Source organism: Gossypium arboreum, chromosome 4 (genome assembly GCF_025698485.1).
Source record: "Gossypium arboreum isolate Shixiya-1 chromosome 4, ASM2569848v2, whole genome shotgun sequence".
NCBI classification, from domain to species: Eukaryota; Viridiplantae; Streptophyta; class Magnoliopsida; order Malvales; family Malvaceae; genus Gossypium; species Gossypium arboreum.
In genome coordinates this window covers 3,081,319-3,207,602 of record NC_069073.1, presented here as the reverse complement: position 1 = coordinate 3,207,602, position 126,284 = coordinate 3,081,319, and the positions used below count along the sequence as shown (strand labels likewise).

Sequence of the window (126,284 nt, the reverse complement as noted above, 5' to 3'; positions counted from 1 at the left end):
CCAGTATCTACTTGCAAAGCCATGGAACCACCTAGGATGAATGTCAAAGAGAAGAATGGTCCCAAAGGGATTTCAAATTGCCTCTGCCTGTTATAATTTATAATAGAATACTTGAGCTCAACAAACTATAATTCTACAAACCCTTCAAAATAAGAAAAAAAGAGATCATCCCTAAAATGAAATTCATAACCATTTCCATAGTCTTCGATTCTTTTTTCCTTGGATTTATGTTACATATAAGGGTACGCAGAACAAGGCCAAAAGCACAATAGCTCAAACCAGAAAATCTATCAGCTAAGTAATATTAATAGTACAGTTCCAAATGTTGTCTCAATTTTTTATCAGGAAGAACATAAAAATTGCGACCAACTTCTGCCAGCAGCCCATAGAAATGATGAAATAACAGCAACATTTTTAACAGCACCTCACATTTGTGCCGGCATCAATGACATTCCGATGGCTACAACATACAGCGACAATCAGCAGCTCCTCTCATTTGCCACAATAATTATTCAATCAATCACTTAAGTCTCTCGCATGATAGAGTTGCCTCAAGTAATTAAAACTTTTTACTTCTTCCGCTGCTTGCGGACCTTCACATATTTTCTGGCAGACTTGTCAACACCACTGGTGCCCAAAGAAAAGCTCCCTCCACCACAAAATTCCAGACTACCAGAAGCCAGAAATGGAGATGGATTCTGTGGTGCGGCTATGCTTGGTTGGGTTCCAAATGGGACCGAACCTGCTGCTGGTGGGTTTGATGCACCAAAAACGAATCCAGAAACGGGTAGTGAGATTGGCTGTTGACTAAATGTCACAACAGCCGGTGAAGCCAACTGTGTCCTCCGCCATACTATCTTCCATTTGATCATTATTACTAGAGGGAGTTGACCCAAACACAAAGCCAGGAATCGTATTACCAAACACAGGCTGTGACGGAGTGGCAGCTGCAGCGGAAATGAATGAAAATATGGAACTTGAAGAGGCACCGGTGGATGAGCCAAAGAGAGTAGATGCACCGCTAGGAGCACTAAAAGAAGTTGATGATCCAAAGGAAAATCCTGATGATGAACGAAATGTAGGTGTATTGGGAGCTTGCCAAGTGGAACCAAATGCACCACCAGCAATGCCACTGCTAGAGCTCAGAGACTTGGTTTCTGAAGAGGAAGAACTTATTCCAAAACTTGAACCTGAACTAAAAGGTTTAGCTACAGATGCCGAAGACCCGAAAATCGAACTGCCAGAGGAAAAGGTTGCATTCCCACACAATTCAAAGGATGGAGATGATGCAGATGAGGAGAACTGAATGGGCGCGCTCTGAGTTGAGGTACCAATGCCAGTTCCTGCAGCAGATGCTTGGGTATTTACAGCATTGAAAGGATTTAAACCCTGAGACTGTGAAGTAGATGTGGATGTAGCTGGAGCACTGAATCCAACGATGTTTCTTCCAGTGGTCGTGACTGCAGCTTTAGTGGAAAAAAATAAGACTTCCTGTACCAGATACTGGCAAAGACGTACCACCAAAAATACTACTACCTGTGCTTGTTGCAGATGTACCACCAAAGATGACATTGCCTGTGCTTGTAGCTGCTGATGTACCACCAAATAAACCAGTGGCCGTGCTTGTAGTTGCAGATGTACCACCAAAGATACCATTGCCTGTGCTTGTACCTGCAGATGTACCACCGAAGATACCATTGCTTGTGCTTGTCACTGGGGAAAATGTGCTGCTGAAAAAGCCACTTCCAGAGTTCGTAACAGTGGAAGATATACCACTGGAACTGCTATTTCCAGAGTTTGCGACTTCAGCTGTTGTATCAGCAGAGCTGCTTGCAGCACTTTTACCACCAAAAATACTACTTCCAGAGCCAGTAAAAGCAGATGTACTACCAAAAGGAAAGATACCTACATTGCCAAGTTTTTGTATCCTGTGTCTTAGATTCAGTTGCTTCCCCTGAAGTTGCTGATAATGTTGAAACTGAAGTTGATGGGTCCCCAGAGGATGAAAACTTGAAAACAGGTGCACCTGTAAAGGAAGGGATTGAAGCCTCCACAGAGGGCGTGCTGGTAAAGCTGATGCTGGCATTCGCAGTTGCACTTGCAGAGGTGATGGTAGCAGCAGAAGTGTCATTTTTGGTGGCAGTTGCACTGGAGGAACTTTGACAATTACTTGGGACTAGAGAAGGCGCCGGAGAAGAGAACGAAAAAGGACTAGAAGCACAAGACCCATGATTAAAGGTAGAACCATCTGCTGACGTATCAAACTTGAACTTCCAGCTGAAATTGAGGTTGATATTGAAGTTGATGGGTGTTGCGAAGTTGACATAATGGCAAACTCAGAATGCAAATCTGCGAGTTCATTTAAGTTTACGAACTCTACACCTCATCCAAAGTTGCAAACTCATTCATTACTGCGAGCTCATTTGAAGATGTGAGTTCACCCAAAGAAGCGAGCTCATCAAAAGATGCGAACTCAACCCGTGAGGTAAATCATGTGCCACTGATTAATCTATGACCATTTTATGATCTTTAAATTATTAGATAATTAAAAAAATTATTAATAATTAAATGACTAGTAGTATAAATTATTCAAAAAAATTCAAACCCAAACTGACTGAAATCCATATACTTTGTGTGTATGCAGATGAGGTTTGATGGTGAAACAAGACCTACAGAAATCAATAGTATTGAGTTGCACTTCAATAGTGTCACTGGCATTCTCCTTCTAAGCATACCATCTATGGCAGGAGGTAATATATATAATTTTGATATCTCCATGTAGTCATGTTTTTTTTTTTTTTTCATATAATCTCGTGTTATAATTTTATTGTAATAGAACCAATTAAAAAAATGTTTTTTTTTAAATTATAAAATTCAGGTTTGATTTAGAGGCACACTTGATTCATGAAAATGCATATGGCAAGATTGCTGTAATAGGGATCATGTACAAGATTGAAAGACCAGATCCTTTCCTATTATCTGTAAGTAAAAACATTTATTTCTCGGACGTCAATGTTTTATACGGATAATCATATTCATAGAAATAAAATCAGAAATTATATGGTGGGGGCAAGATAAAATTGAAGTTTCTCGGGAGGTCAAAGGGATAATGAATTTCACGTCTAAACTTGACAATTTTTTTTAATTTAATTCCTGAATTTTTTTTTTGTCTATATTATTTTCGGCACTTGGTAGTTTTTCTTAATTTAGTCCATGAATTTGAATTTTGTTAAGGTATAATGTCGTGATGCTTTGAGATTATATCAGGTTATCACTTGATTTTTTTTTAAATAAAATTTCTTTATAATTTCTTTTGTAATTTTTTAGATTTCATATAATTTTTTAAAATTTAGGCGATAACATGACACAATCTCAATTACCACATCATCTCTCTTGAATAGAATCCAAGTTTACGGACTAAGTTGTGAAAAGTTTCCAAATTCCCGGACTAATATAGACAAAAAAAAAAAGGTCAAAGACCAAGTTGAAAAAATTTGTCAAATTCAAGAACTAAATGGTAGTTTATCCTGTTTTAAAATAATTTTTAAATTGAAAAAATAAATTTTCAAATGGCCAAAAAGAAAAAATCACATATGGCTAAAACAAAAAAATGTTAGAGAATGGCCCTCCATGCAACACAGGCACCAGCAAGCAAATCGAGCAACTCATGTCAAGCAAGAAGCTGTCAAGCCAAGTGTTGCAGCTGTTTTGTTTTGTTCATTTTGTAATTTTAGTTAATCTAATGTTGTCTAGTTCATTTTGAACTTAGTTTAGTTTGTATTTGATGTAATTTGATAGTGAAAGAGTTGATCACCAGCTTTGTTTAAGTGTGCAAGCATAATTCACCTAGTTCCAATGTATTAAGTGGAGTTAGGTAATATTTAGGCGATGTATTTGTTGATTTTGACAAGCCATTGTCTGGTATATGTAATGACTTTATGCCAATGTTCATTTTTCAATGAAATTTATCAGATTTCATTCATATATGCTCCATCATTTTTTTCTTGTTTTTCGATTCTGTTCTTGTTTCTAAGCAAATTTCTGCTTGTTTCTTCCACAAGCCACGAGCCTTGTTGCTCAAGACTTAGGTTCAGCTAAGTTGCTTTGTTTCTTAAACCCCAACAATTGGTATCTAGAGCCATTGTCTTAATGGACCTGTTGCATTTGAATCATAACTCGAATAGCTTCTTCATGTTTTTCTCCAGCAGCTCCACCAGTCTTCAATGGAGAAGGCTTTCATATATGGGTGGTTAAGATAAGAACTTACCTGCAGGCCTTTGATCTGTGGGAAGTTGTAAACACCGATGCTGAGCCAGCACCACTTAGAGCCAATCCCACAGTGGGTCAGATTAGACAACATGCTGATGAGAGGACCAAGAGGCACAAAGCCATGTCCTGCATTCAAAACTGTGTGTCAGATGTCATCTTCACAAGAATTATGGCTTGTGAGACACCAAAACAAGCCTGGGACAAGCTCAAAAAGGAGTTCCAAGGCACAGAGAGGACAAGGCAACAGCAGTTGTTGAATCTGAGAAGAGATTTTGAAAATTTGAAGATGAAGGAGGAAGATATAGTGAAGCAGTATTCAAATAGGATTATGGCTGTGGTGAACAACATAAGGTTGCTAGGATAATAGTTCAGTGAAGCAAGGATCGTGGGAAAGGTGCTCTTAACATTGCCTGAAAGATATAAGGCAAAAATCTTATCCCTTGAGGATTCGAGAGACTTAGCAAGCATCCCTTTAACTGAGCTTATTAATGCCCTCTATGCTCAGGAGAAAAGGAGAGCTAATAGGATGGAGGAACACCAAGAAGGTGCTTTTCAAGCCAAGGCCAAAGCTGCCTCAAGCACCACTGGCTATAAAGGTAAAAAAAACTTGGAAAACAGGCCTAAGTCTGATGCTGCAAGAAAAGGGGACCAACCCTACAGGCACTGTAAAAGGCCTGGTCATCCAGAAGAAAGATACTGGTTTAGACCAGATGCACAATGCCAAGATTGCAAGAAGATGAGGCATGTTGAAAGGGTTTGCAAAAACAAAGGCAGACCTACGCAGAATCAAGCACAACAGAAGAATGTTGAAGCTCGAGTGGCTGAAGAAAGTGGTGACCATGAGGAGTAGGTCTTTGCTGTGTCATGTTCAGCAGGGTACAAGAAGGCTTCAAATAGATGGCTCCTTGATAGTGGCTGTACCAATCACATGGCACCTGATACAAGAATCTTCAAGACATTAGACAGGAGCTACAAGGCTAAAGTGAAGGTTGGCAATGGTCAGTTTATTAAGGCTGAAGGTAAGGGAGATGTGCTGATATACACTCTTACAGGAAATAAGATCATTTCAAATGTGTTGCTAGTGCCTGAATTGATAGGAACCTTCTCAGCATTGCTCAATTTCTTGAGAAAGGCTATTCAGTTGTGGTCAAGGGCAAGGAGTGCCAAATTGCTGATCCAAATGGATCAAGCCTCATGTCAGTCAGTATGACTGATAAATGCCTTGAAGTTAACTGGCCAAGTGACTCACACTCAGCTTGTGTTGCCTCAACTGAAGAATCCAAGCTTTGGTATCAAAGGCTTGGTCATGCCAACTTCAGATCGATGGCTCATATGGTTAGTGAAGAATTGGTTGAAAATTTCACCAATACAGTTGAAAAGGAGAATGTTTGTGAGGTTTGTCAAATAGGTAAACAAGCAAGACAGCCATTTCCTGCAAAATCAACCTGGACAGCATCAGACAAGTTGCAGCTTGTGCACACTGATGTGTGTGGCCCCATGAAGACTGAATCACTCAATGGTAACATGTGCTTCATTCTTTTCATTGATGACTGTACCAGAATTGCTGGATTTTCTTCCTGAAATATAAGTCTGTGGTAGCTCAAGTATTCTTGAAGTTTAAAGCTGCAGCTGAAACAAAAACTGGATGCAAACTTAAGACCATCAAGTCAGACAATAGATGTAACACCCCTAACCCGTATCCATCGCCGGAACAGGGTCGTAAGGCATTACTGACTTAAAACACAATCTCAAATGAACACATGCATATATATGTATAATTATTCACAAACGTAAGTATCAAAGGTTAATTAAAATTATTTAAATAAATTAATACTACTTTTAAATTAAAACATTTCACCTCATGTATATGTGAACAGTCATATTATCCACATGAAAAAAAAAAACAAAATTAAATATAATTTATATATTGCATTATACCCATTCACCACTTGCATTTAATTGATAAGATTAAGTAACCATAGCATGTATATAATTAATAAGCACTTATTCTCATAAACACTTTACACATGTACTCAACATGCAAAACTTAAATAATATAGCAAGTCCAAGTGTTATTCACGTATATCATAGCTTAACACAACAATAAGTTTCGAAATTAATATCATGCACACTCCATTTTCTTTTATTCAATAACTTCATGATTTTCAATAGTTCACCGACTTCTATAATGAACCATTCAACCGTTTATGCATATCATCAATAGTTCAAATTTTATATTATGCATTCGTCCTTGACCTTGACATAATATAAACTAGACATTAAAAACATATATTTTATTCATTATGAATGCTTACAGCCTGCGCATTTACCCAAAAGTCAAAGCTAAAATTTTCATTAAAATTCTAAATTCACATTAATTAGCCAACTAGGTTATTCATGAACTATATATATATTATTAAGACAATACCGCACATAATATTTACAATCACATAATAATACACAATAAACATACATTATACCTTTACCCTTTCTTGGCTGAAACCTATTGTTTAAGAATCACATGCAAATCCAAACTTCCAACCTCAATTACTAATCAACAAGTTCATTAAACATTTGACTAAGGATATACAAGACCAAGTCTAACATAACACACAAGCTACTTTCAAAGCATATGACACTCATCACACATACTTTGCATTCAAAGCAAGCAATTTAATGATCGAGATTACTTAAAGCCTTACTTAACATAATCGAATACTAATATAATAACTTAGCCATTTTCGCATGACATTTATACATAACCAACTTTCACCACTTTCAAAACATGATCCAGCCTATACATGCCATAATTTAAGTTCAGTTTAAAGGTACCAAAGCTTTGGATAGTGTGACGAGCTTGGCTGACAATCCCCGAGCTTATAGCTTGACTCCAAAATCTATAAAATAGAGTAAACACAACACACGAAATAAGCTATCACAGCTTAGTAAGTTTTAAGCAAACAAACAATCAACTAAAATTAGTCAATATAACTAAACAAAACCAAATTATTTTATCATACCACATGTATATCCAATCATTTATAAATACATATATTCATACTAAGTATGTATTTAAACATATAATAAATATTTCTCTTTTATATTATCACCTTTACCGAATATTTATATCACCAAAATCCATATAAATTGACTTTTAATCTTCATAGCCGAATATATAATACATATTTAGTTCACATGCACAAACACAGAACTCATGTGATTTATTATACTTCCACTTGCATATATTAACCATATAACCGAATATGTACCTCATCACTTAATCACATACATGCAAGAACTATTACAACATGCTTACTAGTCAATCACAAATAAATATACATATCAAATACACATTTTTTTTTTCTTTCTAAATTTGTACTTACAAGATTTGTAACAAATAACCAAGGTGTTTACTTACCTTTGTTCAAATAAACAACAAATAAATTCTTACCTGATCTATAGTTTGTTTTACACATTCATTCTCATTATACCTCTGCCCGATAATCACACAAGTCGTACACTGCCAACGTCCCAGACGTGGTCTTACATTTAGTCATATACCGATGCCACTGTCCCAGACAAGGTCTTACTCGTAAACACATATCGGAACCACATATCGATGCCATGGTCTTACTCACACACATATATCGGAATCCTATGTCATGACATATGTATCCTAAATATTCCTAAGGTTCATATGGGGCTTTCGGACGTCATATCTCGGTCGAATTGAACTCGAAAGTGTGGTAGCCATATTTATCCATATTCGGCCATAGTACAATTAAATTCTAACATTCCATAACAGCATATAATTTACTAATAAACACGTCTATTTGCTTATAAACTTATCTCGGACGATACAAAACGGAATCGAGCAGCTAGTTGACAACTTTCGTTTTTCCCCTATCCAAATCCAATTTCTTTAGTTCTTGATCTAAAAATATTCAAATTAAGCTCATTCAAACATATTCTCATTCAATTTAGTCTAAAAACACATAAATAGGAAAATTACCATTTTACCCCTAATATTTACAATTTTTTCAATTTAGTCTCTATTGCACAAAACACAGAATACACAAAATTTGGCTACACTCTAGTTAGGACGAATGCTCCCTATATACATACAAGTCCATATTTTCCATCAATTTCATAATTTAGTCCCTCAAATTTTTATTTTAGTAATTAAGTCCTAATTACTCAAAATCATGAAAAATTCCAATACAACATATGTTAATCCAACACCTATCTTTTATATTTCATCATCAAATAATAAAAATCACAAGCTCTCATCAATAGCATAACTTAAAATATTCATCAAAATTAAAAATTTAAGCATAGGTTTTGTAGTAATCGAAGCAACGATCTCAAAAACGTAAAAATTTTTAAAAACTGACTAAAGACGAACCTTGAATTTGAACTTGGGAGATGGTCGAACGTAGTTTCTTCTCTCTTTTTTCTTCTTTTGTTTATAATCGGCTATGGTGATATTATAAGAGCACTTAGGCTTATTTTATTTTATAACATATATTATATAAATTAAAGGTTGGCTTCCTAAATTACCCTTTTAAAAATTAACAACTAAAGCTTATAAGTCAAGGACATATTCGTCCATGTCACATGCACATGGTTTCTAACTCATAACTTATATTATATACATATAATTATATACATTTTATTATTATAACATATATATATTGTACATATTAAATAAGAAAATATATTCAACTTAGCTAATGTCGTCCACTAATATATATATAGAAAAAAAATTAGACTTTTTGCATCATGAGTGCTTCCACTTAAGAAGCCATTACCAAAATAGTCCTTACAATTAAAACTAGCTCATTTTCAATTTATGCGATTAAGTCCTTTCATTTAATCGAATACCCAAACGATAAAATTAAATCACAAAAATTTCACAGATATAAATTCACACAAAATAAACAAGGAAAATAATTTAAAAATATTTTTCTAACTCGGATTCGTGGTCCTGAAACCACCGTTCCGATTAGGGTCTAAATCAGAATGTTACAACTCTCCCCCCTTAGGGATTTTCGTCCTCGAAAATCTTACCAGTGAATAGGTTCAGAAAACGTTCTCTTGTTGTATCTTCTGGCTCCCATGTTGCTTCCTCAACTCCATGTTTATGCCACAATACTTTAACTAATGAAATCTTTTTATTCTGTAATTCTTTAGTCTCACGAGTCAAAATGCGAATCGATTCTTCTTTGTAGGTCATATCAGGCTGAATTTCAATCTCAGATAGACTAATCACATGTGAAGGATCAAATCAAAACCTCCGAAGCATCGAAACATGGAATACATTGTGTATCTTTTCCAACTCAGGTGGCAACAGCAATCTATAAGCAACTGGCCCAATACGCTCTATAATTTCATATGGCCCAATAAATCTCGGACTCAATTTGCCTTTATGACCGAATCTGAATATTTTCTTCCACGGTGAGACTTTCAAGAAAACTTTGTCCCCAATCTGAAACTCTATATCTTTACGTTTCAAGTCCGCATAAGATTTCTGACAATCTAATGCTACTTTCAAACTTTTACGGATCACTTTCCCTTTCTGTTCAGTTTCTCTGATCAAGTCAACCCCGTGTATCTTATTTTCACTGAGCTCAGTCCAGTACAACGGCATACAGTATTTACGACCATATAAAACTTCATAAGGTGCCATTTGATACTTGATTAATAACTGTTATTATATGCAAATTCAATCAGAGGCAGGTATCGTTCCCACGTACCTTCAAACTTGAGAATGCAACACCTCAACATATCCTCAAGTATCCGAATGATTCGCTCAGACTGGCCATCTGTTTGTGGATGGAAAGCAGTACTGAAATTAATTTCGTACCTAGTACATCTTGCAATTTCTTCCAAAATCGCAATGTAAACCTCGGATCTTTATCTGAAACAATGGATATAGGCACACCATGTAATCTTACAATCTGAGAAACGTACAATTCAGCCAGCTTATCAAGTGAGTAATTTGTACGTATCGGAACAAAATGAGTCGATTTAGTCAATCTATCAACAACAACCCAGATTGCATCCTTTTTGCTCGGTGTCAACGGTAGATCAGATACAAAATCCATAGTAACTCTGTCTCACTTCCATTCTGGTATCATAATCGGCTGAAGTAACCCTAAAGGTACCTAATGCTCGGCTTTTACCTGTTGACAGACTAAACATCTCGTAACAAAGTTAGAGATGTCTCGCTTCATACCATGCCACCAGTAAAACTGTTTCAAATCATTATACATCTTTGTACTACCTGGGTGAACAGATAACTGACTACTATGTGCTTCATTCAAAATCATCTGAATCAACTTTGAATTCTTCAGAACACATATCCGGTCTCTGAATCTCAAACAATCATCAGCATCAACTCTGAACTCTGAATCAATATCCATCTCACATTGAACTCGTTTTGCAATCAATTCATTATCAACCTTCTGAGCATCACATATTTGTTGAACAAATAACGGTCTTGCTTTCAATTCAGCTACTATTGAACCATCCTCAGACATGGTCATATGCGCATTCATTGCACGCAAAGCAAACAGTGATTTTCGGCTTAAAGCATCAGCAACAACATTAGCCTTTTCAGGGTGATAGTCAATCATAAGCTCGTAGTCTTTTAACAGTTCTAACCATCGGCGTTGTCTCAAATTCAGATCTTTCTGAGCCATCAAGTATTTCAGGCTTTTATGATCAGAATAAACATGACATTTCTCACCGAACAGGTAATGACGCCAAATTTTTAATGCGAACACAATAGCTGCCAATTCCAGGTCATGTGTCGGATAGTTCTTTTCATGTGGCTTTAACTGTCTCGAGGCATAAGCTATCACTCTGCCTTCCTACATCAGAACACAGCCCAAACCATTTAATGATGCATCACTATAAATAACAAATTCTTTACCCGATTCTGGCTGAACTAGCACTGGAGCTTCAGTCAAAAGGGCTTTTAATTGTTCAAAACTTTTCTGACACTTCTCTGACCACTCAAACTTAACGTCTTTCCGCAATAGCTTTGTCATCGGAGCTGTAATCGTAGAGAAACCTTTCATGAATCGTCTGTAATAACCAGGAAGTCCGAGAAAGCTTCGGACTTTAGAAACATTCTTCGGAGGTTTTCTAGAGCCTGGTATGCAAGAATTGACAGCTACTTAGTTAGTTTGGGATTCGAGAAAAGCATCAGTGAGCCAACACTATATGTCAAGAAAGAACAAGCTGAAACACAGCTCATTGTGTCCCTTTATGTAGATGATCTCTTGGTGACAGGAGGAGACCAAATTATGTTGGGTGATTTTAAAGCTCAAATGAAAGACATGTTTGAGATGTCTGATTTGGGGCAGATGACATATTTCCTAGGAATGGAGGTGCTGCAAACTTAAAGTGGAATCTTCCTGGGACAGAAAACATTTGCTATGAAGATCTTGAACTAGTTCTCTATGGAGAATTGCAAGCCAACTAGCACACCTGTGGCTATTGGAATAAAACTGTCAAGCCAAGGAGACTATGAACAGGTCAGTGAATCTACCTACAAAAGCTTAATAGGTTGCCTATTATATCTAGTTTCAAAAAGACCAGACATTATGTTTGCTATTAGTGTGCTTTCAAGATCCATGCACTACTACAATATACAACATCTTCAAGCAGCAAAAAGACTGTTCAGGTACATCAAAGGCACCTTGAGCCATGGATTATAGTTTAGCAAAGCTGAAAACTTGAAATTGGTAGGCTATACTCACAGTGATTGGGAAGGATGATATGAAGAGCACTTCTGGTTATGCATTTACACTTGGATCAGCAATATTTTTTTGGAGTTCAAAGAAGCAATCGATGGTGGCTCAATCAACAACAGAAGCTAAGTATGTTGCAACTGCAAGTGCTGTTAACAAGCTATATGGCTCAAAAAAATCTTAACTGACTTGAACCTACACAAAAGGGAAGCAACAGAGATCTTTTGTGACAACGAATCTGCTGTTGCAATTGCAAAGAACCCTATTTTCCATGGTAGAACTAAATACTTTAGCATCAAGTTTCATGTAGTAAGGGAAATGGAGCAAGCTCGAGAGGTGGAGTTGATTCATTGCAATTCTGAAGAACAAATTGCTAACATCTTCACAAAGACCCTTAATGTGTCAAGGTTCATCAAATTGAGGAAGCAGTTAGGAGTTAGCAGCATGGAGACCAAAGAGGAGTGTTAGAGAATAGCCCTCCATGCAACACATGCACTAGCAAGTAGATCGAGCAACTCATGCCAAGCAATAAGCTGTCGAGCCAAGTGTTGCAACTGTTTTGTTTTGTTTATTTTGTAATTTTAGTTAATGTAATGTTGTCTAGTTCATTTTGAACTTAGTTTAGTTTGTATTTGATGTAATTTGATAGTGAAAGAGCTGATCACCAGCTTTGTTTAAGTGTGCAAGCATAATTCACCTAGTTCCAATATATTTGTTGATTTTGACCAGCCATTGTCTGGTGTTGTAATGGCTTTATGCCAATGTTCATTTTTCAATGAAATTTATCAGATTTCATTCATATATGCTCCATCATTTTTTCTTGTTTTTCGATTCTGTTTTTGTTTCTAAGTAAATTTCTGTTTGTTTCTTCCACAAGCCACGAGCCTTGTTGCTCAAGACTCAGGTTCAGCTAAGTTGCTTTGTTTCCTAAACCCCCAACAAAATAATCAAATAAAACCATTTATACTTAAGAAGGACTAAAAGTGAAATTATACCATTAATAATTTGTGTTATTGCAGATAGATGAACATTTAACAGCCATTACAGACACAACAAAAGCAAAAAGAGCAATGGGTGTAATGAATCCAAGGGGCATTAAACTCGGCAGTAGAAAATATTATAGATACATAGGCTCTTTTTGTTCCTCCTAGTACTGAAAATGTTGTTTGGTGCTTTGTCCAAAAGGTTCATTAATTCCCTCAAAATTAATTAAATACTAATAAATCTTTTGTTTTTTTGTTCTTTATTTCATAATTTACGATGTTATATCATTAAAATCCTATTTTTGGGGTAAACTGTATTGAAAGTCACTTAAATTTGATGTAATTGACAAAACAATCACTTTGATTTCAATCCAGTCACTCAACTTTCAAAAAATAACAAATCAATTACCTATTAACATTTTCCATTACAGGCCTAATGAAACAGTTGACGTGACCTGTTAACTAGCTAACATTGCCAGTTAACTTGCCACGTTGGATGAGACAAAGTTTCAATTTAGTCACTCAACTTTTAAAAATAATAAATCAGTCACTAACGTTATCAAAAAGTAGCAAACCAGCCACCCATTAACATCATTATCGAAAAGTTACGAATCAGTAACTCATTAACATTTTTAATTACAAGCCTAACGAGATAGATGATGTGACTAGTAAACTAGCTGATGTGGCCAATTAACTTGCCACGTTAGACGAGGCAAGGTTGAGTGACTGTTTTTTTATCCTTTCTTTTTTTTTTTTAAATAAATGGTCCAATATTTTTACTTTTTGCATAAATGACCCCATATGTTTATGCTTCTTGGTGTGTCGTTGAAAGTACCAAAAATAACCTATCCATATAAAATAACGAAAAAGAGAAACAGAATTAAAAATATGGAGAGGTTGAAATTGTATAAATTGAAATCGAAATTGTAAAGAGAAACAAAATTAAGAAAATAGATTCTTTGATTGAGAGATTCCAGCCTCCGGTTATCTCAATCTTCCTTGGGTTCAATCCTAAGCTTTTAGGTGATCCTTCTTATGACAGAATATGCAAGTTATAGTGGAAAAGGACACCTACGACCACCAGCTCCACTTACATTTTAGCTTTACGATTTAAAGGAACCTGACTCTAGCCAATCATCACTTTTGTGGGACCGTCTTACACTAGATCATCACTTCTCAATAGCGAATGCCATGCCATTTTATCTCTTGGGCTCGACAACCACTAGCGCAGTAAGCTAACAAATTGACTATGCAACCTTCCCAAAACATACAAAACGACCAGTTTTGCAGAAGATGAAAAGATCACTTTCGGAAGGATATGGACGGAAGCGTCAATCCCGTAATGCGGAGAAACGATAAATACTTGTTGAGCAGGCTAAGTGCGGATTCTAAGTCTCATGAACCTTTTTTGAGGAATCTCGACAACCTTTGGCTAGATGAGTTTAACGGCTCATACTTTTTAAGCAAAAAGCAATAAATTTAATCAAATAGAATTTTATTGAATAATAAAAGGAACAAAAGCTAAAAGTTTTAGAGAGATAGAGTTTTTATAGAAAAGATAAGTCCATATTTATGTCACTCCTTTCCCTATTTATAGTACACAGAAAACTTAGTTTATTTCTATTTAAATTCTAAAAGAAAAATGAAAATAAAAGCTAAAATTAAATCTAAATAATAATCTTAACAATAATCCTAATAAAATTCAAATTTAAACTGAGTCTTATGTTTATGAATCTCTTCTTTGAATTTTTGCCCCCAAGTCTTTCACACTTTGTATTTTTGGCATCATTTCTTTCCTATTTCGCATGCTAGCCCATTTTATCTTTAAATTCACGTTTTTTGCCCCCAAATTTCTTTTTGCCTTCAATTCTTCTTCTCCATCCCAACAATCTCGCCGTTGCCGCCTCCGCCACAACCATATTTGGCATCACCATTGTTGACCTCCAAACCACCCCCTATCCTTTTTTTTTTCAACCCCCCAAAAGAGGAGCCACCACGATTGGGATCCAACTATTTTTTTCTACTGTCCAAAATCATTAACTTTAAAAAAATTAGATCGAAATAGGATTGGAGACAATTTTGGATCAAACTATCAATACCTACAACCAAACCGGTAGGCGAAATTTCTCCAAGCAATATCCAAGCAATTCAAGAACCATAACAACTCGAATTTGTCAAAATCTTCATAGGATATGATGATATAAACAAAAGGATCGTTGATTAACCTAAACAACATTAACTCCATTGTCAACATTATCAAGTTGCATAAAACAAAATCAGAAGCAAAACAAGGGGAGCATCCAAACAAACCAAACAATCAATTAAACCCATGATCTTTGAGAACGAAGGAAGCGGTTCCTCTAAAGGGACAACCAAATGTCGACAAGTGAAATAGGTCGGGTCATTGATTAGCAACATCCCAAAGTCAAAATCAAGTTGCATACTATAGCAAAGGAGGATGAGAGATGGATCAGAAGAAGAGTGACGCAAATGGTCGGCAACGAAAGTTGGGGTCGATGTGAGGTAAGCCCAATTCTTGGAAAGGGATTTAAATTGAGTCACGAACTTAAGAGGTAATCTAGCAAGGATATCAAAAAAGGTATTTTGGGGTAATGACAATGAGGAAGCCATGGTTCTCAGTTTTCCTCTTAAACAATAAGAATCCATTCAAGGGTTTTATCGAAAAGGGTATTTTGGGTGTCTAGTTTTGTGAAAGTTGGTAGGATTGATTTATTATTTTTTTGAAAATTGAATAACTGAATTGAAATCAGAGTGACTATTTTGTCATTGATATCAAAATTGAGTGACTATTGTTGCAATATATGTTTTTTTTTTTTTTTAATCCAAGTATAGAACATTACTTTTCAACATAAGAAAGTGGATTTGACTTAGTTCGTTATAGTCCTCACCTGATTGAAAGCCCATGTACATCTCTAGCCTTGAAAGAGAAGCATTGAACCAGAAAACATATATGGGTCCGGAGCCCCTCTATTAATAGCTTCATTTTAATGGCGAAACTCAGAATGCTATTCCAGTATCTACTTGAAAACCCATGGAACCACCTGGGATGCATGCCAGAGAAGAATAGTCCCAAAGGGTTTTCAAATTGCCGCTGCCTGTTATAATTTATAATAGAATACTTGAGCTCAAAAAGCTAAGATTCTACAAACCCTTTAAAATAAGAAAAAAAAGAGATCATCCCTAAAATGAAATTCATAACCATTTCCATAGTCTTCGATTCTTCTTTCATTCGATTTATGTTACATATAAGGGTACACAGAACAAGGCCAAAAGCACAATAGCTCAAACCAGAAAATCTATCAGCTAACTAATACTAATAGTACAGTTTCAAATGTTGTCTCGAATTTTTACCAGGAAGAACATACAAAATTGCGACCAACTTCTGCCAGCAGCCCATAGAAACGATGAAATAACAGCAACATTTTTAACAGCTCCTCTCATTTGTGCTGGCATCAATGACATTCTGATTGCTACAACATACAGCAACAATCAGCAGCTCCTCTCATCTGCCACAATAATTATTCAATCAATCAGTCGAGTCTCTCGCATGAAAGAGTTGCCTCAAGTAAATAAACCTTTTTACTTCTTCCGCTGTTTGCGGACCTTCACAAATTTTCTGGTAGACTTGTCACCACCACTGGTGCCCAATGAGAAGCTCCCTCCACCACCAAATTCCAGACTACCAGAAGCCAGAAATGGAGATGGATTCTTTGGTGCGGCTATGCTTGGTTGGGTTCCAAATGGGACAGAACCTGCTGCTGGTGGGTTTGATGCACCAAAAACGAACCCAGGAGCGGGTGGTGAGATTGGCTGTTGACTAAATGTCACAACAGCCGGTGAAGCCTGAACTGTGTCTTCTGCCATACTATCTTCCATTTGATCATTATTACTAGAGGGCGTTGACCCAAACACCAAGCCAGGACTCGTATTACCAAACACAGGCTGTGACGGAGTGGCAGCTGCAGCTGCAGCTGAAGTGAATGAAAATATGGAACTTGAAGAGGCACCGGTGGATGACCCAAAGATAGTAGATGCACCGCTAGGAGCACTAACAGAAGTTGATGATCCAAAGGAAAAGCCTGATGATGAACCAAACGTGGGTGTCTTGGGAGCTTGCCAAGTGGAACCAAATGCACCACCATCATTGCCACTGCTAGAGCTCAGAGACTTGGTTTCTGAAGAGGAAGAACTTATTCCAAAACTTGAACCTGAACTAAAAGGCTTGGCTAGAGATACCGAAGACCCAAAAATTGAACTGCCAGAGGAAAAAGTTGCATTCCCAGCCAATCCAAAGGATGGAGATGATGCAGATGAGGAAAACTGAATGGGCGTGCTCTGACTTGAGGTACCAATGCCAGTTCCTGCAGCAGATGCTTGGGTATTTACAGCACTGAAAGGATTTAAACTCTGAGACTGTGAAGTAGATATGGATGTAGCTGGAGCACTGAATCCAAAGACGTTGCTTCCAGTGACCATGCCTGCAGCTTTAGTGGAAAAAATACTTCCCGTACCAGATACTGGCAAAGACGTACCCCCAAAAATACTACTACCTGTGCTTGTAGCTGCTGATGTACCACCAAATAAACCAGTGCCCGTGCTTGTAGTTGCAGATGTAACACCAAAGATAGCATTGCCTGTGCTTGCACTTGCAGAGGTACCACCGAAGGTACCATTGCTTGTGCTTGTCACTGGGGAAATTGTGCTGCTGAAAAAGCCACTTCCAGAGTTCGTAATAGTGGAAGATATACCACTGGAACTGCTATTTCCAGAGCTTGCGACTTCAGCTGTTGGACCAGCAGCACTGCTTGCAACACTTGTACCACCAAAAATACTACTTCCAGAGCCAGTAAAAGAAGATGTACTACCAAAAGGAAAGATACCTACATTGCCAAGTTTTGTATCCTGTGTCTTAGATTCAGTTGCTTCCCCTGAAGTTGCTGATAATGTTGAAACTGAAGTTGACGGGTCCTCAGAGGATGAAAACTTGAAAACAGGTGCACCTGTAAAGGAAGGGATTGAAGCCTGCACAGAGGGGCTGCTGGTAAAGCTGATGCTGGCATTTGCAGTTGCACTTGCAGAGGTGATGGTAGCAGCAGAAGCGTCATTTTTGGTGGCAGTTGCACTGGAGGAACTTTGACAATTACTTGGGACTAGAGAAGGCGCTGGAGAAGAGAACGAAAAAGGACTAGAAGCACAAGACCCATTATTAAAGGTAGAACCATCTGCTGCGGATGCACCAAACTTGAACTTACTTCCAGCTGACATTGAAGTTGTTACAGAAGAGGTGATTGCAGTTTCAGGTGTCCTACAGAAGATGCCATTCAGATTGCTCTCCTTATCAGTTTTATCTGACAAATAATTGGTTGTACCAGGAGCAGTAGTAGCACAGCTGAAAGAAAGAAAGAAAGGGGGATTGTTAGCAGTATTGGCTGTTTTATCTGACAAATAATAACGCAACAAAGCATTTAAATAAGGCTCCAGAGAAAGAAAGAAAGAAAGAGGAAAAAAGATATACTGATCAATCACTGTGTAGCCTTGTTTTCTTGCTTTCTTTATGTTGGGTGATTGTTAGCAAAGTGAAAGGGGGGAACGAACAAAAGTTAACTCTTCAACAAGCAGCACAGATTATAGCAGACAAAAAACAAAAGATCCCAGCAAGAAAATCAACTGCCTTTTTAGTTCTAACTAGAACTTAATCTATTACTAGCATTTGGAAAGCCTTTACTAATTTAATTACCAATAATTTCAAATTTTGTCAATGTTTGGTACCAAAGTATTATCAAATTCTCAATTGGCTAGCTGAGGTTAAAACATCAGCATTAGAGTATCTGGTATTTGCTTCCATCCACTGATTTACACGTTAGAAAATAACAGTTGGTTAAATGCCTGGCATACACCAATAAGGTCAAGACAAATCATTTGTTATTTGTTTGCAGCACATCACTCATCAGACTGACTTTCTAGTCTTGGAACAAATAGATGCCAACTTCCAAGTACTAAATTGTGAATTTTTAAACGTTCAGTGCTAAGTTGAAACTTTGGTTACACTTCTGTCACTAACTAATTATTTATCAAATGGACACCCCCAAAAAAAAAAAACAAAAAAACTAACTAAACTTGAAATCTACCATCCTGGAAGTCAGCTATGTAATGGATTCTAACGATCTGAGGTAAACTATCACCAGCAATATAAGAATTATGATAACAAGCTTTAATCAATTTATGAAGAAAGATTTCCCTGTTCTTTTTGCTCCCTCACTCATTTAAGAGTTTAAAGGTAAAAGAAAGCAACCTGGTGGGTTCAAATGTAAGAGAAAGTTCAGTACAGGAAATCAACAGTAAAAACAACTTTGAAGGGTAAAAAATATGGTTACTATCAGGAGGATTTACAGTATTTAGTAGAAAACTGAAGGAAATCATTTAATGTTCACTGCATTTTAATCAGTAGGATTTGTCATAAGGGAGATGGAGGATCTACAAATTCTAATAACGAGCTCAATATAATCAGTTCATGTTAACTACATCTTAGTCAGGATTTACAGAATTTAATAGACATGTTATAAGGGAGGTGGCAAGGATTAGATCTATCTCCAAAATCCTCTCCCATCATTTTATAAGAACTCCTGACCAGGTATCCTTTTACACCCTGCCAATTAACTAACTACTAGCCTACTCCATTCAACCAGATATTAGTGACCCTATGCACAAGGGTTAGATTCACCACCAAAATCCCCAACCCCTGACCAGGTATCCTTTTACACCCTGCCAATTAACTAACTACTAGCCTACTCCATTCAACCAGATATTAGTGACCCTATGCACAAGGGTTAGATTCACCTCCAAAATCCCCAACCCCTTCCATCCTTTTATAAGAACTAAACAGAGTAGGGTATACCTTTTAAACATTTTACTTCCTTTCAATCAATTAATCACTAGTCTACAACATTTAACCCACTAGTAGTAATTCTACAAATAAGGCCTGCACTGGAGGTATAGACAAGAAAGAAAGGAGAACAGAAGACAAAAGTAAACAACCTTCCAAGCAAGAGAGGTTGAATAGTGAATATACCAACCTGCTTAAGTTCTCTGGTTTTTGGTCTGAACTTGTGGCAAGCTTAACACCTGAAGATCCAGTAACTGGTGAAACCTCACCAACATTTGTAGAGGCAAAGCCAAATGAAGTAACAGCACCATTTGGTTGCTTTGCTTCCACAACTTTCTCCCCAGTGCTAAGCATATGAGGAGCATTTGACTGTGAAGGAACATCATCTCTATCGGCTATGGGAGTTGACGAAGATACAAAAAATGGAGACTGCAGAGATGAAATTGCCACCTCTACAACTGGAGAAGTAATACCAGCATTTTTTTCAACACCAGTGGGTCCATCAGATGTTTTCAAATCAGGTTTTTGATTGAATGCAGCACTTGAATTGGGTATAACTTCAGGACTAGAAGCCTTCTCTATCATAGCTTCAGGAGCTACACTCTTGCTCTCCATGACACAATTATCCAACCTCCCTCTCCCTTCAGCAGGTGTGGCTCCATTAGGATAGTCGTCATCATCCAGATCTAGATAATCCTGGTACAGAAAACATGAAGTTAAAAATAGACAGTATAGAGGCAAAAGTGAAGCTTATGGATATCCCTCAATCCAAAAGTAAGCCTTTGATAGAGCCTCTTCTTCTGGAAACAATAGCACTTGATCAGCAAAAGAACTGGGAGGAACTTTGATCATTAAAAGCTCTATTTGATCACTAAATAATTTTGACATGAGATATGCCCGATTACCAATTAACACATACCTCATGTGCACTCATCTGAAAAGCCCGACTCTTTTGTTGAGGTTGCGGTACAACAGACTTGATCAAACTGGAATCAGAAGCTTTAACACTAGGCATGTTATTATCCTTCATCAAACTATTACTATCTGCACCATTTACTGCAGGAACCACCTTGTCAGGAAGAGCAACCATCATTGTTAAGCCATTTTCCCTAGCCTTATCATGCTTTCCTGACATAGACTCACAAATACCAGGCAGTACAGTGCAAGAACCACTCAACTTGTCAGTATCTTGCAGGTTCTCCAGAAATTTTGAAGAATCTACATTCTCAATGCTTTTAAGAGCCTGCCCACGTAGCATAGATGGTGACAACTTAGTTGGTGATTTTTCCATTGGCGATACCAACAAGTCCAATTGCTGTAAAATTTTTGAAGCCGTCTGACTGGACTTGGATGGAACATTGGTAACACTAGAGCCAGGAGAGCTGTTATCCCCATTCTCAGCCAGAGTATCTAGAGCAGCTGAACTATTGCCAGCTATGCGAGTAGATGGGCCGGCAGAAGTAGGTAAGCTTAAGTTTCTTGAAGAAAGAAGGTTGGACTTTTGACGAATCCGCCGAATAGGGCCAACTGATCCTATATCATTGCCTAATACTGAACTCCTGCGCTTTGAAACCTGCTAAGAAAAGAAAAATATCCACTGAATGATACTCTCTAGACAGAGAGAGGAAAAAACACCCTTAAAGGGAGAAATACAAAGATCCTCAATAAGTACCCCTTGTGTAGAGCCAGAAATTCTCTTTTGCTCCCAAGCACTCAGAGATGATGATGAAGGTCCACCAAAAGCATCACTTGCAGTGCCAGAACTCTAAAAGAATAAGCCAAAAACTCGGATTAGACAAATGACAAACAAGCAATTACAGAAGAGGAAAGATAGCAAAGCATAACAACCTTGAGGAGAGTTGATGAGTTAACCCTTGAATAAGGTGTTCGTGCCATGCTGTATATTGCAGACCTGCCCCTTAATCTTGGGGTCACAAAACTGTTTCCAAGATTACCAACATGACCAGAAGATCTTGGCACAAGTGACATTGTGGAAGACATAGAAGGGAAATTTTTATTGCTTGGACAAGTTAAGTCTCCCCTAGGCACATGATTTTCTAGTCCAAGCCTTGATACAGATACTTTTGGTGTCCTACCACCCATGTAAGCTTTTGCAAGCTCAGCAGGTGAAGCAACAACATCATCAATGACCTGCAGAACCATAAAAGTGTTTTTCTTCTTTTTTCAATCTATGAAATTAAAATTATACAGACTAGGAAAAATCATTTGAAGATATGTTAGCCCAAAAGCAAATTGAAGGAAAGAAAACTTTTCCTTACAGTTGAGCTGACAACAGGTGTTGAAATAAGATGGTTCTCAGTCACATGTTCTCTAACTGGTGTCTTTGGAAATTCTTCTTTCTTGTCATGAGATACCACTGAGATCAATTCAGGCCTCTTTTCTTCATTTCCACCAGGAATATCAGCACTTCTTGAGCAAAGTAACCTCGTCAAATGATCAATTTCAGATCTGAAAAAATAATAATAATAATGATAATAATAATATTAATCATCTATAGCATCAAGAAAATTCCTGTTAAAAGAAATACTGCTCAAGTAGAAAGAAACATGCTAACCACCCACAAAAGGGCCACCAAAGTTTATTCCCACCCAAGCTGAACAATGAAGAAAAATCACAAAGCATTACAAACTCATGTTCAGATTGGAAACTGGATTGCCAGAAAATCAACTATAAAGTTCGCAAAAATAATTAGAATTTGCAAAACAAACTGATTCTATCCGATTCATACTCTGAGCCCTTTTCATCTGGTTGATGGAAACTAATAGAAATAGAAATTCCAGAAGCCAAAGCATAGGAAATTATCACAAATGACAAAAATTGGCAAAGTTCCCGCAAAGGGAAGTAGTAAAATTAACCATGCATTTCAATTTCACATCAATAAGATAGAATTTATGACCATCTTGCCTGGTAAATGTCTTCTGCATTAAAATTTTCTCAAGTTCAGCAACTCCACTTTCTTCAGTATGATTAACAGGATTCTCACATCCCATGATGGCTCCTTGCATAACAGAAGGAACCTAAGAGAAAGAGGCACATAAAACAACAAAGCATACAAGTTAGGCTCATCAATGATAACAACATAAAGGGGAAACTTTATAAATAAATACATAAGAAAATATCATAAAATAAGGGACAAACACAAAACTTGAAAGTTACTTCCACAATTGACAATGAATAAAGGGTACATGAGACCTTGGGACAGAGCCTGTCCCTAACATATATTGCATTTGAGCTAATTTTCTATTGCTATAGAAGATAGCATACCAAGAAATAGACGTGTCCAGTTTCAGACAAATATGAGTGCACCATGTTTCAATTAAAGCGTATTAAATCTAATAAAGGCTTTCGTGAATATAGAAGAAAATGTTAGAAAAATGAGAGAAATAGGTTTGTTTCAAATAAAAAGTAGAATAGAACTTCTTCTTCTTTTTTTAAATACAATGATACATATTTAGAGTTTTTTCTTACTTCAAAACCAAACAAGTGAAAGGCAAACGATCACGTACAAGTTCAGTTAAAATTTAGTTTATTAATCATTAAATTCACTCCAAGTTTCACTTTATAATTTTATGTACCTCCCTCTTATCTTTATTATTTAGTTCAGTTTTCCCTCTATTTTATTTATTTTATTGTTTATTTTTAATTTTATGCACATCAAACACTCTTACTTTGTACTACTTAGAAAGTTCCAATAAATAATATGTTCACCTTTTCATCCTAAAGAAGTTATTAGATATACTAAAAGGATTTTCAATAAATTAAAAAAAGGTAATAAAAATGTTACAAGAAAACTGAAAGGAATACTGTAAATTGAAATGTTTTAGGATAATTATTTTGTCCACTTCCAGTGGAATAAGAAAAGACTCGCAAGCAGAATTAGGTTCCTAACATGTGTCCTTACAATATATTAAAAACTAACAATAACAAAAAAAGAAACATTTCATTGTCTTAACCCCACTTGTGGAGTTTTCTTTATTCCCCTGGCAGTGGACAGAATACTAATCCAATATTTTAAGCCAAAAACAAGCTAACAGGAGTAAAAAAGCAATAATACATACTTTAGAAGTCGCTTCTGGTTGATTCTGCCTTGGTTCCTGATTAGTCCCTGATTACATTATCACAAAGAAAGAAAAAGAACAAAAACAAATTCATCGTAATTTAAACTTCAAATGTGCCTAACTTAAAAAATTCATACACGAGCAGCGTGTAATCACCAATTAAAATACACTCATGGCGTCCTGTATCCTGAGCATTAATTTGAAGAACAAATTCAAGTAAAACATTATACATGCTTAAGCATTTTACATACATTCCTGTCAATTATTCAATAACTATGTTCATTTACACATTTTTTTCAAAGCAAAAGCAACATTGCATAATCAAGCACCGCTTCAAAGTAAAAGCATATTTGATGTAAATGAGGATTAACTTTTAAGTCGTATATCAGCTAACAAGAAACATTATATACAATAACGAAAACCTAATATTTATTAAAATTATAAAGAGAATTATTATTCATATGAAACTATTTCTTATACTTACGATTCTAAATCGAATAAGTAAAACCCTAACTCCCATAAATCTTCCTCTACAAAAACAAGAAATTTTCACATCCAAAATTTGACAAACTACCACTCGTAAACCCAATATCTAAAGCAGCCTAAACAAATCCATTTCCGCCAAAAATAAGTGATTACTCTCTGTATTTTTTTTCTGGAGGAAGTTTCTCCCCGTATTTTAATTTCATTAACAATAAAATAGAACCAAGGAGAAAACTCACCAGATTCCAGCGCTTGTGGTGTCTGAGGCGGCGGAGGAGGGAGGCGTTTCGTAAAGACGGAGGCGAATAGCCTATGGGCACTAGAAGTAATAAGTCTCCGCGCTGGATCCACCAATCTCGATAACCAGCCATTTCTGTCGCCGGTACCGCTTGGGTTCCTTATTGAGGTCGGCGGCCTATCGTATGGCGTAGTTTTTGTTGTCCTCCGAAACGGCCGTTTTCTAAATTTTCCTCCAGCTCCTAATCCGCCGTCGTAGGGGTTACTCTCCTCACGCGCCGTCGCCATCAGAGAAACAGAAATGGGGGGATGAGTATTAGGGTTAGGGATTTTGAGGAAAAATTTCTTAAGAGAAAGGAAAAGTTGGGTTAATTAGGGTTTTTTATATTATATTATATTACAGAAACTGAGAAGAAAATAAAGAAATTAAAAAGAAAATGAAAAAGAAAGAAAATCGAGGCTAATAATGGATATAGGAAGTATACGTATTTTTGGTATCTTTGTAAAGGGTCAGTGATAATGTCACAGGCTGGTGATCTTCAAGCATGTAACAGGCGAGGATGAGAAAGGTAGGTAGGTTTTATTTAACGGTGCTGATTTAACGCTGTTTTATTTTGTTTTCATTTTAGGGTAAATATAGATTAAATTTTATAAAAGGTCCCTCTACTATTCAATTTTTTGGATTTGGACCCCATTATTATTTGATCAAAGAGTTATTTAATCATTTCTAGTGTATTTATTTTTTGAAATGCGTATATAGTATATATTTACCACATTACAACATATTTTAAAAAATAAGCTAGATTGAATTAATGAAATAAAGTTGGGTTAGCGACTAAAAATACACATTTAGAAGAGTAAAAAGATACAAAATAGTAAATTATAGTAGGGGATTAAATTAAAACATATAGTATAGGGACCTTCTAGGAATTTTACCTAAATAATAAAGAAGTAGTTTTAATGGTGGGATGCTTTAACTATTAATTTTGTGTGATAAAATTATTAAACAATTAACTCATGTAAGATGTTAACAATAATTAAACACTTAATGTTTGAAACAGAAAAAACCACAAAGTGAACATTATTGTTACTAACTAATGTGTTAGTGGATAGTCAAATTGTAGAAAAATTAAATGTATTTAGATTAAATTAGTCTTATCATGGTCGAATCATTCGGTTCGGTTTAAAGGTTTACTTGAAAAGTAGAAGGATTTGAATAAAAATATAAGCCCAAAAAATGGACTTGGACAAAAAAAATAATGCCCATTTAGAAATCAAGTCGAGCCTTGAGTAAACTTTTTTTTTTATCGAGGGCTCGACCCGAATTTGCAAAAAGAAAATTATTGTTGTTTTTCCACTATTTTGTTGTCATTTCAAAATTATATTACTACTATTTTATTGTTATTATTTGGATATTGTATAATTTTTCTTTTATTGTTAATTTTGCTACTATTCTAGAGACATTTGCTTATTAAGCTACACCTATTTTAGTATTATTTAAGTATAAAAACTTTTTAAATTTATTTTTAATTTATTGGGGAAGACTTATTTTAATGTTTTTATTATATTTGATGTATTGTATTTTTAAATTTTATTTTATATAAAAATTTTAATACAGGCGGATCAGCTCGAGCTTAGGTTTTAGCTTTTTTATTTGACACGAATTTGACAAAATTTTAGGTTCATTTTTTTGGTCAGACTGAGTCCGAACCCTGCAAAATGAGCTTAAAATTTTGCTACAACTCGACCCGACCCATGATCACGTCTAGACTAAAGTTAGTAAGAATACTGTTTTCACTTGAAAATTAATTGTGGATACATCTAATTATCTAAAGGGTAGAAATAAAAAAACAAATACAAACAATTTGCAATTACAAATAATATATTTTATAATTGTGACCCGAACCAATCAATACAATTACAATCAATATATCCATATAATTACAAAAATAACATAATGCACAAACAAAATTACAATCATAATAAATCCATAAAATTACGACAAGAATCAAACTATTACAATGCACAAATAGATGGATGGATAATGAAACTAGAATAAAATATGAATTAAGACCTTATGTATGTGTAAATACACCTTATAATATTCGAATATAAACACTCAAAAGATCAAGACTTCAATTTTTGCCAATATTACTAAAACCTCTACGATTACTCACTTAATTGTTGAACAATAATATAAAACCATCACATGTAAATTTTTAAAATAAGATTTAAAGTAAGAAAGAATCACACAAAAGTGAAAATAATAGAGTTTATTGTTGATACGAGTAATCAATAAGGAAAAGTGAATGGTGAAGAGAAGTGGCGGTTCACCTGTGACAGGCAGAGAACTAGAGTAAGGAGAAGAGCCAACAATGCAGTGTCTTGCATGGATGTATGTGTTGGCCACATGGTAAGACTGTTATAGGTCAATTGTCATCATGGAGTCATTGTGTGATCCTACTTTGACATTCTCATCCTCAAGGTCGTATGAGATGGCTGCGTGTCGGTGGTCCCTATGAGGGTGCATAGTGAGCCTTATTTAGGTTGATTCAAACAAATACGTAGAGGGTCATTTATGGGCTATCTTACATAAAGGGTCGTTACGGACAATTCTTTGCAAATGGTAGTATATGTAACACCCATAACCTGTACCCATTGTCAGGTTAGAGTTATGACATATTACTAAATAATCTAGAATAGTTAATAGTAGATAACGGCAAGTTGCCAAGTTGAATAACATAATTTTCATAAAAATACAGAACAGAATAATACATGCATTTATGGGCCTTAAATTGAGCCTGCCAGGCCTTAGAATTAATTTAGGAATAATCAGAGGTCAATTTGAAACAAATCAAAACATTCAGGAAAAATCGAAAAAATCTCATCACAAGTGTCACACTGCCATGTGGCCAGGCCGTGTGTGCAACGGCACGACCGTGTAGTCAACTGTGTACCATTTGGAACAACTCCACAGCTGTGTCATAGGTTGTGTGCTAGCCCGTATAATAATCGAATTACCCTCATATAGTTGTGTTGCAGGCCGTGTGCTAGATCGTGTTCAACTCGATAAGGGGTCACACGGACGTGTGAAAACTGCGCCTATACTGTTTTGAACATGCTCAGGACACATGCCCATATGTGTAGCCCGTATGCATCACTCGATCGTGTCCCAGGCCATGTGTGCCTAAAAGTGACCAAAACATACCATTTGTTCAACCAATTTCATAGGGACCTAAACCATTTCAAAGCACATCATTTTTTTACACCTTAAACCACATCAATAGCAACAAATCATGCTAAATATAATCATCTAAACTTAACCTAAATTATCTTTCAAATTTATATCCTATGATATCTATAGTTTTCACTTCTAAAACAAACATACAATACACCACACATATACTTTGATGTTGCTTACCACAACCTCAACAACATACTTAGTTCCAACAAAATACTATCATTCATGATCAAGCATCTAACTCAATTTAGAAACTAACATAGCATACCATGGAATATCACTAAAGTTTATCACATCAAAAGCATACCAACCAATTACATTTTACAACAAAGTCATTAGTCCTACTACATGTCATATAAGCTGAGATATTACAAAAACTACCAAAAGAGCTCTTCGAGATAGTGTGATTCCTCGATTTTGATTCGATCTCCCATCCACAAAATATATATACAAAATAGAGAACAAAACATGAGTAAACTTACTTGAAGCTTAGTAAGTTCGTTAAACCAAATGATAACCTTATCGAATTCAACAGATAACAGAACAAACTAAATAGTTAATGTAATCAAGATCCTATTCTGTCACAAGTCACAATAAGCAAGAATTGAACAATACATCAGTTTCCATTCTTGTTCTAAACATATCTTAACATGTTCTTAAGTTACTAATATCTGGTACTCTTTATTTAACCGGCCCAAAGCCTGCTAGGCACTAAGCCTATTAAATATATTGGCACTAAGCTTGCTAGGCATTAAGCCCAATATATATACACCAGCATGACGTCTGCTAGGCCCAAGGCCCGAAACAGTATAGAACACCGGCATAAAGCCTACTAGGCTCAAGGCCTGATTTAATTTCTCAACATAATTCAGTTCCACTATTGAGTTCAAATAATTCAAACAATCAATAATCACGAAACAATACATTTATTAAGATAAACAAGCAATTAAGGAAGTTAATTATAATATACTTATATAATGAACTTATCGGACTAATTTATAGTAGCAACTTAGGTACAGGGACTAATTTGCAACTTTTTTCTTCCTACGATCGTCAACATGTTCTCAATCTAAAATAACAGTTTGATTCAATTAAACAAATCAACAACAAAATTAATCCATTTTATACAATTAAGTCCCTTTTTGACACTTTACAAAATTACCCTCAATTTTTTACTTTTAGTCAATTGAGTCCCTAAGCCCAAACATGCAAATTAACCATTTTTGCCCAAATCCTATCTTAACCGATTGTTCAATGGCCTCACTACAACTCATAATTGTAATTTTTTTCATATCAAATCTTTGTAATTTCATCACTTTAACAATTTACTCCTTAAGCCATAAGTCATCAAAAACTACTTTACAAAATAGTCCTATTTAACAACCAAAATCATTAATCTTCCAGAAACTTTTAAGAATAACTCAAAATCAACAATGGCACAATGAAAAACATTTAAAAATTTTACAAATTAGTCCTTGAGTTAGCTAAATCGAGTTAATACAAGTTTAAAAACATAAAAATTATTAAAAAATGGACGAGGTTTGCTTACCTAATTGAGAACCCTAGCTAAACGAATTTTCTTCCCTTCTTCAATGGCTTAGACGTTTGGTGAAGAAGAAACAAATGAGAAAATGTTTCCTTTATTCTTTTGATTTGTTTTATTTTTAGAACTATTTACAAAATTGTTATTTCAATCATTTTATAAATGAAATTTCACATTTTAAACCTATACAACCGTCCACTCATAATTTCCTATGGCATATTTACCATACAAGTAGAGGTGATCATGGGTCGGGTTAGGGCCGGGCCAAGATAAAATTTTAGGTCCATCTACTAGGCGAGGGGCTGCCCACCAAATATGGCCCTAAAATTTTGTCCAAGCCCTACCAAATAAAATTACTAAGTTTGAGCCCTACCGCCTACCCATATTAATTTTTTTTCTTATTTTATTAAATAAAAATTCAAAAATATAATAAATCAAAAATATTTAAAACATAAAACAAATATTAAAACAAATAAAATAATACTAAAACAATTCTTAAAACAATACACAAATTAACAATATAATAAAAATAGTTATATTAAAAATTTAAAATAATTTAAAAAATAAAAAGTATATATATTAATATATAATTGGTAGGGCTGGCTCGGCCAAAAACTCTTACTCGAGGTCTGCCCGCTTTTCTAAACAGGCCTCGTTTTTTACCCAAGCCCATTTTTCTGCCTATATTTTACCCAAACCCTCCCATTTTTTGGGGGCCTTTGGGCAGGCAGCCCATGACCCATGATCAGCTCTACATACAAGTCCCTTTAGTTACCTTTATAAAATTATTTGCTAGCTTAAACTAATAGAGACCAATTTTCTCTAACTTTACGATTTAATTTTTTTCTTAATTAACCAACTAAATGTTAAAATTTCATAACCAAATTTTAGTATCATATTAATGTCCTCCTAAATATTATTTAATCAATATTTACAGATGATTACGTCAGAATTATGGTCTCGAAATCACTATTTTTGACACCACTGAAAAAAGGGTTGTTACAATATCATCCGTAGAACTGTTTTACACGAAGGGTCGCTACAGACGGTTCCTTATAGAGGATTGTGCACGGACTAAGTGAGGATCATTAGTAAATTGCCCCATATCTTGCCACATGCCATGCTAAGCTGGGAGTATAACAATTAATAATGTTATTTTAAAATTTATTTTCTTATCTATCATATACATTGTTAAAAGAAAGTATCACATAAGCATCCTTGTAAAATGTTATTTTACATATATATATTTAATTAGTATTTGATGTATTAATAATATAAAATCTCATACTAGAAATCTTTAAAGCTTTCGTAAGCTCGATTTAAACTAAAACTTGTATGCACGTACTTTGTTTGAATGATTGAGATTTAATGAATGTTTTGATAAATCTCAATTTAATTTTACATGTTTATGTTCTATTTATTACTGTAGCATGTCGTAACCCAATTCCAGCATCAGAAACAGGTAAGGGGTGTTACACATGTTTATAAAATGTAGGATACAGAAAGAGTTAACTTGACGGGTTAGTGAAGATAGAAAATTGACTAAACGAAGGAATGAGCGGATTGATAAGGGATACAAAGGAGTTCAGCAACACCGTGACGACAGTTTATAAGTCCTTTGGGTCAACACTGTGACGACAGTATATAGGTCATTCAAGGCGACATCATGTAAATGGTATACAAGTCCTTCAAGGCGACACCTCGGAAGGGGTTTATTGATTCTTCGAAATAAAAAATCCATGGTTAGCCATGGGAGGATCCAGTGGCCAGGTACATCTCATGGCAAAAATAGAGCCTGCCAAGATGACGAATAGGAAGCCTATCAGGGCATATTTAGGAGGTTACATATGACTTGCGTGGCGAGTAGTTGACAAAATGATCATGGTGTATCTGAGAACGCGGGTAAGCGGGTTGAATAGAAGAATCTGCCAAAATGTGAAGGCAAGAAAAATAGGTAAAAACATCTTAAATGTAGACATATATGAAATAAATGGATATTTCCGTAAAAGAATTTGTAAATAAGTATGGGCCATTAAGGATCTGCTAGTGTCATGGGTTGCGCATGGGAGCCCGCAACCATGACACATCTGTGTGAACTATCAAGAAGGAAGGAGGTTATTTGGCCCAATCAGACCGGGCCATTGCTTGAAGAGATTGAAGGCCCATCTACAAGTTAGACAAATATGGAAACATGATCTTACAAGATATTATTTTATAAGATTACATATCTTAGATAAGATATGTAATCTTAGAAGATATGATTTTATATTTGGTGGTAGGTGTCTTTTAATCTTAGCCATTGATGTACTTAATTTGGTACCGTTGGATTTGGAGAGGCTCAACTATAAATAAGAGACCTCTTCCCTCATTGTAAATCACTTGAGTTTTGTGCAATAAGAATTCTTGAGAGCATTCACTCAAATCTCTCTCTTGTGTTCTTATTTTCTTTGGCTTATTCTTGTCTCGTTCTTCTTTCATCTTGTTTGGCTTTAAGGTGCTTTCGTTTAAGTTGTGTTTTGGGAAGAATTCATTGAATCCTTCTTTGTAGAAGTTAATGACTTAGGCGTTTTGGAGTAAGAATCGCCTAAGGCCGCATTTGGATTGTGAGGCAAGAATCTTAAGTCCGTGATGCTTGGTACCAGAGCCGGTTCGAAAGCACTTTTGAGATATGTCGAAAGAAGTTGTTGATCGAATGAGCCAATGGAGACCCGTGGGAGGGCTAGAAAGGCTAGTCGATCGAGGATATCTTTGTCGAGCTTAGAGATTCGAGTGGTCAATCTCGAGGAGTCCGTTGGTGACATGAAGGAGACACTCAAGAGGTCCTAACCCGTATGGAGGAACCGAGGAAGATAGCAAGGAGTTTGTATTGGACTCCTCGGATCCACTTGGACAAACCGACGGGGAGGGATGAAGCTCTTGAGGCCTGTTGATCGCCATGAAAGAAGAGATTGCTTGAGCTTAAAGGGAGCTCGTAATCTGTAAGGCTGCCTGGGAAGTGGGATGTTGGCCGGGACGTAAGCAACGTCATGTGGATGTTCCAAAACCCGAAGTTCAAGGGAGTTAGGTCCGCGAGAGAAGTGGATAACTTCTTGTGGGAATTGGAGCAATATTTTCGAGCAATTGGCATTGAGGATGATGCCACCAAGGTAAACACCGCTCCATTTACTTTTCGATATTGCTCTCTTGTGGTGGAGACGAGGGTCCACGGATGAGAAACGTGGAGGAACGACCATTGGAACTTGGGAGGAGTTCCAAAGAGAGTTGAAGAAGCAGTTTTATCCACAACATGCCGAAAAGGAGGCTCGTGCTAAGTTGCGTCGGCTTACGCAACAAGGCACTGTTCGAGTTATGTTCGGGAATTCAGCGAGTTGATGCTTCAGATCTCTGACTTGAATGAGAAAGAAGCATTCTATTGGTTCGAGGATGGTTTAAAAATATGGGCAAAACAAGAGTTGCGTCGCCTAGATATCACCGAATTGACCGAAGCTATGGCAAAGGCAGAAAATTTCTATGATGGGGGAAGAAAGTTTGATAATAACGATTCTTCCAAACCCAAGTCGGGACCAAAAGACAATGGTGGGGGAAACAAGGATCAAAGGGAAAAGAGCGACGAAGGCCCAAAGTCTAGTCAAGGTAAGCCTTGGGATAGAAAAGGACCAATGAAGTGCTTTCTCGCCAAGGCCCACATAGAATAAGTGTCATTCAAAGAGAGCCGCTTTTCATGCCATGGAGGCACGCAAGGAGGCCAAGATGACACCAAAAGCCTCAATTCGATATTAGGAGGTGTCAAGAGAAGTCAAGCAATGGACTGATGTTTGTGGACATCATCGTAGTGGCAAAAGATTGAATGCACTTGTTGATACCGGTGCATCCGATTTATTCATGTCTAAAGAAATGGCAAAGGAACTGGCCTTAGAATCGAGGAAGATTCGGACGAATCAAAACGGTGAATTCGTAAAGCATTCCCATAACGGGGTGGCAAAAGGGTGGAACTCAAACTTGGCGAGTGGGCGGCAAAGCGACCATTAAGGTAATCCCACTTGATGATTACGATTTTGTAGTTGGATTAAGTTTACTTGATAGGCTTAATGCGGATATTCACCCTTCCGAGAACTACATGACAATCTCCGATGCAAATCAACGATATATGGTGAGAATGAAAAGGAAGGGAAGCATGGAGGAAAAACCTTATCGGCAATCCAATTTGCCAAAGGAGTCCGTCGAAATGAAGTCTCCTACCTAGCTACCTTGAGAGACAATATGGATGATAAATTTGAGGGAAATTCCAAAGGAAGTGGAACAGTTGCTAAAGTCATTTCAAGATGTAATGCCCATGGAGTTGCCCAAAAGATTGCCACCAAAGAGGAGGTGGACCACAAGATTGAGTTGTTGCCCAATCATCGAACCGCCAAAGAAGGGCACCATATCGAATGGCTCCACCGGAACTAGAGGAATTATGGAAGCGATTGATAGAGCTTTTAGATGTCGGGTTCATTAGACCATCTAAAGCCCCATTTGGTGCACTGTGTTATTTCAAAAGAAGCATGATGGATCTTTGAGAATGTGCATCGACTACGGGCCCTAAACAAAATCACTATAAAAATAGGTATCCCATTCCTCTTATTGTAGATTTGTTCGATCAACTTGGTAGCGAGATGGTTTACTAAGTTGGATTTGCGATCGGGTACCACCAAGTGAGAATAGCCAAGGGATGAGCCCAAGACACTGTGTAACTAGATATGGGTCCTTTGAGTTCTTGGTGATGCCGTTTGGGTTGACAAATGCTCCGGCCACATTCTGTACCCTAATGAATAAGGTATTACAACCTTTCTTGGATCGTTTTGTGGTTGTTTATCTTGACGATATTGTGGTGTATAGTAAGACGCTCGAAGAACATGTGGGCCACTTGGGGAAAGTGTTCCAAACTCTACGAGAAAATGAGCTATATGTCAAAAAGGAGAAATGTTCCTTTGCCCAACGAGAGGTGCCATTTCTAGGCCATATTGTGGGAGGTGGCACGATTCGAATGGATGAAAGTAAAGTTCAAGCAATTGCCGATTGGGAGCCACCAACCAAGGTGACGGAGTTGCGGTCTTTCCTTGGATTAACAAATTACTACCGTCGCTTCATTGAAGGCTATTCCAAGATCACTGCACCCTTGACGGACCTGTTGAAAAAGGGCAAAGTGTGGGATTGGGACCCTCGATGTAAAAAGCCTTCAACCAAGTGAAGCAAGCGATGACGAGTGAGCTCAGACTCGCATTGCCAAATTTTTCAAAGGCGTATGAGGTACGCATACGATGCTTCAGAGTATGCGATTGGAGGGTGTTGATGCAAGATGGGCATCCGATTGCTTTCGAGAGTCGAAAGCTTAACGAGACGAACGAAGATACACGGTCCAAGAAAAGAGATGACGGCAGGTGGTGCATTGTTTACGCACATGGAGACACTATTTGTTGGGTTCCGTGTTTGTGGTATTCACGATAATGTTGCAAATAGCTATTTCTTAACCCGAAAAAGTTGTCCCCCAAGCGTGCTCGTTGGCGGTTTTCCTAGCGAGTTTGATTTTACCATGGAATACAAGCCGGGGAGTGCTAACATTGTGGCCGATGCACTTAGCGAAAAATAGAATTTGCAACGATAAGCCAACCCGAGAGTCCCTTATTAGAGCGCATTCAAGAAGGACTGTCCCATGATCCCACAGCCAAAAATCTGATGGAGCTTGCTAGAGATGGAAAGACAAGGCGATTTTGGCTCGAGAGAGAATTACTATACACTCATGGGCGACGTCTATATGTGCCTCAACATGGGAATTTACGAAAAGAAGTCATGAAGGAATGTCATGATTCAAAATGGGCTGGCCATCCCGGAGTACACCGCACCTTGGCTCTATTGAAGGATCGATTTTATTGGCCTCACATGGGTGATGATGTGGAGACCTATGTGAAAACTTGTTTAATATGCCAACAAGATAAGGTTGAGTTGAAAGCCCCTGCTGGTTTGTTACAACCGTTGCCCATTCCGGAGCGCCCATGGGAGAGTTTGTCCATGGATTTTATCACAGGCTTGCCTAAATCTGATGGATTTGCGAGTATTTTTGTTGTGGTGGATAGGTTTTCGAAGTATGTAACTTTCATCCCCGCAACTAAGGAGTGTCCTGCTAAGGAGGCAGCTCGCTTATTCCTTAAACATGTGGTGAAGTATTGGGGAGTACCACAATCTATCATCAGTAATCGAGATGGGCGATTCACAGGTCGATTTTGGACAGAGTTGTTCAAGTTAATGGGCTCAGACCTAAACTTTTCCACTAGCATGCATCCACAAACTGATGGGCAAACCGAACGAGTGAATGCATTGTTGGAGACATATCTTCGACACTATGTAAGTGCAACACAAAAGGATTGGCCAAAGTTGTTGGATGTGGCCCAGTTTTCATACAATTTACAACGAAGTGGGCAACGAACCGAGTCCGTTTGAGATAGTGACGGGCAAGCACCGCTTACACCCAATGCAGATTGCAACTCGTTATGCAGATCCGAATCCAGACTTATCGATTTGCAAGGGATTGGCAAGAGCAAAACGATCTAGCTAGAGCTTGTCTACATAAGGCAAGTAAGCGCAACAAGAAATGGGCGGACCAAAATCGAAGGGACGTGTAATTTCAGGTTGGTGACCCAGTTCTTGCCAAACTACACCTGATTCTGCGACATGATGGGTTACACAAAGGGCTCGTTCGGCGGTATGAGGGGCCATTTCGAATTGTGAAGAAGGTAGGCAAGGTGGCCTACAAGCTTGAGTTGCCTGAAAAGCTTAAAGTTCATCCAAGATTCCATGTGAGTATGCTTAAGCCATTCCATGAAGATGGAGGAGACCCAAATCAAGCAAGTCCGAACGAGCACCAATGGGGTAAAAGTCGCCTATGATCGAGAGGTCGAGAACATTGAAGCGGATCGTGTGGTCGACGTAAGTACTACCGCATGCACGAATACTTAGTCCGATGGAAGGATTCCGGATAGTGAGATGAGTTGGGAACTCTTTGAAGCCTTGTGGCAATTCCAAGACAAGATAGATCGATACCATGCGGAAGACGCGACGAGAGCGTCGCTAGATTTGGTGGGGGAGAATGTCATGGGTTGCGCATGGGAGCCCGCAACCATGACACATCTGTGTGAACTATCAAGAAGGAAGGAGGTTATTTGGCCCAATCAGACCGGGCCATTGCTTGAAGAGATTGAAGGCCCATCTACAAGTTAGACAAATATGGAAACATGATCTTACAAGATATTATTTTATAAGATTACATATCTTAGATAAGATATGTAATCTTAGAAGATATGATTTTATATTTGGTGGTAGGTGCCTTTTAATCTTAGCCATTGATGTACTTAATTTTGTACCGTTGGATTTGGAGAGGCTCAACTATAAATAAGAGACCTCTTCCCTCATTGTAAATCACTTGAGTTTTGTGCAATAAGAATTCTTGAGAGCATTCACTCAAATCTCTCTCTTGTGTTCTTATTTTCTTTGGCTTGTTCTTGTCTCGTTCTTCTTTCATCTTGTTTGGCTTTAAGGTGCTTTCGTTTAAGTTGTGTTTTGGGAAGAATTCTGTTGAATCCTTCTTTTGTAGAAGTTGGGCTGACTTAGGCGTTTTTGGAGTAAGAAACTGCCTAAGGCCGCACGGATTGTGAGGCAAGAATCCTAAGTCCGTGACACTAGAGTAGGCATGTAAACCATCAATTGCAAGGAGGTAGGTAAACGGTTCTTCAGGTTTAATTTAAGTGTTCTTGAGTAAAGAAGTTGCTAGAAAATGATGGAAAGTTTGCCAAGGACTCTTTAAAACGTTGGGTGGAATAGCTGTCAAAAATAAAAAATAAAAAGTGAATGTCTATCACGATTGTCTAACATGGGGAAGTCCATTTAGAAATACCAAATATAGAAGTCCACCAATGGGAAAATCTAAGAAAGAGAATATTCCTCTAGAAACTATCTGCTATTGGGGAGTGCTTTAGTAGGATGATCCGAGGTGGGAAAGTCCCATGGGACTATCTTGCAAACATGATTTCACAATAGAAGAGAGGTGTGTATAAATCAACCAAATCTCATATTCAATATCACAAAAAAGGATGTTATATTGGGTTTTCCATGAACGAGGGTCAATGCAGGGGTTAAGTCAAAGAAGTTAATCGTTAGAGTAATATGATAATCATATGTTTAGTTAGTGTGGAATGAACATCAGGGTAGAGATCTACCGTTATGGCATAAACGATTGCAAGTCTGCTAGTAGCAAAAGTAGTCACTGAACCGTATATATGCATATATGGTTATCTTAAGAAGGCAAAACCAGGGAAGGTAAAATGAGAATCTAAGATGAAGCGGGACAAAATCAAGTTCCATAAGGAATTGCTATTTGGAAGAGCACGTTTACAATTAAATCAATGGGTAAGTCAAGCAACGATGGAAATCAAGAAAGGTAAGATGTCAACCACGCTAGAAAATCTGTGGAGTTCCCAACAACGCACAGAGAGTTTAAATTATGTGCATTTATTCTTTTTCCCTAAAAATATAGTATTTACAATGCATTGTTGTTTAGAATCTCACGAAGTCATTTTGAACTTACGATTATGCTACCATATGTGCAAGAACGAGGATTGTCAGGACAAGCCAAACTTCGTTAAATTTATGTGTTAGGCGTTGAAGTTGTTTCATGCGTAAAAGGAGCACCCTTTTAGCCTACTCCTCGAGGGTTGGATTAGTGTATAGATGCGAATTACGTTTAAAGTCAAAATGAGTGTAATATTAGGGCCTAGTACATCAAATTGATTGCAAAACTTAAAGTGCTTGTATAATAGGAGATTTATTTAAAGCTAATCTTTGAATCATGCTAATTATCATGATTTGAAATAAATTGTACAAGTAAATTCTTATATTTCTTATCTAAATTTATAATTAAGATAAGTTCGAAAGGTGAATTTGTAACTCGGATTTTGTGATACTCAATACCCGAACTAGGCAATCGAGTTGGGTATAAGGTGTTACATCACCACCGATAACAATGACTAATCACCTTACCATAACTGCTCTCCGAAGAGATAAACAGTTAACCATAAAATGTGCTTCATTTCTATGAGTGATGATCGGATTTTGTTCATTTCTATGAGTGATGATCGGATTTTGTGCTCGAGTTCCCATTACTATCCTCAATGAGAGCACCAACACCTACGAGAACTTGAAATTTGATTTGAGAAAAGAAACAAGAAAAAAGGAAAGAAAGAAAACGGCTAAACGAGAAGAGAGAGAATTGGAGGGGAAAATATTATTCAATAACCAACTTGGATAATTCTATTACATCAGATTAGAAATGTCTAATCCTTAAATTTCTTTTAACTCCCTCTCATAAACTAAACTGGCGATTTAATGACTCGTTCACTCTCCTCATGTACCCCTACTAGATTTCCTTCTGGTAGCATGCCCATAACAGTACCCCAAAAGGAAAAAGAAAAAAAAACTTGCCATTGTGGATTGTGTTAATCCTTCATCTTCTGTGTGGCCTAGTGCCAAACTCTTTGCCAAAAGGAAAATGCAGCTAAAGCATAATGGAATACAGAAGTTTACTATAAGTAATTTTCATGACAGACATCCATTTCTCATATCACGATTGCTGACCTCTACATTGTAGCCTTCCTATGATTTTCCTCGTAAAAGTAGATCTGACACTACTGTTGTTGACATATTTTTTTAAAAAAAACCATTCATTATTTTGATACAATAATAAACCTTCTGAAGAAAACGAGACTCTAAAAATAAAAAATTCATAATCATTTCCACAGTTTTTTTATATTACATATGATTTGGGTACAAAAAACAAGGTAGAAAGCACAATTGCTAAAACCTGAAAAACTATCAGCTAATTAATACTAAAAGCAGTACACAGTTCCAAATGTCTCAAATTTCACTAGGAAGAACATACAAAATTGTGACGACCTTCTGGCGGCAACACAAAGAAATGATGAAAACTGTAACTGGAACAAGCATAAACAGCACCATTTTTAAAAGTTTGAAAGTACCAGTCAAAGCCGCTACCAGCACCAAACTATCTCAGATGGCTGCCACATGCAGCAACTATCAGCAGCTCTTATACCATTCACATTAAGTTATTCAATCAACCATGAGCAACTATCAGGAGCTCTTATCTCTTCGCTGCTTGCGGACCTTCACAAATTTTCTGGCAGACTTATCACTGCCACCGGTGCCCAATGAGAAGCTCCCTCCAGCACCAAATTCAACACTACCAGAAGCCAGAAATGGAGATGGATTCTGTGGTGCGCCAATGCTTGTTTGGCCTCCAAACTGGACAGAACCTGCTCCTGATGGGTTTGATGCACCAAAAACAAACCCAGAAGCAGGTGATGAGATTGGCTGTTGACTAAATGTCACAACAGTCGGTGAAGCCTGAACTGTGTCCTCTGCCATACTATCTTCCATTTGATCATTATTACTAGAGGGTGTTGACCCAAACACCAAGCCCGGACTAGTGTTACCAAACACAGGCTGTGATGGAGTAGCAGCTGCTGCCGAAGTGAAAGAAAATATGGAACTTGAGGAGGCACCGGTGGATAACCCAAAGATAGTAGGTGCAATGCTAGGAGCACTAACAGAAGTTGATGATCCAAAGGAAAATCCCGATGATGACCCAAATGTGGGTGTCTTGGGGGCTTGCCAATTGGAACCAAATGCACCACCAGCAATGCCACTGCTAGAGCTCAGAGAGTTGGTTTCTAAAGAGGAAGAACTTATTCCAAAACTTGCACCTGAACTAAAAGGTTTAGCCACTGATGCTGATGACCCAAAAATTGAACTGCCAGAGGAAAAGGTTGCATTCCCAGCCAATCCAAAGGATGGAGATGATGCAGATGAAGAGAACTGAATAGGTGTGCTATGGGTTGAGGAACCAATGCCAGTTCCTGCTGCGGATCCTTGGTTATCAGCAGCATTAAAAGGATTTAAACCCTGAGTCAGTGCAGTAGATGTGGGTGCAGCTGGAGCACCAAATCCAAAGATGTTGCTTCCAGAGCCCGTGATTGCAGATTTAGTGGAAAAAGTACTATTTCCTGTACCAGCTACTGGCAAAGATGTACCCCCAAAAATGCTACTACCTGTGCTTATAGTTGAATATGAACTGCCAAAGATACTACTGCCTGTGCCCATCACTGTGGTAAATGTGCTGCTGAAAAAGCCACTTCCAGAGTTTGTAATGGTGGAAGATGTACCACTGAAACTGCTATTTCCAGAGCTCGTGAATACAGCTGTTGTACCAGTAGTGCTGCTCACAGCACTACTTCCAGAGCAAGTAAAAGCAAACGTACTACTGGAAGGGAAAATCCCTACATTGCCAAGACTTGTATCCTGGGTCTTAGATTTGGTTGCTTCCCCTGAAGTTGATGGGTCCCCAGAGGATGAAAACTTGAAAACAGGTGAAGCTGTAAAGGAAGGGATTGAAGTCCCCACAGAGGGGATGCTGGTATGGCATATAGTGGGATTCACAGTTGCACTTGCAGAAGTGGTGGCAGTAGCAGGAGAGTCATTATTGGTGGCAGTTGCACTGGATGAACTTCGACCATTAATTGGGACTAGAGAAGCCACTGGTGAAGAGAATGAAAAAGAACTAGAAGAAAAAGACCCATTATTTACAGCAGAACCATCTGCTGAGGCACCAAACTTGAAGTTAGATGTTGAAACAGCAGAGGTGAGTGCAGTTTCAGGTGTCCTAAAGATCCCATTCATAGTGCTTCCTCTATCAGTTTTTTCTGACAAGTGATTGGTTACACCAGGAGCTGTAGTGGCGAAGCTGAACATAAAGCAACAAAGCATTTAAAGAATATTATTTAAGGGACATCACATACGCACAGGCACACAGACATCTATATACTGATAAATCAACTTATTGAGAAGGTGCATTTTGTGATTATTAGCAGAGAGAAAGAGGGGAAGTGACTAGAGATACCAAACAACATCTGGCTATAGAATATAAAGCAGCAAAGTTTTAAAGAATAACATACAAGAAACCATATACATTGATCAATCATAGTATTGAGAAGAAGCATTTTTGAGATTGTTAGCAAAATGAAAGGGGCAAGTGACTAGTGACAAATAATTATAATAAGGAACTCTAAAGAGTGGTTCAGTTAATCTACAAAACACCCAATTATTTTTGTTGGCCAATATGCATGGTTTCCTAATGATCCCATGTCTATTGTTGAATACTTAAATACTGAGAAGTAGAGAGTTTGACACCATCTCCTTTCTTACTAGTAAAGATACATCTAATTAAAAAGTTAAAAATGACAGGAATTAAAGAGAAAAGGTTAGATTCACCCCTAAATCCCCTCCCATCCTGTTATAAGAAACCCGAACATGGTAGGGTAATTCTAATTCTTTTACTCCCTTCCAATCAACTAACCAATAGTCTAAGACATTTGACCCACTATTAGTAATCCTATAAACAATCCTACATTGGAGGTATAGAAAGAAAGAAAGAAAGAAAGAAAGGGGAAGAGAAGACCCAAGTAAAAAGCCTTCCAAACAAGAGAAATTGATTAACAGATATACACCAACCTGCTTGAGTAATCTAGTTCTTGGTCTGAACTTTTGGCAAGCTTAACACCTGAAGATCCAGTAATAGATAAAACCTCACCAACATTTCTAGAGGCAAAGCCAAATGTGGTAACAGCAGCATCTGACGGCACTGGTGCAACTTTCTCCACAATGCTAACCATAGGAGAAGCATTTGATACTGTAGAGAAAGCATCTTCTTTGGCTGCTTGAGTTGACTGAGATCCCAAAAACGCTGACTGCACAGATGAGTTGGCCACCTGTACTACTGGAAAAGTAATACTGGAATTCTTTTCAACAACTGGAGATCCATTAGATGTTCTCATTCCAGGATTTCGATTGACTGCAGCACCTGATATAGGCATAACTTCAGAAAATATAGAAGGCTTCTCTACGACAGTTTCAGGAGCAGCACGCTTACTTCCGTTAACAGAATTATCTGCCCTTTCCCTCCATTCACCAAATCTAGCAGGTGTGGCTCCAATAGAATAGTCACCATCATCCAGATCCAGATAATCCTGTGACAGAGACCATAAGCATTAACCAAAACAGCATAGGAACCAAAAAGGAAAAAACAGAACAAAACAGTGAAGCTTCTAATCATGCTCTCTTAATCAGAAGTAATGCTTTGGTTGCCTTTGCCAAGAAATCAAAAGCGTTAAAAATGAAAGAAGACAAACATGTTGGTTTTAGTAATATTCCTAATTAAAATTTATTTAGCAAGTATTTTATTACAACTAAAATCCTTAATTTTAGTTTCTTATTCTACAAGAATAAAATACTATCTAACTTGTATTTAAGGGGACAATTTTAGTTATAAAATAAGACAGAAATCCTACTAATTTATAGAGGCTTAAGACAAGTTCCATATATTATTAATCATAGGTCCTTTATGAGGTAAGTATCAATGCAAGGGTAAAGTGTTATCAATCAAAGCTGGTATTCCCTTAAATCTATAACTCATGAATGTAGCAAGTAAGCATGATAGATCCTTATCATTTGGACTTTTAAATAAAATATATAGCACTTGATATGCAAACTAAGGAATTTTGATTATAAACAATTGCTCTAATATCACCAAAAACTCATAGCAGAATATGACATGACAAATATTATCCGTTTACCAATTACCACATACCTCATGTGCACTCATCTGAAAAGCCTGACTCTTTTCCTGAGATAACTGTATGACAGACTTGATACCACTGGAATCAGCAGCTCTAACACTAGGCCTATTATCCTTCATTAAACTATTACTATCTACACCATTTACTGCAGGAACTTGCTTGTCAGGGAGAGAAACCAACGTTGAGACATTTTTTTTAACCTTATCATGCTTGTTAGACACGGAGTCTTGAAAATCAGTCAATACAATGCGAGAACCACTCACCTTACTTGAATCATGCACGTTCTCCAGAAATTTTGAAGAATCTACATTCGAAAGGTTTTTACGAGCCTGCCCACGTAGCATAGATGGTGACAACATAGAGGGTGATTTTTCCCCTGGGGAGACCAACATTTCCAGTTGCTGGAATATTTTTGAAGCCATCTGACTGGACTTGGATGGAACAGTGGTAAAACTTATGCCAGGACTGCTGTTACCCCCAGTCTCAGCTAGAGTATCTAAACCAGCTGAACTAGTGCCAACCACATGCACAGATAGAGGGGCAGCAGAAGCAGGTAAAGTCAAGTTTCTTGAAGAAAAGAGATTTGATTTTTGACGAATCCGCCGAATTGGGCCAACTGATCCTATATCATTGTCTAATACTGAACTCCTGCGCTTCAAAACCTGAGAAGGAAAGAAACATATCCATTTAATGATAATTCTATAGATAGAGAAATCCTGAAAGAGAGATAGGATCCTGAATCAGTACCCCCTGCCCGGAGCCAGAAATTCTATTGTGCTCCCATGTACCCTGAGATGACAATAAAGGTCCACCAAAAGCATCATTATCAGTGCCAGCACTCTACGGAATGAGTAAACAACTAGAATAAGACAAATGATAAACAAGCAAAAATACAAGGGAGAAGATTGTCAAGCGCATCAACCTTGATGAGAGTTGATGAGTTAACTCTGGAATAAGGTGTTCGTGCCATACTATATATCGCAGACCTGCCCCGTGATCTTGGGGTCATGAAACTGTTTCCAGGACTCCCAACATGGCCAGAAGATCTTGGCACAAGTGACATCATGGAAGACTTAGAAGGGAAGATTCTATTGCTCGGTGAAGATAAATCTCTCCTAGGCACTTGATTTTGTAATCCATGCATTGATGTGGATACCTTTGAAGGCCTACTACCCATGTAAGCTTTTGCAAGCTCAGCAGGTGAAGCAACATCCTCATCAGGAACCTGCATAACCATGTGAGTTTTTTTTTTTTTGTGTGTGTGTGTGTGTGTGTGAGAGTTTATAAAATTAAAATTATGCAGAGTAAAGAACATTTGAGGGTATGTCAACTAAAAAGCAAAATGAAGGAAAGAAGCTTTTCCTTACAGTTGATCTGGCAACAGGTGTTGAAATAAGATGGTTCTCAGTGCCATTTTCTCTAACTGGGGTCTCCAGAAAATCTTCTTTCTTGTCATGTGATACCACTGGGATCATTTCAGACTTCTTTTCTTCATTAACACCAGTAATATCAACTGTTCTTGAACGCAGTAAACTTGTCAAAAGATCAATTTCAGATCTGAAACAGATTAATAATATTCATCATCTATAGCATCAAGCTGAAGCAATGAAGGAAAATCATAAAGCATCACAACGCGTCTACAGATTGGAAAATAGATAGCACAACAATCAACTACAAAGATTGCAAGTATAACAAGAATTTGCAAATTGAAGTGATTCAATCCAACTCATGCTCTCAGCCCCTCTTCCAGTTAACGGAAACTGGAAGAAAGAGGAACTACAGAATCCTAAAGCATAGAAGCACACAAACAAATACAAAAAGTTAAATTATCACAAACAAGCCAAATTAATTTGGCAAAGTTCCCTTGAAGCAAAATGGCACAAATAACCATGCATTTTAACTTAACATCAACACGATACAAGTTCAGATCATCTTGCCTGGTAAAAGTCTTCTGCTTTAAAATTTCCTCAAGTTCAGCAACTCCACCTTTATCGGAATGATTAGTGGGATTCTCGCATTCTATGATGTCTCCTTGCACAACAGGAGGAACCTTAGTGGAAAAATGCATATAAAACAACAAAGCATATAAGTTGGGTTCATCAAATAGAAAATTGCATGGGGGGATGTTCTACATAAAAAAATCATAAAACAAAGGTACAGATACATAGCCTGAAAGCAGCATCTGCAGTTAACAATGAATAAAGGTAACATGAGAATTAAGGGCAAAGTCTGTCCCAAAGATTTAGTGCATGTGGGTGAATGTTATATTGCTCTAAGTAAAATGTAACAAACCAAGAAAAAAATGTCAGTTTTAAAAAGAATATAAAAGCTCTCAGTTTCATGCACAGTGCTTTGGGGAATAGAGAAGAAAATGTTACATGAAAAATAAGAACAAATAGATTTCATTGGTTCAAACAAAGTATAAAATACAAGTATACAACGTTATTTTTTAAACTTAAGTTAAGAAAGTGGATTTGACTTAGTTTGCTATAGTAAATTGTGAAGATAGTGTTCGCAATCCATAAAAATTAATTAATGATCCGATACATCTATGTATTTGAGAGGGTATAAGTATAATTTTGTATTCCCCAGTTCACATATATTCACTTCAACTTATCCCTAAGCAGAGAAGCAACAAGTCCATGCATTTGAAACAATCAAGTCAGTCATGCTTTTATGCAATCCATCAAGCAATTTATATTACAACTTGAAATCTAGATCCCTTCTTTAACATTCAACTTGCCAAATGCAACCAGGAAGCACTGCATTATTAGACTATTGCACCAAAAGTAAAGATAATACAACCACATAGCATTTTCTACATATACAAAGAATATATTCTAGTTCTATTTGTTCAAAGTCAGCACTACAATGGGTTCTTTGTCTTTGTATGCTCAAAAAACCAAGAGTTTTTTGATTAAATAGGGCCAAGACCTTGACCGAATCCTATCTATTTTTTTCAAGACTTGATTCCAAATAAAACTATATACTAGAATATAGTATAACATCCAGCTTTCCAAACTGACATAAATTGAAAATTTCCTCTACATCGAAATATGTTAAGAACAGGCTTTTTCTATTCCGTCTTATTCATAAGAAATTACATAAATATTTATACACATAGCAAGCCTAACTTAGGAAACTCTATACTAGAAAACAAACTAACTCTAGGGATGCTGTCTAAAAAAAACAGCCTTAAAGTTAGGGATAGTAATCAGTAAAATATTTACAGAATCCTATCTGATACACTTAAATATTCCTTAATTAGTAAACTATAATCTGACACTCCCCTCAAGCTGGGAAGTGGATATCATCCATTCTCAGCTTGCTTACTAGTTTTTGAAACAACTTTCCAGACAACCCTTTGGTAAGTATGTCTGCTAGTTGACCATCAAGGGACACAAATGGAGTGCAAATTAAGCCACTGTCCAGTTTTTCCTTTATAAAATGTCTGTCAACCTCAACGTGCTTCGCATTTATCATGTTGAACTGGATTATGTGCAATATTGATAGCAGACTTATTATCACAATACAACTTCATTGGACCTTCCCACTTGATCTTCAAATCTTCCAAAATAATTTTTAGCCATAATAGCTCACAAATTCCAAGAGCCATCGCCTAAATTCAGCTTCTGCACTAGATCTAGCCACAACATTCTGTTTTTACTCCTCCAAGTCACAAGATTGCCTCCTAGGAAAGTGCAATAGCCCGAGGTTGATCTTCTATCAACCATAGACCCCTGCATAATCTGCATCAAGATAGGCTTCAAGGGTTAAATTCTCCCCTTTTAAATAGGATTCCTTTACAGGCGTGCCCTTTAAGTCTTGTAGAATTTGATACATAGCTCTAAGATGTGATTCTTTGGGGTTGTGCATAAACCGACTTACAACACCGATCGCATAGGCAATATCCGGTCTGGTATGAGACAAGTAAATGAGCTTCCCACAAGTCTTTGATATGAACTTTTATCAATCGCCGCATCTTCTAGTGCATCTCCAAGTCTGTGATTCACCTCTATGGGTGTGTCTGCTGGTTTACATCCCAACTTGCTGTCTCTCAACAAATCAACTATGTATTTTTGCCGAGATATGAAGATTCCTTCCGAGAGTGTGCCACTTCAATACCAAGGAAATATTTTAACTTTCCGAGTTCTTTGACTTCAAATTCTTTTACTAGGCATTTCTTTAAATTCTCCATTCCTTCCAGGTCATCACCAGTCACTATAATGTCATCTACATAGACCAATAAAGCAGTCACTCCCCCTGAAGATGAGTGTTTTACAAACAAAGTGTGATCTCCTTGACTCTGTTTATACCCCAACTTGAGCATTACTTTGGTAAATCTTCCAAACCAAGCCCTCGGGGACTGTTTTAGTCCGTACAAAGCCTTTTTAGTCTGCAAACTACCGTCTCAGTATTTGGACCGAATCACGTGGAACATCCATATAGACTTCCTCCTCAAGATCACCATGTAAAAGGCGTTTTTATGTCAAATTGCTGTAATTTCCAGCCTCGGTTGGCAGCTAGTGACAACAACACTCTCACAGTGTTCATCTTTGCAACAGGGGCAAATGTCTCAAGGTAGTCTACTCCATACATTTGAGTGTCCCTTTAGCAACCAATCTTGCTTTGTACCTCTCCAAAGAACCATATGATTTATACTTCACTGTGTACACCCAATGACATCCCATCTGGTTTCTTTCCTCTCGCAATTTCACCAAGTCCCATGTCTTATTTTTTCAAGAGCTTCCATTTCAACCTTCATGGCATTTTTCCAATTCTCATCTTCTAATGCCTCGGATACTGTTTTGGGAATGGAGATAGAATTTAGGCTAGTAAGAAAGACTTTGTGGTTATGGGACAAATTTTGTAAGACAAAAATAAGTACAAGGGATGTTTTGTATGTGCTCTAATCCCTTTTCTAATAGCAATGGGAAATTCATCTAAATTTTCAGTAGTAGGTTCAGCAATTACCTCAGGTTGTATAGGAGGAGAAGATGATTGAACTTGCAACGGTGCCTTCTTCCTTAAGTAAACCAGTAAAGGACGAGTAGTGTCCTGAATCCCTCTTTGTGATTTGGGTGTATTAGGCTCTGTTTCAGGTTGCTGGACAGGAGCTGGAATGTGAGTGTTTGGTTGCTGGACGGGAGCTGGAATGTGAGTGTTTGGTTGCTGGACAGGAGCTGGAATGTGAGTGTTTGGTTGCTGGACAGTAGCTGGAATGTCAAGAAGAAAGAATTCTCTGTCCTTATCTTCTGTGAATAAGATCTCCCCCTGAAGATAAGGACGAGTAAAGAAATTCTCTTGTTCTGCAAAAGTAACATCCGCTGATACATAAAATTTTTTTGTGGCTGGATGATAACATTTGTACCCCTTTTGAATGGAAGAATAACCGAGAAAGACACACTTGATAGCTCGTGGATCAAATTTTCCTCTATTTTGAGAATGTACAAGTACAAAGGCAACACAACCAAATATTTTGGGAGAAAGGCTACTTGAAGTACTAAAATCAGGAAAGAATTTTGCTAGAACTTGCATAGTACTTTGAGATTCAAGGACTTTTGTAGGCAATCTATTTATCATATGAGTAGCAGTTAAAACAGCCTCCCCCCAGTATTGTTTAGGGACATTTTTTTGGAACAAGAGGGCTCTTGTAATAGCTAAAATGTGACCATTTTTTCTTTCGGCAACACCATTTTGTTGGGGTGTGCTAACACAAGATGACTCATGTATAATGCCTCCTTCTTGGAAATATGGTGAGAGAAACTGATTGAAATAGTCCTTGGCATTGTCTCGACCTAAACCTTTTATTTCAGCTCCAAATTGTGTTTTGATCATGTTGTAAAAGGTTGGAAAGACAGACCTTACATCAGATTTCTTTTTAAAAGAAAGATCCAAGACACACGGATACAATCATCAATAAAGGATACAAACCACCGAGCCCGAAATATTTGAAATAGTGGATGGTCCCCAAACATCACTATGAATAAGAGTAAAAGGAGCGGATGTTCTTTTATTGCTTACCGGAAAAGAGGTACGTTTATGTTTTGCAAGTTCACAGACATCACAATGGAATTTTTCAATAGTTAATCCTTTGAACAATGAAGGAAACATAATTTTAAGGACTCTAAACGATGGATGACCAAGGCGGAGGTGATGGAGCCAAATTTGGTTTTTATTGGTTTTAATAGATTCGGATATGAAAGATAATGGTGAGGAATTCAGAGCACTAACTTCTCCACTGGATTCCTCAAGATAGTATAGGCCATTTACTTCCTTAGCATGTCCAATCATCCTCCTCGTATTTCGTTCCTGAAAAAGACATCGATTGTGATAGAAAACCACACTACAGTTAGAGTCTTTGGTAATTCTTTGGATGGATAGAAGATTGGTAAATAATTTTGGAACATGAAGGACATTTTTAAGAGTAAGGGTTTTGTTTATAACAATATCACCCTGACCAGCCATGTGATCACAGAACCATCGGCTACTGTTATCTTTCTACTACTAGGACAAGGTATATATGAAACAAATTTTTGTGAGGAGTGGGTCATGTGGTCTGTAGCTCTGAGTCAATGACCCAAGAACTTTTGTGGGTATATCCGAGATTTTAGAATTTTGAGAAGAGGATATACCTGAAAAACCAAACCACTAGTACCTATTGAAGGAGATTTTTCCAATGATCCCAGCAGATTCTTCAACTTCTCAATTTCTTCTTTCTTGAACTCAACAGATGATTCTTGAGAATTCCTTCTCCAGCTTTGCTGGTTTTGACAGTTTCAGCCATGTTTCTTTTGAACAAATTCTACAGGCTTGAGGGTTGATCGGGAATGAGAAGAAGTTGCGGACAAAGAAAAAAATCCCAGAATTTGAGCTAAAAAAACGGCTCGGATACCATGTTAAGAACAGGCTTTTTCTATTCCGTCTTATTCATAAGAAATTACATAAATATTTATACACATAGTAAGCCTAACTTAGGAAACTCTATACTAGGAAACAGACTAACTCTAGGGATGCTGTCTAAAAAAAACAGCCTTAAAGTTAGGGATAGTAATCAGTAAAATATTTACAGAATCCTATCTGATACACTTAAATATTCCTTAATTAGTAAACTATAATCTGACAAAATACAATTTTGATGCTATGTTTGAGAGCATAATTTTAGAAACTGGATTTGGATTTGGTTAGTTATAATAATTTAGGAGGCTATGTGCACACAATACATAAGAATTAGTTAGGGATCAATCCCACTTATGCGTTTGAGAGAGTATAAAAAGATGGATTTTAGATTCCCTATTTCACATAGGTACATCAAATTTATCCTTAAGCAGTGAATCAATAAATCCATGCATTTGAAAATAATCATGACAGTCATTCTTTTATGCAATCCAACAAACCATTTATACTAAAATCTAAAATCCAGACCCTTCTTTTAAATTCAACTTCCTGAATGCAATTTGGAAGTACTGTACTCTTAGATTTTGGCACCCAGCGAAGATAATACTACCATATGAGATTTTCTACACATAATTATAAGGAAGAAAGAAATTATTCTAGTTCTATATGTTCAAGGTTTGAAAATCAACAGGTTTTCATTTTTCAGGCAAAATATGTTTAAAAATATAAAAAAGAAACAAATTACACAGAGATGCATTAATAAAGCTATCAGGAGGCTAAAAACATCAAGGTTTAACTAATACTTACTGTTGAAGTTGTGTCCAGTTGATTCTCCGTTGGTTCCCGATTAGTCTCTGACAAGATTATTATATAATCAACATCACCAAAAAAAAAACTACTTTACCGTAATTTAAACTTCCAACATGCCTGAAATAATAAAAAAAATCATAAAAAGATTATATAGTAATGTCCTATTTATAGCTTATTCCTTGTTATCAAATCCTGATCATTAATTTGAAAAAGGAATAGAAGTAAAACACTGTACATGGTTAAGCATATTTCACATGTTCCTGTCTGCAGTTCATTAACATATTTTTCCAGTACGCATTAATTTCACGCTACAAGCAACATTGCGTAATCGGGGAATGGTTTTAATCTATATTCGTATTCTAGGGAGTAATTCTCCATTTTAAACGAAGCATATATCAACTAATAAGAAATATTTTACACCAAAAAGAAAACAGTGGAAGGAACTGTTTTCATTTCAGTAACAACAGCATAATTATAACTGTTATAGAAAGAATTCTTATCCGTAAGAAACAATTTCTTCTACTTGGACTTTCAAGTCGAATAAGTAAAACCCTAACTCCTAAAATTTTTTCTATACCAGAAACAAAAAATTCCCTAACTAGATACTATAAAGTGCCACTCCAAACCCCAATAATAAAAGCAACCCAACAAAACCAATTTTCACAAAAATGCTCCAAGTATTTTATTTTTTTACTTGCTCCCTGTATTTTAATTTGGGAATCAATAAAAGAGAAGCGAGGAGAAACTAACCAGAGTCCAGCAGTTGCGGTGTAGGAGGTGGCGGAGGAGGGAGGCGCTTCGTAAAGACGGAGGCGAAGAGCCTGTGAGCACTGGAAGTAACAAGCCTCCGCGCTGGATCCACCAATTTCGATAACCAACCATTTTCATTGCTGGAACCGCTGGGGTTTCTTATTGGGATCGGTGGTCGATCGTATGGCGTAGTTTTTGTTGTTCTCCGAAACAGCCGTTTTTTGAATTTTCCACCTGCTCCTTGTGCGCCGTCGTAGGGGTTCCCCTCCTCACGCGCCGTCGCCATCAGATAAATAGAAAAGGGGATATGAATGTAAGGGTTTAGGATTTGGGGGAAATTTCTTAAAAAAAAGAGAGCAAGTTCGGTTAATTAGGGTTTTTATATCTCATATAAAGGGCGCTCCTTTTACGACCCCTGTCAAAATAAACAAACAAAGCTTTTTGTTTTGAGATTTTATGAGAAGGGTCAATTTCAATTTTAATCCCTATAATATACCTGAATTTCAAATTTAGTTTTATACCTCAATTTATATGATTCATAGTCATACTAAATATGCAATTTTTCTAATTATATATCAATAATCATGTTTTAATTTACTTTTATTTTATACTAAAATTTAATATTAAAATTTCTCTATTTTAATTTTTAACATAATTTGCATAGCTTTTACTTTTTAGAATATATAATAATGGTAAATTTTAATTATAGTAATTTATGCTATTCTCAAATTTAAAATTTAATTTCTATATTTTAATTTTTAATATTATTTGATATTTTAATTTTTAATATATTTAATTAATATTTTTTATTTTGATTAAAATATTGACATAAATTTTTAAGAATTAGCAACATTGTTAAAGATATTTTAAATTCAAATTATTAAAATGTCTTTTTGTTACATAATTATCAATTAAGTAATATTTTTTAGTTTGATATATTACTAAAGCGAATTTAATGAAGTTGCCCTGTCCTTAAAATATAAAAATCATTTAATATAATTTAATATAAAATATTATTTTAAAATTTTAGAAAATATAAAATAAAATATTTTAATATTTTAAATATTTTATATTTAAATATTATTTTTATAGGAAATATTATTCTTTAATATTAAATTAATGTAAAATGAATTAAAAATGTTAAAAGGCATGTTTGTCATTCGAGTTTTTTTATTACATATTTATTCCTCTCAACTAAACCCATAAATACTATTACAATACTAATTCTATTTCATTCAACATAACCACTATTATGCCTATTAAATTCCATTACAATCTTATTTTATTCTTATAGAATGGTTATTCCATTACGTCTTTATTCCATTTTAATGAACCAAACGCTATAAATATTTTAGTAAATCCTTGAAATTTTGGTGAGTCCTTAGAAATTTTGTTATATCAAAATGTTGACTTCTAGTATGGGTACTCTAAAGAAATATTTAGAATTATCAGTATACCCTTAAAAACATTGATAAATCTTTAGAAATTTTGGTAAAGCCTTATAAATTTCGGAAAACCTTTAGATATTTAGAAATATTGGTAAAACCCCGTATATTTTGTTAACTTAGAATTTTTTTGTAATGTATGTATCAAAATTCAAATTTATACCAAAATTAGTTTCTAATCCTAAATATTATTCATTTACGAATAAAATATATTGTATTTTGTTTATTATATATTGATTTTCATATCATCTTATTTGGAGGTGGTTAGAGCTCTCCATGTTGGTGTGTTGGTGGATTCAAGAATTATAGGGTTCAAAAAGGTTCAATGAATTATAAGAACTGAAGGACGATGGTTGATTAGATATGTTCCTAGAGAAGACAATCTAATTGTTAACTATTTGACTAAGTTGAGTTTAAGATGGAAAATAGGCTTACAAGTTTACGATGACGTCCCTAATGAAGCATTAAGAGTTCTACATCAAGATAAAATTATATTTGATTAGTATAATTATTGTAAATCTTAAAGGTAAGTATGTATAGAATTTAAATCTCTCGAGACTTTTTTAATGTAGATGAAAATTAATCATCATCATTGATGTATTTTGATTTGTATCATTGGATCTAGAGAAGTTTAACTATAAACAGAGTTATTCCTTTTCATTTTAATCACTTTATTCTTGAGTTGCATTATTTGGTTATGAATAATATATAATGTAATGCATGTGTCAGATTAAAAGTAGGGAGATGTATATAGCTTAATTAAGGATAGAGGAATTTTGTTCATATACAATTAATTGGATTTAAATTAAAACAATTAAACCCTAATTTTAAACCATATATTAATCAAATTTCGAGCATTATATTTTTACATTGATATTCAAATATAAGTAAATAATGAGATTTTTAGGAAATATAGGTTGAATCAAATACCTAAACTTAGTACATAAAATAATGCTGCATAAATAACGGTCTTTTACGTTGCTCAAACTCTATTAACTTTTTTCAGTACACATGTCCAACATGTTTTGGACAAAGATATGACCATTAAAATAGATGAAAATTTTCAAAAAAGATTTGAAAAATATTCAAATCAAAGGAAATGAAGTCGTGTGCATAGAAATCAAAGTTCAAAAGAAGCTTGGAACACATCCATACTCAATGGCTGCCAGTTTATTCTTCCCATCACTACACTTTATTTTCTATCTTCTTACTCTTCATTTTTTTTAGTTATAACATCCTACACATTCATACATTACTGAGTATAATCTTTCAAAGAACCTTTATAATATGATCCTTCAAAGACCATATAAATATATGAAAAAAAAAACTTATAAATAATCAAACTAATACATATTCATATCCAACAGCCACTTGAGTCTAAGCAGCATAAAGTTGAATTTGGTTAGTGCTAATGGCAACTCACGGTCAAAGAACTGTTAATACAGCATAGGAAGCTGGCAGACTAAATTAAATTAAAAGCAAACAACGAACAGGACAAGACAGCTGAATTTGCCTAAACGATCTAATCGAAAACACAAACAAGCAAATGATCAATAGTTCAACATAGATTTTCTGAGGGCAATTCTATTACACTAAAAAGCCATGTTCTTTCGTTGAGTAACGAGCAAGTTCCAGGACAGGTGTCTCATTGGTGTGGGAAGCTACCATTTTAAAGTTATGTTAGCAAATTATAACATACAGTGAATGACGACAAGGATAAACAGACAGAGAGAGAGAGAGACGTACATAGGATATACTTCCATATTCCAATGAGGTCATTTCGACATTTGCCTTTTCTTGACCTTTCTACTTGAGTTCTAATCTGATCTGGAACACTGACTTTCCTAAGAGCCTTGCCCCCTAACTACTTAGCCCTACCCTTCCTCATCGTAATCTTCTTCATCCTCATCTAACCTTTTTCCAAGCTGAGCAAGTTGAAGAGGATCAATGGCCATCTTGTCCATGTCTGAAAGAGACCAGCCTGGGTATTCTTCATGTTTAGTTCCAGTTATAGGTTCTGCTGAAGAAGGCTGAGCTGCTGCTGCTGCCGGCTCAGGAGCAGCAGCAGTAGCAGCACCCACCGTGGGCTTTGCTTCTACGTTCTCATCTACCTCTGCATTCAGATCAAAATTCCGAACAGCTTGGTTGGCATCTTCAGCAATTGTGTTCTCTTTTATCGGTTCCTTGGACTCAGAACCATCATCTACCACCATTCCAGGGGTTGGATGACTTTTGCTGTTTTGCTGAAGAGTTGCACAGGGTTCTGGTTCTATTTCACGATGAGCATCTCTTTCCACATTTCGACCTCCTCTTCCACGTCCCCTACCTCGTCCCCGGCCTCTCCCTCTACCAATGGTCCCTACATGACCCACATCATGCTGCATAGAGCATGTCTAAAAAGTCAGTTATTGAAAGCACCAAAATTCACACACATTAAATAGATGATCGATTTTAAGTTGATTTATACTTCATGTAAGAGGTGTCATTGAAAGTAATTTATTCACAAACATCTAAAATAATATACATTGCAGTGAACAAACCTAGTTCATCTTTTGCAGAAGTATCTGGCATCTATATTGCTCCAATTCACTAAATTTTCTTGAAATACCCATGTCCAAGACATACACGGACATGGGCATAAAGATATAACCCCTCAAAAACCCTCCAAATACATGAAAAAACTTATAGAAAATTTAACATACCCGTGTCAGATATATGTCCGTATCCGACACTCATACCCGAGTCCAAGTAACATAGTTTGGCTTTGGCATAATAAATTGAAGTTCACCAGATACCTCTTTGTCACTGAAGAAAAACATTCACCACCATTCATTCTTAAAGTTGCACAAAAGCACATCCGATGATCTATATTTTTATAGCTGTCTACAAACACACACACACAAAAAAAAAAAAGAAAAAAAAGAAAGATGTTGAAATGGAAGCCATCTTACTATTCTGCTCCTCTTTGATTCTTCATCACTGACATGGACTTCATCTCCAGCGGCTTTCCTGGCAGCAAATATGGAAACATATCATGAAATAAGTGAATCTTTCAATGAATAAAAAAGTAACAAACACAAAGCAAGGCTTTCTCTAACCTTCTCCTTGAAATACTTCGATCGTCATCAGCAGCAGCAGCAACAGCATCGGAATGACCATGACCATGACCATGACCATAATCAGGAACCCGGCTAACAATTTCCCTCAGAAAATCAAAAACATTATAGCTCTGTACACAATGCTTTCTGCATTTTAGTTGGGCACTTTAGTTAGACCAAAGCACAGGACATTGCCAAATATACATCACTATGGATAAACACAAACAAGATCGGAAGTAACATAATAAGATACCATGCTGATCAGAAGACTTGTTAATTGAAAAAAGTAGCATGATCCAGAAAAGGAGAGAAAAGATTCAGAATCACAATTCTCCATCTACAATAATTAGCATAGTTGATCTGTATCTAAATACTTTGTGACCCTAAAAGGAGGAAATCTGGACCAGGTCCAACATAAAATTAGAACCTTTTAGGAATCAAATTTGTGAGAAAGGGATGATGTAGCTTGATAAGTTCTGGAATGCTAGTTTCAATTATTGAAATCAAAGAACACATTTCAAGAAACTTTCTATTCCTCCACTCACCCTAAACAGCCCAAAAGCTCTTGTATGAGGACATGAAAGGATATTTGGTTGATCACCACTGAATCTTGATATTCTTATATCATGTTACTTTATATTAGTTTGCAGTAACATTGATAGTTGTGGTTTTCCACTGTGGTACCCTGACCACATTTTTCTTCAAGTACCCATGTCCAACACCCATATACAACACGTATTCAAACATGGACATGGAATATGATCCCCCAAGAATTCTTGAAATACATGGAAATCTTGGGAAATTTAAATACCCATGTAGACACATACCCACATCCAATTCTCACACCCAAGTCCAAGTAACATAGGTGAAAATGTGTTTCTTCCTTCACTATTATGTACGATATTGTGCTAATTCTCTTCTCTTACTCACAAAGTGCACCTTTTAGGGGGAAAATTCAAATAAAATAAAGATTAGATATTCTTGGTTTACTAAATACTGAGATGAGCACTTCTACAAAAAAGAATGGTCACGTCAGCCAATGTAGTTGCCAAGTGGTAATTTCTTTGTAAACTAAAACTATTACAAGAAGCCTTTACTGAAAGTATCTTACAAGCTCTAAGTTTGTTGCTCCAACTCTTCATTTTCCCTCCATGTTTGATATCCATATCCGATATATATTCCGATACAAGTATTAAGGTACATCTCCCAAATGTATAGAAAAACAAAAAAAATAATAATAAGCAGACCAATATCCTACAATAACCCCAAGTCTAACATATATTACAGGCCAGCGGAGGGCTTAATTCATGCTCAGGACAGGCGAATGCTTGAATGTTGGTATTTTGAGAGAAATTGAATCTGGGTAGTAAGTAAATCTTAAATTTGTTTCTTTCATAGCCTCTTTGGTTTTTTGGCGGTATTGCATCTATTTGCTATCCCCAGTCCACTCACACACTCTCTCTTTTCCCTTGACTTCATGTCGCTCTCTTTTTTCCCTCTTAACATCTCTTCTTCTCTCTCCAACTCCAAATCAATCAGTGCCCGAACTTTTAAGATCAAAACTCTAAAAAATATCTAAGGCTTTTAGTGAGGTTATCATATTTACACTATAGCTATCAATGTAAATGGTGCACGTTCACATGGTCAGAAAATTGAAACAGAATAGACAAAGAGCATTATGCATATGAAAACTTATATAAATGCAGAAAGATCCTTGAGCCCTCAAGTAGACAACAAACATTGTATGCTAATTGCGACAAAGAATAATGTTAATTCTTCACTTACAAATGTAATGAATTCATGGTCTTTGCTCCTCTCTGAAGGGTAATCTTATATGTACGATCACAAAGGTCTTGAAGAAACAATTCCAATGCTTTAGCTGCAAGGCCATAGAAAGAAGCATGAACAAGTAAGATACAGACGTGGGGGAATTAGTTACATAAAATTGTTTACTTTGCTGCCACTCACAAACTAAAACAGGCACTGCTAACGCAATCTTCCCAACATCTTCATCGGCTTGCATAATCTTTTTAATGCGAGCCTGAAAATCAAATATGTTTGAAAGTTTCAGCACAAATCACAGCTAACATCTATCAAAAATGATAAGAAAGCCAAATATAAGGGAATATCATTCCAAGAAGGATAGCTTATAGATCCGTGATCCAAAAGCATATATAAAGCATCAAAAAGATATATATTATTTACCAAACTTTTTAATCATTCTCTTACAAAAAAAAGTTTAAAAACAGCTTGAAGGATGTAAAAACGTTTCCAGTGTGGAACCATAATATTGTATATTTAAATTAAAAGCAATCAACATTCTCTATTAGAATCCGATATATTAAGAAACCAGACAACGTTTGTTAAAAAATCCGAGTAGAAGATGAGAAGAAATGACCATTGACACGGCATTCCTTGTCATTCCATTAAGTGAGCATCACCTTTCAGGTCACTGGTTTAATATCATCAGCTTAATGCAAGTAACCTATCATGAAGCTCGCTTATTTTACCAGGTTTTTATTTCAAACCAATCAAGACACAAGTAAACAGAGCGCAGATGTCAACAATAAACAAGAACAGCAAGATTGATGAGAAACTAAACTTCTAGAAATCGGTAAGCAAGACGTTCTGAAGCCTACCATCAGTTGATGTTATAGCTCATAGTATGGTCATCTGAGAATATTACTGTAATACTTGATGAAAAACTATAATTCTAAAGATTTTATAAGCAACAGCTGCCAGTGACAACTTCAAAAAGAAGGCAATTTCCAAAAGATGCATTAGAGAAACTCTTTATGGATAATGATCCCTTCTTAAAGCAAAAGTTATGTCTGCAAACTCATTGCTTAGTTCTATCATCCTCTTAAAAATGCATTTTATTTCAATATTTTCAAAAAGATAGTGAAGGCTTTGACATGATCCTTCACCTTCCTGTAGAAGGCAATAGAGGTGACCAGTGAAACTGTCCAGAAATGTGCCCTATCAGTACTACAGAATTCCAAACTCCAACTAGTGATTGCAAAAAAAGGTTACGTTTCAGACTAAGAAAAGAATTGTTAACACAAGAACAGAAAGAGATAAAGGCACATCCAGAGAGGATTAGCAATCACAGAGACCACACACTATACCATACTGCTCATTCTTAAAATGTCAGAATTTATACAAATGATTACTTAAGGATTCAAAAAAGGAGTCGAACGGATGATAACTTAAAATATCATATAAAAAAAGAAATCGATCCCAAGTTCCAACTAATGTAGTATTGGTACATTGCAGAACATCAATCAAACAACTCTCAGTTCTTGCTTCCAAGAAAAGTAGAAAATCAATAAAAAATCATTGACTTTCAGCATGTTACCTTAGACAGTAAATCAAAACTGAATCATGCTCAAAACCACAAAAGTTCTGCACAACCTTCGAAGAATTATACCTTTTTTAATAAGCCAAAATATTCTGACCAAAATAAGAACGCTAAGCATGAAGACTGGTTACAGCATTTTAATTTGCTGAGAAACAAAAGTTCACTTGGCACCGTCTTCATTTCAAGAAAAGAATAAGAAGAAAATTTTCTAATAATAAAATAGATTTGTGTACACATAAGCTACACATTTCAAAAGAGCTTGCATCCCAAAACCAAGGAAATAAACAAGGGTGCCAAAAGTTCTTTATGCTCGTCAAATTCATACACATTAAACCAATTCTATAGAACTGAAATAGAATACTACTCAACAATAGCATAGAAGAGCCAAAAAAAAGTAGCAGCAGCTATGTCGCTCCTGACTCTTTGCTTTTACTCTAAGTACATGAGTATGGGGCTATGAACTTCCAAAGATAAGTATATGGAAAAACTAGAAAAAAATATAAAGTAGATACCCATATCCAACTCTTATACCAGAGTCCAATTAATATCCCGATAACATAAATAAAATACGACCTAATTGCTATATATAAATTAACTGAATTATGATTTCAAATCATCTAATTTCTTTGAACCAATCATAGCCTAGAAAAAGCATAATTCAAGAGGAATTTAGGAAAACATCACCACCATAGCTAGTAAAAATTGACCAATTTGTAGAACCATCCAAAAAAATAAAATTAGAAAACCATAAAAGAAGCTACCTGGGGTTTTCATAGAACAGCCAAAAGAAAAAAGAATCCTCCCTAAAATGACTATGAAAAACACAAAACCAACAAGACACTCCATGAAAAATCCATAAAACTAAAAAAATTAATAAACTAAATTTTCAAAAACCCTAATTATTGAAAACATCATCCAATAATATGGGGAAATTTTCCTACAAATCGAAATTTCAGCAACAAAAATAATCACAAAACCAAAAAAAAAACCCAGACTTCAATTCCAGACGAATCAATCAAAAGTCAAATACCCAAAACAAATTAACAACAGATAAAGCAAAGAAATTAACCAAATTCAAAGAAAAGAAAATATAAGAAAAATGAAGCTTACAGCTGGGAAACGGGTATCAAGCTTCTTCCTCATGGTTTGGTTGGCAGATTTGGATCATTAAATTATTAAAATACTAAAAAAAAAAAGTAAACCAAAACAATATCTTTTCCCTTTCAAAGAAAAAAAAAAACCTTCAGAAGGAAATCATTGTTGACCTAATCCTTTCAAACATGAAAAAAAAAATTAACAAAAAACACCACCTTCCACCTATCGCAGATCCGAATATAGCTTTTTCCTTTTAGATCACATAAGAACCAAACAAAAAAACGAAATTCTATGTTTCAAAACCCGAATATGCGTCCGTACAAGTTGACCAAAGGGAAAATTAAAAAGCAAAAATAAAATAATTTTTTAAGTCAATTGTATATCGATGGATAAACTTACAGTAAGAATAATTTAAAGTTTTAACAGTCCAATAGATGCTAGACGCGTGTTCAAGTCGATACTTTATGCGGGATCTAATATACCATTTTTACACGTGAGATATGTTCATTGGACTGTCTTCACAGTTTCATGACTGAAACATTTCTCCGATATTTGTTTTTTGTTTTTTATTTATGTTCTAATATTAAAGTATGAATGGGAGACACAGTTCAAACTATATTAATCACATTTATTTATTGAGTTTTAATTCGATTGATATTGATATTATTGTCAGGATAGAAAGATTTGAATTCAATTGCACTGAAGCATATTATTATCTCATTTTATGGATTGAAAAGAATAAAAAAATATGATTTGAATTTATAATGAAACATATAATCCAAAACAGGATAAGGAAAAAGCAACAATAAATTTACTTTTTTCTATATCCAATTTGTCTCTTAAACAATGTTCAAAAACTTTAATTTAATTTGGATTAATTTCAGTTTAAATAAGAAAATGGTTCTAACCATCAGACTAATTATCTAAGTTAATCATGCATACACTAATGTAAAATGTAAATTCTTTCGACAAGAGTTTTCTAAAAATTACCAGTAAGGTGATACTTAATAAGAGCATTTTGATTAACTATTGGAATTTCCTTTGTCTTCTCTAATGAAAATGCCTTAATATTTTCCAGAGACTAGAAAAAAGTATAGAGAAAAATAAAGGTGAAACATGTCGACTATTGACATCTTTATATAGCACAAATAGTGGAGACAAAGCTTAGTGGGAGGGTCAGAAAATCCTACTATAACCCTTGGAACCCGAGAATAGACTCTCCTAAAATTTTTAAACCTAACCATCTATCTAACATAACTACTACCACTAATCACCTAAAAATATCAAGCTTTCATCTACAGTACTCTAATTGAGACCTATTTAGTTAAGTCCCAACTAGGTCTCAACTAAGCTCTAACGATGCTCACCGAGTTATGATTTTCATGCTAAAACATGGAAAACAAATCTATTGATCTGTGAACTAACAAGTTCACCAAAAGCATGTAGGGTTGGCAGATTGCGTCTTTAAAGAATTCGCCAAATGGTGTATTCCAATGAAGCGTTTCGCCAATAGGCGTATTGTTAAATCCACGCAATACGTCTCTCAAACACTTAACAAATAATTCACCAAACTCATCATTTTTTTACATTGGCTTATTCAACTACATGCTACACAACATATCAATACGGTTTACGTCAGGTAGACTGTTACACCCTAATTGGCAGAATGTCAAAAATTTCAATACTAAGGCTAGGTATAAGTATCAATTCCTAAGCCCTTAGGTACTGCACCCCTTTGTTGGGCCACTGCACTCTTTTGTGCAAAAAGGACCCCCAAGGCCCAAATTTGATCCTGAACATCTTTGACCACCCCGAGTGACTTCAAAATGATTTTAAATTGTATTTAAAGTATTTTATTTGTCTTAAATTAGGATTGATGATTTTATAAAAATATTTAAAAATTTTAAATTAGTATTAATCTCTCGTCTTCCCAAACTCGAAAGATTTCATTTTAAGTCATAAACTTTGGAACCTTGTTTTATGAGTTGAAAATGTTCAATTATGCTACTAAACAACTAAAATGTTTTATTTAAGTTCAATATTTTAATATATTTTGTAATATGAGTTTTTATAAAATAGAAGAAAAATGCACTAGCTTGAAAGTATTCCAGTGGCACCTCCTATTCGTACTGTACGCTAGAATGGGTAAGAGCTATTACAATGAATATCTTATTCAGTGCAATAGATTGTGTTAACCGTGAATCAAAACATTATAACAAATAAAGATTCGTGAATCTGATATGAATATGATAAAAACAAAATAAAGATTCGTTATAACATTATAACAAAACCAATATAAGACATTATCTAGAAATAGAATCCGTGTTTAATTCCTTATACTTATATATATATCCAATAGATCCAAACAAGATATACAAATTTCTAATAGATCGATAAAATCGCAAAGCAAAGAATCCCAAGATTCAATTATTCATTAACTACCCGTATATCTTAAGATTAAGAATTAAATATTTTTTATTCATTTTTTTTTCGCGAGGAGTGGATGAGAAGAAACTCTCATGTCCAGATTCGTAGTAGAGATGGAATTCATAAACAACAACCATCAACTATAACCCTAAAAGAACCCGATTTCGTAAACAACATAGAGGAAGAATGAAGGGATATCTTATCGAGGTAATCGGTTTGTTTACGTAGATATGCTCTTCAAGCACTTGAACCCGCTTGGATTACATCTAGACAAATAGAAGCGGGCGCACAAGCAATGACACGAAATGTACGTCGTGGTGGAAAAATATGGGTACGTATATTTCCGGACAAACCCGTTCTGTGAAGACCTACTGAAACACGTATGGGTTCGGGAAAGGATCTCCAGTATTAGGTAGCTGTTGTTAAACCGGGCGAATACTTTATGAAATGAACGGAGTAGCGAAAATATAGCCGAAAGGCTATTTCAATAGCGGCGTCAAAAATGCCTATAAAAACTCAATTCATTATTTCGGGATAGGAATATAGAACCAAAGGAAAGAAGTCTTGTCTTGGGAATAAAAAAACAATTGCGAGTTTCTTTTTTTTTTTGACAAACAATATTTCTTTTTTTCTTCGTCATTTGTTACATTGAAAAAAGAAATTTAAAAAATGATTCAACCTCAGACCCATTTGAATGTAGCGGATAACAGCGAGGCCCGAGAATTGATGTGTATTCGAGTCAGAGGAGCTAGTAATCGCCGATATGCTCATATTGGTGACATTATTGTTGCTGTGATCAAGGAAGTAGTACCAAATACACCTCTAGAAAGATCAGAAGTGATTAGAGCTGTAATTGTACGTACTCGTAAAGAACTCAAACGCGACAACGGGATGATAATACGATATGGTGACAATGCTGCCATTGTCATTGATCAATAAGGAAATCCAAAAGGAACTCGAATTTTTGGTGCGATCGCCCGGGAATTAAGACAGTTAAATTTCACTAAAATAGTTTCATTAGCTCCCGAGGTATTATAAGACGAGACCCAAGTATAATTAGAGTATTTAGAGTATTTAAATGGCATAGATTAATTAGTAGATTGTGTCTCACGTATATACCTTTACTAAGTAAAAAAAGACCACATTGGTTATATCAAAATTGGAAGCAACAAAATTTTAGTTTACCATGGGTAAGGACACTATTGTCGACATAATAACCTCTATACTGAAATGCTGATATGAATAGAAAAGGAACGATTCAAATAGGATCTACTAACATCACTAAAAACATTGTTAAAATACTTTTACGAGAAGGTTTTATCGATAACGTAAGGAAACATCGGAACGCAACAAATATTTTTGGTTTTAACCTACGACATAGACGGAATAGAAAAGGACCACATAGAACTATTTTAAATTTCTGACGGATCAGTTGACCAGTCTCTGAATCTATTCTAACTATCAACAAATTCCTAGGATTTTAGGAGGGATGGGGATTGTAATTCTTTCTACTTCTGGGGTATAATGACGAATCGGAGGCTCGACTAGAAGGAATCGGTGGAGAAATTTTGTGTTATATATGGTAATCATCCAAGATATCTAATTGTATCCAAAACTCTCCATTTGTGCCAAAAAAAAAAAAAAGCATGGGTTGTCTAATAGAACTCCTCCGTCTACGGTAGTTGATACGTCAATGAAGTTTTACCGGAATAAAAGAACAAAAAATGGATTCATGAAGGTTTAATTTAATTAGTAAATCACTCCCACTCCGGATTCCTTTAGATAATGAAGATCTGATTTTAGGTTATGTTTCGGGAGAGCTTTACCAACGTGGGATAGAGTCAACAAAAGTGAAGTAAGTGCTTATGATTCAACCAGGGAGGCGTATAATTTATAGACTTCGCAACAAGGATTCGAACGATTAGGTAGTTTTTTCAACTTCAAGATTTCTTTCGGAAGGATCCAATTCAAATTTCAAGAAACTTATTTTCTTCCAATAAGCGAATTCGGAAAAATTTAAGGAATAACAACTATGAAAATAAGGGCTTCCGTTCGTAGAATTTGTGAAAAATATCGCCTAATCCGTAGGAGGGGACGAATTATCGTAATTTGTTTTAACCTGAGACATAAACAAAGATAAGGATAATCTTTCTATTCTAAAAAGAACTCCTGAAAGAAAAGAAACTAATCTTAAAAAAGCGATAAACAAATAAAAATAGAAGATCTGTTTTGACATGAAATGGATATATCCATATATCTCGACTTATCTTTATGAAATGATAAAATATGGCAAAACCTATACCAAAAGTTGGTTCACGTAGGAATGGGCGCAGAGGTGCGGAAAAGTGCACGTAGAATACCAAAAGGAGTTATTCATGTTCAAGCAAGTTTCAACAATACCATTATTATTTATTACGGATGTACGGGGTCGGGTAATCTCTTGGTCCTCCGCGGCACTTGTGGATTGAAGGGTACAAGAAGGGGACCCTTTTGCTGCTCAAATCGCAGTGGGAAATGCTATTCGAAATGTAGCAGAATCGAGGTATGCAACGAGCGGAAGTTATGATAAAGGGTCCGGTCTCGGAAGAGATGCAAGATTACGAGCTATTCATAGAAGTGGTATACTATTAAGTTTCAATGACGGATGTAACCCTTATGCCACATAATGGTGTAGACCTCCTAAAAAAGACGTGTGTAGAAATAAACACTAAGGAGATTTCAAGAGAAATAAATGATTCAATGATCGATCAAATAAAATAATATTACTATGGTTCGAGAGAAAGTAAAAGTCTCTACTTGACTCGGACACGACAAAGAAAGTGTGTTGAATCAATAATGATAGTAAACGCCTTTATTATGGACGCTTTATTCTGTCTCCACTTATGAAAAGCCAAGCCGATACAATAGGCATTGCGATGCGAAGAGCTTTGCTTGGAGAACTAGAAGGAACATGCATTACACGTGCAAAATCGATAAAATACCCCACGAATATTCTACCATAGTAGGTATTTAAGAATCATCCATGAAATTTTAATGAATTTGAAAGAAATTGTATTGAGAGGAATTTGTATGGAACTCGTAACGCCTTTATTTGTGCCAAGGGTCCGGATATGTAATCGCTCAAGACATCATCTTACCACCTTCGTGGAAATCGTTGATAATACACAACATGTAGCCACCTTAACCGAACCAATTGATTTGTGTATTGGATTACAAATCGAGAGAAATAGAGGATACGATATAAAACGCCAAAGAACTTTCACGACGGAAGTTATCCTATAGATGTTGTATTCATGCTCGTTAAAATGCGAATCATAGTATTCATTGTTATGGGAATGATAATGAAAAGCAGGAGATACTTTTTCTAGAAATATGGACAAATGGAAGTTTAACTCGAAAGAAGCACTTCATGAAGCTTCTCGCAATTTGATTGATTTATTTATTCATTTTCTACATACGGAAGAAGAAAACTTACATTTAGAAAACAATCAACACGATGTTACTTTACCTTTTTTCCGTTTCATGATAGATTAGTTAAACTAACAAAAAGAAAAAAGAAATAGCATTGAAATATATTTTATTGACCAATCGAATTGCCTCCCAGATCTATAATTGTCTCAAAAATTCCAATATACATACATTATTGGACCTTTTGAATAACAGTCGAGAAGACCTTATGAAAATTGAACACATTCGCATAGAAGATGTAAAACAAATATCGGGCATTCTAGAAAAGAAGTAGAAAAAGCATTTCGAAATTGATTTATCAAAATTTTTAATCCAATGGATTTTGAACCTTCAGCACAATCCATAGATTCGGACCAAAATTGAATAAATGTATCTAGGGAGAATTCACTTTGCCTTTGAAGTGACTACTCCCTAGATAAAGATATTGGTTATAACAAAAACAAAACCATTGTAACACAAAATAAAATGGGATCATCTTGACAACCAAATGAGAAAAAGATCATCTTGATGACAAATCTTGCTAGTGTCCTTCCAACCATTGGAAAGGTAGTAGTTTAATAATAGCTTCGTCATCTTTAAAATGGGATCGAGTTTCAGTTTGTATAATGTAATTTTTAACTTATGAAGAAAAAATTGTTTAACCAATTCGAATCGATTTTCAATTTCTTGAATTTTTTAACCATAATTAAAATTACTTTATTATGGTTAAAATATAGTTAAATTTTGTTATTAGTCCCTATACTTTATGAAAATAATTAATTTAGTCATTATACTTTAATTTGATAATTTTAGTCTAATACTTTTAAAATTTGAAATTTCAATTCTCACAAAATGATAGTTGTTAAATCTAGTAAGTTATGTTATTTTCAAAATCTAATGCAACAAACATATTATCATATGTGTAACGTTATGTCAAAATATATATATTAAATTTTTTTAAATGTAAAAATAAAATTATTTTATATTTTTCAAAAAAATATATTTTATGGTTTTCATATTTTTTTATAAAATTAATGTTAAAAATCATTTTTATCATTTTGTATAAAAATTAATCATGAAAAATAATATAAAATAAGCAAATTGTATTTTTAGATTTTTTATTTTTTAATTTTCAACGATATCATTATTGCCACGTGTTAAATGTTTATTAGATCACATAGAAAAATTAGGATAAACTATACAAATAATTACTCAACTATCAAAATTTTTATTTTAGACATCCAAAATAAAAAGTTTGCAATTTAAGCATCTATGTTATATAGTTTAGTCATTTTGGTCACTATTGTTAGAATCACAAACAACAAGCTAACGTGACAATTAAAAAATCGGTATAATAACAAATTTAGCCCTAAACTTTTATATATTATGTCAAATTAGTCATAAATTTTAAAATTAACCCTCAAGTTTTACAAATAATCTCAATTCTAAAAATTCAAAGAAATATATAAAATTATATAAATATTTTTAAAATATATAAAAATAAAAATATTGATCACAAGAAATAATAATATATATAATTTAAAAATACTAAAATAAGTAATTTCAAAATATATATGATAATAAGTTTTAATATTATTAATATTAAATAAAATAAAAATTTTCCCACCCCATCTTTACCCTTTTGCAAACGGATCTCCCCGTCACCGTCTCCCACCCCAAAACGAAGAGAGGAAAGACTAACTCAGGGCCCATTCACCAGTAACTACAGAATCAAAGATTGCTCATTCACCAGTACTCACTTAGGGCCCATTTAGATGGGCTTGCAGTGCTTTTAGTTTTTTCTTATATTACAATATTTAATCTGTTATTATTATTTTTACACTAATTTTAGATAAATATATTGCTTATTTAAAAAATTTATTTTTTAAAATATTTATTTTAAATTTATTATTATATTTTAAATTTTTTATGTATTTTAGATTTATATATATGCTAATTCTTTAAAGTTAAGATCAACTTAAGATTATTTATAAATTTTGAGGATCAATTTTAAAATTATAACCAAATTAATATAATATGTAAAAGTTAAAAGTTATATTTATTATTATATTGATTATTTATTATTATATTAATTTTAACTGTTACATCAATTTACAGGAGTGACTAAAACAAATAAACTATGAAAATACCTAAAATAAAAATTATAATCCAAAAATTAACACCGATTAAACATATCTAATCAAATTTGAAAAAGAAAATTAAGCTAAAGATACGTGCCAAGCTAAAAGCAACCATGAAAATTGGCATGTGAATGGCATTTTCGTAAATATAAAAGAAGAATAACCTTTTGTATACCCCTTCCGTACGTAACAGTTCCTTTTGTAGTATTTGATTTTTTGTTCTTCTGACGAAAAATTTTCCACATGATTTCTCATCTTTGAAACCAAAACAAACCAAGTTTGAAGCTTTTCTTTTTCAACATTTAAGCTTGAAAATGAAGAGAAAAGGGTTAACATCAACGTATGAAGACAACCCAGGGGAAGAAGGTTTATATTATAAGTAATGCATGGGGTTCTATGTGCTTTTTTTGTTTTGCAAAGTTTCTAACTTGTTTTTGGTTACTGGTAGGGGAAGAAAACATGGAAGCACTTGATGATGACGATGAAGAAGAAAACAGGGGTAATGAGAAAAAAGACTCCTCTTTTTCCTTCATTTTGAACGTGAATGATAATAAAGCTTCCTCATTTCTTACATTTTCAACGTAAATGCAGCTCAGTTTTATGGTTACTACATGTTAGCTTTTTCTTTTCTTATCTGTTTACATTTTTCGCCTCTTTGCTTCTCTCTTTCTCTCTTGATGAAGCATAACTTCTCTTTGATGAAAAAAGTTCATTCAAAATGTTTTTGGTTTTTTAAGGACTCGAGTCTTCTTAATTATCTTTTTGCTGTTTTAGATCTCCATAACTTTTTTTTTTTCATCTTCATTTTCCTCTTTAGCTTCTTTCTTTTCCCTCTGGTGCTTTAAAAACGAGGGAAGGGTTATTAATGGTGATAAAAGTAAGTTCTATGCTAAGTAAGTTTAGATATCTTGCATTTTAAGGATGAGAGCCCTCAGTATTCAGTTTGTATTAAGTTATATGCAATGTAATAAAATTTCATTCACTTGGGATTTATATTTTTATTCATATTCGTTCTTTTTTATGTTATGCAGTTAGTTTATGCTTTATTTTCTTGCTATTTCTGTTGTTTAGACTAAAATAATGGTAAAAGATCTTTATTGTTTATATGGTCGTATTGCTTCCTTTTTTTAACGTTCCTCTCTTAAAATCTTCCAAAGTGGCATTTGGGTTACATTTTCATTGTCCCGAATCTTATTTTTCTTGAAGTTCTTCGTTCATGTATAATGTTGTCTAAATCTGTTTATGGGGATAAGCAGAGAATTTGGACCAATTTGAATGTGATGGGTTTATAGTGGATGATGAAGAGGAGGAAGAAGACGAAAATGATCAAGTTTTAAAAAGCAAGAAGACGAAAAAGAAAAAGAGGAAAATGTAAACTTTATATCCGAATGTGTTATGTTGATTGATTTTAATCTTATGACTATTTTTGCCATTTATGAAGTGCTACTGGTTTTTAATTCTCTAGGAGATCAGTGAAGGATCCTGTTCTGTATGATGATGATAGTGAATTGGTTCAAGAAAACAGAATTTCAGGCATTTGTCAATTTCCAAAAGTAAACATCGAACTTGATCCATACACTCAATTTTATTCGTTGCTATCATTTGTATTACTAATCATTGTAAGATAGTTCTAGCATTCTTAAGAAAAATTCCTATGTTTGACATTTGATATGAGCTTCCGAGGTTACAATATCCATGATTTTCCCTGATGGCTTTGTTGGATGAAAATTTACTCAGGAAACTGAAATGTGTAAGCGGCTTAAAAAGGCTGGAAAATTTACTAAGGTGGTTGAGCAATCTGGTTCTTCTTCTGATGAGGGTAATTTCCTACTCTTATTTGAGTAATCTTTCTCTTGTTCTATTGAATGATGTTGGAAACAATTTTACTTGCTGCTTGCCTCTGATTGTCACTAATAGCTCAGATGTTTTAACTTGCCTATGCATTGCCTACCAAGAAAGAAAGATGGAATAACGCGATATTAATGCAGTTAGATATTGTAGGCCTGCTATTTGATGATATATTCGGTGAAGAGGAAGCTTCATTCTGTGGTCAAACCTATGAGATGAGTGATTTTATTGTGGGTGAGGAAAAATCTTATGGAGAGGGATTATCTCTAAGGTACATATTACTCATCATAAAATCACTTTTTTATGAAGCTTTTGACAACCATTAAGTACCTTGAATATTGGTTGAGTGTTAAACATTTTACCTTATATTGTCTGTTTGTTAATGCTAACTATCTTTGTAGGTGGTTGAAGATGAACAAAAAGAAGATGGAGCAAGTTGTAACCATTTGTTCATCTGCCTTAGACGACAAGGTTCCTATTACTGATGATGCCAATCAGACCCTAAACCATCAGAAGCAAGTTCAAGCTTCAAAAATGAACCTGGATAATTCTAGTGAGTTTGAGCCCTTTTTATTAGCCAACAAGTATACAACTGAGAGGGATGATCTTATCAGGCAGACTGACATCCCAGAGAGGATGCAGGTATATTTTGTTGCATTCAATCCCTCAAGGTACCAGACTTGTATTAATTTCTCTATTTCTTTTCCTTAGATGATTGAAGAAATCGCGGGGCCTCTTCCACTTGATAAAAGGAGCATAGAAGAGGAGACTATTTGGATACATAATCAACTTGTAATGAATTCATATATATTGTTCTGCAAGAAAAGAACTGAAGAAAGATCTGTAGAGGTATCTGTTCTACTGAACAAAATTAAGAAGGAAGATATTATGAGGTTCCTGGAATTGCATCATGTGGAGAAGTTTGATGTAAGTATACTAAAACTTTTGTTCAAAGTTTGAAATTAAAATGCAAACTGACATGCATGTTTTCTCTCTATGCTAGGTTCCATTTATTGCCATGTATCGGAAGGAGCAATGTCTGAGTCTGCTGGATGATTTTGAGCAAAATGAGGTTGAGAATGAAGATAATGATGATGTTGGACAAGCAGGGCAAGTGAAGTGGCATAAGGTAAGTTTTTTATTAAATTTTTGCTTATGTGCCAAGAGTCGAGAGTGGCTCAGATGCCTTAATCAATGGCAGAGCCATAATAATGGTATCTATACTGTGATGGTATACTGAAAGTGTGACTTCCAAGAACAAGTTCTATTTACTGGATTATTTTCAGGTACTTTGGATTATAAAAGAATTAGACAAAATGTGGTTGCTCCTTCAGAAGCATAAGAGTGTGCTTCAAATGCACCAAAGGAAAATTTATGATGAGGAATGTCTGAAGATTGATAACAGTGAAAAGTATACTTTGAATAAGCAGTTATTCGAATCAATATCAAAGTCTCTCAATGAAGCTGAAACGAAGGAAGAGATTGATGACGTGGATGCAAAGTTCTGCTTGCATTTTCTGTCAGCTGAAGAGAAAATGGATGGAAAATTTAAGAGGCCGATAAGGAAATCCCTTTATAGTAACTGCATGATGGCTGGCTTATGGAAACTAGCCAGCCAGTTTCGGTATGCCTCTGAGCAGCTCAGTTTGCAGATTGCTTTAGAGAAAATGGTAAGTACACTGTTTTACATTTGTTTGGTGCTTGTGTATTTATATTCAAGCAAGTATAAATGTAAATGCATAAAATTATTCTCAAGTCCAAGTAACATAGCTGCAAATGCTTAAGAAAAAATCTTCATGCACTCCTGTAGACTTGTTTTCAGATACCTGTGAAAATATGTATTTGTGTATGTAAATATTCCTAGAGAAGGGGTCTAATTTTTTTGTGCCACATGACTGCAGGACATGGAGTTTCGAGATTATCCTGATGAACCACCTGAGGAGATAGCATTAAATTTTACGTGTGCTATGTTTGAAACTCCAGAACTAGTGCTTAAAGGTGCTAGGCACATGGTATGCTTCAATACGTGTCTAACATTGCCCTTTTTTGGGGGTTGTCTTAATTCTTGCTGTTTCCTTAACTATCTGTTTTTTGAAGGCTGCATTGGAGTTGAGCTGTGAGCCATGTATCAAGAAACACATCCGCAGCATATTTAGAGAAAAAGTTGTAGTTTCAACAAACCCAACTCCTGAAGGAAATGTGACTATAGATTGCTTTCATCAGCTTTCAAGCATTAAGTGGCTACGCGACAAACCACTTTCTGAATTCAATGATGCTCAATGGCTTCTTATTCAAAAGGCTGAAGAAGAGAAGCTCCTTCAAGTTTCTATAAAAATGCCGGAAACTACACTGAATAAATTGATCATTGGCTTTAGTGATGTCTACTTAATCGAAGGAGCTGGAAGATCTGCTCAGCTTTGGAAAGAACAGTACAAGTTAATTCTACATGATGCTATCTTCAACTTCATGCTTCCTGCTATGGAGAAGGAAGCTCGGAACTTTTTGACTGCCAGAGCAAAACACTGGTTGCTTATGGAATGTGGGAAGGAACTATGGAAGATGGTTTCTGTTGGTCCTTATTCATGCAATGTAATTCTTGGGTCAGTGGAAAGTGTTGCACCGAAAGTAATGGCTTGCTGCTGGGGGCCTGGGAAGCCTGCAACAACATTTGTGATGTTAGACTCATCAGGAGTATTGTTGGATACATTGGAAGCCAGGTCCTTCTCCTTGAGGTCACAAACCGTTGATGACCAGCAGCGCAAGAAAAATGATCGGCAACGTGTCCTTAAGATCATGAAAAGTCACCAACCACATGTCATTGTTATTGGTGCAGCAAATGCATCTTGTGTTCGACTGAGAGATGATGTGAAAGAGGTATGTATATACATCCACTGCAGTTTATCATGTTTCAGATTTAGATCCTAGTCTTCTATTTCAACAAATTAAATTCCTGTACTTTACCAACTTTGTTGCATCATTTCTTTTTTGTGAAAAAACAATACACTAGTATCTTTTAATGAAAGCACAAATTACATTTAAAAGTTGTCTGAAGTCTCTGGACTTATAGAACTGCTTTGTGCATTTCTATTACGTCGCAAGCCATTGTGATTAATGATGAACTACTTTGTTTTAATTTATCTGCAAAGTTTTTCATGATTGTTGAGAAGGGAGTTGCAGAAACTTTGGAAGTTAATTGTTAGAGATGTTGTTTTGAATCCACAATACAAAGGAAACATATTAAGTTGCACTTCTTTTCTTCAGATAAGCATAAATTTTGACCTATATCTCAAGTTTATTTGAAGATTTGTATGGTATGCTGTTATGAATGAACTTGAGGATCAAATCTTAGGTGTCCGGAGACAAATATTTCATAAACACAGGACAAGCATTTGTTGCATAGTCATTGAAATGTGAACGGTTTAGCATTCGTTGAATTCATGGGTAATTTCTTTGTCCTCAATCAGATCATTTCTAAATTGGAGGAAAATCTTAGAGACCTTGGTCAAGCTACAGGTGGGATTAGTGTTGTTTTTGGTGATGAATCCTTGCCTCAGCTTTATGAACATTCTGAGATTTCGTCAGATCAGCTTCCAGAACAGCCAGGTGTTTACATTTGGTTCTTCATGTTTTTAATAATGTTATTGCCGATTCATATATTTTTCTTAATTAATCCTTTCTCTTGTCTGGGGCGTAACTTCTTTTAGGCATTGTTAAGCGAGCTGTTGCTCTTGGCCGTTACCTCCAAAATCCATTGGCTATGGTTGCCACGCTTTGCGGAGCTAATAAAGAGATAGTATCTTGGAAGCTTAGCTCTTTAGATAACTTTTTAACACCTGATGAGAAGTATGAGATGATTGAACAGGTGATGGTCGATGTGACAAATCAGGTAGGTGTTGATATAAATTTTGCGGTGAGACATGATTGGTATTTTCCTTTGCTTCAGTTTGTTTCCGGACTTGGACCACGGAAAGCTTCCATCTTACAAAGGGAAACTGTTCAATATCGAGCAGTTAATAGTAGAAAGGAGTTGGCTAGTTTTGGACTTAAGACAGAAAAGGTTTTCCATAATGCAGCTGGTTTCTTATGTGTCCGTAGCAGTCGGCTGCCATGTACTAGCTTTGATGGTACAAGAATTCACCCCGAGTCATATGAGCTTGCAGAGAGATTGGCTGAGGCTGTATGTAATAATATTACAGAGACACCTCTAGAGTATGTAAAAAATGAACCACAAGTGTTGAGTACATTTGGTATTAGTGATTTTTCAGATAATTATGAAAAAGAGACCGGTGAAAATAGAAGAGAGACCTTTTATCTTATTAAGATGGAATTGCTCCATGGATTTCTAGACCCTCGTAAACCTTATAAAGCACCATCCCCCGAAGAAGAATTCAATATGATATGTGGAAAAAATGGGACTGCTGTTGCTGAAGGAAGATTTGTTCAAGCTATTGTACGCCATGTTCGACCACAACAAGCTTTTTGTGTGCTTGATTCAGGCTTGACTGGGATAATAATGAAGGATGACTTTTTGGATGAGGATGATGATTGTTCTTTGCAAAACAAGTTGCATGAGGGGGACCATGTATCGTGTAAGATTAAGCAGATTGACAAGAGTAAATGCCAGGCTCTTCTGACTTGCAAAGAAAGTGAAATGAAGAGGATCAAATATGAAAATTTTGGTGAAGTTGATCCTTACTATCATGAAGGTGGGATCATTCCGTTAAACCAGCAGCACAAAAGCTGTATTGAGGAGAAGCTCGGAAAAGAGCATTTCATGCCACGAACAATTAGTCATCCTTGCTTTAGAAACGTGGCAATGGATGAAGCAATGGAGGTATGTTCTATAAAGCCATGCCTATTCTTGTTAATTTTAATTTTGAACAATTGAAGTGGCTGACAAAGTATATACTTTGTTTTTTGATGAACAGTTTCTATCAGATAAGGATGCCGGTGAAAGTATATTTCGTCCAAGTTCAAGAGGCCCATCTTATTTGACTCTAACTTTAAAAGTCTTTACTGAACTTTATGTTAATAAAGACATTGCTGAAAGTGGGAAAGATCACAAGGATATCAAAAGCATGCTCCATCTTGGGAAAACATTAAAGATAGGGGATAAAACTTTTGTTGATTTAGATGAGGTTGGTAATTTGTTTATTGCTGATATGACACGATTCATATGGTTTTTATTTTTTAAAAAATCAATGTCAATCATCTCTCTTTTATTTTGGTTAGTGGTATCGTTATTTGCTTTCTTCATCTTACAAAAATCTAAATTGCTAGTGAAGTAGGGAAAGCTCCAATTAAATGAGTCTCATTCATAGGTCTTATGGAACCGAACCTAGTCATTGTTTCAGGAATGTCAGTTGATGACCTTCCTTTTTTCAAGAGATCAGAGTATTCTGAAATTCTTAATTCAAGTAATCCTATAACATAGTACAAGGCATACATGCTGTTCATTACCAAGTCAAATCTGAATAAACTTTTGGAGTTTCACATATTAGTATCCATGTATTACTTTGGGGTTACCTTCTTTCCCTTGAATCTATGTAAAGCATACCTGCACTTGGGTTGTGCTATTTTGACAATAACATCTAGTGTCATAGTGTTCATGTATTAAGAGCCTTGGTGTCAAAAACAGGTTATGGATCGTTATGTTGCTCCACTGGTGAAGCACTTGAAAGAAATGCTAGGTTTCCGAAAATTCAAGAGGGGTTCAAAAGCAGAGGTTGATGGAATCTTGACAGCTGAGAAAGCAGAATACCCTTTGAGGATAGTTTATTATTTCGGAGTTTCTTATGAGCATCCAGGAACTTTCATCCTGTCATACATAAGAAGTAAAAACCTACACCATGAATATATTGGATTGCTTCCAAATGGATTCAGATTCAGGAAACAAACATTTGAGAAGATTGAACATCTCGTGGGATATTTTCAGACGAACATCAACGCATTGCAGCACAAGTCACTGGCCCTTGAAAGTCTTCCAATCAAGAATTCTCCAGGAGCATATACTGGTGATGGTAGGCAAGGCCAGTTCAATTATAGCAAGGTCAGAGATTTTTCAGGAGGTAAAGTGAATAAACTTTATCAAATACTTAGCTTCTAAAATTTCTTACATGATGAACTGATATCTAATAGGAAATACCATCCTGCAAGTGATAAGCTGCATCTAAAAGTTGTTACACTTTGTTACCTGATTCAGTTGTGACAGATGCGGCTATGTTTAATTTTTGAATATTTTCTATAAAAAATTTGGAGGGTCCTATGACAGTCATATTTCTATACGGATGCTTGGGTTCAGACAATGGTACTTGGAGAAAAATGAAGTCTCAAAGCAACATAGTTTATACTCATTTTGATGAGATTAGTCTTCCTAGAATCAGTTCGTCAAATGCTAGATATAACCGAATGTAGGATGCAAATAAAAACCTAGGATTTGCACATGTCGTATGAATGATCTTTTACAATGATGAAAAACAGTCTCTGGCATTCCCCTTCCGCCCCATTTCCAAATTGGGGAGAAACCACATGTACCATTTGATTTAAATGTTTTTAGAGTATGAAATTAAGAAATTCTAATTTTGAAGGACATTCCCTATGGAGTAATATTCAACTGTGTGCATTTGGTACTTTATGAAGTTTTGGCTGAACATAGTGATTTATTCATTTTTATGTTTGTGCCTTGATTGACAGGAAGGAACCATAGAAACAGTGATGGAGATGAAGATGTTGGGAAAAAGCATCCAAGTGGAATTCCTAGGCCACGCAATGCCCCTAGTCGCGTCTCTTCCGATATTGCTACAAAATGCAGTAGTTATATTGATATTGCCCTCAATAATGAAAATCTGCCTGGTGGATGGTCCAGCGGCGGAAACTGGGATAAAAATGATGGCATCAAGAACAGTGAATGGAGCAAGAATAGTGAGAGAAAATGGGGTCAAAGTGGTAATAATGCTCCTCAGGATGATTCTGGCAGTGACACCAAAAATGGTGATAGCGGTGGCAATGATGAAGGTTGGCATGTTAGTGGAAACAACGGTGGTCGATTTAGGGGTCGTGGTGGGAGACGTGGGCGTGGTCCTGGAGATGGTGGGCGTCATAGCAGTAGTTGGGGTGGCAAAAGAGATGTTCGAAGTAGTGGTGACAGCTTTGATAGCAATGGAGCTTGGCATGCTGGTGGAAATAATGCAGGTGATCGTGGTAGAGGACGTGGACGTGGGTGTAGTAGAAGTCAAAGTTGGGGTGGCAAGGAAGAGAGTGGTAGTGGTGGTAATGATGGAGCTTGGAATTCCAGTAGAAACGATGCAGGTGGTCGTGGTAGAGGACGTGGACGTGGGTGTAGTAGAAGTCACAGTTGGGGTGGCAAGGAAGAGAGTGGTAGTGGTAGTAATGATGGAGCTTGGAATTCCAGTGGAAACTATGCAGGTGGATATGGCCACAATGGAGGACGTAGTTATGGTGGTAGGAACGGCAATTGGGACGGTGTCAGGAGAGGTCGGAGTGGAAGCGCAAGACGTGGGCGTGGTAATGAGAGGGAAAGTGAATTCCGCCCCAAGTCCTTCAACTGGGGTAGCAGCAATGAGATTAGGAAGTGGAACCACGATGCAAAAATGAACTTCCCTGGTGATACTAAAGGAAGTTGGGGCCATGACAATGTCACTAATGATGGAGATAGGTCTTGTGGTAACGTATGGAATAGTAATGCCAGTAGAGGCGGAAATAGCTGTTGGGGTCGCCATGTTCCTGGAAATCAAGGCCGTTGGAGTTCTGGTGGTGGCAACGGCTGGTAAAAAATGTTATCTTAAACCCAGGCTTAAAAAAAACATTAGAATATATTAAAGTTAAAATGTTAAATCAGTTTCTTGGTTAGTTGGTAGATGGATGCTTACTTCTATCAAACTACAAAAAAAAATCTGGATGAACTCATCATATTAATAAAAATTGGTTGTTATCTTAATCTTTGTTACTTATACATCAAGCTCTACAATAACTCAAATGGTTGGGTATGTTCCATATTGGCTTAATAAGTAGTTTAGCCCTTCAACTTGGCCAATGTTCTTAAGTTGGTCCTTGGGTTTTTTTATCAAATTTATCATTGAGGTTGGATATGTTACACAAATTCATCCTTACAATTAACATTTGTTTTTGCATCATTGGATGATGTTGCTAAATTAGGATGTCATATGTGGGACTCTTTATTTATTTTAAAAATTTTAAAAACCTTTAAATTTAAAAATATTAAAAACTAAATATATTTAAAAAATATTATAAAATGCATAAATGAAAATATATAATTTAAAAAACAACTTGGTCATCTTTTAATAAATAAAATAAATTATAAAAACTATAAAATATAAATTTATTTAAAACAAAATATAAAATTAAAAAAATAAAACTTAGGAAAAATGTGTCGAACTCATTACATAGTGGCACTCCTTCAATTAAAATATTATTTATTTATTTTTGTAAGTGGTATCATTTAACAAATTGACGATTTGTTTATTATTATTATTTTCAATATATTTTTGTAAATAAATTTTTTCAACTCAAATTTGTAAATAAAATTTTCCAGTATTAATTAAATAAAAATACTTAAAAGTAAATAAAATTAATCTAAATAAGTTTAAATAAAAAGTTAATTTAAAACGAAACTTAAATGAAAGTATTAACATAAAAGCGTTATTCCTCGTTGAGGTAGAAAAATACTATAAAAGTGTTTTTCTACCGTAGGCTTTTTAGTCAAAAGTATGACGGAACATTGTATTTTTAGCTAAATGCAAAATTGAGATTCACCTGCTTTTTGTGTTTGGAAATGAAAATTATTAATTTTTTTATTTATATTAACTATTTAAAAGCATATATAAAAATTAGATTAATTAATATTATATATATTATTATATTAAATTATTTAAATATTATTTAAATATTATTAAATATTAAATATTATTATATTTAATTTTAAAAATATTTATATATTATAAATTTTATAAATAATTTGTATTAATTACTTAAAAATTATATTAAATTATTTAAATATAATTAATTTAACTAATTTTTAATTTCTATATATAAAATTATTTTATAGCACCTTTTAACCAATTTTTAAAAGTAATTTTTTGTTAAAGCAGTTTTGAATCAAAGAGCCAAGGCAGCCTGAGGAGTCCATCAACTGTGTCAGTAATTATTACACTGTAAAAAATGCCAAAAAGCCTCAGAGTCCTTGACTTGCTTCACCCTATACCTATGCCTATGCCGACCTAAAGCCTAAAGGCAGAGCGCGGGAAAACATACCATGTCTGCTTTTGTTTATACAAACAATACAAACTCAAATTAAAACACACCTAAAACTGCCTTTTCTCTCTCCTCTCTCTCAACAACGAAAATGGCGAGGAAGAGAAAACGAAGCTGGAAAGCCCCAATGGTTTTATGGCAAATCTTCAAAAACGATGCCAGAAACTTAGCCAAAACCATAGCTTTTATAATCCCTCGGCCTTCGCCTCCCTTTACTTGCGGCCGTTGCGAAGGTCGTTCTTGTCTTCGATGCTGTGAAGATCCCATGTCTTTTCTTATTCGACCCGACGACCCTTTGGATTACGTCAATCTTCTCAATGATTGTTTTGTTGTTGTTAATGAAGATGCCCCTTTTATTGACTTTTATCCCGATAAACGTTGGACTCAGGAAAAGGTTTGGTTTCTGCTTTTAAAAATGTCTCATTTTTGCTTCAACGAAGATCCTTTTTTACAGGTTCTTTTTTTGGGTTTCAGCTTGTCGTAAGGGTTGTTGAGATGATGTCATCTCTAAGACTCACGGCTTCTAATGTAATATGTTCTGGTTTTAACAAGGCAAGTTTTTTGCTATTATATTTTGATGATTATTTTGTACGAACGGTTTTCTTTTTCATATACAGTATTTGATCTTTGCAGGGTTGTGACTATATTTACAAACTAAGTGCTTGTGAACCGTATATGATTAGACTAGAGCAAGTACTTTTAGAACCTGTATTAGTAAATTTGTCTGTCATGAAAGTTATATTATTCATTGGAGCATTTCCTTTTCTCCTCCATGATTGTTTGTGGAAAACTTTTTGTATTTGACGAAACAGCATACTAATTCAAGCCACATTGTCGAGCTTTTGACTTCTTCAGCTTGGGGTATTCTCCATGAAAGGGTATGTCGAAGTTTCGCAAATGTTTCCGTTTGTTAACCGTCAAGCATGTCAAATAGCTGTGTTCTTGGTATATTAAATCCTTTCTTTTTTCTTCTTGACAATTGTTGAGTATTTGCAGGTTGGGGATAAGTGCATGTTTCATCTACTGTGGCATACAACAATATTTGTGCCCATTTCTGACAAGAAACACCTCCAAGTTGCAGGTTCTCCTGTCAATTATTTCCGCAAGAAGTCGAAGGAAGTGAAAAATCCTCAATCTGGTATGCAATACTATGTAGCTTCAACTTCTCATTGGTACGAGGATATGGCCCTTCAAAGACCATTCAAATACGGGGAAAAAACTTGCAAAACAAATCAACATACTTTTTTCGGACACTTATCTATGTCCAACACTCACATTAAAGTCCTGAGTATCATAGATGATTGGTTGAAATAATGTATGCTTGTGCATATAAATAAAAATAATATAATACTTTTGTTATTTGAATTCCTTTGCAAAGCTTAATTCAGTTTCCTTTCATAAAACAAATATTAGGAAAGTGGTCTTATCTCTACCCATAATATGGATGCATTTATGTCCCAACCAGAAGCACTGTAAGAATCAAAATCATGTAAACGTTACATGATGGATGAAGAAAAAAGGTTCCAATACAGTAAGCTACAATGTGAATGCAGCTGCTAAGCTGCATAAATATTAATGCCTGTTAAGTTCTGGTTCTATTGTGTCCTTTCAAATTGTGCAGCATCACAAAGTCCTGAAACACAAATACACTGCTAGATGGATGTACTTCGATTTCTATATATTGTATCACAATGTGAACATTTGCCTGCTTAACTGAATAAATATTGTTACTCGATGGAAAGATAAAGTAATTATGATAATTTATTACCGCTATTGTTATTTTTGTCGAATTTACTTTTTAAGTCTGATTTTAATACTTTGAAGTTGCATTACAATGATAACAATTTCCTTCCTTAATGTGCTTCTTTCGGATTTTTTTGCTATTAATAAAATAAAATTGTGATAAAAAGTTCGTTGGTCATGCAAGGTATTCTGTTATATGCTGAAAGACTACTATCGTGCACACTCTGCTTATGGTGTCCAGTTTGTGGGAGATGTTTGGCCCTAAGAATGTGCATGGACATTTTAAAGTGAGCTAATTATTGTAGGGTGCATTGTGTACCACATTCTTCAAGTTTTTGTATGCTTGTAGCTGTAAGTTGATTCTATGACTTGTATCCTTGCCTTGATTTATCCTGGTTCCTCCTTTTTTAAAATCAAAATATATAGGCTTTTGAAGAAATATAAACGTCTTGTTATTTGCACCCAAAAGAATGGACTTTAGTTGGGACATCAATGGAACATGATATACTGGTCAAGAGTCATTGATCGTCAGAACTTGGTTCTGTTCAACCATTAGATACTGGAGTCATTCTTTGATATCAGTATGAGTCAGACCCGATAGAATTTGATCTATCCTTTGTTCTTTTCCTCTCAGTTGCTCTCTTTAATGGTACTGTCACGTTAATGTTTCACTATCACTGCATGCTATTTTTTAACACTCCCTTTATTTTAAAGCTTTGCAAATTAATTTAAAGATGAAATATTTTATTGGTTTTGCCTTGTTGCCTATTGGTTTTGTTCTCACTTGCAAAATTTTGATTGGACTTGGTGACCACAGTTCCTTACGTCAGATGTTTTCTCATGAGCAGGAAGGAAAAGGAAACGAACTTATGGTAGCAAATCTCTTTCCAAAGGAGAATTTCAAGGAAGTTCAATTCAGACTGCAGAGAAGCAAAAACCATTTTCAAGACCATTTAAATGGAAACGTGACAAGAGGCACCGACTACACAGCATTCCAGAATCCAAAGAGGAGTCAATCTCCAGAATCTTTTGCTTTTATGAAGATTGCTTATCTGGGAGTCTTGTGTGCCTCTCCAACCCCAATCAGGTTGGTTATTTGTTTTAACCCCATAACTATGTTTAACTGTATAGTTGTTTGATTAATGCTAATGCAGTTTATTTGTAGAATCATGGATGCCATAGTGTGTATACTATGTAAGAAAGAATCTTTACTGCTAGTATATTTTGTTTAGAAAGAGATTGTAGTATTTGGATTGAGCAAAGTTTAGATCCTACCGGAATTCTTAACAATCTTTTGTAGAGGAAAATGTAGTAGGTTGTAGATCAAGGATTTCGATGGTTTTTCTTCTGTGACTTGCTTAGAAGTGATATCTGTAACCTCCAATATTAAAACTGATGGCTTAAATTTGTGAAAATCACACGTTGCATCTATACTAATTATAAATTCAAAATTGACTTTGATGTCACAAGTCAAGTGGCACTACTTCGAGAATTATGAAGACATCTTATTAAATCATAATAAACATATAAAACAAAATATATTGTAAGACATCTTATTAAATCAAAATAAATAGATAAAACAGAATATATTGCCTCGACTGACATTTGCATATGGCCTTCACAGTTTCTTTTATTTTCTTATGCAGGCAGCAGTTCCATGTTCCTGTTACTTGATGCTAAAAGCTCCCCGCAAAGTCTCGAATTCAATTGAGATTAGCAGGCAATCAATGTTCTATAACATGGAATGTTCTTCATCTGTTCTTCCAGAAGGACGTATCCTTGATAGATTTTGAGAGATCAAGAGTCTTACTTTTTCCTTCAATTTTCTTTAAGGTAGTTTTTATCCGGCAATTTTCTTTAAGGTAACCTTAATATTCCAAAGATATACTAAATACCTTGGTACCAAACTTTTCAAGCTCAAAGTGTCTCATGGAGAATATTTTTGGCTTCACTGGTGCAAATGTAAGCAGTCAATCGGTTTCATGCTCCCACAATGTTGAATGTCGTCTCAAAGGATCTTCTTGCCTGTAAGTTACATATTACAAATTTTATTACTCTAGGGTTTCAATTTTATATTATTTTATGTTATTGTTTAGGAGTGATTTGCAATAAGCATTGTCTTTTCTGGAATTGCTAAAGTAGGTTGTTGTTGGCTTTATAATACCATGTCTTATTATTACGTGCTGCGGAGTAAGTATTCATTACTGTACATAACCTATATGCTAGTAGGTTTACAACTGAATAGATCAACAATGCTAGAAATTTTTCTGATGATATACAGATCTGTCTTTTGACTATGCATATGAACACTGCAGGAATGGGTAAGGTAAAAATTGTATGTGAAAGCTAAATCACTATTAATTATTTGCATTCAAATCAGTGTGGCCCTTGTTAATTATTTCGAAGTTAAACCTTGCAAAATATATGAAAGTATGTTAAAAATTGTATTTAGACCATCAATCATGTGGTAAAGAGATTCTATAGTATGGTTTTTGTATATTTGGTTCCCAGGTATCACAAATTTATCAAGTTGCTGAAGATGCTCATACGCAGAGCTAGGCGTTGCAATCACTTAAAATTGTTGGAGAAGTATTGTCCCTTACCATCTTTGGATCAAAAGGCTGGAAAGTCTAGAACAATAGTTGAGGTTAGTATGGCCTGTGAAATTCATGTAAAGTATTTGAAGTTGCAAGAGCAATCATTTGATTTGTTTAACTGTATGTTCTGTCTGATGCTATTTTCAAGCCTTGCTTGGTGCTATTGCATGCATCTGATGTTGAAGTTGTATGTAAATTTCAGTTTGTCTTTTTTTTTTTTTTTTTTCGATTTAAATTAGAGAGCTTGCGAGACAAGTAAAAGTTGACTATGATTTCTATTCCAGAGAAGCATAATGGACAAAAGAGGGATCAAGCGATCCTGTGGTGGTGTTGCCAAAGAAAACCATAATACTCCAGAAACGGATAATGCAGAGCTCGAGTCAACCAGGCCTTATTGCTTAAAGAGTCAGGTACTTGAATTTTTGTGGGCTGTTTGTAGAAGTTTGGTTCCTCCAGAATTGCTAGGAGCTCCTTCTAATTGGAGATTGCTAAAGAGAAATATTTTCAGATTTATTCGGTTGAGAAGATTTGAGAAGTTCTCAGTAATGCAATGCATGCATCAGTTGAAATCCTTAGATTTCCCCTTTTTATCGGATAACGGTCGGGTGCCGAAGAATGGTTCAGAGTTGAAATTTGGTGAAGCAATTTGTAGCGAACATGATATTAAGCGTGAACTACTTGTCAACTGGATTTTATGGTTTTTTTCATCTCTAGTGGTGCCATTGGTGCAAGCCAACTTCTATGTCACAGAAGGTGAGTGTGGGAAACTTGATGTTTTTTATTATCGCAAACCTGTTTGGCAGGAGTTCATAGATGATGCTGTTAGTTGCTTGAAAGGTCGAAATTATCTTGAAATGGATGAGGCTGCTGTTAGAGCTATAATAAGAAAAAGACCTTTTGGTTTCTCGAGGCTGAGGCTTTGTCCAAAACAAAATGGAGTTAGATTGTTGGCAAATCTCAATGCATCCTCAAAAATGCTGCAGGAAAAATCCTCAAAATTTCGATGTTCTTGGATGCGCAAAAGTTCAAAAGCTCGATCAAGAATATTCAAGTCCAAGTGTGTTAAGTCGCCAAACTCTGTACTTCGTGGCGTACATGCAATTCTAAAAGGTTTACTGCTGAAAGAACCTGAGAAGTTAGGGTCAACGGTGTTTGATTATAAAGATGTCTATACGAAGTTACATCCTTTTATAATCACTCTAAAGAATGCATCAACTATGCCTGGTGTATTTATTGTAGCTGCTGATGTTTCCAAGGCATTTGATTCAGTTGATCAAGATAAACTGCTTAGGATGATGGAAGATGTCATAGTGGAAAAAAAATATATCTTACAACAAAATCGTGAAATTGTGTGGTTAAAAAACCGTTTGTTGGTTCGTCAGAGTCTCATGTTGGTGGATGAGACTGTCAACCTGGGTTTTACAAACTTAGTATCTTCTGTCTCATGCCGCTCATTGTCTGGTGTTGTCGTTAATCAGGTATGTTTTCTGGTTTCCTCAATGGGGCTTTTATATTTTATTCCTTTTGAATCTTTCCTCTTTGTTCTATTGAATATTTTGGTGCTAGAAACTCTCACACCAACTTCCAACATCTATGGGAGAACATATTCCATGTTCCTACTTGAGAAGGGACTGATACAATTATTTTAAGGAAAGTTTATAATGCAATTTGTATGTCTATATAATTCTTATCCTGACCCTTTTTTTTGGTGCTTGGACTTGCTTTGTGGAAATGCGTTCAGGGGATATTCACAGCGCTTTTAAAGGAACATCTATTCTCTAACCTGTATCAGCTTTTGAAATGCAATGTGCTTCAATTGGATAAGAAGTTTTATTTGCAAAAGTTGGGGATACCTCAAGGAAGTATCTTGTCCACTCTGCTTTGCTCATTATATTATGGGCATATGGAGAAGCATGTGATCTTTCCATATCTTGAAAAACCTCTTGAACATTCTGCTGAAACTTTGTCCTCAAGCCCTTTTGATTCCATGGATGCTCGGAATTCTAGTGAGGATCCAGTGATCTTTCCCCCTACTTATTTGCTTCTAAGATTTGTTGATGATTTTCTTTTCATATCAACTTCGAAAGAGCAGGCTAGTAGCATTTTGTCCATGTTCCGTCAAGGATTTCCGGATTACAACTGCTACATGAATCAGGAAAAATTCTGTCTAAACTTTGACATTGAACATCAATCTGGGATTTTATCAAATAGGGCTTTTACAGGTGATGATAGTACCTTGTTTGTTCCGTGGAGTGGGTTGCTTATAAACTCCAGCACTTTAGAAATTCTGGGTGATTATACAAGGTCAGTTTGCTTCATCTTGATGATTGTTTTGCTGCTGTAGTAAGTAATACTTTGTTAGATTCATTGCTCTAGATGTGCATTCTAAAAATCATCATTGAACATTGCAAATGTTTATTTATGCTACTCTTGACTCTTCAATTCCTTTGAAGGATTCATGACTCGTGCATATTTGGACATTGATATGTAGTTCCGATCTTCAAAATATATAGCATATCTGTGTTGGAACCATATCCATATCCCAACAGAAGTGTGCAAATAATGTTTCCCGAATGATATGTTAAATCTTTGTTTATTAACAGGTATTTAGGTAAGCATTTAAGTTGCACTCTCACTGTCCGACAGACAGGACAACCGGGCAATCATCTAAAGCATAAGCTGTTCAGCTTCATGAGACCAAAATGCCATTCCATATTCTTTGATTCAAGTATCAATTCCGCATCTGTTGTCAGATTGAACATCTATCAAGCTTTTCTGTTGAGTGCAATGAAGTTCCATTGTTATGTCTCTGAATTATCAGACTTTTTCCGACCTCGCAGGCAATATTGTCTGAAAATCATCCTAAAGTCCTTCAGGTACTGGATTAAGTTCCTCATCATTCACATTTTTGGTTTCCTCATGAAAAAAACTCTAGCTTTGCCAATTATGCTTTTGCCATATCTAGGCACATGCACAGGCTGATAGAGAAACAAATGGCTTTGGGTGGATTGAATTCCGGATTGTGTTGGGATCATAAGCATAAAGTGGTGAGGAATGAAGTTGAATGGCTGGGATTAACTGCGTTCATCGAGGTGTTAAAGAGAAAGCAGTCAAGGCACAAAGCATTGCTGTCGATGTTGAGATCCAAGTTCTTTTGTCACAGAATCACAGGTAAGGAATCATGTGAATTAAGATATGCAGTTGAAAGATCGCATTCTTCTTGTTTGTGGAAAATCAAGTATTAGATTTTCTCTTTTTGCTCTGTTTTTCAAGTTATCTCCAAGTGCTGGAAGCCTTTTGATCATCTTGAAAAGAATAGAATGTTCAAATTCAAGTGTTTGTCCAAATCTGTTCATTCTAGGCTATACTTCTGGAATGATTTTATTTGATGTTATTTTTTGTTAAATTCTGCAACTCAGTTTGTTTTGCATGAATTTAGTCCCCTTATTATTTTGTCATAATCAATCCCTTCACGTTTTGAAATTTTCTATTTAGTCCTTAAGCTAATGGATTCCTGTCATCTTGGATTTTCTATTTTACAATTCGCTTTATGTTGGTGAGGTAACGGGTACACATGGAATTGAATATATTTTGATAAATTAAAAACAAAATTAAAATTAAAATTAAAATTAAAATTAAAATACTAATAATTATATTAAACAGATTTTAAGATTGCTCTGTAAACTTTATTTAAAATTAAAAATTCTTTTGTTTTTGTATCGTCTTATCATATTTTTGCTTAAAACGGATTGACATTTTAAGATGGACAACCCTTTGAAATCCTACTAAAATAATTAACCTGTTTTCTCAGCTTTTTTATCTTTATGTTTAATTTATTAAAATGTAAACACATGGAAATTTTTTAATTTCATATGTAATAACCATCTTCCATGCATAAATACGGTGGAAATTATAAGAAGAAAATCGAGCAATTCAGAAAGTGGATTCATTTTGCTATCTTAGACTAATTTTATATGCCTACGGAAGAAGTCAATTGTCACTTCTTCAGATCGCACAACGAGTGTACTGTTTTGTTTACGAATATGTATTATTGTGTATCAATTTAAGTGTTTATTTTTAGTAAATATATATCATAATTTATAATTACTTAACAAATTAAATCAAAATAGAGACATTCCCAAAACCATTAAAATATATCGAAATTCTAATTGAAAGGAAATTTTTGATATCAATTTAAACTAATGTTAAAATGAGAATTTGTTTTGAGATAAATCATAAAATTTTACATATCAAGTAAAAATAAATGTGAAAAATTTAAATTATAGTAGATTATTATTAATCTAATTCAATGTTTTTTTTCTTGAAAATATCTACTTCAATTTAATTACGAAAACATAAAAATAAAAATAAAGGTTAAAACAAAAAAATTCGAATATCGGACAAGTTTAAGAAATAATTTTATATTTAATCGTAGAAGCATTAGACATTAATAATAAAAAAGCCAATCCAAGGATTGTACGAGTTTTTGAGATCTGGCTGTAAAATAACAGCGTTTCCTACAAAAGAGTTAAGACCAACAACTTGTCATTTTTTTATCAAGTGTTTATGTTTGACACTTGTTCTTGGTCTATCAAATATATAGACATATCTATATTAGACACTCACACCTGAATAGCATCAAATATCAAAATCAAAGAACGAGTGTTCCGCAGTTATTCTAATATTATAACAGCCTAGAACGCATTTATTTTACCTTTTAGTTCTATATCTGCATACATGCGTCCAACAGTTAAGAAAAACAAACCAAACACTCGTCTCATAGTCTCACCTGAAATGACCTTCAGTATATCAGGTTCTATTCGCATCAAACACAAATCATGGAATGAATGATACAAAAAGGTTCAGAGAAGTTCATAAAATTGAGGTCCCAGATCTCAAGGAAGTTCAGTCATCTGACACACAGCAGGCATGTTATTCCATGCACACCAGCTGGGTTCCCACGCTTGACTTGAAACTGATGTTCCGGCTAACATGCTCCTGTACTCACTACTCAGATCATCACCGAGAAGGGTTGCTATGGCATCAATCATGATTGTCTGGTCCTTATCATAACCAGAACCCTGCTCGAGCCAATTTGAAGCAAACAAAGTATCAGGGCATCTACCGTCTGACCAAATAGGAGCCTCTTTTTCCACCTCTGGGGCCAAAACATGATCCGATGATTCTGATTTTGTATGAGGCTCTGAAAAACAATCCAAACTCAAATAAATAACCCTAGCAAAACAATTGAAAAAGTTGAACGTGTCTCATTCTCATTTCCAGTAGACTTGGAATATTAGTTCAAGGACTCCCATCATAAAATACCTGGAATTAGTAAAAGGAATTTCATGATATAAAAATGGTGAAAGACAAATAAAAAACAGAACATGTATATAGTGTTATTACGCAGGACTACAAAAGAGTCAATAACAAGGGTATGAAATAGGGAGCTGTTCTTTTCTAAATTCTATGTAAATTGCAAATAGTTTAAACATCACTAAAATCTAAGGGATATGACTAAGCATGTTGCTTGATAATTCATGCAAACATGAAAAGTATAAATCATATATCATCCTTAAAAAGTCCAGATTAAAGAGGTGCTCACCAGTAAAGGTTTCAGCAGGTGGTTGTTCATCCAATGAACTGCCACTTGCACTGATACTTTCACTGAAGAAAGAAGTTGCTGAATGACACATAGGAGAAAGAGTCTCACCATAATTTTCCCATTCTGTCTCGCAAGTGTTGAAATTGGACCTTTCTGCTATATCACAGGGAGTTGATGAATTTGAAGACTTGTCAGATGCATGGTTCTTTGCAGAGCTTAGAGTTTTTGCCTCATGGAGTAAAGCATCCAGCAGGCCACTATTACGGGGTGAAAGACTATCCAAGACCACTCCGCTGGTTGTTTGTGGTGACTGGATAAAAGCATCAATAGACTCAAGTAAAGATGAGGAGCAAGATAACGTGCCCCAGTTTTCTAATTCAGTTTCAGGATATTGGAGTGAAGGGAGCTCCAACTTCACAGCCTCCAAAGTGGGCTCTGAAGCAGAGAAATTGCCATGGGAAAGGGCATGGCTACCTTGGAATGCACTAAATGACTGGGATTTTTTAGTTAAAGGATCTGGTTCAAATGGAAAAGACTGCCCAAAGGGTTGAGCAGCCTTGTCGAACATATTGTCTTCAAACTGCTCAAACAAGGGGCAGTCATTTTTAACAGCAGCAGTGTAACCAGGGGAAAAGGCAGCTGATTCTCGAAGACGCTTCTGGCGATGAATTGCTGGTGGTATGAAACTACTATACTGGGAAGAACCTAGAACTTTCATCATCATGCAGCTAGCAGATATATCAGGAAGTTCAGGGACATAAGGCAGGACATTCTGATTGGCCTTTAAACTGTCAAATATGACATCAGGTATCTCATAGGTGTTGTTCTGCAAGATGTCATGAGTTCCTTTATCCCCTCCACTAATTGCACTGGTACGATGGCTCTCCTTCAGTGCTTGCACGCACACTTCAGGAGGATACAGAGGTAATCCAGCACGTTGACGTCTCTTAATCCGGGTATTCCAATAATTCTTTATCTCATTATCTGTGCGACCAGGCAACTGCAAAGAATAGCAGAACATAGAGAAGCTTATCTCCAAGACACAAATTACTGTAACTGAATGTATTATCATGATTTGCACAGACGTTTAGCATTGTCAAGGTTGGAATATCTGTCATAGAATTCTGGAAGGCATAAATCACTATAGCTCTGCAGCTAGCAGAAATCTTACAATACTGAGAAAGATATGCTACTAATGGGGTTTGTTATCCTTTAAGGCATGAACTAAATACTGTATTTTGGTTTTCTCACTACTTTCCATTTTGGCTTTGCAATGCACCCGGATATGGGCAATGGACGAGGAAGAAGGGTACAGATTGACGAGGACCTGGATTTTTATAACCTTGGGAGATGACTTCACCTGGGACAAGGATAACATTCTCTTATCATGAAGGCTCCTTATGACTCTTGACAAATTTTTACTCAAAAAACTACAAATTCCTTTCTCAATTTAGATTCCCGGAAACCCAGGATACCATCATTAGGGCACTTCAGCATTCCATGGTCAGCAAATAAGCAAATCTTAGAACTTCAGTTAGTTAACTGTATGAAAAATGATAGACACATGCTACAATGATATGGACATTGATACGAGGATATGGCTTTCTAAGGATCATCCAAATAGATGGAAAACCTTAAAAAAATTGAACATGCCCATGTCAGACATAGGATAGAATGAGACAGACAAATGTAACTATCAGGAATGTTATTAATATTTCATGTAACTTGTGCTAAACAGATAATAGAATGAAAGTATACAGTGATAGCAATAAAGATTTTTCTTTTCTTAAAAGACAATTCTACAGGCAGATTTTGATTCTTTTTTTAAATTTAGCTTCTTTTTATTAATGTATTTCTTAAATTTATTTTATGTTCAGTAAATTTCTCTTATTCAACCAATCATGAGAGTAACTAAATTCACAGTGAATGAACAGCACACTTACGTTTGCAGCCATCCGAGCCCATTTATTTCCCATCTTTGCATGGAGTTCAATAATCAGATGCTCTTCTTCTCGTGTAAATGCCCCTTTCTTCAAGTTTGGCCTCAAGTGATTTGCCCAACGTAAGCGGCAACTTTTTCCACAACGAAACAATCCAGAGTGCTTCTGAACAGCATTCCAGTTGCCTTCTCCATGCTTCTTCACATAGTCAATCAAAATTGCATCTTCAGCAGACGTCCATGGTCCTTTCTTCAGAAGAGCTCCCCCATCTGCATCTCCATAGTTTCCATCATCAATCAACGGCAATTCTTTCCGATTCTTTGAGAGCATTCCATCTTCCCTCTCATTTTTTGTGTGACTCATCCCTTTGTAATCACACACAAATTCTTAGAAACATGTGAGAACCGTCCAAGACCTGAAACCAGAGTAAAGATATAAGACGCGCAAAATTAAGATACATAGAACCAAAAAATAATTTTAAAAAAAAAAAAAAGCAACGCCTTTTCCTCTCACTTTTTCATACTTGCACTCGAACTCTCATAGATTCATTGATTTTGTTCCTATACATGCTCTTTATGCATCACGACAAGCTAAAAGTGGACCAACCACGGCACTCCTTTATCCAAATGTTAAATAATAATTGCATAAGCATATAGAAATATACTAGATCTATAAATCAAAACAAAAGTTATTGGGATAATACAAGCACAACTCTCTCCAGATGACGAAATTCGAAATGACAGAAAGTCATCCACATACAGGAGGACTAAAAACAGTTAATAGAAAACAAAATTATTCATAGAATTTAAATACTAAAATCCAGAAAACATAAATGTAAACTTCCAATTATATTCTTAAAACAGCAAAATCATTTCCAATTCTAGAAAGTTAAATTAAAACTTTCACTTAATTCAGAAGGCGGATAATAAATAATTTTTAAGAATTAAAACAAGAACCTATTTGCCAGAGATGATGACATAAATAAGTTGAAAATAAAAAAAGTAAATTCCAAACTGCATTTATTGCACTGTAGTTAACAGTTCTCTCCTAAATTACTCCAACATTACATGCTGCAATAACTGCAATAGGAACTACTCTGCACAAAATAATAATAAATAAAATATAAAGTTACATTAAATTAATGAATCCACGCATTTCATTAAAGAAAAAAAACTAAGAAACAAGTAGAACCCAGTTACCTGGCTCCGTCAGAAGGAACTTGCCAAAAATAGAACTTCTGAATCAGCTCAATTATGATTCTCGGTTGAAGTAAGAGGTGAGAGAAAAGTAAAAATGGAAAACCTGAAATCCAAAACCAACAAGAATAGCTATAATTAATATAAAATCCTTGATCTACAATCAATCAGTAAAAAAAAAAAACCCTAGATAAAACAAATGAAAATGTATAATTTTTTAATTTCTAACCGTAATGTTAGAGCTAGAAGAAAAACGACCGAGAATGGAAAGAGTACAAGATCGAGATCTAACAGAGTAGCGATGACTAAAAGGAAAGCTTTCCTTTACTTCAAAACAATTTTGACGTATTGTCCTGTGTTTGGAGAGAGAAAATAGAAATGGAAAAGAAAATACAAAAGAAAGGGGAAGAACTGTGAAACGAAACAAGTTTGGAAGCTAAAGTTTACTGTGTGCTTGGAATTTGGATATACAAGTACTTATTTTTCTAAACTTTCAAGAAAATACGAGGTATGTCGATGCCAATCGAATCGACTTTCAATTTATATTCTTTCAAATTTATATTTAGATGGTAATATTTACTTTTTCTTCTTTTTGCACATATTCTTTTTTTTTTTTGCTTTTTTACTTTGGTATTATAGAATTTATTTATATATTATTTATCAAAATATGTTTATTTAATTATCTCGACAGAGTTTAAAAAGTGATCACATCATTACATATGTCTGGAACTGTAAAGTGTAATCTATTTAACAATTAATTCAACTAATATATTAAGTACAATAGAAGTCGAAAGCTATGGGAGTCGACTTCCACCCTATAAATACCCATCCTTCTCTTTTTTTTCTCATCCAAAATCCTCTATGAAACTTTGAAACTCACTGAAGTTTATTATTTTATTCTTATTTTCTGTAGAAAATGTTAGAACCAAAGTTTTAGGAAGAGCATATAGTCAACTATGCGATTAATATGGTGAAATTTTAATTAGTTTTTAAATTTTGTATATTTTGCTAAAATGTTTTTAAGAAATTACCAGACTTGATATTTATTAAAATATACAAATATTTATTTTTCTAAAATTTTATTCAATTAAATAAAATACCATAATTGATATATTTTTTAAAATTTGTATTAAAATGTTAATATTTAATTTTTTGGTACACAAATTTTTTGTTTTATTATTTATTAATATATATGTGACGAGAGATTATTTATCAAAATACGTTTATTTAGGTATCTCGACATTTATGGGTGTCGAGTTTAAGAGATTGCCAAATCACTACATGAGTCAAAGTGTAGTTAATGGTAACTTGATGTTTATGTGAGTCTAGTTCAAGTTTTAGTAGTGTAATCCAAGAATTTATTTGATAGTTGACTCAACCAATATATTAAGTACAATGGAAGTCAAAAACCACGAGATGACTTCCACCCCATAAATACCCATCATTCTATTTTTTTCTCATCTAAAATTCTTTATGAAACTTTGAAACTCACTATTGAAAAAAGTTCGTTATTTTAAATTGTATATTTTGTAACTATAAGTTTAAATTACACAGATTTTTTACTTAACTCATCGATTCGTAGAAATCCTGAATTATGCTAATGTCACTTTCGAGTATAAAAGCAACCAACTCTAGGTTGATTAATTAAAATTTCTTTCTAATTAAAACTCCTATGATCACATTAACTCTTACTATGGATTCCCGTATTATATTTGACTATAATCTGGTAGATTTATGTCGTCCTATTTCAAGGATTACATGCAGCTCCACTTAATTATGCTAGATCTAATATTAAATAGGGTCTATTTAACCACCAATTTAAGCATACCGAACATAGATCAATACCTAAAAATATTAAACCAAGAATTAAGCATATATAATTGAGAACAGAAAAACTAAATATCTATTGCGTAAAATAAAAATTAAACGACATAATTCATCATAGGGTTCATCTCCCTAAGTATTTATAAAACTAGTTCATGCTCGAAAATAGAAACATGTAAGATACAGTATAATAACTTCCTAAGAAATTAATTGAGAATCTCCAATATTGACAAAAATATGCTTCAAACTCGGCTTCAATGGTGTTTTTCGAGTTGTTTTTTTTCAATATTCCCTGACGGTTTTATCTCATCTTTTTATGTTTGTCATATATACGTTTTAGATTGCCCAAAACACCTAAAAAGCATGATTTTTCGCTGTTTAGTGTGCAATCCCATGAAATGAACACGACCTACCACACATCAGTGTGGTCTAGTTGTGTGAAATGGTTCAACCCGTGTGTCTTCTGCAGCTTGCTCCGACACTTCAATTTTCACTCATTTTGCTCCCAAGTGCTCTATTAAGCATTAAAACATGAATTTAAAAGATTAGGAATATAAAATTTACAATTAACATCGGATAATCACCCAAAAACACGTTAAGAATGATGTTAAAACATGTTATTTTAGTACTTATCATGTACAATAACATTGAATAAATAATGGGTGATTAAAATGAAAACAATTTTAACAACAATAACTAAAATGAAAATGGTTAATTAAAATTTTTATCTTTTAATGCCCAAAATGAAAACTTATGAAAGTTAAATAAGTAACTTACCTAAAAATTAATGTGAAAATGATCTATTTTTGTTAAGATAATGATCTTTTAAAACAAATTCTGTTGAAATAAGGTTGGGTTTTTAAATATATTTAGTTGGACAAGTCCACTCATTCAAAGAAATTTTTGAAGTACTTCCATTCTTTAATTAAATCAAATGTTAATATTTTTCAAAAAAGTTAAATAAATAGTTTTATTAAATAAGTTAAAAAGTAAATTTATGAGATTTAACATTTATAAGAAATAAAAGAATAACTTTTTTAACTTTGAAAATGTCCGATTACACGTTATCTTGCATTTAAAATGCATACAAAAAGGAACCTTGCCATGGACATTTGAATCGATTATTGGATTTCAAGCCATTGAAATTGGATCGCTTTAAGAAAAGGATCCGATGCCCAAATATTTGAAGTAAAGTATTCATCTTCATTTCATTTGTTCATTTGATTTCCTAGACTTGGTATCATCCTTTACACATGCAATCATCGTTGCTTTAATTTCCAGACTTACAAATTTGTTATCTTCTTTTCCCTTTCTAGTTCCTAACATTTCAAACCTTTCAGACTACGGACTCAAAGATGGCAGAAGCTTTTTTGGGTGCTGTTGTGAACGAAGCGGTGGCGAAAGTGATTCCAATTGCCGCTGAACAAATCAGCCTTGCATGGGGTTTCAAAAAACAGCTGAAAAAACTTGGTGAGACACTTGGAATGATCGAAGCTTTCTTGCAAGATGCAGAGGAAAAGCAAACAAAGAATACCTCAGTGAAGTTATGGTTAGAGAGGGTCGAAGATGTTGCTTATAAGGCTGTTGATGTCCTTGATGAGTTTGCTTATGAAATTCTCCGAAGGAAAGTGGAGATTCGGAACCAAATTCTGAGGAAGGTACTCGACTTCCTTTCATGTAACAATTCCATTTTATTTCGTCTCAAGATGGCTAATAAAATTAAGGACATCCTTACATCACTGGATGAACTTAACAACTTGGCCAGTCAATTTGGTCTCCAACAGAGAGCTATAGATCATATAACTCCAGTTACTGCATATGGAGGACCAAAGGTGGAGACAATCTCCTCCCGCGGTGACTCAAACATTGTCGGAAGGAAACATGATGTTTCAAAAGTAGTTAACCTGTTAGTCAATCCCAAAGATAAGCAGGTTGTCTCTGTTGTGCCTATAGTAGGTATGGCAGGTCTTGGCAAAACTACTTTAGCGAAGCTGGTTTATGATGATTTGAATGTGCAAAGGCGTTTTGTCAGATTCTGGGTGTGTGTCTCTGATCATTTCGATGTCAAGAGGATTTTAAAAGAGATGTTAGAGCATTTTACTGATGATCCGATCTCAATTCCTCAAAATAAGAATGCAATGGTTGAGAAACTCAAGCAGAAGATTGAAGGGGCCAAAGAAGGAAAGGATCAGATCAAGTATCTTCTTGTACTTGATGATGTATGGGATGTTACGGAATGGGAGGATCTAAAGCTTTGTCTGGAAGGAATCAGTACAAATGGCGGGAATGGAGTTATTGTGACAACACGCAAAGAAGATGTAGCATCAACAGTGCAAGCACGTTCGGATCAATGGCATCAACCAGAAAAACTACAAGACGAAGAATGTTGGTCCATAATTAAAGAACGTGCACTGAGAGACTCTCCAATATCTCACGGATTAGAGCCTATTGGAAAAGAAATTGCTAAGCAGTGTCAAGGTGTGCCATTAGTAGCTAACGTTATTGGAGGGTTAATGAGCAAAATTGAATTGAGTCCCCGCGCGTGGTTGGAAATTCAAAGAAGTGGTGTATGGGGTTCACCAGAAAGTGTGTTAAAAGTGGAACGTGTGTTAAAACTAAGTTTCGATTGCCTGTCTTCTCCATCTTTGAAGAAATGTTTTGCGTACTGTGCCATGTTTCCTAAAGATTATTGCTTTAAAAAAGAGGAATTGATCCAACTGTGGATGGCTGAAGGATTTCTTGGCACCTCTATGGCAATGGTGGATAATGGTAACAAATACTTGAATGAACTTTTATCAAATTCCTTATTCCAAAATGTTACGAGGGACACTTGCGGGAATATTCTCACACTCAAGATGCATGACTCAGTGCATGATTTATCTTTGTCTGTGTCAAAGTTTGATGCTTTGATTTTCCGAGAAAATTCCACTCCCATCACAAATGAGTGTTCTCATATTCGTCATCTCAATGTTGGATGTGATGGGGAATCATTGCCAAGAATGTTGACAATAGTTGCTCCGAAATTATTCTCGTTGTTTTCAGAGATTGATTTGTTCAAGAAGCTATCAAAAAGCTTCAAATTCAAAAGATTAAGAGTCCTAAAGTTGGTCGGTACTTCTTATATTTTTGAGTTTCCAGATTCCCTTGGAGAATTGAAGCACTTGAGGTATTTGGACATCTCAGGGACTCGTATCAGAGCACTGCCTAAGTCCTCAACAAAACTTTACCATCTCCAAACATTGAGGCTCTTGGGTTCAGTGATATTAACCTTTCCGGATGGATTGGAAAATTTGATAAGCTTGAAGCACTTGTATTTTGATACACAAGATGTTCAACCAGATAATATCGGAAACCTGACTTGTCTTCAAACATTACCCGTATTTTGTGTGGGTTTAGAAAGGGGACATTCAATTAAGGAGTTAGGATCCCTAAACGAACTCCGTGGAGAATTGGAGATACGCCGTTTACAGTGTGTTAGAAACAAACAAGAGGCTAATGGAGCAAATCTACACCTTAAAGAAAAATTATGCAAGTTGATATTTGATTTTAAATGGAGTAGTAGTTATAACAGTGAGGAAGTGATGGAAGGTCTCCAACCCCACTCAAAATTGCAAAGCTTAACTGTTAACGGTTATGGAGGCAACAGCTTTCCCTCATGGATGTTAAGACCTGTTGGTGATTCTGGTTTGTTTTTGCTTAACAATTTGTTGGAGCTGGAGTTGTTCCGTTGCCACAATTGTGAAAGTCTTCCACCTCTGGGCCAATTGCAGAATCTCCAGTTTCTTAATTTGAGAAATCTGCGGGAAGTGAAAGGCATGGGTAGTGAATTTTATTGCAACAAAGGCATTGATGATATGAATAAGGTGATCAAGGTGTTTCCTGCATTGAAAAAATTCACCATAAGCGGGATGGAAAGACTAGAAGAATGGACAGCAATGACGGCCACAAAGACAATCATGTTTCCTTGCTTGGAGGAGCTGAATATTTGGAGTTGTCCTAATTTAAGTTCAATTCCAGAGTTGAAAGGATTTTCCTCTCTTCAAAATCTATCAATTGAAAGCTGCGCTGAGTTGGAAGTTATTTCGATGACCGGGGGATGTTCATCTCTTGAAAAGCTTAGCATTCTTTTTTGCAAGAAATTAAGCAAGATTGGAGACGGATTATCTACCTCCACTTGTCTCAAAGAATTAGATCTATATGGTTGTCCTAATTTAAGTTCGATTCCAGAGTTGAAAGGATTTTCCTCTCTTCAAAATCTATCAATTGAAAGGTGCGCTGAGTTGGAAGTTTTTCCGATAACCGGGGGATGTTCATCTCTTGAAAAGCTTAACATTCACCTTTGCAAGAAATTAAGCAAGATTGGAGACGGATTATCTACCTCCACTTGTCTCAAAGAATTAGATCTATATGGTTGTCCTAATTTAAGTTCGATTCCAGAGTTGAAAGGATTTTCCTCTCTTCAAAATCTATCAATTGAAACGTGCAATGAGTTGGAAGTTCTTCCGATTACCGGAAGATGTTCATCTCTTGAAAAAGTTAACATTTCCAGTTGCAAAAAATTAAGCAAGATTGGAGACGGATTATCTACCTCCACTTATCTCAAATATTTACATCTATATGATTGTCCTAATTTAAAGCCCATTCCAAGTTTAGATGGACTCTCTTCTCTCACAGAATTAAAATTGGACAATGTAGGGGAAGGATGGAGTTGTCTCCTACCAAATATGTTTCGATCCAATACTTCCCTTCGCAGTCTAAGAATATTAAATTTGCCTGATCTGATACGGATTCCAGATGACAGCCTTGGTAGGCTTAATTGCTTGGGAGAATTAACCATTGGTGGTTTCTCAGAAGAGCTGCAAGAATTCCCATTTCTCAGTTCCATTCAATATCTCAGTGCCTCCCTTCGAGTTCTAAAGTTGATTGGTTGGGAAAAGCTAAAGAGTCTTCCCCCCCAACTTCAATTCCTCACTTCCCTTGAAGCTTTGACGATAAAAGAGTTTCAAGGAATAGAAGCCTTACCGAAGTGGTTGGGAAATCTCTCTTCTCTAAGGTTTCTAAATTTGAGTGGTTTTGAAAAGCTAAAGAGCCTTCCTCACCAACTTCAACTCCTCACTGCCCTTAAAGTTTTGATTATGTCGGGGTTTCATAAAATAGAAGCCTTGCCGGAGTGGTTGGGAAATCTCTCTTCTCTAACGCGCCTGCATATCGATTCATGCAATAAACTCATGTACCTGCCTTCTGTAGATGTTATGCGAAGCCTCTCCAAATTAAATGAAATTAGCATTGCAGATTGTCCTCAATTTGAGAGAAACTCTGAATGGTCCAAGATTTCCCACATTCCACAAATATATATTAATTATCGGAGGTTCGGGATTTACCTCATTCCGTAAAAATATATTAATTATCAGAGGTAAGTTCAATATCTTAAACCACAACTATGACTCTTTAGGCTTCTGATACAAAATGTACCATTTCTCTCTCAATCCTTCTTATAATTAGTATTCCTTTTCTATTTGGTTTAGTCTCACATAAAACTTTCTTTTAATTTTGCAGCATTTAGTTTGAGAATGGATACATTGAAGACTCTGTTTGCGAACTGAATGTATGGACAGAAAAGTAAGCATTTCTTTTGAGAAATTGGCCAATTCATCTCTACTCCAAAATATTTGAAACTGATGGCCGAATCATTTAATAGTTAAAGTTGTATAAACTCAATGCCAACATACATGTTAAAGTATCTTACCAAGGAATTATTTCATTCCTAGCATTGATTTCTCTGAAACTATTTGTTTAAAAGAGCTTTTTTTGTCTACTGAAGCACTGAATGTTTTCTGTTGTCAGTTAAAAGTTCAGGAAATGAAAATGTTCTGCATGTCTGTGATATCACAAAGCTGGGAATTGGTACCATAACTCCATTAAACATTCATTTAGTTTGGAACTACAAGTCTCATATATTGCTTTGTTAATCCTTTTTTTTTTTCTGCTATTTTATTGCTTCTAATTCAAGGACGATGAGATTCTCATGTTTTAACAAAACCAGTACTGCATGAATTATCCAGTATCCACTCATGAAATTTCTGATTTCTCTTTGGATGTGAAGGGAGATGCTGGTAGGGCTTGATTCAGAGTGAATTGTTCTCCTTTTCAACATTGAAACAGACAACGTTGGTTCACCAATGCAGTGTTGATCAACGGGTTTATCTGATGTCTGTCTGAGCTGATTTTTGGACAATTGCTAGTAGGCTCAAGGGTTTCAATTGTGCAAAGTTGGATTTTTCAATATTAGTCATATTTGGGTGATTCTCTCAACTTTTCTCTTTAGTTTGTTTGAGATTATTTGTTGATACGCTTGTTGAAGTTGTATGCTTTTTGTTGTGGTTTTGTACTATGATCGTGTAGTAAACCTTTGAATATAGTGAAGCTTTTAAGTGGACATTCAAGTCCCGTAGTTTTTACCCTTTACTTTAAAGGGGTTTTTCATGTAAAAAATTACGCGTCTCGTTTAATTGATTCTTTATAATTATTGTGTTTTATTTTGTGTTGATTTGGTGATATATTATGCTATTAAATTTTCGATAATTATTAATTGATATTTATTAAGAGTGAAAAGAAATACAGATTATACGTGTATACAATGTTGAATGTATTGGGTTTCATCCTGTCAATATTCAAAGATTGCCCCACATTCAAGATATCCATCTTCCTTGTCTGCATTTTTTGTTAGTTATATGAAGGAAAGATCCAATGGCCTCTCAAAAGTTTTTAATACAGCTACAGCTACTCTGAACTTGGGAGCAAAAGGTGCCCATATTAAAAACAGCACTAGTTTTACATTTGAAAATGGTCTACTACTTGTTACATACTAATTATTATCCCATATTACATTATCCATACATATATATATATATTATTAAATATATCATTTTCTTTGTAGATTGGTCTATATTAGAGGTACTCATGGGTCGGGTTTAAATATGATATTAACATACTTTATGCTTGTTTAAGTCTGGCTCGATCTGAAATACGAGCTTTAAATTTTGTCTAAAACTTTACAAAAATTAACCCAAGCCTATTTTAGGTCTATCAATATTATTTTTAATTTTTTAAAAATATTTATATAATAAAATTTTAATTTCTAATAATTTTATATATTTTTATTTATTGAAATTTTTATATAGTCATTTTAATATTATTTTAATGTTTACATTAGAATAGTATTATATATTTAGTATAGGTTTATTTTTTTAATATTTTAAATTATATAATATATAAAAGTTAACATAATATAAAATATTATAAACTTAAAATAGACCGGGTCAGGTCAGGCTCGGGCTTGAAGATTTAAGCCTGAGCTCGATCTATATTTTAAACGGATATAATTTTTTTGCCTAAGCCCATTTTTCGAGCTTAATACTTTTTTCCAAATCATTCCAAATTTTGGGTAGACTTTCGAACCTAAACGAGTAGCCCGACTTATGAACAGATCTAGTTTATAATAAAATATTCTTACTATATCTTTCAGGGGTCATAATCTTTTAAGCTAATCTATCTATGGATATAATTTATATTTCCAAAATAATTTATAATCTAATTGAATTCACTTAATCAATTATTTATTTCATGGGTCCGGCAACGAATTTTGCAGCAAAATGTTGCACATCCAAAAAAAATTTCAATAGAAAAATGCAACAAAATAGCGACTACAAGGTAAAAAAAAATCAACGGTAGACATTCGACTTAGTAGCAAGATCATCATTAAGTAGTTCTTAGACAGAGATCGGAAGTTTTTCAAACAAGTACAAGTTGTTATAGTTTAAGTTGGCAAATTTAGTCATATGATCGATAATTTTATTGTGTTTTCTAATAATATATCGAATTCACATTTTCTCCATTTGTGGTCGACATCTTACTATTTACAACACCTCTAATTAAAAGTATTTAAACTAGCAAAGTATTATCACATTTCTACTATTTCCAGTTACTATTTTTGCTATTTTGGTTTTACGTTTTCTTTTTTTAAAATACTTTAGTTCAACTTTCAAAATTTAGTGAATTTGCTTTTCTTTAGATAGAAAAGTTGACCAAAGTTTTTAATGAATAGTTTACATAGTCATCACGTGCTCTTTATTATTGACACTAATAATTATTTTTAAAATTTTATGAACTTTTATTATTTTTATTTATAAATTTAAATTACTATAAAAGATTAATAAACTGACATGCGAATTATCATAACACTGCCCTTAAAATTTTAACAACCCAAACAAATAATTTGATTAGATTTTTAAGGTTGAGAGTGAAAGTGGTACAAAAATAATAAAAAGAAGGTGACAAAAAGGTAAAGCATGGCCATCAAATTCCATACTTCAATAAATGCTTTTTCATCTGAGTCAAATTCCTTCAGTATCTGTTTTACATACATCTATCCGTGTGTCATCTTCTAAGCTCAGCTTAATACTTGTTCAAAATGCATCACAGAATACATATTCAACCTTAGCCTTCTTTACTTACTTTTAAACCATTTGTCACAAATACCCATTCTATAACTATGAAGGGGAAGGCTGGTATATTCAAGCCATAAGTGTTTTTGGCTTCAACTGAACCAACCACTATTAGTGAAGCTATGCAACAACTTGAATGTAAGACGTTGTTAAGCTTAAGCTTGAAGCCTTAATCAACAATGGCATTTGGACTTTACAGCAGCTTCCATCAAATAAAAAGCACGTGAGATGTAAGTAGTTGTTTCGGATTAAAAAGAATCCAGATGGCACTATTACACCATATAAAACTTGTCTAATTGCTCCAAGGTATTCATAAGAAGCTAGCTATGACTTTCATGAAAGATGTTGTGAGATGGCCAACCATGCAATGACGAACACATGTGACTGGACAGTACATGGCGGACAGTCTAACAGCGAGCACATCTGGTGAACTGTCCAAATGCGAATATCTTGGCTGTGTCCTTTGGTGAACCTTTATGTAGATTTTGTAGCTTCAAGTTTTTCATTTTCAATTGTAGTCATATTTGGGTGATACTCCAACAGTGAGAACATCTAACGAACTATCCAAGTGTGAAACTCTTGGCAGATAGTCCTTTGGCGAACTGCCTTGTGGACTGTCAATATGCGAACTATCATGTGGAGCCACTAAGAGACCCAAGGGAGCCATGGTCCTCCTTAAAATAGTAGATTTTTAATTTAGGCCCTTTTATACCTTATAAAATTTTAAATTAATAACGGTAAAATTACACTTCGACCCCTAAAATGATAAAAATTTAATTTAACCTTTTAAAATTATAAACATATAAACTATTAAAATGATGAAATTACATATTTACTATCGTAAAAATATAAATTTAATTTTTCCCCAAAAAGAATTTTCTGGCTCCACCAATGTTGCGGACTGTCAATATGCGACAAGCTTGGAGGACTGTCCAAGCGAGAACATACTTGCGGACACATGTCTTGCGGATTGAAGACATGCGAAGTGTATCTCTGGAATATGCTTGGGGATCATGAAGCTGCAAAGTGATTGGCAGTGGACTCATGCGAGTGGTGCATTGCGCAAATGATTGACTTCTCATTTGAATAGATGTTTAGATGCTAATCTTGTCATGTTAACCTTGCGTACAAGTTATGTTTTCCAGTTTTTTAGGAGATTAAGCATTTTTAGTAGAGTGTGAGAAAATGAATCTTGTTATAAATAATAATGTTTTTCTTATTGAAATTATTATGAAAAATATTAGCAGATTGTTTACTGCTATCATACTTGTTTCTTCTCTACTTTCCTTTCTTTCTTAGTTCATATCTCCAACAAAACATTTAGCCCAGTTGTTAAGTTCAATGTCGTTTGCAGGGTTCTAGCAGTAGCGGTGAAGAATGGATGGCCACTCAGACAAATTGATGCTAATAATGCTTTTCTAAATGCCAAATTTTCTGAAACAGACACAAATATTCAAAGTTGGTGGAGTTGGCTGTAAAGAAAGTGTTTCCAAGCTAAATAAGGCATTCTATGCGCTTAGATAAGCCCCACGAGCACGGTTTGATACATTGAAGCAGTCCTTTATTGAGAAGTTAGATTTTACAGCTTCAAAAGGTAGACTCATCACTTTTTATTGTACGGTGTAATGCTACATCTAAGGTGATTATGATGATTTATGTCGATGACATAGTATTAACAGGGAATTCAAGTAATGTGATAGATGAAGTCGTGACCAAACTCAATTAAGAGTTCTCTTTGAAGGAAATTGGTGACTAAACTTCTTGCTTAGCATTGAAGTTCAACAATTGAGTCATGGTCTTTTTCTTAGTCAACAGAAATACATTTTGGAGCTACTTGATATGACATCAATGCTTCATGCTACACCTACACCAACCTCAATGGTAAGTTTGTCAAAGCTTACTTCATTTGATGGACAACTTTTAACTAGCTTTCAAAAATATCGAAGCATTATAGGAGCACTACAATATATATGCATTGCACACTGAAATATTTCATATGCTGTAAATAAGTTAAGTCGATATGAATGCACCATTTGACTCTATTGCAACCTCAATTCATTAATTGGTTGAACTTTCTAAGGTGAATGGAAGTGTTTGATTGTAGTGATCACTTAAGTTGCACTACAAAAACCATGTAAAGAAAAAAAAATACAGATTTATTTATGCAATTCAATTTCCCTACGTCTGTTGAACCTAGCTCAGTGAGTAACTCTACTATCTTTAACTCACGATACAACACTTGAATCACATTTTATCACTCTCTAAGTATAGAGACCTCACCCTTGTATCTAAAGACTAAAATACTCCCATCTGAATCCCCCCTAAGAATTTAGATAGGAAAAATGACCAATGTAAACTTCAATTGCATTCACACAATAAGTTCCCCTTTGAACAAATAAAGTGCTCTCGATATACTCTCATACAAAACTTAAACAAGTTAAAGTTTTTAGACTTATTGACATGCTAGAGATTGATTACAATGCAACATGTTAAAAATAGCAAAAATAATAATGTCCAATACAACGTGATATGAGGAGATTCATTCTTCAAGGGAATCTTTAATGCAACCCCGAATGATTCTCCATAATCAAAAAGTTGTATATTTCAATCCGATCCAATCCAATCTTCATTAGGCAATGGATTAATTTTCAAAGTCAGGCTTTCATATCTTTAAAATATCAACATAATTAATAGTTTAAAGATTTTGTTTCAATAACTTGCTAACATCTAATATAGTAAGTTTACTACTTTGTCACAGGGATGATAGTAGTGACCACTATCGAGTGCCACTTAGATGACACCAAAATTTACCTCAATAGAATCACATTGGAAAACAAAATTGTTCATATGCTTAAAATGGTACATAAACTATGAATTTTCTTATAAAAGGGGAGGATCAACTACACTAATATCCTATGTTGATGTTGATTGGGCTTCATCCTTGGAGGATTGAAGATCGAGATCTAGATATTGTATATATGTGCGAATGAATTTGGTTGCACGATCATGATCAATTTTTGAAGCAAAATATTGAAGCTTGAAGAGTGCATTATCAACTAAATTTTGTGTCTCAAATAGAAGCTAATGATTGAAGAAAAGAGTTGATAAATGATAAAACTAATATATTTTAATCACATTCTTAATGCATTTTTGGATAATTATGTATGCAAATTGATGAATTTGATGCTCCTAATCCTTTTAATTCATGTTCTTATACTTGGGTGAGCATTTAGGAGCAAAATGAGCGAAAACTGGGGAAAAAGAGTTAGGAGCCACACGGGCTGGGCACACACCCATGTGCCAGCTCGTGTCGATTTCGCACCTTACTTCCCAAACATGTGGAAAAAAAAAATTTTTAGGCTTTCTGAGCATTCTAAAGTCTATAAATACCAAATAGAAGAAGAGATAAGAGGGCAATCGAAGAAGATAAAAAAAAACTCTCGAAGAACACCATCAGAGCCAACTCGAAAAAGGATCTCCATCAAGATTGAAGATCTCCTTTTAATTTCTTTCGAAGTTTTCATGAGTTTCTTTAAGTCTTGTGGTTATTCTGACTTTGAGATGTTTTCATTAAGGATTATAAACTAATTCCCTAGATACCTAGGAAGATGAAATCTCAGACGAATTCTATTATTTGATTTCTGATTTATATGATAAATACTTGATTCTTGTTCTCAATTATGTGAGCTTATTTATTGTTTTAGTATTTTAGAGATACTAACTCATGTGTAATGTGCTTAATTCAGTGGAAGAAAAGTCCCTGATTAGGATTAAAGTCAAATCTAATAGGGGAATTCATAAATCGAGTTAATGCGACGATAAAGTTTTAATTAGAAAGAGATTTCAATTAATTAACCTAGAGTCGATAGAGTTTTAATTAGAAAGAGATTTTAATTAATTAACCTAGAGTTAGTTGTTCTTACTCACGAAAGAGATATTAACATAATTTAGGAATTTCTACGTGTAACATCCCGAAATAAGGCCTAAACGGAACAGTGGTTGCGAAACCACAAATTTGAGGTAGAAAAATTTATTTTATTATTATTCTGAGGTTCATGATATGATTGCATGATTGTGTGAAAATTTCGTGATGAAATTCTATGCATAAAGTGCTTAAGTTGAGGTTAGGGACTAAATCGAATAATTTGAAAAACTTGCATTCTAGAAGTTTTTAGTATGAAATTGCTTTGGAATATTAATTAGGAGGGTTTAAATAACAATTTGACCAATTTTAAGTTCATGGAAAAAAATTAGGATATGGAAGGAAATTTTTTTAAAGTTTAGTAAGGAGGGGCAATTTGGTCATTTGGATATTAAATGAATTAAAAAGTGAAAAATAACACAAACTTTGTTATCATCTTCTTTAGTTGCTGCCGAATTTATGCTCTCTCCATAGCTATGGTTTCTTCAATTTTCAAGCTCCATAATCAAGAAAAATGAAATTCGAGAGTAAATTGGAGAAAAGAAAAAGTAAAGGACTAAATTGTAAAGTTTAGTCACATTTTGTATCGAGGTAAGTTTACAGTAAATAAATGCAATATTCTTTTATTTTACATTATTATTGTCAATTTCCAGTATTTATATACTTATTTTCTTTGAATATTTAAAGTCGAATTAAAGGCGAAGTGACAAAGAAAAAGCATTAGGAAGCCCCATTTGAACCTTAGGAATGTTAGGATATTGGGGTTGACAGGACAGGACAGGACAGAAGTGAGCCATGTCAGTCCATATCAGATATATGGCTTTGGAGATAGGAATGAGCCATGTAAGCCCATATTAGATATATATATATATATATGGCATTGGAGACAGGAATAATTCATGTAAGTCCATGTCGAAGACATGGCATTGGTAGGATATTGATAGATAGGAATGACCCTAGTATCCTTAGTATTCCGAGTGATTCAACGGGTCATTGTATACGTTAAATTACAGTGAATTATCAGCAAAAAGGGAAGGTAGATTATATTTATGAATAGTGAAAGGTCAGGTAAGAAAGAAGGTAAGTGAGTAAAGAAGGAGGTAGAAAATGAGAATGTAAAGAAAGTTTATGAAGCTAGGTGACATTATTTATATTTATTCATTATGTTGAATGTTGAAATTTATTAGCTTGTAAGCTTACTAAGCCTAGTGCTTACTCTCTTTATTTTCTTTTTCTTATAGTTTTTATCAAGCCACTCGAGGATCGAAGGAAACGTCAGAAACCGATCACACTATCGAAGAAATCACATTGGTATAGTTAGACGTTTCGTTTTGTGTATGGCATGTATAGGAACTTGGGTTCTTTTGATATGATATGATCAATGAATGATGCGTTAATACTTGCTAGTGATTAACTAATAGAATGGCTGATGATATACATGTTTAATAGTATGTATGATTAAGTAGTAACTATCACATGAAAACTAAGAAAAATGTGAAAGTAACTTAAAAACAGATTCAAGTATCAGAAATAACGTGATTTTGAAAAATCACAAGAAATTGTAGAGACATGGGTTGATGGTGAATAATATATGAAATTAAATCTTGTAGTGTCTATTTTCATATGGAATAAGTAAAATAGGTAAAGGTTTTGTATTTTATAAGGTATCTGAGTTTTGGTGAAATAGGGCCAGAGCGATTTCTAGATCCCCTGTTCCAACTTTAGAAATTCACCCTAAATTTTACAAAAATAATTAGGTGGTGTACTTTATATGGTTAGAATCCTTATTGAATCTAGTTTTAATAGAAATAAACAGTATAGTCATATGATTTTTGTACAGAGAGAAAAGTGGTTTGTAGTGAGTAGAGGCCAGTGCAGTCAAATTCTAAAATAGGGGTAACTTTAACTAATAAACTGTACTAATTGGCTAAGTCAAAAATTCTAGAAAAAAATTAGTAGATAGATATATGAGTCTAGTTTCAGGAAATATTTATGGATCTTAATTTTGAGTTTTGAAACTCGAGAATGAATTTTTAAGCAACCATGACGTAGAAAAATAGTTTATTCCAATAATTAAAATAAGTGGTTTAGAGATGTTTAAAAGGTAAGATAAGCTTAGTAACACCTCAAGCTTGACTCCGGTGAAGGTTTCGGGCGTGGGGTGTTACATTTATTGGTATCAGAGTAGGTTTAGTCGGTTCTCGGAATAGTTAGTGTGAGTAAAAGTCTAGCTATACATGCCATACCTGTATTTTGATAGTGTGACGACTCCTGACGATTTTTAAATATTTTGTTTTATAGTAATGGATCCCGAGCTAGCTGGTGATGATGATGTAGAAAGTAATGCCCATGCTCCCGCGGAAGGGGCAGCGCCATCTGAGAATAGGCCAGTAACAGTTAATCAAGGAGGAGTGACTCGAGAAGCTCTCTTCCAAGCTTTGAATGATTTGTTTGCCGAGTTCGTTCGTACGGATCCGGTAGTTAGACCTCCACCCCCTCATGATTCTCAGGCTACCCATGTAGCTCAAGCTCCCCCAGTCACAGGTACAGTGATAAGAGAAAATCCACCAGTTGATGAAATCGAAAAACAAGGCGAAGAGTTCGAGCAACAAAAGATGATGATGCGAAAAGCGAAATTTTGGTTAGAAAATACTATCGAGTCTTTGACGAATTATCTTGTACGCCCGAGGAATGTATGAAATTTGTAGTATCACTTCTTAGAGACTCAGCCTACTACTGGTGGAAGACATTAGTATCAGTTGTACCAAAGGAGAGGGTCACTTGGGATTTCTTTCAGGAGGAATTTCGTAAAAAGTACATCAGTCAGAGGTTTATTGACCAGAAGAGAAAGGAATTCCTGGAATTGAAACAAGGTAATATGACAGTGACCGATTATGAGCGCGAATTTGTCAGGCTTAGTAAATATGCTCGAGAATGTGTGTCCACAGAGGCTATTATGTGTAAAAGGTTTGAGGATGGGCTAAATGATAATATCCGACTGTCAGTGGGTGTCCTAGAAATAAAAGAGTTTGTTATTTTAGTTGAGAGAGCACAGTAAAGGCGAGGAGTATTAAAAACAAAAGGCAAAGTTGAGACAGAGACACAAGATACAAAGAAGAGACAGATGAGCAGGTCATTCCAGGCTACATCCAAAAGGCCAAAGGAGTTTTTTACCAGATCTAGTTTCTCAACCGGGTATTCTAGTCAGAATAGAGGCAGCAGATTTAAGGATTCGAAGGCTCTGAACACCTCGACTGCGAGTGTAGGTAATGTTGGACAGGGTAGATCAGGGTGTTCACGGTGTGGTAGACTTCATTATGGTCCTTGTCGGGCAGACGAAATGTTTGTTATAAATGCGGTGCTCCAGATCATTTTGTACGAGAATGTCCAGAGGTGGCTAATCGAGAGATAACACAGAGTGCTAGATCCAAAAATGCTCCTACTAGAGGCAGATCACCGAGGCAACCGGGAATAGGAGCAAGTAACAGAGGTACCTCAAGAGATTCGGCTGTGAGACCAGATGTTAGAGCCCCTGCAAAGACTTATGCTATTCGTGCACGCGAAGAGGCATCCTTCCCCGATATGATTACGAGTATATTTTCTCTATATAATATTAATGTCATTGCTTTGATTGATCCGGGTTCAACTCATTCATATGTTTGCAAGAAATTGATGTCTAGTACAAGTATGCCTATAGAATCTACAGAATTTGTGATTAAAGTATCGAATCCATTAGGCAAGCATGTATTAGTAGATAAAGTATGTAGAAATTGTCCTTTAATGATTAGAGGCTACTGTTTTCCGGCTGATCTCATGCTATTGCCATTTGATGAGTTTGATGTGATTCTTGGTATGGATTGGTTGACTACACATGATGTGATAGTGAATTGTGGAAAGAAATTCATTGAGTTGAAGTGTGAAAATGGTGAAATTCTTTGGGTTAATTCAGAAGAGTCAGATAGTTTATTTCCCATAATTTTTGTTATGTCTGCTCAGAAATGTTTGAGAAAAGGGTATGAAGCTTATCTTGCTTTTGTGTTAAACACTAAAGATCCAGAATTGAAAATTGAATTAGTACCTGTGGTATGTGAGTTTCCCGATGTGTTTCCGGAAGAACTACCAGGTTTGCCTCCTGTTAGAGAAGTTGAGTTTGGTATTGAGTTGATTCCAGGTACCACACCCATTTTTATTGCTCCTTATAGAATGGTTCCGTTGGAATTGAAAGAATTGAAAGCTCAGTTGCAGGAATTAACAGATAAAGGCTTTGTAAGACCCAGTAGTTCACCATGGGGTGCACCAGTGCTATTTGTGAAAAAGAAAGACGGATCGATGAGATTGTGCATAGATTATCAGCAACTTAACAAAGTAACAGTAAAGAACAAGTATCTATTGCCTAGAATTAATGATCTGTTTGATCAATTGAAGGGAGCTACTGTGTTTTCCAAGATAGATTTGAGATCCAGATACTATCAGTTGCGAGTTAAAGAGTCAGATGTCTTGAAGACTGCTTTCCGGACTAGGTATGGTCATTATGAGTTCCTTGTGATGCCATTTGGCTTGACTAATGCTCCTGCCATTTTTATAGACTTAATGAACCGAATTTTCAGATCGTACTTGGATAAGTTTGTAGTTGTGTTCATTGATGATATCTTGATTTATTCTCATGATGAGGCCGAGCATGCGAGCATTTGAGAACGCTTTTCTGATTCGAAAGATAATCGCTTATATGCCAAGTTCAAGAAAAGTGAGTTACGTTACGAAGTTGGTTTTTTGGACATATTGTCTCGGTGAAGGTATTAAGGTCGATCCGAGTAAGATTTCAGCCATTGTTGATTGGAAGCCTCCTAGAAATGTATCAGAAGTTAGAAGTTTTCTTGGTCTTGCCGGATATTATAGACGATTTGTAGAGGGATTTTCCATGATAGCTACCCCGCTGACAAGATTGCTACGAAAGGATGTCAAGTTTGAATGGACTGAGTAGTGTCAACAGAGTTTTGACAAGTTAAAAGCATTGTTGACTAAAGCTCCTGTTTTAGTACAACCGAACCGGTAAGGAGTTTGTGATTTACGATGATCGTCCATGAATGGACTTGGTTGTGTACTTATGCGGAAGGGAAGGTAATTGCTTATGCCTCTAGACAGTTAAAGCCACATGAGAAGAACTATCCGACACATGATTTAGAGCTAGCTGCCATTATTTTTGCGTTGAGAATTTGGAGACATCATTTGTACGGTGAGAAGTGCCACATATTCACTGATCACAAAAGTTTGAAATATTTGATGGCTAAAAAAGATTTGAATTTGAGGCAAAGAAGATGGTTAGAGTTGATTAAAGATTATGAGCTAGTGATCGATTATCACCCAGGTAAGGCAAACGTTGTTGCTGATGCTTTGAGTAGGAAATCTTTATTTGCATGAAGAGCTTTGAATACTAGTCTAGCCTTATCAGATGATGGTTTTATCTTAGCTGAGTTGAGAGCTAAACCGATGTTTCTTGAAGAAATTTGTGAAGCTCAGAAAATTGATAGTGAGTTGTTAGCCAAAAGAGATTAGTGTGAGTCGGATATAGAGTCATATTTTCAGATCAGTTCTGACGGTTGTTTGATGTTCAGAGATAGGGTATGCGTACCGAAGAATGATGAGCTTATTCGAAAGATCTTACAGGAAGCACATAGTAGTTCTTTGTCTATTCATCCAGGTAGTACAAAGATGTATAATGATTTGAAGAAAATGTACTGGTGGGTAGGAATGAAAAGGGACATTTCAGAGTTTGTTTTTAGATGCTTGATCTGTCAGCAGGTAAAGGCTGAACATCAGGTACCTTCAGGTTTATTGCAGCCTGTGCTAGTTCCTGAGTGAAATGGGAACGAGTTACTATGGATTTTGTGACAGGATTGCCGTTGACACCAAGAAAGAAGGATACAATATGGGTTGTAATTGATAAGTTAACGAAGTCATCTCATTTTATCCCAGTTCGTATGGATTATTCACTTGACAAGTTGGCCGAGTTGTATATTTCAGAGATAGTCAGACTACACGGGGTACCATTATCGATCATTTCAGACAGAGATCCAAGATTTACTTCACGGTTTTGGAAGAAATTGCAGAAGGCTTTGGGCACTAAGTTGAGTTTTAGTACAGCTTTCCATCCTCAAACCGACGGTCGATCGAGAGAGTTATTCGTGTACTTGAAGATATGCTTAGATCTTGTGTCTTTGGAATTTTAAGGCGCTTGGGAAAAATATTTACCATTAGTAGAGTTTGCCTACAATAATAGTTATCAGTCGAGTTTAAAGATGGCACCTTATGAAGCTTTGTATGGACGTAAATGTCGCACACCTTTGTATTGGATAGAGCTTAAGGAAAATCATATTTACTGGGTTGATCTAGTTAAGGAAGCGAAGAGAAAGTAAAATCATCGAGATTGCTTGAAAGCGACCTCGATGACGACAAAAGTCGTATGCAGATTTGAAGAGAAAAGAGATTGAGTATCAAGTTGATGACAAAGTTTTTTTGAAAGTATTCCCGTGGAAGAAAGTTCTCAGATTTGGCAAGAAAGGCAAATTAAGTCCACGTTTTATTGGACCGTTTGAAGTGATTGAGAAAGTCGGACCATTAGCATATCGGTTAGCTTTGCCGATTGAGTTAGAGAAGATTCATAATGTATTTCATGTGTCTATGCTACGTCGTTATCGTTCAGATCTGTCACATGTGATTTCTCAGATAGAGGTTGAGATTCAACCAGACATGACTTACGGTGAAGAACCGGTAAAGATTCTAGCTCGAGAGGTAAAACAATTAAGGAACAAAAGTATTGCACTTGTGAAAGTACTATGGAATAGACATGGGGTAGACGAGGGAACTCGAAGAGGCTATGCGAAAACAGTACCCAAATCTCTTCACAGGTAAAATTTTCGGGGACGAAAATCCCTAAAGGGGGGAGAAATGTAACATCCCGAAATAAGGCCTAAACGGAACAGTGGTTGCGAAATCACAAATTTGAGGTAGAAAAATTTATTTTATTATTATTTTGAGGTTCATGATATGATTGCATGATTGTGTGAAAATTTCGTGATGAAATTCTATGCATAAAGTGCTTAAGTTGAGGTTAGGGACTAAATCGAATAATTTGCAAAACTTGCATTCTAGAAGTTTTTAGTATGAAATTGCTTTGGAATATTAATTAGGAGGGTTTAAATAACAATTTGACCAATTTTAAGTTCATGGACAAAAATTAGGATATGGAAGGAAATTTTTTTAAAGTTTAGTAAGGAGGGGCAATTTGGTCATTTGGATATTAAATGAATTAAAAAGGGAAAAATAACACAAAATTTGTTATCATCTTCTTTAGTTGCTGCCGAATTTATGCTCTCTCCATAGCTAGGGTTTCTTCAATTTTCAAGCTCCATAATCAAGAAGAACGAAATTCGAGAGTAGATCGGAGACAAGAAAAAGTAAAGGACTAAATTGTAAAGTTTAGTCACATTTTGTATCGAGGTAAGTTTACAGTAAATAAATGCAATATTCTTTTATTTTACATTATTATTGTCAATTTCCAGCATTTATATACTTATTTTCTTTGAATATTTAAAGTCGAATTAAAGGCGAAAAGACAAAGAAAAAGCATTAAGAAGCCCCGTTTGAACCTTAGGAATGTTAGGATATTAGGGTTGACAGGACAGGATAGGACAGAAGTGAGCCATGTAAGTTCATATCAGATATATGGCTTTGGAGACAGGAATGAGCCATGTAAGCCCATATTAGATATATATATATATATGGCATTGGAGACAGGAATAATTCATGTAAGTCCATGTCGAAGACATGGCATTGGTAGGATATTGATAGATAGGAATGACCCTAGTATCCTTAGTATTCCGAGTGATTCAACGGGTCATTGTATACGTTAAATTACAGTGAATTATCAGCAAAAAGGGAAGGTAGATTATATTTATGAATAGTGAAAGGTCAGGTAAGAAAGAAGGTAAGTGAGTAAAGAAGGAGGTAGAAAATGAGAATGTAAAGAAAGTTTATGAAGCTAGGTGACATTATTTATATTTATTCATTATGTTGAATGTTGAAATTTATTTGCTTGTAAGCTTACTAAGCCTAGTGCTTACTCTCTTTATTTTCTTTTTCTTATAGTTTTTATCAAGCCACTCGAGGATCGAAGGAAACGTCGGAAACCGATCACACTATCGAAGAAATCACATTGGTATAGTTAGACGTTTCGTTTTGTGTATGGCATGTATAGGAACTTGGGTTCTTTTGATATGATATGATCAATGAATGATGCGTTAATACTTGCTAGTGATTAACTAATAGAATGGCTGATGATATACATGTTTAATAGTATGTATGATTAAGTAGTAACTATCACATGAAAACTAAGAAAAATGTGAAAGTAACTTAAAAACAGATTCAAGTATCAGAAATAACGTGATTTTGAAAAATCAAAAGAAATTGTAGAGACATGGGTTGATGGTGAATAATATATGAAATTAAAGCTCGTAGTGTCTATTTTCATATGGAATAAGTAAAACAGGTAAATGTTTTGTATTTTATAAGGTATCTGAGTTTTGGTGAAATAGGGCCAGAGCGATTTCTGGATCCCCTGTTCCAACTTTAGAAATTCACCCTGAATTTTAAAAAAATAATTAGGTGGTGTACTTTATATGGTTAGAATCCTTATTGAATCTATTTTTAATAGAAATAAACAGTATAGTCATATGATTTTTGTACAGAGAGAAAAGTAGTTCGTAGTGAGTAGAGGCCAGTGCAGTCGAATTCTAAAACAGGGGTAACTTTAACTAATAAACTGTACTAATTGGCTAAGTCAAAAATTCTAGAAAAAAATTAGTAGATAGATATATGAGTCTAGTTTTAGGAAATATTTACGGATCTTAATTTCGAGCTTTGAAACTCGAGAATGAATTTTTAAGCAACCATGACGTAGAAAAATAGTTTATTCCGAAAATTAAAATAAGTGGTTTAGAGATGTTTAAAAGGTAAGATAAGTTTAGTAACACCTCAAGCTTGACTCCGATGACGGTTTCGGGCGTGGGGTGTTACACTACGGATCAAGATACCAAGTGAATAAATCGTTTAATTCAGATTCATAATAATAGGTGAAGTCTAGATGAATTATTTCTTGGGTATTATTTCTCTCATTAGTTAATGTTTGATTATTTTCTTGATTCATTCTCTGTTGCGTTCTTAGTTAAATTAGTTTAGTAATTTTAAATTAAAATTCATCACTCTAAATTGTTGGCTAAATAATAAGAAAACAGTAATTACTAATAATTTTAGTCCTCGTGGATACGATATGTCTACTCACCGTAACTATACTATTATTCAATAGATGCGTTTGCCTTTATCGTATTTATAATTAATTTTGTGACCATCAAGAATTAAAAGAACAAAGAATCGGGGAAATAATAGAGTGTAAATAAACCTAACTGATTGTTAGTTGTGATTAGTTAATAGTTAGATAGCCCAAATATATAGGCTATATCCATTAGTGCTTTGTAACTAGCTTTCTCTTAAATGTGTTTTAGCTCTCTCTCCCATCCTTCTTCTTTACCTTTCTTTTCATTATAACACCTTTGTTCTTTCTTTCATTTATTGTTTTTCATAACAATTAATTTTGGATTTATTATTATTTTAAAATAAAAATACATTAAATAAAATATATTATATTTATTAAATAATATGTGGTAAAATTTGAAGACATTCATTTTTTAGAGATTTCGATTTTAAATATTATACATATGATAAAATATATAAATTTAAGGTGTATTGATAAACTAAAAATTAATTGCTAAAAATTAAGTATTGAATTTTAGTGCTAAATTTTATAAATGTTGAATTTATATTAAAAATTTATTTGATAAATAAGTAAATATAAGTACTGAAATATAATTATGTTGTTTGATAAAAGTAAATATTTATTTTAAAAATATTTTTTTAATTTTAAACTTATTAATATATTATTTTATATTATTTTGGATAGTTTTGGCTGAAAAATAAATATTGTAATTTGAATACCTCATTCTTTTTGCAGGTGCCTCTGAAGTTAGTGACGGTGGCAGAGGAGTTGGTTGTGCCAAAAGTTAGGAGTGGCGGTAGCATAGGCTAGGGATTTAGGGTGCGGCGACTAGAGTTTTTGTTCCCTTTTTTTTTTTTCCTGAAAATTGTTTAGGTGTTTGGGCCATTTGGGCAGTTAAGGTTTTTTTAATTTTTGGGCTTTATAATTTAGGTAATGGATTATTTTTTTATTTGGTTTGGTTTGGTTTGTTTAGGCCCAGACAGGATTGGGTTTCTAAAGAGAATATTTACTCAAGCACTTGGTATGCATTACTTTATTATGACTTTTTCAATTCTCTCGTTGCTATTTCGTTTTGAGTTCGCTTTTGTTATATTTTTTCGGTCTCTTATAGAATTTCCAAGAGAATTCTTACTTTTCGAGTGTTAGATTGACTTGAGCAGATTTGAAGTAAAAAAATCACGTAAGGCCGCATAGTTTGCTAGACTAAAATTTTACTCTCGTAACATATTTAAATTATTATATTGAAAAAAATCATTAAATTACCAAAATTGAAATGGTAATAATCTAGACAAAATAATACAGTAAACCCAGATTCAGTTTGCAGATAATTAGAAGGATCCAAACTTTGTACAGCCAGAAATAATAAAGAAAGTATAGACGTACAAATGCGGACCTTATAAATAAATCTGCATTAATTATTATGAATAGTTGCTATTTAGAGACAAATAGAAAAAATCAAAGGTCATGGAAGCATGTTCCTAATTAGAAAATTAGTGAAATATGCAAATTTTAAAGATTTTCATTTATGTATTGTTATATTCCTCATTTAGCCCTAGCCTTTTTGATGAAAACAATGGCCTTCATCAATGAAACATACAGAATTTCATATTTCAACTGATATTTCTTTTCATAAATTATTAGTATGATTTGATATAATTGACTAATAGCCTAAATTTCTCAAATATTTATTTTTATAAAATTAATTTCTGCCCACATTCTTTTTAAATGCTATGATAGACTCAACAAATTGCATTACTATTTATCATTATCTTTAATTTTATTTGAATCAATTAATTAGAATAACAATGTTTTGGCTTCTTACCAACTTTGTCACAAGCACCTCTTTTATTATTATTATTATTATTTATTTCTCAAGCAATATGATATTTAGCTAAAGAACATACATGACATAACAAAATATTTAGATTAACAACAATTTTTAATTAATTTTAGTAATTTACTTCTGCAACAGTAAAATATATTATACTCTATAAATTATATATATATATATACAATTAATTCAGAGTAAAAAAAAAAATAGTTTGAGCTAATTTCTTAGATTCACCGATGAAGTGTCCAGGAAATTTCATATATTGTTTTCAATCTCATTGACCATTGCTGTAGATTGCTTTGCTTCCTACTACCATCTTGATGGGTCTCATCATGGATTGAACCCACTATAGTTTTTAAATTTGAATATGTCCAATTCAACCTAACGTCAATCAAGATCAAACAATAGAAAATGTTAATTTTTTATTTAATATTAATATTTTTATTTAACGAGAAAATTAAGTGGACCAAATCAATTTTATTGTTAAAGTTTGAATCTAAAAACCTGATTTCAAAGAAGATTTAAACAATCAAGTTGAAAGATTTAGATAGAAAAAAGACATCCTAAAAAAATTAATAATTCAATTATTGAATCCAAACAAAAGCTGTTTCTTCAAATTATTCTCCACTTTATCTTACCACAAAAATTAATTAACATCTACATAAAAATAATTAAACATCAATTTTGGTCCCCTTACATAGAACAACTACTTTTTTATTTTAAATTTTCTTCAAAAGAAAATTGAAGTATTATTCAGCAAGCCTCATCTTTGTCCAAGAAATCAATTTTGCGTCGTTCTCAACCGCCACCCAACAGAAAGAATTTAATATTATTAGATTATGTAGTGAATGGAAAAAATTATATAAATTAACACCAATGAACGAATCCACATTCAAAGAATTTTATGTCTACCTACTTTATCACTCATGCATTTTATTTTTTTTCCAAGATTTTAATTTAAATAATTACAAAATTATTGAAAGATATATGTCTTTATAATACAATTTTTTTTCAACTGGATTAATATTCTTAAAATAATTTGATTATACGTGTATACAATGTTGAATGTATTGGGTTTCAACCCATCAATAGTCAAAGATTGCTCCACATTCAAGATATCCAACTTCCTTGTCTGCATTTTTTTGTTAGTTATATGAAGCATCTGGGAAAGATCCAATGGCCTCTCAAAAGTTTTTAATACAGCTACAGCTACTCTCAACTTGGGAGCAAAAGGTGATCATGTTAAAAACAGCACGAGTTTTTATGCCAAACTAGTTTTACATTTGAAAATGGTCTTCTACTTGTTATATACTAATTATTATACCATATTACATTATCCACATATTTATATTATTAAATATTTCATTTTCTTTGTAGATTTATTTATAGTAGAGGTGTTCATGGGTCAGGCTTAAGTATGATGTTAACTTATTTTATGTTAATTTAAGCATGACTTGACCCGAAATATGAGCTTAAAATTTTGTCTAAACTCACCCATATTTGCAAAAAATTAACCAAAGCCCATTTTAGATCCATCTATAGTATTTTTAATTTTTTAAAAAATTTATATAATAAGACTTTAATATTTAATAATTATATATATTTTATTTATTGAAATTTTTTATATAGTCATCTTAACATTATTTTAATGTTGACATTAGGGTAGTATTATATATTTGGTATAAATTTATTTTTTAATGTGATCTAAATTACATAATTTATAAAATTAACATACTATAAAATATTATAAACTCAAAATAGACTGGGCCAGGTCGAGCTCAGGCTTGAAGATTCAATCATAAGCTTAACCCATATTTTAAACGGGTCTAATTTTATTACTCAAGTCCATTTTTCGAATATAATATTTTTACCAGATTCTTCTAAATTTTGATTAGACTTTCAAACCTAAAGAAATAACCCGATTAATAAACAAATCTAATTTATAGATAAAATATTACTTTTTTTTGAAAAGATATAGATAAAATATTATTACTATATCTTTTAGGGTCATAATCTTTTAAGCTAGTAGGATATAATTTATATTTCCAAAACCATTTATAATCTAATTGAATTTAGGTCAATTTTGGGTCACTTAATCAATTATTTATTTCATGGATTGGCCACAAATTTTGTAGCAAAAACTTGCACATCCAAGAAAAAAAATTCAATAGAAAAATACAACAAAATAGCGACTACAAGGTAAAGAAAACATCAATGGTAGACATTTGACTTAGTAGCAAAATCATCATTAAGTAGTTCTTCGACAGAGATCAAAAGTTTTTCAAATAAATGCAAGTTGTTGTAGTTTAAGTTGACAATTTTAGTCATATGATCAATAACTTTATTGTGGTTCCTAAAAATATGTCAAATTCATACTTTTCAGTTACGGTCGACATCCTACTATTTGTAATAAATTTGGTAAATAGTATTTTAACTAGCAAAGCATTATCACATTCCTATTATTTTCGGTTACTGCTTTTGCTATTTTGGTTTTAAGTTTTTTTTTTAAATATTTTAGTTCAACGTTCAAAATTTAGTCAATTTGCTTTTCTTTGGATAGAAAAGTTGACTAAAGTGTTAAAATTTTAATGAATAGTTTGTATAGTAGTCTGTTCTTCATTATTGACACTTATAATTATTTTTAAGATTTTATGAACTTTTATTATTTTTATTTATAAGTTTAAATTTCTATAGCATTTACACAAATTGACATGCGGATTATCATATCATTGCTCTTAAAATTTTAACAATCCAAAAAAATAATTTGATTAGATTTTTAAGGTTGAGAGTGAATGTAGTCCAAAAATAATAAAAAGAAGGTGACAAAAAGATAAAGCATGGTCATCCAATTCCATACTTCAATCAATGCTTTTTAATCTGAGTCAAATTCCTTCAATATATGTTTTACATACCTCAATCCGTGTGTCATCTTCTAAGCTCAGCTTAATACTTATTCAAAATGCATCCCAGAATACATATTGAACCTTAGCCTTCTTTACTTACTTTTAAACCATTTGTCACAAATACCCATTCTATGACTATGAAGGGGAAGGCTGGTATATTCAAGCCATAAGTGTTTTTAGCTTCAACTGAACCAACCACTATTAGTGAAGCTATGCAACAACTTGAATGTAAGACGTTGTTAAGCTTAAGCCTGAAGCCTTAATCAACAATGGCATTTGGACTTTACAAGAGCTTCCATCAAATAGAAAGCACGTGAGATGTAAGTGGTTGTTTCAAATTAAAAAGAATCCAGATGGAACTCTTGCACTATATAAAACTTGTCTAGTTGCTCCAGGGTATTCATAAGAAGCTCGCTATTGCTTTCATGAAATATGTTGCGAGATGACCAACCATGCAACAACGAACACATGTGACGGACAGTACATGGTGGATAGTCTAACAGCGAGCACATCTGGCGAACTGTCCAAATGCGAATATCTTGGCGATGTCCTTTGGCGAAATTTTATATAGATTTTGTAGCTTTAGGTTTTTTATTTTCAATTGTATTCATATTTGGGTAATATTCTCAACTTTTCTCTTTAGTTTGCTTGATGTTATTTGTTGATAGTTTTGTTAGAATTGTACGCTCTTTGTTGTGGCTTTGTATTATGATTTTGTAGAAAAACCTTTTGAGTATAGTGAAACTTTAGAATGGATTTTTAAGTCCCATGGTTTTTACATTTTGATTTGAAGGGGCTTTTCACGTAAAAATTGTTTGTCTTGTTTAATTTGCCGCTTGTGATTATTGTGTTTTATTTTGTGTTGATTGAAGATATATTATGGTATTGGATTGGCCATAATTACCAACTATTGTTTATTGGAAGTGAAAGAAGACCGAGTGCACATACACAGTATTGGGCATGCTCGATTTTTTTCCATCAGTATTCAAAGATATCTGTCCCACATTCAAGATTGTTGGGTTTTAACAGCAGAGGAGGAAAACAGAAACAAGTAATCCAGATGAATTATAAAGCTATATCTGAAAATAGAGCAACAAAGTAATAAACCCGATGAAGAATGAAAGAAGTTTGAACTTCAAAGACTTGAGTCTTGCAGAAAGAAATTACCAACAAAACAAAATTTTTTGGAAGAAATGAATTTTTCTTACTTTCTATTTCATCCGGCTAAAGTATATGTGATACAATAAAATAAGATAGTTACCTAATATCTAACTGCTACCACTGATACATGACTTAAGCTTAGCTAAAATTACACTCAAAAGAAGCTGACATATCAGCTATTACATTAAACATAAATGAACAACAATAACTCCTACTAACTTGAAGTCATATTACAAAGAAACTAAATCAAGTTACAAATGAACAAAAGTTGTTCCTGCACTGGTTAGGCTTGGATGCTGGTTTGCTGTTGCATTGCAGGAAAAAAATTTAACACTCCTCCTTGGGCTGTATGCAACAAACACTAATATTTCTTCTCAAAACATCAAATCGTGTGGCACCGAGAGACTTGGTTAAAATATTAGCAAACTGGTTTTCTGAGCTGCAATGAACCAGATTCACTTCCCCCAATTGTTCAGCCTCTCGAACAAAATGAAACTTAATCTTAAAATGTTTAGTTTTGCCATGAAAAACTGAATTCTTGGCCATAGCAACTTCTGACTAATTATCAACCTTGATCTCAGTTGCTTCAACTTGTTCTTCATTCAAATCACACAAAATTTTCCTAAGACAAATGGCTTGATTAATAGCTGCAGCAGCAGCTGCAATGTACTCTGCTTCAGCTGTAGATTGAGCAACAGTTGGTTGCTTCTTTGAGCTCCAACAGAAAACTCCTGAGCCAAGAGTAAAAAAGTATCCAGAGGTGCTTTTCATGTCATCAATGGACTCTGCCTAATCACTATCTGAATACCCTATCAATTTGAGCTCTTTTGCCTTCTCAAAATTCACTCCATAATTCAAAGTTCCCTTTACATATCTGAGAACTCTCTTTGCTGCTTTAAAATGCACAACATCACAGTAATGCATAAATTTGGATAGCAAACTAATAGTATACATAATATCAGGCCTAGTAGCTGTTAAGTAAAGCAAACAACCTACCAAGCTTCGATATTCCTTCTCATCAATCCTTTCTTGATTCCTACAACTAGTTAGCTTCTCCCCTTGAGCCACTGGTGTGTTGATTGTTTTGCAATTGGACATGCAAAATCTGTTGAGAATCATCAAAGTAAAGGTATGTTGGGTAATGAAGATCCCTTGATCAAATTGGTTCACTTTCATGCCAAGAAGTATGTCATGACTCCCAAATCTATCATCTCAAAGACTTCTTGCATTTGCACCTTGAACTCATTAATCAACTCTTTTTTGCTTCTAGTCATAAGTAAGTCATCCACATAAAGTAAGACAATCAGAAGAGTTTTATGTTCTGACTTTTTTATAAAAAAAGTGTAGGTTCACTAACACTTTTGTCAAACCTGAGCTTAGACAGGTATGCATCAACCCTGTCATACTAGGCCCTTGGTGCCTACTTCAGACCATATAAGGCATTTTTCAGCTTGTAAACTTTGTCTTCCTCACCAGAAAACTTGAACCCCTCTGGTTGTTCAATAAAATTTTCTTCCTTGAGAAAAAAGCAGACTTGACATCGAGCTGGTGAATTCTCCATTGTTTCTGTGTAGCAAAGGCAAACATAAGTTTTATTGTGTCTAGTCTTGCTACTGGAGCAAATGTCTCTATGAAATCAATGCCATATTACTGACTATAGCCTTTCACCATAAGTCTTGCCTTGTACTTGTTCAATAAGCCATTAGCATTGTACTTAGCTCTAAACACCCACTTGACACCTATGACTTTCTTATGATCAGGTCTGCCAACCAATTCCCAAGTGTCATTTTTGTGGATCATTTCCAATTCAACTTCCATGGCCTTCTTCCAACTCTTGTTCTTGGCAGCTTCCTCAAAGTTTGAAGGCTCAAGTATTGCAACATTACATCTTTGGTAGATGTCAGCAATAGTTCTGGTGCCTCTCACAGGTTCTTTATCAACGTCTTCATCAGCTAGCCCTTCTTCATCTGGTTCTACACTGTTGTCTAGCTGATTTTCTCCACTCAAAATTGCATCTGTATCACTCCAACTCCAAACTTTTTCTTCATCAAACTTCATATCCCTACTCACCAAAATCTTCTTTGTTAAGGGATCAAATACCCTATAGCCCTTATTGGTGCTGCTATAACCAACAAAGATCCTAAGTATAGATCTTTTATCAAGTTTGGTTCTTTTCTTAGCTGGAATAAGAATGTAGCAAATACAACCAAACACCTTCAGGTGTGAAACAGTAGGCTTGAGTCCATGCCAGGCTTCAAAGGAGTTTTGTCATCAACAGCAGTAGTAGGAAGCCTGTTGAGCAGATACACTGAAATATTCACTGCCTCAGCCTAAAGTTTGCTTGGTAGCCTGTTTTCAAACAGTAAGCATCTAGCCATATCAAGCATTGTTCGATTCTTCCTCTCATATACTCCATTTTGCTGAGGAGTATAAACTGTTGTTAGTTGATGATGAATTCCAGCTTACTCACACAGCTTCTGAAACTTCTCAGACAAATACTCAGCACCATTATCTGATCTCAAAGCCTTGATCTTGCAGCCTGATTGATTCTCAACTAAGGCTTTAAATTTGCTGAATGCCTCAACTACTTCTGACTTTTTCTTCAAAAAATAAACCCAGCAAAATCTACTAAAATCATCAATTAATAGCACAAAATATCTACTGTCATTTAAGGAGGAAGACTTCATTGGTCCAAAAATGTCAGTGTGAACTAATTCGAGCTTGCCTCGAGCTCTCCATGCCTTATTGACTGGAAAAGCAGTCTTGCCTGCTTACCAAGCTGGCAAACTTCACAAACATCATCACTGACATTAATTTTCGACATGTCTTCAACCAAATTTAATCTATCCAGCAAACCAAGTGACTTGTAACTGACATGGCCTAACCTCTTGTGCCATAAACCAGCTGTGTCAGTAGCACTAGTATAGGCTTTCTTTTCTAGCTGGTTTACATCCAGCATAAAACACCTATCAGTCATAGCCACTGTAACCAGTACTTGACCAAATGAATCCTCAACAACACAGGAGTTATTCTTGAAAACTAGTGAATAACCCTTCTTAATTAGTTGACCAACACTAAGTAGGTTTTGGTCTATGTCAGACATATAAAGTACATCAGAAATAACTTTGTTACCTGAATATGTGCTGATCACTGCATCTCCTTTGCCTTAGGCCTCAATAAGGTTGTCATTTCCAACTCTAACTTTGGAAGGAAACCTTCTGTCAAGATTCTTGAACAGTCTTTCATTTGAAGCCATATGGTGAGAACAACCACTGTCAACTAACCAGTTCTTGCTAATTTTGCTTGAGGTTGCATAACAAGATGCAGAGAAAACATGCTCCTCTTGAGCTTGAAGGTCTTCATCAGCCTTAGCTTGCATTTGCTGCTGACCTTATACCTTTCATTTGGTCTTGCACACCTTCTTAACATGACCAAACTGTTTGCATCTCCAGCACTGAACATTTGGTCTATGCCAACAGATCTTCTCCAAATGTGTGGTCTTTTTATAGTGAATGCATGGTGGAAAGCTCTTTTTTTCAACGTCCCTTTTTGATTTCTCCCTTTTGTCAAGCCATGGTTTTTTGCCTTTGTAGCTTAAACTTGAGCTTTCTTTGGCCTTTGCTTAGAAAGCTCCTTCTGGGTGCTCTTCCTGCCTATTGGCCCTCTTTTGCTCAAATGCATATAGAGAATTTACCAACTCAGACAATGAGATAGTTGATAAATCCCTCGAGTCCTCCAATGAAGAGATCTTTGACTCAAATTTTTCAGGGAGAGTTATCATGACCTTTTCAACAACTCTGCTCTCACTGAAATCATCACCAAGGAGCCTAATGTTGTTGACTATGAGAGTACTGCATGATGGTCTTTGACTCTTTCATTTTTAAG

General features: G+C 34.8%; 7 protein-coding genes across 22 annotated transcripts; 3 read left to right on the top strand and 4 right to left on the bottom strand.

Moving 5' to 3' along the window:
* Positions 1-16,207: 16,207 nt before the first annotated feature.
* LOC108460281 (nuclear pore complex protein NUP1-like) lies at positions 16,208-25,271 on the bottom strand. Of its 2 annotated transcripts, none has more exons than XM_017759719.2 (9): positions 24,718-25,271; positions 23,996-24,042; positions 22,842-22,954; positions 22,196-22,385; positions 21,765-22,067; positions 21,589-21,681; positions 20,836-21,489; positions 20,107-20,612; positions 16,208-18,422 (listed from the first exon to the last, which is right to left on the bottom strand). In XM_017759719.2, exons 1-9 carry the CDS (start codon positions 25,001-25,003, stop codon positions 16,613-16,615), a joined length of 4,002 nt encoding a protein of 1,333 aa, XP_017615208.1. In that variant the 5' UTR covers positions 25,004-25,271; the 3' UTR covers positions 16,208-16,612. The 2 variants fall into 2 exon arrangements, with proteins under 2 accessions (XP_017615208.1, XP_017615207.1); XM_017759718.2 differs by having other exon boundaries at positions 20,836-21,492; positions 24,718-25,256.
* A 14,003-nt stretch (positions 25,272-39,274) lies between these two features.
* Positions 39,275-52,191, bottom strand: LOC108460259 (nuclear pore complex protein NUP1-like). Of its 10 annotated transcripts, none has more exons than XM_017759695.2 (10): positions 51,693-52,191; positions 50,940-50,986; positions 45,173-45,285; positions 44,603-44,792; positions 44,158-44,460; positions 43,983-44,075; positions 43,247-43,897; positions 42,530-42,626; positions 42,112-42,460; positions 39,275-41,344 (listed from the first exon to the last, which is right to left on the bottom strand). In XM_017759695.2, exons 1-10 carry the CDS (start codon positions 51,976-51,978, stop codon positions 39,676-39,678), a joined length of 3,798 nt encoding a protein of 1,265 aa, XP_017615184.1. In that variant the 5' UTR covers positions 51,979-52,191; the 3' UTR covers positions 39,275-39,675. The 10 variants fall into 10 exon arrangements, with proteins under 10 accessions (XP_017615184.1, XP_052882876.1, XP_052882874.1 ...); XM_053026916.1 differs by having other exon boundaries at positions 43,499-43,897; XM_053026914.1 differs by having other exon boundaries at positions 43,983-44,024.
* A 2,454-nt stretch (positions 52,192-54,645) lies between these two features.
* LOC108460861 (uncharacterized) lies at positions 54,646-61,092 on the bottom strand. Of its 2 annotated transcripts, none has more exons than XM_017760552.2 (6): positions 60,707-61,092; positions 58,204-58,276; positions 58,021-58,114; positions 56,236-56,382; positions 56,089-56,146; positions 54,646-55,530 (listed from the first exon to the last, which is right to left on the bottom strand). In XM_017760552.2, the coding sequence occupies exons 1-6, from the start codon at positions 60,737-60,739 to the stop codon at positions 55,012-55,014; spliced, it is 924 nt and encodes a 307-aa protein (XP_017616041.1). In that variant the 5' UTR covers positions 60,740-61,092; the 3' UTR covers positions 54,646-55,011. The 2 variants fall into 2 exon arrangements, with proteins under 2 accessions (XP_017616041.1, XP_017616042.1); XM_017760553.2 differs by having other exon boundaries at positions 54,646-55,515.
* A 7,802-nt stretch (positions 61,093-68,894) lies between these two features.
* LOC108458866 (transcription elongation factor SPT6-like) lies at positions 68,895-78,344 on the top strand. Its single transcript, XM_017758264.2, has 17 exons — positions 68,895-69,072; positions 69,155-69,205; positions 69,963-70,077; positions 70,172-70,259; positions 70,444-70,525; positions 70,708-70,825; positions 70,956-71,196; positions 71,266-71,481; positions 71,558-71,683; positions 71,841-72,224; positions 72,456-72,566; positions 72,652-73,428; positions 74,019-74,157; positions 74,259-75,388; positions 75,483-75,692; positions 76,193-76,622; positions 77,248-78,344. Exons 1-17 carry the CDS (start codon positions 69,021-69,023, stop codon positions 78,342-78,344), a joined length of 5,367 nt encoding a protein of 1,788 aa, XP_017613753.2. The 5' UTR covers positions 68,895-69,020.
* Positions 78,345-79,707: 1,363 nt separating this feature from the next.
* On the top strand, positions 79,708-87,668 carry LOC108458479 (telomerase reverse transcriptase). Its single transcript, XM_053027058.1, has 13 exons — positions 79,708-80,239; positions 80,320-80,397; positions 80,658-80,723; positions 80,842-81,133; positions 82,437-82,675; positions 83,235-83,361; positions 83,471-83,615; positions 84,100-84,235; positions 84,470-85,663; positions 85,927-86,489; positions 86,789-87,061; positions 87,151-87,356; positions 87,459-87,668. The coding sequence occupies exons 1-13, from the start codon at positions 79,937-79,939 to the stop codon at positions 87,572-87,574; spliced, it is 3,738 nt and encodes a 1,245-aa protein (XP_052883018.1). The 5' UTR covers positions 79,708-79,936; the 3' UTR covers positions 87,575-87,668.
* A 1,190-nt stretch (positions 87,669-88,858) lies between these two features.
* Positions 88,859-93,669, bottom strand: LOC108457924 (transcription factor MYB33-like). Of its 5 annotated transcripts, none has more exons than XM_017757136.2 (5): positions 93,156-93,669; positions 92,930-93,032; positions 91,734-92,145; positions 89,791-90,790; positions 88,859-89,388 (listed from the first exon to the last, which is right to left on the bottom strand). In XM_017757136.2, exons 3-5 carry the CDS (start codon positions 92,091-92,093, stop codon positions 89,081-89,083), a joined length of 1,668 nt encoding a protein of 555 aa, XP_017612625.1. In that variant the 5' UTR covers positions 92,094-92,145; positions 92,930-93,032; positions 93,156-93,669; the 3' UTR covers positions 88,859-89,080. The 5 variants fall into 5 exon arrangements, with proteins under 5 accessions (XP_017612625.1, XP_017612628.1, XP_017612627.1 ...); XM_017757139.2 differs by having other exon boundaries at positions 89,899-90,790; positions 93,156-93,668; XM_017757138.2 differs by lacking the exons at positions 92,930-93,032; positions 93,156-93,669 and adding an exon at positions 92,244-92,502.
* Positions 93,670-95,795: 2,126 nt separating this feature from the next.
* On the top strand, positions 95,796-101,188 carry LOC108458865 (putative disease resistance protein RGA1). Its single transcript, XM_017758263.2, has 3 exons — positions 95,796-100,163; positions 100,307-100,369; positions 100,854-101,188. The coding sequence occupies exon 1, from the start codon at positions 96,106-96,108 to the stop codon at positions 100,141-100,143; it is 4,038 nt and encodes a 1,345-aa protein (XP_017613752.1). The 5' UTR covers positions 95,796-96,105; the 3' UTR covers positions 100,144-100,163; positions 100,307-100,369; positions 100,854-101,188.
* The last annotated feature ends 25,096 nt before the right edge of the window (positions 101,189-126,284 follow it).

What these genes read in the sequence shown, in the direction of transcription:
- LOC108460281 (XM_017759718.2), bottom strand. Translation starts at nt 25,003, where the DNA reads ATGGCGACGGCGCGTGAGGAGAGTAACCCCTACGACGGCGGATTAGGA. An exon ending in ATGCAGAAGACATTTACCAG is followed by an intron (nt 22,386 to 22,841) that starts GCAAGATGGTCA and finishes TTATTTTTTCAG; the next exon opens with ATCTGAAATTGATCATTTGA. An exon ending in ACTCATCAACTCTCCTCAAG is followed by an intron (nt 21,682 to 21,764) that starts GTTGTTATGCTT and finishes TTATTCTTTTAG; the next exon opens with AGTTCTGGCACTGCAAGTGA.
- LOC108460259 (XM_017759693.2), bottom strand. Translation starts at nt 51,978, where the DNA reads ATGGCGACGGCGCGTGAGGAGGGGAACCCCTACGACGGCGCACAAGGA. An exon ending in AACTGGACACAACTTCAACA is followed by an intron (nt 45,286 to 50,939) that starts GTAAGTATTAGT and finishes TTTTCCACTAAG; the next exon opens with GTTCCTCCTGTTGTGCAAGG. An exon ending in AAGCAGAAGACTTTTACCAG is followed by an intron (nt 44,793 to 45,172) that starts GCAAGATGATCT and finishes AATCTGTTTCAG; the next exon opens with ATCTGAAATTGATCTTTTGA.
- LOC108460861 (XM_017760552.2), bottom strand. Translation starts at nt 60,739, where the DNA reads ATGAGGAAGAAGCTTGATACCCGTTTCCCAGCT. An exon ending in AGCAGTGCCTGTTTTAGTTT is followed by an intron (nt 58,115 to 58,203) that starts GTGAGTGGCAGC and finishes ATGGCCTTGCAG; the next exon opens with CTAAAGCATTGGAATTGTTT. An exon ending in CGAAGTATTTCAAGGAGAAG is followed by an intron (nt 56,147 to 56,235) that starts GTTAGAGAAAGC and finishes ATTTGCTGCCAG; the next exon opens with GAAAGCCGCTGGAGATGAAG.
- LOC108458866 (XM_017758264.2), top strand. Translation starts at nt 69,021, where the DNA reads ATGAAGAGAAAAGGGTTAACATCAACGTATGAAGACAACCCAGGGGAA. An exon ending in TGAGAGATGATGTGAAAGAG is followed by an intron (nt 73,429 to 74,018) that starts GTATGTATATAC and finishes GTCCTCAATCAG; the next exon opens with ATCATTTCTAAATTGGAGGA. An exon ending in CAATGGATGAAGCAATGGAG is followed by an intron (nt 75,389 to 75,482) that starts GTATGTTCTATA and finishes TTTGATGAACAG; the next exon opens with TTTCTATCAGATAAGGATGC.
- LOC108458479 (XM_053027058.1), top strand. Translation starts at nt 79,937, where the DNA reads ATGGCGAGGAAGAGAAAACGAAGCTGGAAAGCCCCAATGGTTTTATGG. An exon ending in ATCTGTTCTTCCAGAAGGAC is followed by an intron (nt 83,362 to 83,470) that starts GTATCCTTGATA and finishes AATATTCCAAAG; the next exon opens with ATATACTAAATACCTTGGTA. An exon ending in ATTCTGGGTGATTATACAAG is followed by an intron (nt 86,490 to 86,788) that starts GTCAGTTTGCTT and finishes GTTTATTAACAG; the next exon opens with GTATTTAGGTAAGCATTTAA.
- LOC108457924 (XM_017757136.2), bottom strand. Translation starts at nt 92,093, where the DNA reads ATGAGTCACACAAAAAATGAGAGGGAAGATGGAATGCTCTCAAAGAAT. An exon ending in GGGCTCGGATGGCTGCAAAC is followed by an intron (nt 90,791 to 91,733) that starts GTAAGTGTGCTG and finishes TATTCTTTGCAG; the next exon opens with TTGCCTGGTCGCACAGATAA. An exon ending in ACCTGCTGAAACCTTTACTG is followed by an intron (nt 89,389 to 89,790) that starts GTGAGCACCTCT and finishes ATTGTTTTTCAG; the next exon opens with AGCCTCATACAAAATCAGAA.
- LOC108458865 (XM_017758263.2), top strand. Translation starts at nt 96,106, where the DNA reads ATGGCAGAAGCTTTTTTGGGTGCTGTTGTGAACGAAGCGGTGGCGAAA.